This window comes from Pristis pectinata, chromosome X (genome assembly GCF_009764475.1).
Source record: "Pristis pectinata isolate sPriPec2 chromosome X, sPriPec2.1.pri, whole genome shotgun sequence".
NCBI lineage: Eukaryota > Metazoa > Chordata > Chondrichthyes > Rhinopristiformes > Pristidae > Pristis > Pristis pectinata.
Window position 1 is genome coordinate 5,547,738 of NC_067450.1, and position 144,179 is coordinate 5,691,916.

Below are 144,179 nucleotides of genomic sequence, written 5' to 3' on the forward strand. Positions count from 1 at the left end.
CTCCCGTGTAAGAATTGCAGCAATCAGTAGACAGGAAGCACAGAGTCATTAAAAAGAAAAATAAATTCAAGATCCAAACACCAACCAGTGTCATTTTCTCAGCATTATCTGCAAAATGCAGCAGAGGCAACATTTGAAATTAAATTTCCTTTTCCAAAAAAAATAGAAAACTCACTCATGACAAACACAATTGTATTTAATAGAACAGCTAAATCAAATAGGAAAGCTTTCTTTGTACAATCCTCCCAGTGCAAAGTGCCACTTGATGACAGCCATTCAGGAACTAAAAGAAAAAGACTCCACCGATCTCATCACCAAACTGGAAGTCAAAAATATCTAACGAGATGAAGTTAATTTGGGACTATTTTAAATTTGTTTGAAAGCTTCAAAGTTACTTGTAGTTCCACCCACCTTGCAATGAAAATATACAAATATAAAAATTAGTGGTAGTGTCTGGTAGAACTGATTCAAATCTACAACAAATAAACACACAGGCACAAACATTACAAAGGCTTCAGCCCAAACGTATAACGGGGCACAGATTCCCATATCTCATCCCTCTCCTCTTATGGTCCAAAACTTCCAATTCCAGATTCAGTGAGTTTGTGCTCCCTGTAAAATTGCTGTAAACTTCAAGTTGCCACCATTTATTAAAAATCCTCCACATCCCCCTCAGGTCCTGAAAGTAGTGCCTATCGCAAGGCCCCGAATCAAATGTACGAACAGGAGATCACTGGTGGCCCCAGTGACCGAAAAAGGGGAAAAGATTGAATTGAGGTTGGGATGAACCAAATGCATCGCTCTAGGAAATTCACCTAATTTGGTGAATGCTCAGGAATTACACCGTGGCATACATTTGATGCCAGTAATATTCAGTCAGATGTTAATACCTCAATTTTCTGACAACAGAATCAAGTTGCACAGAACAGTTGACTAATAAAAGCCAGGTACCACCTGGTTGGGGTTTTTACACTTGGGTCACAGGGAGGCAGGAAGGAGGTCCAACAGGATTAAGGTGGGTCCATCCTCTGACTAAAGAACAGGAATTCCACAGGTTGGCCAAGTATTATTGTTGGCTGATTTGACTGATGTTGAATCTCAAGCAAGTCATCTAGTTCACAAAAGCAGAAAGTGCTTTTGGAAATTTGAATGTGCTCATTAGTCCAATTTCATTCAAGCTTCTAAGCTCCACATTCAACGCAACGGAGCTGAACTAGTTAAAATCAGAGTGGGGGAAGACCACTAACCACCATCTCACAGCACCAGCGACCCAGGTTCAATCCTGACCTCTGACGCTGTGTGTGGAGTTTGCACGTTCTCCCTGTGACAGTGTGGGTTTCCCCCGGGTGCTCCGGTTTCCTCCCACATCCCAAAGACGTGTGGGTTGGTGGGTTACTTGGCTGCTGCAACTTGCTCCTAGGGTGGAGGTAGAATTGGGGGGGGGGGGGGGGGGGGGGTTGATGGGAACGTGGGGAGAATAAAATGGGATTATTGTAAACAGGTGGTCGATCGTTGGTGCGGACTCGGTGGGCTGAAAGGCTGTTTCTGTGCTGTACCTCTCTATGATTCTGAGCCACAGAAAATAGCTTATTCAGCAGTGGACCATTGGAGTTTCATCTGGACACTCCAAAAAGCTGCAAATGCACTCATACAGAACTGTATTTACTCCATATTCTGACCAAAATTCATCTTTCATGGTTAAAGGTGACAAGGCTTTTTACAGCACAGCCCTGCATTATCAACCAATATTGTTATGGCTCACAAAACAGGAATAGTTACAGTCACATCAGCATGAAACACTAGCTCAATCCTCACTGGCATTGCTTCAGGGGTACCTGTGAATATTCAATTGCATTGGGAGAGGGCAAAGACTTCAAATGTACAATATAATTTTATTCTACATGCAATAAACTCCTACATAAAATAATGACTGATGCAGCAATTGGTTTGAAATAAGAAGCAAAGGAAATTTAAAGAGCAACATCTATTATTTGATTTGTTCACATCTGTATTTAATTGGCAGCTATTTTACCAATTTAAGCTATTTAAATTTAATTGCTGTCAAGTCAATTTCTGAAGGTATACATCAAGGTGGAGAGAAAAGCATCTCGCTTGACTACAGAAGAATGTACTGCTACCATGCACTGGTAAAGCCTGCAGACAAAATAAACAGACCGTTCTTTGTCCTTGTTATGCATTCACCTGACTCACTAGGCAGATGCAAACATTTGCAGGGAGTCCGAGCTCACACGCAAGAATTGTCACAATTAAAAAAAAGTGAAGAAACCCCAAAACTGACACAGGTCAAGGTTTGAGGCACAAAAAAGGCTAATAGAATTCCATGGTGAGTACATTCAACAAGTGAACACAAAGGGTTTTTGATTAAAAATTTTACTTGCATTGTATTTAACAGGTTATGTAGAAAGATACAACATGGGTTTGTATTACAAGTTCAAATCACATAACACATTTAATGAACAATTTTTTTTAAAAAATGACACATTTTCCCCACAGGTGTGACGACCACACACACACACACTTCACTCCAATACAAAACTACTTTCAGAGACTGGCTGCTGAGACATTGGAATGCTGGGCTTCCAAAATATTTGAAAACCCATAACTAAAAACGGCATTAAGAATATGCCCCACGACTGGGAATTTCCACCAGATAGACTAATTTAAACAAATCCAAACCCTACACTTGGAATGTCAAACCTAGCAGAGGAGCAAAAATTGATGCACACTGAAGTGATGTCCTTCTGTGGAAGGCATCGACTCAGACTGGGATACAATTCAATAGGCACCAACTATCCTTGGTACCTCAACCCTTCATGTGCAAGCCTCGGCAGCAAATGCTAACAAGGGAACTAAACTGACGATGCAAGGCAGTGACCTTTACCCACAGTGTGTCCAAGAGCTAGTTGAACCATATTCACATTAAATATGTAACTGAATGATGATCTAAGAAACACAGCTGTGGTTAATGTTAATACGAGCCACTCAACTATATCCAGTTTATAGACTGATCTGAAAAGAATGAACCACAGTCTTCAAACTATAGTTCCACCGGTCATACAGAAATCTGACTATGATGCACACAACCATCACGGACCATTTGATATGCAGGAAGAGTAACAAAGCTGACACTTTGCTGCTACGTTACAACCAAAAGCTACTGCTGTAACCTTCAACATCTACCAGTGCATCAAAAAACATTTCTGTTAAAATGGCAATATCGAAAACACAAAAAAAAAAGTTGCCATTAAACTTCATAAAAGGTTGATTATATTGGCTAGAACTGGTCTCTATGGCAACACTGCAAACATGTTCATGCATAAAAGAATGAGCCAACAACAATGAAAACCTCTCAGCTGGCCTGTAAACAAAAACCATCTCATGAAAAAGCTCCAATAAAAGTAGAGAAAAAGATTACTTGCATTCACATTTTAAGTGTGTGCCGGATAAATATTAGAAAGGTTGTCAACCTCTACAAAGGTCCATTTGCTCCATTAAAAGAGACAATTAGGGAAATTACAAATGGGTTTGTTCTCATTTTGGACCTATCAAATATATTGGAATAGGTTCTCAAAACATTACCTTGTAATGACAGTTCAGGACTGTGGCCAGATCACAGAACATCCGACACCAGTCTGCTCTGATGTCCCATGACTATGTGCTAAATAAAATTGTTCTTGGCTTTGAGGGATAATTAGTTTATCACACAATCGTCATCAGTAAGTGCAGAATTGAAACACAATCTTACAGGGCCTATTCCTCAATTCAGTCCCAGCAGAGCAAGCTTTTGTAAATCAAATTCAACCAAGAGCTTTGATGCTAAAACCATTTAGTCGAGACTCTTGATTAAGAATCCAATTAGAAATGAAGATTTTTACTGTTCCAAAAAAAAAGGGAGGAGACACATGCACATTAGTGACTTACTGGGATATGGATTCTGTCAAAAGAACTTCTGTTAGATATCAGGTGTTGAACTTGTACCACAGCACCCAAGTGGTCCTATCGCCAAAAGGAAATGCAATTTCTAACTCAAACCCAGATTTTAATAAGGAACATTCTATTATAATTCTACACTTGCATATTCTCAAATGCCTTCAAGCAAGGCGCTCATCTACTATGACACCTCAACTTTCATGTACTGTATGGTTACACATTGGATCATTACAAACTGCAATTTCCAATACCCTTTGTGAGGGGATTTCAAACAAGTTTAGCAAGGTTGGGGCTTCACTGAAGATCACTATTAAAACTCTTGCTATCAGGCTTCCACCTCCTTTCCTAAATTCAAAACCTTCCTTCATGTAGCTGCTGCTGGAAGGTTGAGCAAATCACATTGATTTTGCCTGCATACCTACTGCCAAGCTTCCTTCAGGTTTGTCCTGCTTTAGCGAGACCCATCAGTGACCCTGGATTCAGTCATTACATTTTTTTTTAAAAAACACTATTGGCAAGTTCCACAAAATATGCCACTCCCAATATAACAGGTTTACATAACTTAAAATGTCTGCCAAAATTAAATCTCAAATGCCATCCTGCAGTGATTTGACATCTTTGCTAAATGGGCCATGATTTTAACTGCAGAAATGGGTAACACAGCACCATTTAAAAGAATAACAGCTTGACAATATTCAGTCATCAGGGAAGTGTTAAGGAACAGGAAAACAGATTTATGTACAAAGGATAAATGAAGAGGAGTGCAGGGCCGCAATTGGAGAATTAGTTTGTCAAACGCTTTGTGTTTCATTTTCCTCTACTTCTGTGTGCCTCTGTGGTGGTGACAATCAAGTGGATAATTCATTGCTTTCTGGAGGGCTGATACATTTTCCACCAATTTGCAAGAAATGAGCAATCAATTTCCAAATTCTGATGCCACTATGGCAAGGTTTATCACCGACAGGAAGGAGAGCCGGCCAGCCCACCGGGAGTGAAGTGAAGTGAAGCCTCAGGTAGTTGCAATGCAAGAGGTCAGGATAGAGAGAAAATACGTCATCATTGATGAACAAAAGGAGCCAGTAGCTGTCCAAATGAGTTGATGATCGTATGCAATTTATCAACGAAGCATGGAAGTCACTATATTGGTGCTCAAAATCCAATTGCCCAAAACACCAGCAATTTTACGCTAAACCCACAGGAATATCAATAGCCAGAAAGCATTATCCTTATTTTTTGACATCCAGAGTGATTCTAGTTTGTTGATGGATCACCTATTTATGCAACAGATGAGTCTTGCCAACCCCCACCCCCCCCCCGAAGTGCCAGCAGATAATTGATACTGCTGCCTCTAATCTGGTCGATATAAAATGCAACTTCATTCAGTCCTTCAATCCAATTAAACTGTTTTGGGTTGGCTTGGGAAGCAAAGCAGGCCGAATATACATGCACTACCATACGCTTACAGCTTCTGATACTTAATTCACAGAACAACAACAGTGAAGAATACAAAGACCAAGCGATGTTTCATCAGTAACCTCAACACCTCCATTAATAAAGCAACTGTTTAGTTCTCAGATTAGAACTCCTGTAACTTTGTAAATAGTTATTGAGGAGTTTGTGGTGATTTGGATAGAAGAGATGGATGGTTTTCATTTAGTAACAAACTTGTGCAATGTTCTAGTAGCCTCTGAGAAAAATCACACTATACCAACCAACTTTCTTCAAGGTTAGCAGCCTGGGTTACTTTGTCAGCAGACACTCTCCACTACCTCCATTATATGGCTCTGGATGGAGCACAGCCCAGAGGGTTCTCCACAAGTAGCATCTTGTAATAATTAAGATGGTCAAAACTCAAACCTCAGCCACTATACACATATCTCAGCTTTATTCTGAGCACAATTTCTCTGTTCTCCAATCCACTGTCACAAGAACACAAGGAAATCATTCAGATTCCCTCCATTTTGACAGCCTAAGTGTAAGTTAAAAATAAAAATGGAATGATCTCAGTCAATGCAAACTTTAAAAAAATCCAACAAGGGAAAATACATTTAAATAAAACATGCTAAATCCACATTTTAAAAACATATTGCACAGAGTATATTGTGTAAACATTTAAGCGTCTGAAATATCAGCCGCTTTGGATTATTCCATTGCATAACAGTTTGCGATTACCTAATGAGGTCTGTCTCACAACAAAGGAGATTCCAGCTTCAATTGATGTAAACAAAGTTTAGGTTTGCCATAGTGGGAAAGAGATTTCTGACTGGGCAGCCCCAAGGACTGAAAAGAACCAGCCTGATCCTGAGTTGAAAGTTGACGCTATCCAGCCCTGAAACTTTGAAAATCAACGAACAACAGCTTTCACAGTATAGTTTTAACACAGTTCAGTCCATTTAGGTTTCATCTGCCATAACCCATCAGCAACACTACAAGAGCCTCTTGCTGTTAGCTGGACCCATCTCGGCAGAGATGCTGGATCGGGTGACTGAGAGGGGCAATCTATCCAAACCTGAAAGAAATAATTTGGGAAAAAAAAATTAGAACCACAACATTCATAAATTCAACAGCAGGCAAAAATCCACTGGATGACAAACCACAGAATGCCAGTTTTGCTCTGTAATTAATCAAATGAAATTGTAGCTTTTGATTTTAATTTCAGAATCCTCTGCACAAGTGGTTTCATAATCTAACTGCCTGAAGGGAAAGCAAACCCAACCCATGGATTCCTCACCTACAGACGCCATTGGCACAATATTAACAACGAGGTTTACACGAAGCCACCTCTGCAAGATTCCACAAGGAGGCTGCAATTAATTATTTTCTTAACTAACCCATGTTACCCAACCACTCAGTCTCAAGAGTTTGAGGCCCATGACAAACTGTCAGAATCAAATTTGCTTTTCCTATTAATCAGTGCACATAACTTACCTCCTTGATCAGAGATAAGTCAAGAGTTAGAAGAGTTGACAAGTCTATTTGAAAGTAATCTTATCAAATGCAATTATAAATAACTTAAGACTTTTTTTTAAAAAGTCAGTCCACATTGTGATCAAGGAGTCCCCCACTGTGTGCCCAGGTCTGGTCAGGCCCGTCTGAGTTTTTCTGGTAATCTTTACATCCAGAAATAGAAGTTAATTATTTTAGAACACAGGATTTGAGTCAATAATGCTCAAGTTCTTTTCATATTTTGGAACTACTCCAGTTGGTCAAAGAGGTTAGTTATTGTGAAACTTGGCTCTTGGTCAAATAAATTATTCAGATAAAGAAAAAAGGAAAATTGAAAGTTAAAAAAAAATCAAAGAGGAGCATTTGTCAATTGGGTGGTTAAGTATTTGTGAAGTAACTAAATAAAAATTTTAAAATAAACCCTAACCCTAACCCAGTGAATGTTTACAGATTGGCACAATTGGTTAAGGTGTACAAAGGGGCTACAAATGATCACCAAGATGTACAGTACCAAGGATGGGAAAGAGAATTCACTGCTCGCGCCAAGTCACCCACATTCTCTCCCGACCCACATGGACAAGAATGATTTTTTTTTGCAAATCTGCTATTGTTGAGCATGATCTCAGAAACTGGTCTGACGCTAAATAGGGAGGGCCCTGTGCTGTGCCAGCAATGAAGGCACATGGATGGTGAAGGACAAAGCAAGCCCCGCCCACAAAACACCTAAAACTTGACAGCCGGCTAAGTCGTACTGTGGCTTAGCCAGCTGTCAAGACTAGAAGTGTCCATGACATTCCAAAACATTACAAATTCAAAACTATTAATCAACAAAACAATGTAAAAAAAATAAGCAAACTCAATTAAATACAGCCATGGAGGCGTTTGGGAACAGCTTGCTGAAGAGGACACTCCATTGTTCTTGTGCACCTGAACATGTAGATCTCTGCACTCTCCCACACCGTGGTAATCACAGGGTAAGCAAGTCGAGGAAGAGGGTTAAGTGGATGGGTGTGGTTAGGAAAGGAGATTGCGCAAGGAGTCAGAGGATTGCTTAGAGAATGGGGGTTCTGGAAGATGATGATGTGTGGGGCTGTGGGAGTGGAGGGGAAAAGCAAAGAGGAGGGAAAAACAACAGGAAGGTTAATAGCAGGAAGATTGGTGACAGAAAAGGTTAGAGGACCAGAAGATGATACACACCTCAGAGCATTCACAGAATAGAGTTAGACCCTTCAAGCCTCAACCAGTCAAAAATTAAACCCTGCTCTAGCACTCTTACAGCTTTTGTTATGCATGGTGTAACTTTGTACAAATTACATCAAATGACCACCATAGCATTTGACATCAATGTGCATCCCAATAGCTTCTGCACACGAACCAGTCAGGTATATGCAAGCACTGGCAACAAATGTAGCTCTGGAAGGCTAGTTTTTGGTCTGCCAGAAGACAAAGTTTGGACACTCTTCTCTCAAAAACACTTTGTTTTCCTTTAAAGTGCCCTCTAAAATCTACTTCCTTAATCACGCTTCATATCTGCCCCAATGATGTTACGTAGCTTGATGTTAACTTTTTGTCAATAACATTCCCTTGGACTTCATGCCTCAGGTTCAAAACAGCTTGTTTAATGAAAGAAAACCCTGTCATTTGGCACCTTAGAAAGTCTGTCCAAAAAAACATACAAATATCTCAAACAATTGTGGTTAACTAAACTGGTTCAACAATCTGTACAAATTATCTTGATAGACTTAAAAATATCATACAATTAGTTATATTGTTACTTGCTTTTGAAGTATAACCCCCTCCCCCTTACGATACAGAATTGCTTTATAAAACAGTGCCTACGTGCCAATATCAACTCCTTTCAATAGGTGGGTACAGACTCCTAATCGTGTGGTCCGGGCGAGGCTCTTCATTCCCCCCCTTATCTTGACCACTCGGAATGAGCTTGGGCAGCCATTGTATTCAATTTGTTGACAATGAGAGATTAGAAATGCGTCCCAGAGGAGAAAACTTTTCACAGCAGCATTTACCCAGAGGAACCAGACTGGGATTGTGTTTCAGGACAAACGTCACATGTAACTGACCACATGGCCAGAGCATAGTTTAACCCCTGTTGATTTATTTTTAAGCAAGCCAGTAAAATGCAAATGAAGGTATATAATCGGAGTTTCATGCAGATTTCTTCTTCTAGTAACTGCACGAGAAATTTATAGAAAATTTATCTTTAAATAAGTGAAAGCTCTAGAGACCAAGCAAGCTGCTGAGGCAGTTGGCATAACCACATCCACTTCTAATGGCAACCTTGCCAATAACACAGAGGAGGTCACTCCAGAATCCATAACTGGGGACCAGACCTGTGTGCAAAATCAACAGTATAATATTTGGAAAGGGAACACTAAAATGTTCATTGAGCAAATAGCAGTTCCTAGAGATTTACTCAAAAAGGGGCTCCAAGTGATACCATAAAGAGAGAATTTGGGCCATTTGGCAATGAACGAAACCACTTCCATGTGTGTTAAAATGTGCAGTTATTTCTTATTTTCAACTACTTATTTGAACTAGAGCTGGGCAACGCACCACATAACATTAAGCTGCTTGGACAGAATGAGATAGGAGAGCAAGGTTGTGCCAAGTCTTGCTGAGGTGTAGTTCCACAACACCTTCAGCTATCTTACAACTCACCACGTGACCACGCGATGGTTGCCAGTAGCCCGTCCCACAATGCAAACAAGGGAAAAACGTTACAAGTCTTGAGCTGGTCCAAGGCCAGTCTTTAAACAAGAACCTTAAAAAGGAGGGGGGAAAGTGATGTGGCAGAGGTGTTTTGAGAAAGTTAAACAAGAGGTTAGCCTCATAGGAACAAAGTTGGAATAAAGGAAGAAGTTGTTGTGCCAGATGAGGAAAATGTGTAAGGGTAATGGACTATTATGAGGGCAAGGTAAAGTGTTGGGAAACTAGGAGCTTTTGTAGATTAACAAGGAATAGTCCAGGGGCCAGGAAAAAAGTGTCACAAATAAAGAATGGAATAGGACACCGTTACCTAGTGTGTTATAAAACCGCAAAATCTGCATTTTTAAAGCAAATAGCACAGGGCTCCCAAGGTAATCACTTCTGGAAGCAGCATTGCATTATAAGCTTGTCAGAGAATTGTCCATAAAACATCCAAACTAACCTTAACCCATAAAAGTGTTCCATTACTCAGCATCAGGGGATGTTTGATGCATAATGGATGGTTTCACATGAGTGGGCATGGTCTAGTGAAGCCCAGCATACCAGAGTAATGAGAGAGAAAGGTGCCTTGTCTGATGGAATTAGAATTCTGTACCCCCCTGTGAACAGATGGATCATCACATCTTTCAAAAGATTTAAGCTGCAATCATCTAAAACATTATAAACCCTGTCACTTTCCCCAATGATTCTCAGGGTCTTCAACCCATCACTGAAAGTAGCCTGGTCCTATCAGAACCCACAATAGAATGAGAGATCATTTAATCCCATTTGCTGTTTAATAACTAAAAACACAGAACTGTCTGTCTGCATACGACTTACTGCCATCTCATACACCATTACATTTGTACAGTTGGTACTTACCAAATGCATGGAGAAGTTCTGCTTGTATTGCCCTGGTGAACTTTTTGACTAGGCACATTGCAGTAAGGCCAGCAAAAAGCATGTTGTAGAGAAAGACTATGTAAAAATTTCCCAGCCAGTTAAACCTGCCAAAGTGCCCCAACAAATCAAAGTTGGTGATTCCTTTAAAAAAAACAAAAGAAAAAACTTTTAATAAAGACAGCAGAAACTCAATGTACAATTTAACACCTGCAGGTTGACTCAGATTCAGAAGTACTGCATGCATTACTTTCCTTGGGTCATTTAACAAGAGCAGCTCAGTAGGTGAAAAAAAAATAATTAGGTGACCCCTACTGCATAAAGTCCTTCAATAAACACCCCACACCTGAGAACACCCAAGTCAGAAACAAGGGAAATGGTGTACTTTAGTAGCTTTTTGGTTGTAAACCCAGCCATAATGATTTAGAGATTTAAAAATAAAGTTAAGAATAAATTTCCATTCAGGATGCATTCTTCTACTCCTGAAATATAGCGTCATGAGCAGTGCAGCCAATCAAATGCAAGGCATGACATGACATGGGTGACCAGATTTGATCAGCAGCAGCTTTAAATGAACTCAAACATGATCACAGCACCCACACACAGAGCTAATGGAACAAAGCCTAATAAATAACAAATCATAATGAGCATAATTTACTGTTTAAGTGCGAAATTTGAAACAGCTGTTAGGATTCTAGATCTGGGGACCGACTTCTATGTGATGAGACAGCTTTCCACAGACAACTGGACAAATCTGTTTATTGGTAAAGTGACAGGTGATCAGTGGGGGACATTTGAAATAGAATTTAATGTGGCAAAGAACTTGGTTATTCCTGTCCCTCAGGGACAAGAGCTTTATTGCCAAAAAATCAGTTTAAGAGAAAACAACACTGAAAGGAGAAAGCACAAAAAGGCATTTTAAAAAAAAACAAAATTCTGGTGACTGGGAGAGATACAAAAAGAAAGCCATGGAAAAGGCCAAAACCAACAAAAAAAAATTAAGGAAACTTGCAAAGGACTGAAATCAGTAAAAAATCTTTTACAATTGTATTAGGAAGAGGATGGTAAGGAGCAATGCGGACAGATTTGAATGCAGATAATAGTGCTAAAAAAAAGGGACACATTAATTAACCTGAGTCACAAAAGGAAAGGAAAGAGTACCATCCTAGACATTCCAAAAAAATAATCAAGGTCAGGTATAGATACAACGATAGCAGAAATTTGGTTGTCTTCAGCAAATGGGAATTGTGAATTTTAAAATCTGAGATTGATAAATCTTTGCTAAACCAAAAAGGCATTAAAAGGGAAAAGGCAGGTTAGATGTGAAAGGTCACAGATCAACCAGCAAATGACAGAACAGGTTCATAGACTTATCCGAAGGAAACAATTTGTAGTTCAGTTATATGAGCACATTCACAAAGCAGCACCTTGAGAATAAATCAGCAATTCATTCTGCATACAGCCCACTTCCAACCTCAGCTGGACTGGGGCTGGGAGTCAAGAGCAGGAACTTCCCAAATAGGCAAGGAAAAGTTGTTACTTGTGCCACTGAAATAACAGAAAGTTCCAGAAATACACAGCAAATCAAATCACCGTCAAGAGAAAATAAAGGTCTTGTTGGTAATTGTGGTAGAATTGACCATGGGGAAGGATCACAGCTGGAATATTTGGAGATACTGTAGTCCACTGTTTGATTTTAGCAAAACATACCATTGATTAATGGCACCCAGGAATGGATCGAATGCAGAAATACAAAAGGGGGATAAAATAAATTCTAGAAAATAAATTTTCCATTTTTTCAGTTAATGAAAGAGCCATCTTGTGGGCAACTGACAAGTTGGGCGTTTGGGAAGTTGCAGGATTCAACCCCTGGTCTGGACTCAGGTATGCGGTTCCAGCTGTAGTTGCAGTAACACCACAATTGGCTGGTGTCAGCATGCTAAGGGTAGAGAAAAACAAAAAGGCCAAGCATTCTACATCTGGTCACTATCCAGCCATGCAAGTGTACCTTCACATAACCAATTAACACTCAAGGCATGTGGATAAGTATCTAATGGGCGGGGGACCTGGAACATGTGACCATCTCCCATAGAGGGGAAATTGGGGTGAGATTTTGAAGAAAGGAAGGTTTAAAATTAAAAAGAGTTTAGGTTTCGAATAACATTTCCACTTCAGCTCTTCAACAGCAGAGTGAGAACTGACCTTGCTTTTACTTTTAGTGAATAATGCAAGACCAGAGTGACAGGGCAGAACTCTTATACAGTGTATCTGCCCCACGAAGCAATAAAGACTTGAAAACATTGAGCATTTGCATTAATTATAGTCCAAGATTAAACAATTCTGAAGGAGGGGGGCAGGTTTCATTTAAAGATTTAAAATCAAGTTTGGCAAATTTTCCAATTTTTGTGCTTATAACACAAGAAGAAAGCAAATTTTTTTTTACGGATGAAGATTTTAATAATTTGAAACAAGTTCTGATTAACTTCATGGAGTTTGGTGCCACCTGCAGGCTGTCTTACACAACGCAATCTGGTTCCAAGATGGCAAAAGCTCGTCGTTACTTCAGGAAAGTAATTTTGCTTCAGGTATCTCTAATTAGCATTTTTAAAGATCACACTCCCAAATTTAACATGCTTTTCTGCAGAATCTGAAAACAACTGCCTTCTTCACATTTTACATTGGGGTTGCTATTCCTCATTACAAAATAGAAATTTCAATAATAAATAGAGATGGGCCGATTGGCCTCTTTCTGTGCTGCAAATCTTTTATGAAAGGAAAGACTTTCATTTCTATAGCAATATTCACATCCCTTTTGGGACATTCCAAAGCAGTGGGCAGGTAGTTTCACTACTTCTAAAGTGTAAAAGGGGGTCATTTTTGGTACATCTCTTCTACTAATTATTTGGTTCCATTCAGAATTGGCAGAAGTTGGCCATGGGCACGTACAGAGATGTTCGTAATATTAACAGCCAATGCAATGTTTTGCTCCACTCCTTTCAAAAGGCCAGGGCTGAACTGTGCCAGCGCTACCTCTACGTTACCTCAGCCATGACCATTCATCAGGAGTAACCCTTTGCAGCAAATGTGGCAAGCTATTTAACTAGAAGGGAGCAGTGAGGGAGTACTGTATTATCAGGCATGCTTTCAAATAAGACATCAAATAGAGGCCTTGTTTGCTTGTTCAAGGAGTCACAGATCGAAAAGGATCCACTTGGAGAGGACCAAAGGGGTCTCCAGGTGTCCCAAACAGCATTCCTCCCTCAACCCAGAGGCTGTTACTGTTTGTTGGGCTTCAAACTGACTGTTATGCTTGAAGTGCAGTCATTGTGTATCCAAGTCACGAGCTGGCAGTGGTGCTCTGTAATAATGTTCTATATAAGCATATTCTTCCCCACCTTTGTGCAATATTCCCCTTCATAATTGCATGGGCAAACTTCTGTACAATGCACGAGATAAAAATAAAGAGTTTAGGTTGATTTGTTTCCCTCCCTAGTCTGAGTGGGTCGAGGCAAATTAGAATGTCCCCACCAATACCTCAACCAAGGTCAATAAACTGCATACACCAGCACAAAAAAGTCTGTTGAGCCTAACAAGTGTTTTATTTTAAATTTCAAACCGGGATGGTTTGTCTGATCTAACAACACTGACTGAAAGTTGAGCACAAACTAGCCTGTTGAAGTGTGCACAAACACTTACCGAGTGTGCGGGAGAATACCGGCAGGGCAGAGCTCAGAACAAGCAGTGACACACAGTTCCCGATTATCTAGATAAAACAGATTAAATTAACAGGTTTTACATATTACAATAAAGATAATGGGATCCTTTAAACCACCTTGATCAGGTCACATCTGGAATACAGAGGCCAATTCTGTTCCCCTCATGGTGCAGGATATCAAAGCCCTTGAAAAAGGTTCAGAGTCGGGCCAAGATTGCACAAAACAATAAAGATTGTATCCCAATTAATCTAGCTTTATCAGGCCGACCTAGAATACTGTGCAGTTTCGGTCCCCTCACACAGCACAGGAATCCAGGCTTTAGGAAGAGGTTCAGAACAGAGCCACTAGATTATTAATACAATTTAATGGCCCTTAATTACCAGCACAGATGTCTGGAGCTTTTAACTCTGGGAGGAGAAATTGGGATCATTAACAAAGATCAGACTCTCTCCACATCCACAGATTAGGTAGGACACCAAATACTGGAGTACAGGTTGCAACAGAACATATTGAGATTGGATGCAATATGGCAGATCTTTGCAGCCTTTGTGTGCTGTCATTTCATTCCAGATTTTAAGCGAATGCAAAGTCAATACAAGCATATAAAAAAAAGGGACCAATTGGGGGCCAGTGTTGCCAGAGAAAGTTTGATTGCCTTCAGGATAAGGATGGATCAGTGTCTCTTTTCCAAGACCAATGTTTTTTTTTGATTTTCTACTTTTCCTGAGACTCTACTTGTGGGGGATTGACAGTGTGCAAGCTACACCATACAGGTGGTAATGAGTGGGTCTTTTCCTGTTCTCATTCACAACATACTTGAAACCATATTATATTTATCTGGCTAGATTCATCAGGAGGTCAGTTATTAATGATGGTATGATAGCTAATACAACAATACAAACTGTGCTGCCAAGTTGCTGCTGGATCCAGATCAGTTGATGGCTAACTTAAGCTCTATGATAATTTAGTATTCAGGCATAGTTTGCCTAAAACCATTAGCAAACAAATTAAAAATTCTTTGTAGTCACTAATGCTGCTGGTCTTTGCCAGATTGAGAAACAATTTATAGTACTTAAACACAATTCTGGAACCAGACAGAATCGGATGGGAGATTCAGAGCCTTTCAGTCTCTTGCCCAAAACAGTGTAATGCACTCACCCAAGCTTGTACGGTGATGTGCTGTAAAGTGAATTGTTCTGTTACAACTCAAGTCAAACCATGCAAAAAAAGTCTAAACACAAATGTATTATAATCCTCGGAGGAAATCATTCTAAACAGACACATGTTAACACCTACCTTGGTCATGGTGGTGTCCTGCTTTCTGGGGGCAAGTTTGATGAAAAGTGGCGAACTGTAAAACCCAACAACTGACGACACCATTAAGTAACTGCAGTGAAGTTAAGTCAAAAACAAAATACTCTACGTGACAAACAAGTATCAACTCCAGAGCATCAGATTCTTTCCCACTACCATTTATAACAACTGGGGTTCAGGACATTGCGTTCTCACCCGGATAAGAAGGGTGGAGGGTTCAAGCCCCATTCCAAAAATATGAGTACAGATGTCCAACACTTCATTGTAGTACTGAGGGAGATCTGCACCTTCAGAGATGCCACCTTTCATATGAAATATCAACCCGATGTCCCATCTGCCTTCTCAGGAGGACACAAAAGCTCATATAGCACTATTTTGAGGAACAGGTCAGCTCTTCCAAGCCAATGTATTCCCCAACCAATATTGCTCATAAATAGATTGGCTTATTTCCCACATTATAACAGTGGCGACAATTGAAAAGTACTTCACTTGGCTGGAAAGTGCTTTGGGACGTCCCATGGTTGTGAAACACTATGGAAATGCAAGCCTTTTTTGTTTGGAAAGGATACAAAATGAGAACAACTTCCACAGCCGCTCCAAGTGAACCAAACATAGAGAGAGAGTCTTTTCCCAGAGGAGGATCCTAGAATAGAAAAAGCACTTAGCAACACCGCAGTCAGACTTCACAACAGAGCGACTCAGTGTTCAAGACACCAACAAAACTTCACGCTGGGGCTGCAGTCACAACTAAAATTTGTTTTGGCTAGAGATATTTTTGGGAGGAATGAGGGAGAAAGGTAGTGAGGGGGGCATCTGCAAACACTGCCCGACCTCACACAGAGAGCAAGGACGTGATACTGGACAGTGGTCAGTACCTGTGGCTGTGTTAATTCAGTACAGAGCAGGCAGGAAAGTCCATCAGCACATTGGCAGTGTGACCTACAAATACCAAGCTTCCATTTTCCTCCAGCGTGCAACCTAGATATTGCACACAATGGAAAGGGAAAAACTGAAAATGCCGTTGGTACTTGACCAGCACCCCTCTCCAAACATTCAGTCAGAGGGGCAATAGTCTAACTTTCCACGCTTAGTCCTTCTTTAGCACCACAGAGGAGATGGAAGATCTGCGATTTGCATCCAAGATCATTGATTCAAGTCCTGGAGCTCCCCCTGCAGGTCACAAAAACTAGTGCACTACACACTGTGGCGACCAGACAGGAAATAACCGCTCAAGGGGCTGAAGGCCACCCACTGAGACAAACTATCTGTCATTTGTTTGCGATTGCATCAATGTATTTTGCTGCTCCACAGAACAAGAGGGCTTGTTTCTCAAGTTGTTGGGAAGCTTACCAACACTCACCAGTTGAGCAAGGGATTAAAATGAATTTTGTAAATCAAGATAGATCAGGCTCTGCTACACACGTTTCCCCACATTCTGAGCCAAACAGCCCAACACTTAATCATGCACAAACTAAATGAATTCTAGCTTCAAGAATTCAATTTTACTCCATGTAGCAGTCAATCTGTTCAGACCTTGATGGATAATTGTCCCCACATTTGTGGTCTATTTAGCTGAGGACTCATGATTTTTGGCCAATATAAAGAATGTAGTAATTCTAACCACAGTTGGAGGCCAATAGCCAGACAAAACAGGAATAGATCTTACAGGAGCTGGGAAATTTAACCTTGTACTCCTCACTAAAGCACAGGTGGATCGTAGGAACAGGAGATGACCATTCAGCCCCAGAGAGAGGCTGTTCTTACATTGTTAGATTATTAGTGATCTGCAGCTTATTCTCATTTACCCCTAACACTGAAAATCCTTGCCTAACAAAATCTATCCTACTGATTTTTCTCAACAAAGATGGACTTTAAAGCAAAAAAAAAGCAAAGCAATGCAAAATGTGTGCACTACATAGATGACTATAGCTGGACATGCATGCAAATGTGACACACAGTGAATTAAGCCCAAGCTAAAAGTGCTCAGGTTAGGCAGCATCAGAAGAATAGTTCAGATGAAAAGGTCATCGACCTGACACATTAACTGTTCCTCTCTCTATAGATGCTGCCTGACCTGATGAGTGTCCAGCATTTTTGTTTTTATTCCAGATTTACAGCAAAATACATATTCTTTAAGTTCTTTACCTGCATTCCTTTAGGCATGGCTGTTTCATCAATAAGCAATTCAAATACATGGAACCCCACCAGCAGGACTGAGATTCCCTGAAATACCAATGATAAACATACGATTTAAGAACAGTGTACTCCACCAGCCAGCCATACATCACACTCAATCCTAAAGTGGAAGTTGCATTACTCCATGGTTTAGCATCACTGTACATTCAAGTACTGACTTCCAGCTGCTGACACTGATTGCAACCAAACTTAGTGCACGTAACACTACTCTCAAAGAAGATTTGTGAATAGAAGGTTCACAGCTGCATAATAGTAGTTGAGCCAGGAATAGAGGAAGCCTTGCGCTATATTTGGCTAGTGATGTAGTTCAATTGGAAGGACTTGTTGTTGCACTGTTCACATGAACTTTGGGGAATAGAAAATTCAGAAGGGGGAAAAATAAAAGCACTAAATCATATCTGATTTGACCGAGTACACCAATTCCAAAGTCGTGAAGTAACTTAGTTATAGGTTGAGTAATATACAATTGCTGGCTCACGCAGAGACAAACAAGTTTGTGCCAAAGGTCAACAAACTGTTCATCTCAATGAGCCTTTTAATGTGAAGTTGGACTTTCTGGATTCAGTCACAAGCAGCACAATTAACTACCACACAAAAAAAAGTTTATCTCAAAACTAACAACCACACACACAAGTCATAGAGCAATACAGCATGGATACAGGCCCTTCAGCCCAAGCAGTCCATGCTGACCACGGTGCCCACCCAGCTAGTCCCAATTTCCTGTGTTCGGCCCATATCCCCCCAAGCCCCGCCCCTCCATGTACCTATCCAAGTGCTTCTTAAATGATACTGTTGTACCTGCCTCACCCACTTCCTCTGGCAGCTCGTTCCATATACTCACCACCCTCTGCGTGAAAAAGGTGCCCCTCAGGTCCCTTTTAAATCTTTCCCCTCTCACCCTAAACCTATGCCCCATCATTTTGGACTCCCCTACCCTGGGGAAAAGACTGTTACCGTCCACCTTATCTATGCCTCTCATAGTTTTAAACACTTCTATAAGGTCGCCCCTCATTCTCCTACGTTCCAAGGAATAAAGACCCAGCCTGGCCAACCTCTCCCTGTAACTCAGGCCCTCCAGTCCTGGCAACATCCTCGTAAATCTTTTCTGCACACCTTCCAGTTTAACCACGTCTTTTCTACAACAGGGTGACCAAAACTGTACACAGTGCTCCAAGTACGGCCTCACCAACGACTTATACAACTGCAACATAATGTCCCAACTCCTATACTCAGTGCCCTGACTGAAGGCCAGCGTGTTAAATGCCTTTTCACCACCCTGTCTACCTGTGAGGCTGCTTTCAACAAACTATGCACTTGTACTCCTCGGTCCCTCTGTTCCATTACACCTCCTGGTGCCCTACCGTTCAAAGTACAAGTCCTACGCTGGTTTGACTTTCCAAACTGCATCATCTGTTGCACATCAAAATGCAGTCACTCCTGAAGCAAGAGCGCCAGCCAGGCACTAAGCTACCAGCATTATTAACATTGTGACTGACTGTAAACATGATCAGTTATTCAGCACAGAAACAGGCCTTTCAGCCCAACTTGTCCATGCTGACCACCCTGTCTACCAGTGTCACCACTTTCAGGGTACCTGCACCCCTAGGTCTCTGGGGGAGGGGGGGGGCGGCGGTGTGTGTGTGTGCGCGCGGTCTTTTGATTGAACTCCTATACCAAAGGATTTCAACAGCATGAAATTATAAAGCAAAAACACTGCCACTAAATCAACCCCCAGTTTATTTCTTAACACACCTACACTAATTAAATCATGCTATTCATTTCAATACAGGGTATTTGGTCATGCATCACACTGATAACTAGAAAGCTGCATTCCCCCAATAGAATTGCTCCATAGGGATCACTCTGCAATCTCAAAGCTACTGAGAACGTAAAATTACAAAAGGCCAGCTCATCTATTCAAAAGAAATTTGTTGGAAAGCAAACTTTTTCAAAACTCTGCATTAAATGGATTTAAACTTGCACTCTCACAAACAAGCCCTTTTTGGAATCAAGGGCACAAAGTAGTTGTGTTTGCTTTCAGACATTATAGATTTCCAGACATCAGCAATTTCTAAATTGCTACAAGATTCTGTAGGTGATCACCTTGATATTTTCTTTAATTGTGAAAAATCTAAGTGGACATCAAAGAATGCTTTCAAATATTGCAATAGAATACACACAATTCAATCTTGATGAGATCCTATTTGGTTTTGCAGAGAAACATTTCTGGAAATACCAGACATACAGAGAACTTGCTAAACCTTTTTTTTTAAATTCAGGAGTTCAACCCAAAACAAAGCTCTAAAACCTCTTACAGCAATAAGGTCAGACTACAAGGTGCACTGCTGTCTCCAGGTGACACATGACAGGCAGTTGGCTGCATTTAGTTGGCAAAGCATTAAAAAAAAGCAGTTTGCAGAACACTTTGTAATTAAACATTCTGTGCGATCAGCAATTCTGTACGAGCGAACAAAATGCGATTGGGTACATTGCATTCCCTACTTGAACGAGGTGAATGTTGATCTGAAGTGAAGTGGATGGGAATGAGAACCAAGTTTTTTTTATGGGGGGGGGGGGGGGGGGTGGTTACTCTTTGCATCATTGCAACTTTGAATAGTACTCTTTGAATAGTACATGAATTGACCCATAATATACAAAATGGCCGAGGAGCAAGGTGCTAAAATTTGCACTAATTGTGCCTGGGCAGGCGAGTGAAACTTCTTCACTTCACAAAGAAGTACAAGCACTTACAGTTAATGCCAGAAGCAGCAGCATGGCCAACGGATAACCCAGATTCCTCTGCCACGGCGATGCTCTTCTCCTCATTTCTGTAGGAATAAATTTGCGGTTAGATGCGCAGGGTCACAGAGACACACAGACACAGAGAGATGCACACAGACTATTGCCCTTACCCAATTTCAGCCTCCTGGCATGAATACTCAGGAACTGATTTTTGAGAGATTCCACACTGAAAAACACCCAGCAGGATGACAACTTGCCTGCCACCATAACAAAAGAGATGTATTAGTAACCATGTTGCTTATAAGATATAATTGGTCATTCATTTGCATATCAAACCTTCCAATAAAATGATCAGCTACCTGGAATATGAAACTGTACAGCACAATACAAGCTGTTTTTTTTAAATATAATTTTTATAAATAAATTTGTTTGCCAATGCAATATTAATTGTAAGAATTTAACACAAATAAAGGGATATTAAATCCAGCTAAGCTTATTGCATCATCATTGATAGCTGTATAGAAAGCATGTGTAACCAGGTATTAGTGAAGATTTTTGCATACCATTTAACTTGTGTACTACAGCTGCCTCTTCAAATCGTGTACAGTTGAGTTGTTCGTCCAGATCTTCCAAAAGCTTAAATTAAAAATGGATAAAGATGAATGAAGTATTCTCTACCTTCAACAACTTCCATTTATAGAGCACCTTTAATGTACATAACTGGCACATAAACTGGATATGCAGCAATTCACAGAGGTGGCCAAAAGCCAGGCTGAAGCAATGGGTTTTAAGGACTAGAGTTGGAGACATTCAGTGAGGAAATTCTGAAGCTGACAGCAGCCTCAGCAAAAGGCTACAGCTGCCAATGATGAAGTAGCAGAAATCGGGGATGCAAGTGGTGCCCCAAACTGGAGAGACACAGAGCCGAGGAGAGGATTTAAAACAAAATTGGGAAGAGCAATGCTGTGGAGGGATAAGCATTTGTAATTTAAAACATTACTGGATCAGGAGTCAGTGAACAGAAAGACTGACGGGCGAACAGGACAGAATGACACCTACAGCTGAACTTTGGAGGAGTTGAGGTTTGAGGGTGAAGTCAGGAAGCCAGTCAAAGCAGCAGCTGAAGTGGTGGAATCCATGAGTACCAAAAGGTTTCAGGAGCCGATGAGCCGAGACTGAGGCAGAGATGGAACTAGGCAGTCTTGTGATGGATCATTAGCTTAGCTTAGGGCCAAACAGGGTTATGCAAAATCTGGTTCAGTCTCAGACTGTGGCCAGAGATAGAGTCATTGGTAGTGAGCAGAGTTTGTGCAATGAAAGAAGACTCATTTAATAAGTAGACCAAGAGATAACATTTAATCAAAAGTAAATACTGTTCATCCAGTACTGAATGTTGGACAAATCACTGAGACAGATCAGAAGCAGTTCATCCATTTGAAATAAAATTAGACAGTTCTTCAGAAGAACTGTGCCTTTAAGGGGAGCACAGTGGCGCAGTGGGTAGAGCCGCTGCCTCACAGCTCCAGGAGACCCAGGTACCATCCTGTCCTCCGGTGCTGCGTGTGGAGTTTGCACATTCTCTCGTGACCCCGGGTGCTCTGGTTCCCACCCACCCACACCCCAACGACGTGCGGGTTGGTAGGTTATTTGGCCACTGTAAATACCCCAGTGTGTAGGTGAGGGGTAGAATCTAGGGGGTGGGGTAAGAAGAAAGAATAAAATGGGATAGCATAGAATCAGTGTAAATGAGTGGTTGATGCAGAGTCCAAGGGTCAATCTCTGGGCTGCATCTCTCCACAAAGTTCCAATGAAGTGTTTACAACTCTCAAACACTTCTGATCACAGTGACCACCTCTCACAGTAAAAACCATCACACTAATCTTCTAATAATACACCTGTACTGGAGAAGGACTTCCTTTAGAACAGTGCCAACTTTAGGACAATTTTTCTGCATGGGCTTCCAGGCTTCTTTCAACAGCCTTCAAAATGTCTTTATTTATATTCCATTTATCTCTGATGTTGGAAGCAAGTTTAAACTTGCTGCAAAATCTTGCATTTCAAAAAACTTTCTATTCTTTAACGGCCGAATGAGAGAACTTCAGGGCACTCCCAACATGTTTTTGGAGCATATTTGTTGCTATAATGTAGCAAACCCACAGCTTTGTACACAGCAAGATCTCAAACTGGTTGGATAGTCTCCCGCCAACCCCACCCCCCCCCCCCCCCCCCCCCCCCCCCCCCCAAATAAAATGGTGCCAGAGGAAAATATTGCCCAGGGCACCAGGGAGAACTTCCCCATTTATCTTCTAAAGAGAACCACAGGACGTTTTACATCTTTAATTTGACTTCTTGAAAGATGGCATTTCCCACAGGGTCACACTCCCCTTCAGTATGGCACCACTGTATCAGTTTGGATTGAAACCCATGAGCTTCCAACTCAGGAGGCAAGAGTACTGCTCACCGAGCCACAGCTAACATCCTTGGTTTATAACACAAATACACTCAAACCTGAAGAGGTTGCATCGTGGTCTGGTGCGGCAATTCGAATGCACAGGAATGTAAGAAGCTGCAGGGAGTCATGGACTCTGCCTAATACATCACGGGCACATCCCTCCCCACCATCGGGAGTATCTACAGGAGGCGTTGCCTCAAGAAGACAACGTCCATCATCAAAGATCCCCACCATGCCATCTTTTCACAGCTCCCATCGGGCAGGAGGTACAGAAGCCTGAAGTCCCACACCACCAGGTTCAGGAACAGCTACTTCCCTTCAACCATTCGGTTCTTGAACCAACCTACACAACCCCAATCACTGCCTCAGTACAGCAACACTGACCACTTTACACTACAATGGATTTTGTTTTTCTTCTAATTGTGTTCTTTCTTGTATAATTCTGTATGATTCATGTTTAATTTGTGTTTTGCTTGTGAATGTTGTGTATCTGATGCTATGTGCCTGTGGCGCTGCTGCAAGTTATTCATTGCACCCGTGCATACATGTGCCTGTGGTCTGACAATAAACTCGACTTTGGGATAGTTCTTTGCAGAGCTCCTTCGGTAATTAGTGGGTAAATGCAAATAATGCATGCACCAAGTCAGATTAAAAGGTCCCACATTCACTTGCTCACTATGGTCCTAGTTTAGGCCTCTCAGTTAGTACCAGACTTGTTGATTATTTAAAGCATTTCATATTTTTTTTATTTCAGTCAGTCAACAGTTGGGATTGGAAATGTCCTTGCACTGAAAATGAATGTCAATTTTCTTCCCAATTACCACCCAGATGACTCTACTGCAGTGTGTACACAAGACCAGGCTTGACATGACCTCAGTCAGTCTGCAAATGTTATATAAAGCTATTCAAAAAAAAGATAACTAAAGCGACGCCAGATGGCTGCTGGCACTCAGAAACCCACCCCAGTAAGAACCAGCAGGTTGAGAAAACCCAAAAGGCATCTGGAGTTACTTACCCTGGGTTTGACAAGCAGCTGCCCCGTGACGGTGAACATTCGGGACAAGCCAAAAGGAGTGCACACTGTAAAGAGAAGGAGAAGTCAAAAAGAACCTTGGCAGTTTATTCAGACAGAGTCAAGATTGGCCTGGGCTCGCTGTAGTTTAGAGGAATGAGAGGCAACTTCACTGAGATGTACAAGTTTTTTTTAAATAAAAGAGGGGTTGACCGGAGAGCTGCCATGAGGCTGTTTGCTCAGGTTGGACTTCAACACCAGAAGCAGGTCTAGGAATAAGGGGTCAGCTACTCAGGGCACAAGAAGAATTTCTTTATTCAGATAGTAGCGAACCTCTGTAAACCTCTCCCCAGAGAGCAGTGGAGGCTCAGCTGTCCAGCACATTCAAGGCAGAGGTCAATGGGTTTGTGACCATAAAGGGACATGGAGTTCGGGTGTGGACAAGATGCATGATCTCTGTGAACCTTTCCTTTAATGCTTAACTCTGCACTAACCCATAGCTTTGAAAAAGGTGGTGGTCCACTGCACAGGCAGCTGTGGCTAAAATGTGTTTGTCCCATCCCATAATTTATTATAGATGTTTAAGTGAGGTTGAGGAGATAGGATTGCTCAAACTTTGTAGTTTAATCAGATTAAAACTAAAGCATTTGATGACATTTCTACTTCAAAACAATAACAGCAAAATGTTGAAGTTGCTGTAGAATTAAACCCAAAATGATTAAAACAAAAACTGGCTGCACAAAGAGGACATTTTTGGTGCCAACACGCAGGGGAAGTCAAACTGTTCAGGAAGTCCTGCTCTGCTTGTGTGGTTTGTCTGCTTCCCGTGTTAAATCTGTTCGACCGAAGCTCTATCCATACAGCACATTAATAAACGCAAGTGTTGCTGGCAATGCTCAGATCCAAAAAATTAATTTTAAAAAAGTAAACATGAAAGTTGTTTTTAAATGCTGTTAAACATCATGATATATATGAATCCGAGTTACTCACAGAGGAGAAGCAGGACTCCAAATAGAGAGATGCAAGAGTACAGGTATGGAAGGTAATAATCCCACAGATCTGTCGGTGAAAGAGAATCCACGTTAGAACTACAGGATAACAAAGAACAGAACAGCAGCAAAAAGGGTATCAATTCTCAACTTGTTAAACTCCACGGCTGTAACATCTGAAAGTGCCCAGTCACAAGGATGTGCGAAGCTCCATCCCGAAGTAACAGGGGTTTGGGAGGAATTGCGTGGTCCCCCAAACCAAGAGTCCGAGATTAAAGGGTTAAAGTTAACTGCAGTTCTTGCTGCCATGTCTCCTCAAACTTTCCACAAGGTACTCACCGTACAGAGATTCTCTACTAGCTGCATCATTATTGATAATTGCAGATGCCACCCAGACAATCCCCAGAACCAGGAGGGTCAGAAGAAAGAGGACAACGAATGTTTCATATACTCGAGCCATTACTCCCTGTTTAAAAAAAAGTATCAATTTAAGTACAGGTTTCAGCTTCACTCCAGTTACTGTGTTTAAACAAACTATAGATCAAGAGATTTCTTCATTAAAACCAGTATTCACAATGTCGGTAGATGGTACTACTGTTCAATTAAAAGGGTGTTGGTTAAGTAAGCTGTTCATCTGTAGAAACTGGGTACTGGAGGAGGGAGCCTTGCTTGAGGAAACCATCGGTAGGTTGATGAGCTAATCCTTTACTTAGTTGACGGCATCCATAAGCTATGAAGGAGAACAGCTCCAGTACACAGTTAAATAACAGAGCAAGAAAGGCTCCAATTATATGACTGTGGTGACAATGGCACAGGCAGACAGACAAGCTGGTTAATGCCTGCACCCCAGGACAGACTCCAACAACGTCCAACCGCAAGATGGCAGAAAATGGCAAATCCCTCTTTAAATTTCTTAATTCGGGGGAAAAAAAAACAAAGAACTTCACTTTGATACTAAAAGGGAAACAAGATACATTCGAGTGTCTGCTTTAATCATGTTTTTTTTGTTAAATCACACAATCACTGTAAATGAGTAAATTAACATAATCAAGTTCTTGATCACTTCAAATCTAATCAGTTGCTATCAGAACATAGTAAGACCATGATATGCCCAAAATTTATCTAAAGGGCTCATCAAAACGGATTGTGTGCAAACAAACAGGTTTACAGAGTTATCCAGAAACTGAACTGGAGTAGCACAACGTGGCTGCAAGAGCAGGTCAGAGGCTGGGAATCCAGCAGCGAGTAACTCACCTCTGAACCCCCAAAGCCTGTCCACCATCTACAAGGCCCAAGTCAGGCGTGCGATGGAACACCTGCCACTTACCCGGATGAGTGCAGCTTCAACACCACTCAAGAAGCTTGACACCATCCAGGACATAGCAGCCAGTTTGACAGGCCCCCCGTCCACAACCATTCACTCACTCCACCAGCAGTTTGTACCATCTACAGGATGCCCTGCAGCAACTCACCAAGACTCCTTAGACAGCACCTTCCAAACCCACCACCTCGACCAGTTAGAAGGACAAGGGCAGCAAAAGCACGACGACGTGGAAGTTGCCCTCCAAGCCTCACACCATCCTGATTTGGAAATATATCGCCGTTCCTTCACTGTCACTGGGTCAAAGTCCTGGAACTCCCTCCTTAACAACGTTGTGGGTCTAACCACAGCTCACAGACTGCAGCAGTTCAAGACAGCAGCTCACCTCACCACCACCTTCTCAAGGACAGCTAGGGAAGGGCAATTAAATGCTGGTTGAACCTTTGAAGCCCGCGTCCCTTGAATGAATACAAATAAGCAAATGCAAAGCCTAACAAGATGCTATCAAATACAATGGCCAAGCTATCCGTCGCTGGATCTGACTGGAACACAAAACATCTTTCGGCCCCGTTCTCCTCTGTCAAAATTACTTCCAACCCCAGGGTCAACAGGTAACCTCCTGACCCACCCAGGATCATCAGCCTTCCCCTGCCCTTCCGCTCTGCAACAAGCAGCTCAATGAGCCAACAGATTACTTGCTCACTGAGATAGAACCTCCTGGTCAGCTGCCTCTCCATTTTTCTCCGGCCCACCAAACCAACCCCTTACCACCCAGAGTTCCCTTCTTGCCAAAAACTCTCTTCTCGCACCCCTCCTGCCATCTCTGGACTCATCCTGCCCATGAGACTTGCCTCTCACTTCTTCTCAAGCTGCACAAGTTCTGTCCTCCCACACAGTACTTCAGCTGAAGTTGGAAGGAAGCTAAATTTCATATTCTAGTCAATTTGGCAAATTCGCACTTCCTATTCAATGATCACAACTGCTTTCCTGCCAAAAGCAACCCACACCATCCCAAATGAAATAACAGCCATTTTAAAGTGATCACTTTATTCCGATCAGTAATATTTATAGCTATTCACTGCTGAAATTCCAGGTTTCTGCAACATAACTGCATCCTTTCTCACCTTCTTTGAGCCAGCAAATCCTTCAGATTCAGTGAAGAAGTATGCAAAAGGCATTAGGAACACCAGAGAGATGTTGGAGAAGAGGAAAACAAGGTTCCACAGGCCTGCAGAGAGACAAAGGACCATTACATTCACTGTAAAATTACCAGTTAGGATCAGACAAAACTTGAAAAATCCCTGCTGCACAATGTGGCTGCCCTAACTGGCATCAATGCTGTATATTCCAAGGAAGCTTAATTCTCCAAAATAACCACAAAAACATTTGTTAACTAGGAAAGCAAAACAATTTGAATATATATTATTTAATTTAAAGCCACTGTAGTAGGTCACTTGCATTTTGAAAGTCTTCAGAAATGAGACATCCATTACGTAATTTGGAACAAACCCCAGGTTTCCAACTCCATCTGGGCACATTGCTGGAGGTTTCATCCACTGACAAACCCATCTGATCCAAAACATCCATCCTTACAGCACATTGCCTTCCCGAAACAAATCGGAATAGCAAACAGACAATATAAACAGATGAATAAAGTCTTGGTCATTCAAGCAGTTCCTTTTATCTAGAGAAAAATCTAGATAAGTAGTAAATGCATTCTCTCTCGTCTGGGCTGCTTGAAACAGTGTTCAGGAGGTTAGTTTTTGTATGCATCATTGTCAGTTCTGGAGTTGGCAACTTTAATTATATTCAGGATCTTAAGCAATGCCAACTCTCCAACAATGAAAAGTAGGGTGGCAAAATTGTACTGAACAGCAAGAGATAAATAGTTCAATTACCGAGGGCAAAATATCCAAGTCTAGATTTGTAGGGCACCGGATATTAATACATGGCCATTTTCCTCAAAGCTACAAACTTACTTTGCATTACCCCAACTCAGCACTAGATGGCAGCATTAACTCACTATTGACGAAGAGCGCAGGATTCAACAGTGTATTGCAGCTTCAAAAGTCTTCATTTGAGTGTTAAAAATTAATAACCAGATTAATAAATTAAATTGTAGTTCAGGGCAATTATATGTAGACAGAAACATAGCAGGTAAATGAGCTACAGTAGTCAGTGAGCTACAAAATCCACTCAAAATAGTGGATTTTGCTTCTGAATCCTTACAAATTAGATTAAAGTGATTATTCCCCCTCCCGTATCTTCTATTGTCCCTTCGTAGCAATTCCATGTGTCCTGTTTTTCTCCCCCCCCCCCCCCCAAAGGGCCCAATGATTGCAAGGTTTCTAAACACGTCCCAAGTGGCACGTCCTAGAGATCCTACACTCTGCGTGCAAGAGACCAAATCCCACCCACAGTATTGGCAGGATTACCAGTTAGTGACCAACAGTAGGGGCCACGGCTTCATTTCCCTTATTTAACCACAAGCCAAGAACCAACACAATTGCTGCTTCAGCTAAAAATTAACAAACACACAGGAGATAATTCTTGTCAGCTGTTTTACTCCTGTACAAGGACACATCTTATTTAGACATGGTGTGCAGTATTCTCATTTTTAAGAACACAAATGGCCACAAGGAAAAAAAAATGTAGTTTATGAAGTTAGTAACCTTTCCCTCTAATCTTGCTTTTTAAAGACCTCAGTACACTTCCAAATCCCTTTGCACGGACACCAAAGCAATTGTTGGGGTGCTCTGCACCTTTCCCTCCACATCCACAGAGCAAGTTGCAAGTTGGAGGCATTCATTAAGGTAACAAAGTGAGCCTAGATTGGAAGAACTGCAACTCCCTTCGAAATGCAGCTCTTTCCCAAGCATGCCAGCCAGTCACAGCGAAACTAGTAAGAATTGCAGCTTTGTTAATCCTATACATTATCGAGAAGCAGATCCAATGAATACTCACCGTGTAGAAGTGAACCGTTCAACCACTGCATGTAATAGTTTTCCGGCAACGAAAGTAGGATCTCATTGCTGATAATTGAAAATGGAAGGAGGAAGACGGCACCAGCAGATACTGCAAGGGTGAATGTGCACATCCAAAGCCTGGTCAAACAAAACATTGTTAGTCAATCTGTTTGCACAATTATGCCTTCCTTCCAAACTTGTCTACTTCACAACAAAGAATAAACATCTTCCATTAAACACACAGGCAGAAGGGGCAGGTGCCATCTGCCATGTACATCCTCTGCGTCCTTGCCATTGGTTACACTTGTATAAGGAAACTAAATGCAGGAGGAGGAATCCATAGAAATGTTTGAGACCTGAACAGGTACTTTTTACATGCTACTCTGAAAGGTAGTCAGTTCCCAAAAAGGTCAAGGTTGTGTATTCCAGGAGACTACACCAATGAAGCCCGTTGTGTGTGTTTAAACTCAGCAATTATTCAGGAGGCATCTTCCTAGGGAAATGTAGCCACTTTGGTATTTCTGCAAACCCTGCCTGCCAACTAGATTATAAAGTGATTCCTCAGCACTTCAAGCAGAGATAATCCTCGGAACACGACAGTGACATTTTAAGCCTTAAACAGAACTTCACATCTGCGTACTTAAATTTTAGGTGGTGCAACTTTCATTTTATATCACACTGGCATTGTAATTCCCACCCCCCTCCCAAAAAAAAATGCCCATGGATTGAAGAGATTTGTCAGTATAGATACTAGGTTTAACAGATCGCAGTGTTGTCCACTGATGGAGTGGTGCACAGAGATGGCACTTGGCAAAGGTACTTCAGTGAGTCTCAGCAATTATCTGGAGCAAAGAGGCACTCTGTAATGCAAAATATCAAAATAAATTCAACCCCTTTTCCTTTGCTGCCTGCGAGGAGGGATCCCTTGACAATGCGTTTCTTGTTTGTCATCAAGTCCCACAGGGTTTTCTGTGGCAGTTGCGGATCATGTGCCTATACCAAGCTCAAAAAAATATCACCAGATTCACCAAGGTTAGTCCCCAGGAAGCTGCACGTTAAGAGTTCTTCTTTTTAAGCAGAACCCAGAATTATCCAATGGATTGGTGCACAAAAACATAGAACACTAGAGCACAGTACAGGCCCTTCAGCCCACAATGTTGTGCTGACATTTTATCCTGCTCTAAGATCTATCCAACCCTTCCCTCCCACATAGCCCCCTATTTTTCTATCATTCACGAGTCTAAGAGTCTCTTAAATGTCCCTAATGTATCTGCCCCCACAACCTCTGCCGGCAGTGCGTTCCACGCACCCACCACTCTGTGTAAAAAAAAACTTACCTCTGACATCCTCCCTATACCTTCCTCCAATCACCTTAAAATTATGTCCCCTCGTGTTAGCCATTGTCACACTGGGAAAAAGTCTCTGACTGTCCACTTGCTCTACGCCTCTTATTATCTTGTACACCTCTATCAAGTCACCTCTCATCCTCCTTCTCTCCAAAGAGAGAAGCCCTAGCTCACTCAACCTATCCTCATAAGACATGCTCTCCAATCCAGGCAACATCCTGGTAAATCTCCTCTGCACCCTCTCTAAAGCTTCCACATCCTTTCTATAACGAGGCAACCAGAACTGAACACAATACTCCAAGTGTGCTCTGACCAGCAAAAACAGCATAAAAAGGGAGGATTCAATGCTCATTATTCAAAGGCTCCACACCATTTAGGAATGTAATTGCACCTCCAGGGCTTTGCTTAAATACATCAACATGCTGACCAGGTCATTCATTGTACTGTCCCAGGCACAAGAACACCACAATATCCAAATCCAAGTGCTTACAGAAGCACGTCTACACTGCAAACATAATTCACAAACAGAAGATGAGAAAGATGCTTTATTCACCCCTTGCTTTGTAAGTGGACACAAGCACTTTTCCCCAAGGAAGGAACCAGTTACATCCTAGATGTTCTGCACCAGCAGCTTTTGGAGGTTTCATTAAAAGGTTTTCAACATTTATTGCATCTCAAATGGAGCAATTTTGCAGCCCAAAGGAATGTTTCTTATAGGCAGTAAAGCCACTGCAAGTCAAAGCACAGAGGTACAAAAAGGAACAACTTATCAATTACACTCCAATATGACCTGTTGTGGGGCTCTGGACAAGCTTTACTCATCCTTGGGGACAATGGTGCTGGTGCTGGCCTTGGCAGCGACATACACTGCCCATCCTGAATTGGGAAGATGGTGGCGGGATAACTTTGAAGTCTCTGGAGCACTTTGCTAGACCAAAAGGACAACAGAGAGCCAGAATAGCAGAGCAACAAGCCATTCAGCCCACTGTTTCAGCACACTGGTGTCAAATGGGGTCACAGATCAGGAAAGCAGATTTCCTTCCCCAGAGCAAGAAGACCATTTGCTGTGTCGTTAAAAACTCAGAGGCTGACCAAAACTCTTGATAACACATCTGTTAAAACAGACTCAACGCAGGAGAGTGCTTGAACACCTGGATAAGTATAGCTCCAACAACACAAAGCTTGACACCTTCCAGAACAAAGTCTGCTTGATTGGTACCCCACCCATCACCCCAGACATTCACTCCCCTCACTACTGTCTTCAAAGTACAGTGCAGTAGCTCCTCCCAGACTCACAACCTCTGCCACCAAGGATTACAAGGGCAGCAGGTGCTGAGAAACACCACAACCTCCAGGCCACACACCATCCTGATCTGGAAATCCTTCAGCATCATTGAATCTACATGCTAGAAATCCCTAGCCAATAGTAGCATGGGAGTACATTCAGCAGAAGGACTGCAGTGGTTCAAGGCAGCAGTAAGCTCACCACCACCTTCTCAAGAGCAAATACACAAGGGCAATAGATGTTTGACCAGTTATGCCCAGATCCTGTGAATGAATAAAAATGCCACGGTGGGATCTGAACTCAAGTTTCCTCTATTGTACAAGAACACAAAATAGGAGCACGAGTAGACCACCTGGTCCCTCAAGCCTGTCCCTACATTCCATAAGATCGTGGCTAATCTGAATTACTGGTCCGCTAACAGAATGACTGATCTCCCACTGGGGGGCACAAATATTTACTATACACAAAACATTTTACAGAACAAAAGAAAAACTGGCCAGATAACAGGATAAGTTCACAAATCAATTTGCTCACAGTTATGGACGTGGCTGTACAAAGGGCAGGGCTGAGGTGCCACCGATATTCCAATATCACTGACGGGTACCAAAGTCCGACTGACACAGGATTTTGGACCTCAACCAATTGACTGGGTCTAAATTACCATGCTGAGTCACAATTACAGACCACAGTTTGAAGTTGTTCCCAGAGCTCCTCCTTCATTCAAATCTAATGGCAGGTTAACAACAGCAAGCACAATCTAATGACTGAAGCAAAAATTAAAGTGGAGATTGAATTCAAAAGATTACACTTACGTAATGCGATTGACTGTTGCATCCTCGTTATTGTCTAGAGAGAAAAGATAAATTTACATTACAAGACTCGAAATTAGTGCTTCATTCTAAGTGCTTTTCTTGGATTAAAATGGGAACACCATGTAACATACTTTGTAAGGTTAGATCAGACCAAGGACAAGTCTGCTTCAGACCACACCACCACTTGATCAAAGTTCTGGTGAAACAGATTCCTTCGTCAGAAAAAGTAGGTATGGTTTAATGTCTAAATCAAGGACTTTAACCTTGATGACATTTCTTACGTAACCCAGACTTTGCACATGTCACAAAGTGAATAAAGTTTCCTTTTAGTTTCAGCCATAAGAACAAAGGTTGGAGAAGACCATCTGATGCCGAAAGCTCATTGTTCAGAGCCTCAGCATGATTATTCCTGTCTCAGGGACACCGTATCCCTTCCCCGAAGGAAGCACAGTTCGATAGAGTCTCCAAAGTGTCAGAATCTTCTGTAGCAGATTCCGATCCAGTTCCTTCAGAACATCACCTGGCCCCAAATCAATGCCCTCAGAGTCTTTTCCCAAATGCTCCTCACCTTCTGAAAAAGGGAAGAAAGGCATTTCTTCCCACACAAGTTAGCCCCTAAAGAGCAAAACCTTACCCCATTGTACTCCAACCTGGTCAAATGCATGTTTGTGTGTACATGTGCGTGGATGTACTGGGGAAATGGGAGAAGGGGATGCAGGGGGGAAAAAAAAAATTGGGGCTCATATTTGCATCAGGAATCCTCCATTGGAACTGGGGATTGAGGCAGCAGTCTGCACATTTAGGACAGATATTCTTCTCCACTTTGCCAACACTACCAGTTCTCATTTCTGATCAGTTTTGACCATGCTCCTAACCCAAGGAAACCTGATCAGATTTGAGAGAGGGGGCTGTATAAAGTGAGGAAAAGTAGCTTTGAGTCGGGTTTCAAAAGAAAAAAAATATATAGACTGAGTTGAGAACAGCATTCTTATTACAGAATGCTGCTGCTTTGAAGTCTTATCTAATTGGGCTGCAGAGGAGTTTGCAGATTAAGAGGATTTCAAGTTTCATTCCATTGTGGGGCAGAGCAGTCGGGGGGGGGGGGGGGTAGGGGTAGGAGGAGAAGACGGCTGAACGACTCTGGTCTCTTGTACATCCTGATACCCTTCACCCCACCATTTGGTGAACATAGTGCTGGTTCTTCTGGAATGCATTTTTCTTTAAACCTCTTCCATTAAAATGCCCCTAAAATTTATCCCCCCGGTCAAGCTTTAAGCAGCATTTCTTAACAGCTCATTCTTTGGATAAGTATCAGGATTTATTAGGATCACAGCTGTTTTCCTGTATTTAAAGCAAGTTCTTTGTTAGTTTAATATACATAGGTTACCATCCGACAGAAATGCATTCTACATTCTCCAGTTGACTATTTACCCAAAGCTTAACAGCAGAACATTTCAGTTGTAGTTAATGGCATGTATGACAACAGGAATGTGCCAATACTTCAGCTCATTAATAGAACAGCACGTCCAGAATGCTGGCAAGTCACAGGAAAGGTTAAGCCACACTGACATCATCAGCTGCCCAACAATGCAAGATCCTGTTAAGTAACATGCAGTATCGATGCCACCAGGTGTTGTACGAGATCTTAGAATAACCGAAATAAGATTTGGAAAGAGAACAAAAATAGCCCCCCCTCCCAGCTGTTGGCTTTAATCTTGGCACAGACAATCCATTATTGTGCATTCTCTTTGCGTGCTGAAGTTTGGCACGATTGGGGAATCGGAAGATGCAGGCCACAATATCTCTGACAGTTGCATCAGTCTGAGCAAATCAGCCAAACCTCGGGTTAGATCCCTTGGCTCAACTGAAATTAGTTTGCAACAGTCACAGGTGCAGTAAGGGGTGGGGTGTTGGAACTTGCCAAATGGTCCCTTATGCCTGAAGGGCAAGGGGGTAAAACAAAAGAGGAACCAAAATAAACATCCAAAAACTTGGTAGAAAAACAAAATGTTGGAAACACTCAGCAGGTCAGGCAGCATCTGTGGAGAGAGAAACAGAGTTAACGTTTCAGGTCCGAGACTCTGTCAGAAGCAAAGTTGTTGCTGGTAAATCCAGTGCATCCCACAAGGGTGTCAGAATGGGAACTTTTGAGGAATGGAGGGATGGAGTTGGCTTCCGACAAAGAGCCAAGGTCTCACAATGGGGCACTTGGCTATTGTGCTGGAGGGCAGCCTGTGCCTCAGTGAGCACCATGATTCTTTAGGAAAGGGAGAGTGGGAAAGATGCAAATAAAAATTGCCCCCACCTCTCGCAAATATAAATATGACACCAGTCACCAATCAGCCAGAAGTTTACACTGTTAAATTTTAAGTACTGGTTGTCTCAGCTGTAGCCAGGCTGCATGGATACAACAAATGATTAAACAGAGCATCCTGTTTAAACACAAGATTCAACCAGTATGATAAGCTATGGTATTAGTGGTGAATAACATGCGGTCTCAAAGATTAAATTGATATTTCTATTAAATCTGTATACAATTCAAGTTGCTGACACCAACGGACCTTGGTATTCTGAATGAGGATTTAGACCAGCGAGTGCTGATTGTGTTACATCTCTTTCCCCCACCCCCCAGCATCCAAGGGCACAGCTCTTTGTCAATAATCAACCAACAGCTTGCAGCTTGCCCAGTGAGGCCATGAACAGCTCCCCATCACTTCTCTTGATTTCCCACACAGAAGGCTGGCCACAAGCCCAGTCCAACGTGACCTATTAATAGTTGCAGAAAAATAACCTGCTGGGTTCATCTTCCATCAAAGCACATGAAGTAAAAACAGCTCGAGCACCTGACAGAGTTGGCAAATCAGTACTGAAAACAGACAAATAACACAGGCGCACACAGCCTCATGCGTCAACTTATCTGCAGCATTTAACACAACTGATCACACCATTTTCCTCTAACACCCGTTCACATTTGGGCAGTTGGTTGAGAGTGCACTGGCCTGGTGCTGATCTATCTAGTTGTAGCCAGAGGCACCAGCTTCACTTATTGCTCCCCCACCATCACTTCTAGTGTTCTCCAAGGATTTATCTTTGCCCCTTCCTATTTTGCATTGACATACTGGCCCTGGGTGACATCAACCTCAAACAATATCAGTTTCCACTTTTATGCTGATGACAGCCAGCTTTACCTCACAAATAACCTGACCACCTGCCAAGATATGGAACTGAATAAAACTGAGAAACACTGGCAGAAGACAGACGTACAGCCTCGCAAAGCTGCTCCAGCATTCAGCAGAATCATGACTGATCTATGCTTCATCTCCATTTTCCCAACCAAATTCCATTATCACCGGATTCTCTTAGTGTGTCCAAAGTCAACCTCAGCCTTGGAGACACTCAATGAATCATCAGAGCATCATAAGAGGTATCAAATTCCAAATATTTACAACCCACTGCATAAAGATATCTCCTCTCCTCTCAGTCTCGAGGATAAGGTAGCAGCCATTTGAGACAAAGAAACCAATCCTTTTACCATGCTATATCACCATCAGTCCCACAAGCTTCAATTTTACATTCAACCTTGTGTCACCTTATCAGATTCCTTTTGAAAGTCCAGAGGGCACATCCACTGTTTTCCCTTACCTATTGTTAGTCACGTCCTTGTCTTGTCAGACACAATTTCCCCATCATAGAACCATATCAACTGCGTATCACACTGTGATTTTTGTACCCTGTTACCAGACCTCATTTCTATTAGACCACCCAAGGAGGAAGCAGCAACAACAGTTTTCAGGCTAACTAGTCTGTTATTCCACATTATCTCTTTCCCATCTTTCTTAACAGGTGGCATTTCCAATTTGGGGTCATTCCAGAATCAAGGGAATTTTGGAAGATTATCACAGACCTATCCAACATCTCTGCAGCTACCTCTTTTCCAGAGAATTTCTTGTCTTTTCAGACTTTTGGTACAGGTACTGGAGAAATCTCTTTTCTGAAATACTAACTATTCAAGTTGCTCACTCTCATTAAACCCTTCACAAATGAGCAAAGAATTCCTGCAAATAAATAAGAGGAACAAAGTCGTCATCTTCAGTCTGTCACAAACTAAGTTTCCTAAAATTTCTTCCCCCTGGCAACTGCTTAAAAATGAACCAGATTGTTTGAAACTTTAATGTCATACTTGACCCTGAAATAAGCTTTGCACACAAGACTATCTATTTCCACCTCTGCCCTCCAGCAGCTAATTTCCTGCTGAAACCATCATCCATAACCACTTACTTCTACATTTAACCCCGATGCAATGTGACCTGCTGCCCATGACCAAACCGTTAAACATTACTCCTTTGACGATTTGCTTGCAGGTTTACTGACCTACATTGGGGGTGTTTAACTGGGAGCCACAATGTTCATTCTCCTTTTCAATTCCCTCCATAGCCTCCACCCCCTGCCTCACTCATCACACCCATTTTATAGCCCTTCCAATCCAATGATGCTCAAATGATATCTGTGCTCTTCAACTTGATTATATGCGAACTTGATCACTTCACCATTGGTTGCCGTGCCTTCATACAAACCAGGCCACTCTGCTCTGCTTTGCCATTCAATATGATAATAGCCGACTCAGCTGCAACCTCAGTTTCACCCTCTCACTAACTTATCACCCCCTCCCTTCCCTCCCCCCGTTCTAGATACACCTACGTCCTCTCAACATCCATCCTATTGGTTGCCAAGCCCCAGGATCTGGAATTCCTTCATTGAAAAAGGAGGAAAAGGAGTGATGAGGTTTAGGAACCTCCTTGAAACCTACCTATTTGATCGAACTTTTGATCACCTGCTCAAATCACTAGATTTTGTTGGATATTACTCAAGGAGGACCAAGGGAAGTTTTATTATGTTCATGGTGCACTATAAATAAAGTTTGTTGCTGTGGCTCACCAGTTACTTAAAAAAAAGTGCTTCCAAGGAACAGGACAAAAACAGCACAGACAGAAGCCAAGCCATTTGGGAGTTCTTTGTTTTAAAAAAAAAGAAAGCTTAGCTCGAGTGCCCATACATTTGTATACGCATGCAGCTTTACACCCAATACACCCAAATTTCTACCATTTACATGGACACTTATGCAAAGGGCTTCATATCTTGGGCAAAAGAATGGGTGTTCCTGAAGCCAATCTAGAAAATGACTCCTGATAATCCTCCACTGCAAGTTTGTGTCCAAAGTTCATTGTTGTCTTCACTTGCCTCCCAGACTGTCATCATCCATTCCAAGGCTCTGCTTATTTAGGTTAAAAAGATCCTAGCTTGTTCAGTACCCAGGGAATCCTCATTTCGGGTAGGAGGAGGAGGAGCTTCAACCTTTACTAATATTGATTCCTCAATCAATGTTAATCTCAAGAAGTCGTCACTTTCCAGTGGCCACCTTCTCAAAGTTGCTTTGGTCCCAGCTGAGACTAATGAAAATCACCAGAGAAGAGTTCTCTTCCAATGGGTAATGAATGAAAATGTGGAGGAGGAGTGCTGTGAAATGCAGGTTTGAACAGAAAATTGTGTGTCTCCCCACACATAACTAACCTTTGTTCTGACAGGTTGAACTAGAATAACCTTGGGTGGATATTTTAAATAAACTCCATAATAGAAATGCGAATCAGAACACGAACAAAACTGTTCCCTGGGGCAAGGCTATCCACCTTGAAGAGCTGAGCAGATTTTAAAGTAATAAGCAGCAAATGTAAGGAGCAACAAAAGTACGTCAGCGGAGGAATAGGTCTCTTCCCCACCCCACATGCAGAGAATGTCAAAAACAAGATTATCAACATCACCAGTTCTTAAGGAGATAAGAGACTTCAGATGCTGGAATCCAGAGTAACAATCTGCTGGAGGGACTCAAGTAGGTCGAGCAGCATCTGTGGAGAAGGGTTGGGGAAAAAGGAGTTGGCGACATTTTGGGTAAAAACCTGCATCAGGATGGGAGGACACCAATTCTTATTTCTGGATGCAAGGAGGACCTGTAGGTCTTGATAATTTCAGAGTTCCTCCCGATCTATAGGTTCCATTTTGTTTAAATGTTAGAATTTAAATTTGAGGTAGAAAACAAGATTTTTCAATGTACTGGGAGCAATTAAGGAGTTGTCCCTCAATCCCCTGCCAAAAAAAAACACATTTCTTTGGGACAGTCCTTCAAGGGATTATCATGCTGTCAGTAACTCAAAGTTCCGCCAAAATCTTAATGCAGTTCACACTATCAACAGCCTTTGGAAGAAAATACCAAGAGAAAATTTTGTTGACCAAGTAGACCAAACCAAATGAACATACTTCATGCATGACTTATTTCTGAATTTTATTAGCTGGCAGTGCTAACTTAGTTGTTTCTTTAAAAAATACTGTTGAGTCACCATGCTGCAAGTTAGAAGAGATTAAAAAACACATTGAAACATTTGGAATGAAATACAGATGTTGCATTTTTAAAAACATGCATTCCAATACATTTCAGCACTTGTTTAAAATGGCTTGTGATGGTCACCTTCCATTTCACCATGAGATTGGCAGTTTTATGAAAGTCTAAATAAAATGCCATTTTTGAAGCTGAGTTTGCAACTTGCATAAGTAAACACAAGAGTCACCCATTAGGAATCTCAGGAATACAGACACCACCCTTTCAGACGTAATTGTTACAACAACTTGCATTTATGATACACCTTTAACGCAAAGTGCCCAAATAGCTACGCAGAAGTGCATTCAGACTAAAAATAGACAGCGTCAAAAGGAGGGGTCAGGTGAGAAAGGCGGGAACCAAAGATTTACAATTATAAAGCTCATTCATCTCCTGAACTCGTGTTTTCGAAGTATAATCACTGTTGCATTGCAGGAAACATAGCAACTGATATGGGCACACAAAATCCTATTAAAGCAATGTGATAATATGTAGATAATCTGTTTTCCAATGAGTGAGGGATAAATAAAAGACCAGAGGGAAGTCTCCTACTCTTCCTTAGCATAACCCCATGGGATATTATATGTCCATCAGGAGAGCAGACAGGTCTCACCCAAAAGATGACAACAGTAAAGACCTCCCCCAGTACTGCAGAGGAGCGGTAACCTACATCCAGCCTCAGTAAAGGCACTGCTTTAAACCAAGCTCTTAAGAGAAGGAGAACCAGAAGAGAAGAGATTTCGGGATGGAATTCCTGCACTTCAGGTCTTGGCAGCTGAAAGTACAGCTGCCAATGGGGTTGCACAGGAAGCCAGAGGACAGGTGGTCAGGGTAGAGGCAAGCACATTTCTCTTTTTAACTGCTTTCGAATGGAGCTATTGCTTGCGAGCTTCAATCATTCCAATCTTGGCTCTGACATCGCAGACAAAAATTCTGCCCAGCCCAGCATTCTCCAACCCCACTCTCTGAAGATACCGACACTCGCTGAAGGATAGTTGTGCGAGCATTGGTATCACTTCAGCTAATCAGTGTGCCCATCCTTCAGCTGGGAGCCAAGCATGTTGCACATTTCCATTTAAAGAAAAAGATCAATACAAGTTGCATAACTGCTTTGCAAAATTGTCATCCAGCTATTCGATACATCATACCATTTTGTAACATACAGGAAGCTTGCTTTAATTCCCATAACAAAATCGTAACCAGTCAAAATGAAGCATGCAACACCAAGAGACACCGTAGAAGCCACGGCCAAGAAAGCTCACCAGCGCCTCTGCTTCCTCAGGAGGCTTAAGAAATTTGGTTTGTCCCCTTTGACTCTCACCAACTTTTACCAATGCACCATAGAAAGCATCCTATCTGGATGTACCACGGCTTGGTACGGCAACTGCTCTGCCCAGGACCGCAAGAAACTGCAGAGAGTTGTGGACACAGCCCAGCACATCACAGACACCAGCCTCCCCTCCTTGGACTCTCTTTACCTCTCGTTGTCTTGGTGAAGCAGCCAGCATAACCAAAGACCCCACCCACCCAGGTCATTCTCTCTTCTCTCCTCTTCCATCGGGTAGAAGATACAGGAGCCTGAGGACATGTACCACCAGGCTTAAGGACAGCTTCTACTCAGTCAATAGACTATTGAACAGTTCCCTTATACAATGAGATGGACTCTGACCTCACAATCTACCTTGTTGTGACCTTACACCTTACTGCACTGCACTTTCTCTGTAGCTGTGACACTTTACTCTGTACTGTTATTGTTTTTACCTGTACTACCTCAATGCACTCTGTACTAACCCAATGTAACTGCACTGTGTAATGAATTGACCTGTACGATTGGTATGTAAGTCAAGTTTTTCCACTGTACCTCGGTACAAGTGACAATAATAAACCAATACCAAGAGGTTGTGTGTAACTGAAAAGGGATGAAAGCGTAAAAAGGACTTCTTTAAAGTGCACCTCTATCACCCTTGTGGCACCCTAGAAAGTGGGCACCACGTTATACCTACTGCCAGAATTTAGAAATAGTAGGATGTAACCCAAGTGACAAGATACCGAGGGCACTGAAAGATGCACATCAGCTCACCAGATATACACGAAGTACCAATGGTACACGACCATTGGCAATATCATTCATTTTTAACCAATACACAATTATATATACACATCTAAGAAGCTTGGCCTAAAACTGTCATCCACAGACAGGCCACCAAGTCAGAATAACTATTTTAGCACTTGCAATGAAAGGATTTTGTTTTAAAAAGTCACCTGTTGCAAAGTCTGCATTCTTTTTAAACCGAGTGATGACCAGGTAGGAGAGGATATACAGAGTAGTGAAGAGCAGTGCACAGATCTGTGGAGAAAGATGAAGAAAGGTTAATGGATCAGACAACAGAATATAAATGTTGACGTGCCAGTGCTAAGCAGCCCACTCCAATTCCAGCACTCAAAATGAAACAAAAGCTGTTCATGTAGGCAAAATAGCGAAGTCTGCCCACAATCAATTTACTCCATTCCTCAGTGGGTACCTGGGGCAGAACGGGGCCTTAAATCACCAAGAGTTCTCATCATTATCTACATTTTGTTTTATTTCAAAAATGGACTTTATTCATAATAAATATACAAAAGGAAGAAAGTGCAAAAATCTTCTACATTCACAGTCATTGCATTCAGTAGTGTAAACATTTAAAGAGAAAAACACAAACAAACCTCGCACCATTGCCACTCACATGGTTCCGTGGTGAAACACCCTTTCATTGTTCAGGGGCTTCCCCACCCTACTCAGCCCGTCCACGTGAGGCAGCGGAAGGAGCCCACACGGTGGTCCTTCCCCACAGAGCCTTACCATTGGCTGCGCCCGAGCTTCAGTGCGTCCCTCAGCACGTACTCCTGCAGCCTGGAATGTGCCAGTCGGCAGCGTTCCCCTACGGACATCTCGCTGTGCTGAGACCCCAAGCTTCAGGCAGACCAAAGAGCATCCTTCACCAAGTTGATGACCTTCCAGCAGCACTTGATGTGTCTCGGTGTGTGTCCCTGGGAACAGCCCGTGGATCAGAGTCCTCTGTTACACAGCTGCTGGGGATGAACCAGGACACCGACCCTTGCATCCGTCTCCACACCCTCTTAGCAAATCCGCAGTCTGCAAAGAGGTGGGTGACCATTTCTTCCCCACCGCAGCCGTCCCGAAGGCAGAGTACATTGGGGGTGATATGTCGTCTGTAGAGGAAAGCTCTGACTGGGAGGGCACCTCTCACCACCAGCCAAGCAAGGTCTTGGTGCTTGTTGGTCAGATCTGGTAATGAGGCATTCTGCCAGGTGGTTTGGACAGTTTGCTCAGGGAACCACCCCACAGTATCCATAGTGTCCCTATCCCACAGTATCTGCAGGACTTTCTGTACTGACCATTGTCTGATGGACTTGTGGTCAAAGGTATTTGTGTGGAAGAACTCTTCCACAAAGGACAGATAGTGCAGCAACGTCCAGCTGACTGGGACATTGCGCGGCAACAGGGCCAGACCCGTCTAGTGTAGCGATTAGCGTGATGCTATTACAGCGCCAGCGATCGGGGTTCGGTTCCCGTCGCTGTCTGTAAGGAGTTTGTACGTTCTCCCGTGTCTGCGTGGGTTTCCTCCAGGTGCTCCGGTTTCCTCCCACATTCCAAAGAAGTAGAGGTAGGTTAATTTGAGTTTAAAATGGGTGGCACAGACTAATTGGGCCGGAAGGGCCTGTTACCACACTGTAAATAAAATTTTTTTAAAAACCACCAGGGACAGGTAGAACCTTGTTCTCCTTGGTTGCTTCCCAGTGAATCACAGAGAGTCAAAGAGGAGCTTCACGGTTCTCCAACCTGTGCAATCCCCCTTTAGTTCTTTGATGTTCTCTGGGGTCAGCAGCTTGACATTCAACTTCCACAATTCACACCCCCCCCCCCCCCCCCCCGTCTACCTTCTAGGTGTTTCTGTAGGTGACAGGAGGTGCAATGCATTATCTCCATCACCTGGTGAGGCTGCAGCATCTACCCACATTGAAACTTTGTGGTAGTGTTTACTGTCAGGATTTGCACATTAAGAATGGTCTTTATGCAAACTACCAGAGGACTGGCTGCCACAGCTAGTCAGGGGTGGGGAATGCCCTTTATAAAGTGATACGAGTTTCCCCAATTAAAAATGCAATGAGGCAGCTCTCATTCACCCAACCATTTCCTAGACAAATCTGTCAAGGGAACAATTTGCTACCCAGTGAATGCAATTGTCACAACAGGATTGAAATAGTGTTTTGTCCAGACTTTGTTTACAAGTTACCACAGAAAACTTCTCTTATCTAGGTTTTTGAAAAACATACAATTGGAGGGTCTGGGGTAGAGGTCCAGCTCCATTTTAACAGGTGTTGAGAAATATGCTTCAGCAACAAAGAGTGCATGCAATTTGGAAAATCCAGACCAACACCTTCGTGCACCAGGCTACACACATTTGACACTGTCCATTCACAGTTCTTGCTTTTTTGCTCTCCTTCAACCCCCAAGCATATTTAAAGAATGCAGAGCTCCAAAACCCAATCTAACCCCACTACAATCTTGCACTGATCCACAGAACCATGCTGCTATTTATACAACTATGCAACTTCAGAAGACTAAATGATCCCAGAAGGCTCATTTTAAAATCATAGAAATACTGCTACCCAACAGCATCCTCATTTTCAAACGCTGATATCAATTCTTTCAGACTTTAGCAGCTTCTTATAGAATGTAAATTATACTTACATCTGGGAGGTGCCAAGTTAACTGACACAGAGACTGACACACTATATATGCACCTATTGGACTAAACTCTTCAATCTCATTTCCCCTCCTTATTCATGAAGCCACCCATTTCAAACTGCATGGGCAGAAGGCTAAACATTGTCTAGGGAAAAGTATTATATCCCCAGTGACTGCTTACGAAATTCACCAACAGCACAGAATACAGAAAACAGGACAGATACATCTTGAATATTAAAAGGATATGAAACAACTCTGGGTAAAGAGAGTTTGGATACAGATCAGCCATGGTCTAATTAAAAAGCAATGGACTGAATGCTGACCCCCATTCCTATTATCAAAACAGGAAACAACACCATCCTTTTCTGTCACCAAGTTGGTCACTTTCATTGCCATTTACTTAAAAGCTCAGGTTTGCACATATTCCTATAGATGAGCTATAGGAATACTTGAGCAAACATAAGTAGTTTTGAGGATTAAAAAAAAAGAGGCCTTACCAGTTCAGAGTATGACAGCTCATTTTAACTGGCCAGGTCCGTTTTGCTGGTTCAGAGCCATACAATGGAACCACTGATGTGGGTGGGGTAGGGAGGTGAAAAATAGGGGGGAAAAAGTCACCCCTACAAACTTGTTGTATTTGTGCAGGTATTAAAGTTGCACAACACAGAATACCTTCTCAGTAAAATAAAAGAAAAAATGTTGGTGATTGTGCAAGGCAGGTTTGAATCTGCTCTACCACCTCTTGCTGCAAGCTAAATGCAGGCTGCAGGAACAAGGGGGGGGGGGGGGGGGGGGAAACAGAAAAAGAAAGGTCAGGAGGAGAAAAGACTACTCACAGCAGAGTATCAGGGGCAACTGGGTGACTAGGGCATGACAATGTGACTATGAAGGTTTCTTAAAAATAAAGCTGACAACTCATCACCAGGGTGCTCTGGTTTTCTGCACCTGAAGGACTCAAAATTCCTTTTCTAGCATGAAATTCCAGAATTCCAATGGCTTTTGGAAAAATTTCATTTTGTGACACTCAATTCCTTTCACAAGAAAGATTCAAAACAGACATAGCTTGTTGACATCTTTAGGTGAAGCTGGATAAGGAGAGGAGATAAAAGGAATAGCAGGATGTGTTAATAGGGTGGGATGGAGGAGGGGGAAAGAGGCAGCTCACGTGGAGCATGAAGGGCCAGTGAGCTCAGGCTGGGCCATCTGGCCCACTTTACTGCAAGCTCTAAGTAATATGTTTCTTATCAATCAATTTGCAAGCAAGCAGTCCTGTGGTAACACACAATTAATGACACCTTGAGCAAACTGAGGAGAGCGCTATGTAGGAGCAGGAGAAAAAACACCATCTACCACCAGCTTCAGGGGTTGCAGTACCCAATTTGAGCTATGTGCGTGTATCAAACACTAAGCACACAAGAATGCTCCAACTATGGGCTACTTTGTTAGATTGACAATTTACAGGCATGCAAGGCAATAATTACAGTTGCTGTGCCAACAACGTGTCAGGGGTGAGGCACAGTGGAAAATTAAGCAAAAGCAAGCAAAATACAACAGTAAGCATAATGGTTTGAACATGGCAAGGACCCCTGCACTGTCAGCTGGCAAAATAATTTAATAGTAAAGTGTTCTTACACAACAAAAACAAATGGAAGGAGCAAGTTTTAGGTTGTACTTCCAGGGACAGAGAAATATCAAATATACAATCTTTAAAAATTAGCTTGACATACAATCCAAGACCAGATGTCTGCACAGGCAAAAAGTCAATTGTGTTTTGTATTATTAGATAACGGGTATTTGCACGACTCACTTTCCAGGAATCCACCCACCATGACACAGTGAGATATTTTATCAGATCCCCTGCAGATCTTCCTGTAATAAAACTAAAGCAGTTAGAAGTGGTTTTTTTCGTCCTTCTGAAATTCCTTTGGGCACCGTGTACAAGAATGTAACATCAAATAAGGGTTGGGGATTTAGAAAAAAATCTTTGGTTAAATTCAACCAGTCTTTGTCGATTTCCTTATAAACCTTCCATACAGCTGCTTCTGAAATGTCTTTCTTCTTCCCAAACCATGGCATCCCCTTTACCTAAGCCCTTGACTGCATCTCATCAATTTCCCATGCCTCTGCTCTCACTCCCCCTCTCCGAGGGCAGAATAAAGATAGGACAGCACTAGCCTCCACATTCAACAGATCATTCTCCACAATATCTGTCACCTTCAAAGAGATTCCACCACCAGACACACCTTTTCCAATCCTCCCCTTTCAGCATTCGGTAGGGACTTGTGACTCCCTGGTTCACTTTGCCCTACAACTGCTGGCGATACAACACCTGTCCTTTCACCTCTTCTCTTCCCTTCCCTCCCCCTCCCTACCACACCCCCCCTCCCCCCACAATCCAGGGACCCAAATGGTCCTTCCAGATGAAGCAGGAATTCACTTGCACTTCTTTCAATCTAGTGTACTGCATTCCATATTTACTAAACACAGACTGGGAGACCACTTTGTGAAGCACTTGCATTCAGCCCACGTGACTGCCCAAGCTTCCTGTTACCCACCTCCCACTCTGACCCACCAGTTTGTGGCCTCTTGTGCAGTTACAGTGAGGCCCAATAAGAGCTTGAGAAACAGCACCTCTATCTGGGCACATTGCAGCCCTCTGGACTCAATATCGAGTTTTTTTTTTGCGGGGGGGGGGGAGGGGGGAAAGAAAGGAGAGAAAAACAAGAGAGAAGTGAAAGAGAAAGGGTACGGGAAATAAAAGGTAACACATTTGGAGCAGGCCACAGTGTTGTGCTCACTGCTGCCTTTATTTCACAAGTGCAGAAAAATGACCAACTCCCTAGCCTCTGCTGTCTTCCCTATATTATTGCTCAGTCCAAGCCTGACCTCATCTAACATTTGCTTCAGAAACTTAACATACCACGATCAAAGACAAAAGTTTTGGCTCTTTCTCCTTGGCCTAGGGATGCAGAAGGAAATGATAACTGTGGCAGAAGGGAATGATAACTGTATCAGAAGTCTTTTCATGCCCTTTTCTAACAGCCCCAGCAAACAGAGCTCAGGAGAGCCAGCTCTGAATAGACGGTTGAAATCCAGCAGCAAGTATATGCAATCAATAGGCATGGGTACCACTTCTGTTTTGAAGGGTAGGTGGGCTCTTTACCCAACCTAGAAGGTACTCTGAAGCAAAAAAAAAGTGATACAGAAAAACTCTCCCCAGCTGTTCCTTGCTAACAAGTGACGCAAGAATCCTACATGTGACATTTAAATCACAACCTGCCCTCAGGGCACACAGCACATGGACAGAAGCTCCTCAATATGTATTTGTTTAGTTTTCTTTCTTCAACATACTGAATGATTAAAAGGCTACACAGTATAGCAAGCCATTTTTCATAGTTTGTACAAATATTGAACTAAGCAAAGCAATACATTAGAATTTGACCATCTATTCCAGTGCTAAAGTTGAGATCCTACTGAGCAGAATTAAAACAAACACATGACACGCTGGGTTTAATCTACAAATGAATCTGTCGATCCCTACAAATTGTGTTAGGCAATGGAAACAGTCCAGGAAATTGTAAATGAGATTACACGAAACTCTAAGGAGGTGACTAAATGACCTTCCCAAAAAAAGTATGAAAGTTGAACATTGACCTCGTATTGCTGAACCAAATCAGAATTCCCTACAACATACATGGAGCCACGCCATCTTGAAAGAACAAATCACTGTTGCAAATTCAATAAATTAATTCCATTAACTTAGCATTCATTTCCAAAAATTGGTTTTTTCCAGAAAAAGCACAAGTTTCTCCCCACTCGTGAACCTGCACTCAATTATAGTCTGAAATTCTGAGATTTGTAGAACAGTGGGATGCATTGAAGTAAACTGTCACAATTTTGCACAAACAAATTAACTCCTCCAATTTAAGTATTTGTGGCTTGTGGTTCTGAGAAGAGAGTGCAAAGTTAGTGTAACCCATCAAGAAATTTCAAAAGCCTATAATTAAGTATTTATGTACAACCTGATCATACATTCATTTGCATTTTTGGAATATGATCAATGCTCTGCACAGATCCTGAAACACTACAGTGCAACAATACAGATGCACAGGTTGTTTTTGAGTAGCAGTCAATGTAGTCAGCCTCTGTGCCGGCAAGGGCCAGGGAAGTGGAGAGATCAGTGCAGATCTATTCTGCATCTGCCATTTCCACCAGCAAGTTCAGCTGCCATTATGAAGATCCAGAATTCCCTCACAAAACTTCTCTTGGCTCCTTTGAAACCACCTTTTTGACAAAGGACCCCTTATCATCCCTTACCAATAAACCTACGCCCCCTGGTTATAGACACTTCTGCTTTGGGGGGGGGGGGGGGGGGGGGGGGGGAAATATGAAAAAAAAGAGAAAAAAAAAGTTTCTCACTATCTATGCCCTTCATATTTCAGGTCCCTCTTCAGTCACCTCTGCTCAAAGGAAAACAAACAGCCTATCCAGTCTCACCTCGTAGATGAAACACTCCATCCCAGGCAATATCCTGGTGAATTCTCCTTGTACCCCCTCCAGTGCAATTACATCCTTCCTATAGTCCACACAGTACTCTAATACTTTATAAAGCTGTATCATCACCTCTTGTATTCTATACCCCAGCTAATGGAAGTATCCTGTATGCCTTCTTAACCACCTTTTCTACCTGTGCTACTGCCTTCAAGGACCCTTGGACTTATACAGCAAGGTCCCTCAGTATTTCCCAGGTCTCTACCTTTCATCATGTACATCCTAGCCTTGAGTCCTCCCAAAAGGCATCACCTCACTTTTTCAGGATTATATTTCATCTGCCATATTTATCTGCCCATCTTAACAACTCAATATCATTCTGTAACCTAAAACCACCTTCCTCATACATACAGGACATTCATGTCATTGTTCATTGTACCAGGCATATCATTTTACATTTGTGTACAACATTTATGTCAACTGGAATTTTTCAGTCCCAAAGATTCTATCAGTAATAAGTTTGAGAGGCTGTTATACATGGCTCATCCACTCAGTGTCTGGTATCAGCAGTAGCCAGATCGTGGTCCTACTGTACCCCACAAAGCACTTGCATTGGCTGCACCGAGCTTCAGTGCTTCCCTCAGCACATCGTCCTGCAGCCTGGACTGTGCCAGTCGGCAGCGTTCCCTTACAGACATCTCGCTGTGCTGGAAGACCAACAAGTTTCACGCAGACCAAAGTGTGCCTTTCGCTGAGTCCATGATCTTCCAGCAGCACTTGACCATCTCTGTACGTATCCCTGGGAATAGCCAGCAGATCAGGGAGTCCTGTGTTACACAGCTGCTTGGGACGAACCTTGACAAGGACCCTTGCATCATTTTCCAGACCTTCTTGGGAGGTGAAGGATTGTCTGGTCCTCACAGTCAGAAGGCAGCATACAGGCGGAGTGGGACTCCGACCATACATGAAGGATCTGATGGGGGTGGGGGGGGGGGGGGGGGGGAAGAGAAGAGGGGGGCCTCTCACCACCAGCCAAGCAAATTCCTGGTGCTTGTTGGCGAGTTCTGGTGAGGAAGCATTCTGTCAAATGGTTTTGACAGTCTGCTCACCAAACCATCCTACAAGGTCCATCGTGTCTTTGTCCTACAGGGCCTGCAGGATGTTCTGTACTGACTACTGCCTGATGGACAAGGTGTTTTTCTGAAAGAACTCTTCCATTAGGGACGGGTAGTGCAGCAAAGTCTAACTGAATGGAATTGTGTGGCAATGGGATCAGGCCTGCCCTTCACAATATCAGAGACAGGTAGAACCTCAGCATGGAGTATCCAAACACAAAGCAGTCAGATTTTCCTGCCAAGTACAAGCACAGGTTTGGTCCAGGTGGATCACTTGTCCTAGAACAGAATAGATACAGTTGATTACTACCTTGGGCAAGATCTCGTAACCCATATTCAAACAGCGAGATGGGTCTCCAGTCGTACAAAACATTGGTTAATCCCCACAGTTCTCTAGTCAGCAAGTTATCCGGTGGGGAAGTATGGAAGAAAATACTACTAAATTCTCACATTTCCCTGGAAATTGAACCAGCAATTTTCACATTTTAAATCTTTAAACCCCCAAAAGGAAACACTTTTCAAAAGTGATTATTTGACAGAAAAGCACTTTGGGGTCATGAGTCATTGAAGTAGCTACTAATATGCAAGTTCTCTTCCTTCACAAATCCTTTCTTTAAAATAGTTTCAATCTTTAATTTATTCAAGTGGACAAAAGACTCTGAAACACGATTTGAAGGGTAGGGGATCTCCTGTTGGGAAAGCTGTGCCTTTGTGCCAGAAAAATAAACTATATCAGGGGCACACAGCAGCTTTGCATGAACTGCAGGAGCCTACTAATTCACAAACTTGCCCCATCAGACACCACCTGGCCTAACTGTGGTTCCCACACCGGTCAGAACCCACAAAACCAGAATAGAAGCAAGTCACTCTCATCCCCAAGGTACTGCCCAAGGAAGACAGCCATGTCTATGTGCATGCAACTTGTAACTAATTGGTTCTGCAGCACAGAGGCCACAAAAGGCACTGTACAAGTTCCTCCCTCAAAGCCTATAAAGTACTATAAAACAAGTCCCAGAGCAGAGACCAGAACAAAACAAAACAGCTGCTGCCTTTCCAGTTGGAAGGCAAGTAAACATTTTCACACACTGAATAGATATGCCACAGCTCTAAAGGATGTAGGGTTGTAAACATCCTCAGGTCGCAACATCCTGTTCAACACAGTCACTGGAAAAATAATTCCTTCGGGGAAAAACTTGCCCCTTCAGCCAAGAACCGTCTTTCCCTTGTTAGTTGTTGAAGCACGTTGCACTGCAGCCTTAAGCCCCAAATGTACATCAGCGGACTCTATTGTAAGCTCCAAATCCGCAAACCAGTGGTGACTCACGTTTGCTTCTGTTATTTTGCCCTCAGTGCAGCTGTTTAATTATTACCTTCCAGTAATTAGATCTACATGCTCCAAGCACCAGGAAACCTGGCAGCTAACCTGAAACAGCATCCACAATGGGAAGGTCAATGCTTCAGAGAATCCTTTAGCCTCTCACCTCAAAATGGTCTGGAGAGGAGAAAAGGAGCACTTGGAAGGGTCACGGTAGACAATTTTGGGAGGGGAGGAGAGATTTGACTAAGGGCACTACATTGAAGACAACTTTCCATTTAAAAACAATTAACTGTATCTAAACAGGACACTATTTTAAATGACATTTTCAGCTCCCATAGCCATCCTGATATTTAACCAAAGTGTTCATAAATATCCCAAACAACAAAGAAATCTTCCTTTCATGAAAATGTTCCTTCGAAAAGAAAGTCAACACTTGAGATCTTCTATAAATCTAGTTACAATCTTTATTGCAAATGCTCCCATCTTCAGTTTGGTGATCTAGAAATAACAAGAAAAAAAGTGCAGGAAACACTCAAAAGCTACAAAATGTCCAGCATTTTGTATTTTATCTCAGATTTCCAACATAGAGTTTGTTTCTCTTTTTGATAACCTTGGTCTAATCAAGAATCTGAAGGCAAGCGCGTCATTAGGGTGTTCAATGTCAGAGGGGCGGAGGTACAGAATACATGATCAGCATCTGCCAGTCTAAAGTGTATGTTAATGTTCAGGGGACATCCTGCCTTTGTTCATGACTTGTCTCCGACCTGTTTTTCCAATCGTGTCAAAATAGGTTTAATTATTCAGACTTAATGGCCAATTAACCACCAAGCTAAGTGCAAAACTCAACTTGATAGTTAATACTAACAACCAGGTTGCCATTAATTTACATTTGCTCTCAATCTACAGTAAACATTTTGAGCACATCTCTAAATTTGAACTAATTTAACAGTTCTGCATATTTTGTTTGAATGACTTTCAAAGAGATATCCATCCTTTCCACATTGTATAACACAATATAATGAAGGGGCACATGACTGCTCCCTCCACCCCACCCCCTGACTGATGCTACATTATCAGAAAGCAATGCATGCCAGATATAAGCCAACTTAATACAAAGGCTTCCCTAGTCAGTGCAATGAACAGTTTAAAAAACAAAATCAGTGCAGAGCCAGGTCTTACAGCTGAGGGAGATTTCAGATCACTTGTTTATGCTGCCTGCTGATCTCAGCCAGGAAGCCACTAAGGCATTGTTATTGGGCTTAGCACCCCAGGGTTTTATTTTAATAAACAGGAGCGGGAAAACAAAAATCAGTTAACAATGGAAACTGGGAAGCAAGCTGGGACACCTGAACTTGATTAAAGTCAAAGCCCTGGGATAACAGTCTTCAAATCTTCCCCACAACATTGTGATTGTCTAGTTGATATCAGAGGGAAGATTGTATGGCCCCACTAGTGGTTCAAGAATACAAAGGATCAGTGTGGAAGAAGGTTTAAGCTAATGGATGCCAATTTCAACCACATAGTTTGAATAAATTGTTCGTGATGGTGATACGGATAGCAGCACCCTTTAACACTGTTTCTGTTTTTATTTTAGGCTATCTAAAATGTTGGAGATACTCAGGTCAGGCAGCATCTGTGAAAAGAGAAACCTGTTGCTTTAGCGAACACTGAGCAACCCAGATTACCATCACATAGCTTGAATCGCCTTAGTCAAAAGGGAATGCAGCATTCTGAAAAAGAGAAATGAGGGCGATCACACAAGATCTATCCTTTCTGAATGGAAGCAAACTACACCTAATGCAATCTAATAATTCTCTTTGTTTAGATTCACTACATTAAAAGGTTTCCACTTTGAGCACAATCTGTGCTGAAAATTATGCTGCTTTTTGCTCAATATTATAAATAAATAAAAACTGGATTTTAAACAGTGTTTATTCCACCACCTGTGGGTAACCAAATTTTAACTAACAAAGTGTCTTTTAAAAAGCTGTATAAAACCAGTGGCTAATTATCATGGCAAGCAGTAGCAAGTTTTACTAACATTTTAAACTAGTATTTAACATTTTTAAAGACATGCCTAGTAGTGTGCCGCTATCTCGAAAAAGCTTAAAGAACACCACTCAAAGTCTAGCAAACAGGCACAACTAGTGAGGACTCATTAAGGTAATTAATCTGATCCGGGGACATGGCCAACTTTTGAGGACAGGGTTGGCTCTGAACACAGTACATTCTACCAGCATGAGAGTGAGGAAACTATTTGCACCAATGCAATTTTTGCACTCAGATGTTTGTGGTGGTTTGGCCAACTTCAAGCAAATAGTCAAAAAAATATAAACAGTGCAAGTAAACAGAAACTCGTGGCCAGAGAAACTCTTTAGTTGACAAGATTAAATGACAGCTCAGGTTCTCTAGCTTAGTATCTATAACCAACATATAACAGATGCAATTTCTTTTATAAATACTGCTGACATTTCCTGGGATTCAGGCAGTTTGAATAAGTTATACAATCTGTAGCCACCATATCCATCTTGTCAATCCACCCCTACCAAACATGCATTTACAACTGGAATGGTTTCCGAACATAGGGTCAAGTTTAAAAGAAAACTCAAACCAACTAGATTCCAGAGGAATGTTTCCAAACAATCTAGTTTAGGTTTTCATCACAATTCAATTAGTCAAAATTTCCAAAAACATCTCAACATGGTTTAAAAACAGGACTTGCGGGAGCTGGACAATTTCAGAGAGTTGGATGACCGAATACAAGGCGACAAGAACCCACACTGCGAGCCCAACAAAAACAAGTCATTTCCAAGTCAGCAATAGTTTGCAGCAGTTTCAAATTTCAGTCTCATAGGTCAAAATAGAATAGCCAGTGGAAAGTTGAAACATCACTTTCGTGCACTAGGAAGTGTTCTTAATAGGAGGTGGCAAAGTGGTGCAGTAGGTAGTGCTACTGCCTTACAGCTCAAGCAACCCAATACCAATCCTGACCTCCAGTGCTGTTTGTGGAGTTTGTACAATTGGGTTTCCCTCAAGTTACTTTCTTCTCACATCCTAAAGATGGCCCGCATTGTAGGTTAATTGGTGACTCAAAATTATCCCCAGTGTAGGTGGGTGGTAGGAGAACCTGATATGGGAGAGGAAACAGGTTACATGGAATGTGAGAGCGAGGGTTGATTGATGGGATTGCCTTGAGCCAGCATAGACTCAAATGGGCTGAAAGGCCTACATCATGGAAATATGAAAGAAAGGGATTAAAGTGCACATCACCTTGCATGCATCCAGCAAAAATATTCAGAAAGTGTTCCTTTTGCTTATCCCAATATTAACACAACAGTCCTTTTATAAAGCAAAAGTTAGGAGAATGCTATTCCTCTAAGCAGAGGCACCAGTAACCAAAATGATGTAGCATGCAAACACGCCATTCAAATTAGATGGTTTAAGTCCTAATTTTTGCAGTGAACACATTTCAGCCATGGTGAATGCAAAAAAAAAACCTGTACATTACACCTATGCTCACGCAGCAAATTCCCATTCTTAGCTCAGAAGAAGACCCAAAAGGAAAATCCTAGGGTGGGAATGACAGTGCAAAACACATCATTCATACAAGCTTTCCAACAGGTATTTATACAATAGCAAGGATGGCCCCCCAAGGGCATGTTACATCACTGATCCAATGGGTATGGTGTGCATTCCAAGAGATCCAGAAGGAACACGAAGAGGAGGGGTTGGTTGGGTGGGTGAGGGAGGAGAATAAGTGGCAGAAAAAGAAAGATTAAAGTCAAGTGTAATTTGCAATTTATATAAAAAAAAATCAGTGATAAAGACAAAACTGTACAATGCAGGAGAACTGACTGTATTTGGAGGAAAGACAATTCCTGCATTGCAAATACTGTTGAATCAAAATGCAACTGTTGCAGAACCTTCAAATTATCTCTCACCAATTTTGTACAAGCTTTCATAATTTACAACTCCTGTTTAAAGCAATTTACAGTTTTGCAAGCATCCTGTTAAAATATACATTTCCATAGTGCTTATAGCGAAGTGTTTCCAAGTTCATTTCACTTGGACTAGGATTTCAACAGCAAACAGGCAGAGGCAGTGGCAGACACAGAGGCAGGCAATGTTGGAGGTGGAAACGGAGTCTTTGTGAAGGAGAAGATATTGGTTTAAGAGGTGCAAGCAGTTTAGTTATCCTGAACCTTTGGCTGGAAGGAGGGGCCTAAAGGGGCAAGGGTCTGGGGTTTAGAGGAGGCTGAAGTTTAAAAAAAAACTGGTTTCTAATGTTGAGGACAAAGATTTGGGCACATCCCTTGAACCTATTTCCTCTGTCTGCCTGGTAATTTCCTCCCACGACAGAGCTCAGGAAAAGAGAAAATTTAAAAAAATCATACTTTCACAATCAGCCACCTTCCAGTGGACAGTCAATTGACAGATCAACAAGTTCTTGCTGATTTTGCTCCTCACCTACGAAATGGGTAGGGAGTTTGAGGATGTGATTTCAGATCTTCAGTGGCCATGCAGTTACTCATTTTTGAAAATCTAAAGTATATTGTATATAGAGCATCACAAGCTCTTGGTCAACTTGCAACTAGCAGAATATTATTTTAGTACTCTTGTAAATCAGACAGAAGGCAATTTGTACACCATGGTAACTGCTGTGTTCATCAATAATAGTGCATATTGATTAACAAATCAGATAATTCCAGTGCTTGATACTATTCTATGGGCAGGTTAAAGGTACACTTTATGATTCCACATTGCAAGGAAAGCATTTGACAAATGCCTGCGCAAGGTTTCTGTGCAAGTTATGGTTCAACAAGTATTTTATCACACATGCTCCTGAAATAAAAGTTTGCCACACGTCCAGGTTGACTCATGCTTATCAATGGGCTGGTTATCTCCTTCCAAGGCAAAAGATGTGTTATAACTTGGCATCTCAACAAAAATAACAATTTTCTGCTACCCAAGCAAAGTAGCCATGCTGTTCAAATGCCTTTGACTTAAAAGGTTGTTTCTTTCTTCACAGATACAGCCTGACTCGCTGAGTTTTTTTCTCATTTTAATGTGCAGTCAAGATTAGTTTTGCTCTACCTCACTCAAAACCCACACCTGTACAGTATGTAATGAGGTCATTAAACATTTATTGGATGTGGAGAAAATGGCCAATTTACCCATATTTTCCACATCAGTCCCTGCCAGAAATACCAAGTCTATACTCAATATTTACCCACCGAACCACTCTAATTTACTGTACAGAACCAAAATTTGTTAATTTAAACACCAAGGGTTATCATGTTTGGGTGGGGATGGGGAAAGCAGGTGGTGGAAGAGGTTGCCATTGTCCATAGTTCTACTGCATGCAATGTGGAAACTGCACAACTTCCCCTGAAGACTGCTGCAAAAATGCAAATGTCCATGCCAGAATTGAACTGGAAAACAAACCAGCACAAAACTTTGAATAAACTGGGCAATTTACCAGAGGCTAACACTGTGTTGGGTTGGAATCCATTCCTGAAAGCAGTACAGGATACAACTCACTCAAGGGAATACAAACACATTACATACATCACCTTCACAATGATGAATTGCAGATACACTAACCCACTATGTGGTAATGCAAATGGCTCACTGACCTCATGGCTATGATTTTTAAAAAATACAATATTTTCTATTTCTCTCAAAAAACAGGCAACACAGTGCACCTTTTCTGGCTAGCTGTGCGGTACAAGAAATATTTTCACATTAAAATGCGTAGCTAAAACACAAGCTTGCTGTTATTCTGGGATCACTCCAGACAGCAAGAACGCCTGCATGTTTCTCCTCATATCCAACTGCCACCTTTGTCTTGTCCCACCACATCAAGTTTTAGAAACTAATGGATTTCTTGTACTGCTTTTAACCATGGTCTTTGGTTTGGGGCTCCCAGTAATGAACTGCTCATTCCATACACTGGCATCTAAAACTCTATGAAAACCACATCTTCCTGGAGTCAGTAAAAATGACTTCAACAGCAGCCAGCTCAAACACATTCCCTATTCAAATTCCACCCACAGCACCGACTTCATATTGTAATGTCTGTGCAAAAGACAGAGGGGAAGGAACCACTCAGCCAAACCAATCCGTTCTGGTGTTTATCAATTTCAGCAATAGTTCAAATCCATATACCTGCCCTACTCCCATACTCAACTTTTCTTAAGCCAACTTTCCCAATTTGAAATGTGAACATGGTCTCTACTTGGTTAAAAACAGATGCTAAAATACTTATTAGTGCAGCTTTAACACTCTTAGGGTGGAGGAACACCATTCCCTACGCTGTTGTATTTTCATATTTAATCTTCTAAAATATTCCCTCACCCTAGATCGTCATCAGTGCTGTTTAAATCACCTCTACTCAATTATAAATGTTCAAGATCTTTATCAAATCACTGTGTTAACAGACATGACTGCAATTACAACACAATATTCATTTGTGCTGACTTCTGATTTTTTACCCCCCCCCCCCCAACAAGCTTGGACCACAGAAGAGAAATTATGTCACAATCACTTTATATTAATTCTATTCCTACCTTTCCTAATTTAAGCAGTACATCTTCAAGGGCTTCTCCTGCTCTGACAGACAATGCAGAATTATGTCTAAGAAACCACATGTAAAGTCTCCCTTTGTCTTCATCTCTGAAGGCTTTGAAAAAGAGTTAAGAGATTTACTGGAAAGTTAAAAACACACACAAAATGCTGCAAATACTCAGGTCAGGCAGTATCTGTGAAAAAAGAAAGTTGATCCAATTTGTTGAATTCCATTTCTCTTGCATCTTCTTCACCTCTTTTTAAAAAATGTTGGAAAGAGGTCAGGACTAAAGGAGCACATTACCTGGATATACTGGAGATATTTGGGTTTCACCACTCCAAGGACAGCAAGTTAAAGTGAGATTTGCAGGTGATGAAAGATTCAGTGTAAATGAGAAGAAATCCTTCCTAGAGGCCAAGAGATTGATAACAGAGGGTAGGCTTAAGATGACTGGCAAAGAAAAAGCAAAAGGCAAGATGAAGAAATAAAACACTTTAAAATGGGACAAACAGTTAGGATTTGGAAAATACTGCTAGAGTGATTGAGAGTAGCAGAGACAAATGGGAAGTATCAATGTGCTCCTGTGTTATATCATTCTGATTTTATCTGCAGCTTGTATTCAACCAACACCGCTTATGAACGTACAGTCCACTACCAAATAGAATGTGACCTGACAAAGTTTAAATCTCTTTAAATCCTCCATTTAAGTGTCCATAGCATTGAAGACCAGAGCAAGTCCTTAATACAAGGGTACAACCAATGAATAAGTAAACGTTGAAAGAAAACACTCCCTCTAGAAAGAATCAGTAACAATATCCGATCTTGGCTTCAATCAACTCTCAAACTGTGAAGAAATGGGAATGTCATTCAAGTCGTTTTAACACGCGTGAAGCCACCACTCGACGGTTTACAGTTATCACAATCAGACATTTCCTCACGACTCGGCGAATAAAACCTGTCAATAATACCGATCATGCTGATAAATTCAAGGGGCAAGATACCTTTCGGCCACTAAATTTTATTCATGCAATTTTCTTTCATCCCGATCAAAAACAAAACGAAAAGCAATCAGTCTTAAAAACTTACAATGCACTCACGAACTTGGTTGTGAAAAAGCTGTGCTCTAATTATAACGTCGTCTTCCATCGCAACGCTTCATGACTGAGATAGCACGAACTACCTGGTGACTCGATAGATTAAACACCCGTCCTCCAGCTCCACATCGGTGCTTTCTTCCAATTTCTCAGCCCGCCTCCACCGAACAAATCACCATGGCACACTGTATCGGATTGGCTATAGGGGAGAACGAGAGAACATAGCACGCGACGAACCATTGGCAGAGAGCAAAGCTAGAATAGAACGTAACTTATGATTGGCTAAAATAATGCAAGCTTGATTGGCTTTGGCTTCAAGTGTGAACTGATTGGTGATGAAGGGTGACCAGCTTCACCAATCAATAAAAAAAGAGTATCTGATTGGTTATAGGTTTTAATTGCAACATATCATTGGTTGAAACCAGTGATTAGAACGAAGATTTCACTGAAGTGGTTGATTGGCTGAACATACTCCATTTAACCTACGCGTCAAGGAGCCCGGCGGGAAAAATTAATTTTTTTTTAAATATTGGCGCGGTGAGAAACAAAGTTGTAACTTTAAGACTAAGGGAAAGGTAAATGTCTTGTTAGCAAATTTTATTCTAATTTTTAAACAGATAATTAATATTTAATGTTTGAACGATATACGGAATATATTAAGATCAAAACACAAAATGCTGAAAGCACTCAGCAGGTCAGGCAGCATCTGTGGGGAGAGAAACAGTTAATGTTCCCGGTCTGTGCCCTTTCATCAAATCCGGGAAAGAGAAGAAACAAGTTTGCTTTCAGTAGAAGGGAGGGCGGTGGAGGAGGGATGGGTGAAACAAAGGGTGAGACCAAATGAATACACGTAGCAGTTAAGATCACATTGTACTTTTCTGTGCAATGTGTTGCTAATGGCGAGACTGGGCTATGCCCAGCAGGCAAGACCATACTGATGGACAAAGCCAACAGACAATGTTTGTAATGTACTGTGCTGCTGTTGCAAAAAGCTAATGTTCATGGCATTTATGCCCTGGGTATGCGTGCCTCTAACAATAAACTTGAATTTGAAAGAAAAACTGAGCCAAGATCTAGGCCAGTTCTGGTACAGATAGAAAGGAAGTGCAAATTATCTAAAACTGGAGAATTCATTATTGATTCCAGAAGGCTGCAACATGCCCAGATGTTAGACGAGGTGTTGTTGCTGAAGCTCGTGTTGGATCTTGTTGTAACAGTACAGGAAGCCACAGACAAGAGCGGTCAGAGTGGGATGGGGAATTAAAGTGGCCGGCAATGGGAAACTCAGGGTCGCCGATGCATACTGAACATAGGTACTCTACGAAACGATCACCCAATCTGCGTTTCTCTAATTTAGAGGAGGTCACATTGTTAAGATTGAATGCAGTACACTGGACTCTGCCCACTCTGGTAGAGGGGAAGCTATGATCCAAAAAGAAGAAAGACATTTCAGAGGCACCTGTGCGGAATGTCTCAGTAGTGGAGCAAATGCGATGGAGACAGAGGAATTTAGAGAATGGAATAGAGTCCTCACCGGGAGGCAGGGTGGGAGAAAGGACAGTTAAGGTAGCTGTGGGAGTCTGTAAGTTTGTGGATGTTTGCCTATCCCCTGAGATAGAGATAGAAAGACCCAGTAAGGGAAGAGAGATGTCAGAGATGGACCACGTGGAGGTGAAAGAGGGTGAAAATTGGCTGCAAAAGTGATGACATTTTTGAGTTCTGCGTAGCTGCAGGAAGCAGCACTCATGCAGTTGTACCAGGAAAAGAGTAGGGGGAGTGGGCCTGAGTAGGACTGAAACAAAGACCATTCCACAGACAGGCATAGCTTGGGCTCATAGCTACAACTTCCATCTGCAGGAAGTGAGTGGAGTTGAAGGAAAAGTTGTTTAATCTGAGGACATTCAGCCAGGCACGTGAGTGTGTTGGTGGAAGGGAACTGGTTAGGCATCTGTTCAATGAAGAAGTGGCAGGCTTCCTTGACCCTCAGGCCCTCCCGATGTGGGATGGAGGTGTAGAATGAATAATAAATAAAAAGAAAAATAGAAAATGCTGTTGTGAAATTTTAACTCCGTTTCTCTTTCCACAGATACTACCTGAACTGTTATTTCCAGCATTTTGTTTTTGTTTCAGATTACCCGTATCTGCGTTTTTTTAATTATCAAATTAAAGTTAAAATTTTGATGAAGCTCCATCAAATGAAATGTTAACTCTATTTCTCTCTCTACAGAAGTACTGAGCATTTCCAGTAATCTGAAAGCAAATGACTGCAGGTACTGGAAATCTGAAATAGATAGAATTTTTTCTCCAGATTTTTACTTTAGTGTAAATTGAAGTTGTATCGGCTTGTGTAAGATGTATTTCTCTGCAAGTACAAAACCGAGTAGTTATACCTCTCTTGATTTAAATAAATTAGACTGAAACAACATAATCTAATAAAACTAGTAAACTGGTTTATTATTGTCACATGTACCGAGGTACAGTGAAAAAAAACTTGTCTTGCATACCGTCCACCCAGATCAATTCATTACTTTCTCTTTTCAATTCTTTGCTCTCTCTTTACGGAAACTATATATTAATATTTTCGCTGCTTTTACTTTCTTTGAAGTATCTGAGGATCAGATTACAGACAAGCAGTGAACATTGCCATGAATGAAATTTATGCCACTAGTTTCCTCTGCAGTCGGATTCGATCTGTCAATGGAACGAGCACACTTTCTTCTGAAAGCCAACGTTCATTTGAATGACTTAATGCAGGAAGAGAGTGAAATTCAAATAGACCAATCAACCACGGGTTGGAAATCCGTGTGGTCAGAGCGCTACCTGGAGGCTGATTCTTTTACAGCATTAAGTTAGAACAAGTTTGTTGATTTTTTTCTTCACCCACTGTTTTACGCCTCTCCGAGCCTTCGAATTGCAGCAAAATTAAAAATATAGAAGAATCCAACAAATAGGTGGGGGAAATTAGATTTAACCTTTCATCCACATGAATTTTGTTTCGGATTTCTAGTGCTTTATTTTATTATGTGGGACTCAGGTTACTGTTACTGTCTATTGGGTGAGTGTTTTTTTAAAAAAATTAATCCCCACTAGTTTAATATTTACACTAAAAGAAATCAAAATTTCATTTAATACTATAATTTGGATGTTGTTTTGCAAAATATTGTAATATTTCACAACTAGAAAGCTATGTGATCATAGATTTAAAATTATCCCTAACCTCCTCCACTGCCAGGAGAATTCCAAGCGCAAACTGGAGGAACAGCACCTCATTTTCCATCTTGGGACCTTGCAGCCTAACGGCATGAACATTGAATTCTCCCACTTTAAGTAACAACCCCCCACCCCCCCACCATGCTTCTTCCCTTTCCTAGCCTCTTTTTTTTCTACCTTTTTTTCTTTCTCTCCTTACCTTTGACCCATCCCCCGGTGGGTCTGCTCTCCCCTCCTCCCCCACACCTGCCCATCACTGTCTCTTACCTGCATCTACCTATCACCGCCTTGTGCCCACCCCCCTCCCCTCTTTTGTCCACCTATCACTGCTCTGCTTCTCCCTCCTATACATTGGGCTTCCTCTTTTCCTATCTTCAGTCCCAGAAGGACCCTGACCCGAAACGTTGACCGCCTGCTTTTCTCCACAGATGCTGCCTGGCCTGCTGAGTCCCTCCAGCATCATCGTGTTTTTCATCTAGGTTCCAGCATCTGCGGTCCTTTGTTTCTCTATCTCTAACCTCTACCCATCTTTCTCAATCCATGGTTTGAAACGTGAATGCAACACCCCCTCTGTATCAGTAGAGGTCCTGCTATTATTTTCAGAAAACAAAAAGAATGGTAACTAGTATTTAATTAGCATATTTCATAAATGCTATCATTCAAAACTTGACATCAATCCATAAGATATTAGGACAGGGGACTAATAGCTTCATCACAGAGAAGGGTTCTAAGGAGGAAAGAACTTTTGGGAGGAATTCCTGAGTTTACAGCCAAGTCAGCTAAAGGTTCTCCTTCAAGTCATTTACAAAAGCACTTTCAAATTCCTAACTCTCTATGCTTTGGTCCTCCATTTATGACAACACTTATGCATCTTACAATCTTCGGAATCATATCCTTATCTCTACCTTTTAGATGCCAGTGTCTCTTCTAATATCCTGATCTGCTCCCTCTTTGCTTATCCCCCTATCACAGTCATTTCCTCTGTCTATTCAATTGGTTCAGATTTGAACATATATGACCGGCATTTGGTTCAGCCATTCATTGCCAGTTCTGGCTGAACTACATAAAGCTCTGTTGGGCACTACTCCCTTCCACTAAAACTGTTTACTACTCCAGAATTATCCTGGAAAATAATGTTAAAACTGGCTTCTCTCCTCCTCTTTATATACGTATCAGAACTGGCTATTTCTGCCATACGTACTATGTGCAATTTTCACTCAGTTTTTCTCTCTCTAGCCTGGCCTACTGAGCATGCCCCACAACCCTTCTATTAGCAAAACACAGACAAAGAAGCATAATCTGCTTCTAACTGGCACATTAACTCATTTGGTCTCACCCTATCACAGATATCCCCTTTGTTCCGCCCATCCCTCCACCGTGGACCAAAACAGGTCCACGGCGGATGCCACCTCCCTAATCCTACACTCATCCCTGGAGCATCTGGATAGTAAAGACACCAACGTCAGACTACTATTTATTTACTCCTTGAAGGACAGCTCCACCTTCAATCCCATAAATCCAAGCAAACTCAAGAGCAAACTCATCCCCAAACTCCTAGACCTGGGACTCAACACCTCCCTTTGCAACTGGATCCTTGACTTCCTGACCAACAGACCGCAATCAGTAAGGATTGGCAGCAACACCTCTGCCACGATTATCCTAAACACTGGTGCCCCACAAGGCTGCGTCCTCAGCCCCCTACTCTACTTCCTATACACTCATGACTGGGTGGCCAGATTCTGCTCTAACTCCATCTACAAGTTTGCAGGTGATACCACCATAGTAGGTCGTATCTCAAATAACGATGAGTCAGAGTACAGGAAGGAGATAGAGAGCTTAATGACATGGTGCCATGACAACAACCTTTCCCTCAATGTCAGCAAAGCAAAAGAGCTGGTCATTGACTTCAGGAAGGGGGACGGTGCACACGCTCTTGTTTAAATCAATGGTGCTGAGGTCGAGAGGGTTGAAAGCTTCAAGTTCCTAGGAGTGAACATCACCGATAGCCTGTCCTGGTTCAACCACGTGAACATCATGGCCAAGAAAGCTCACCAGTGCCTCTACTCCCTCAGAAGGCTGAAGCAATTCGGCATGTCCCCTTTGACACTCACTAATCTTTACAGATGCACCATAGAAAGCATCCTATTCAGATACATCAAGGCTTGGTATGGAAACTGCTCTGCTCTGGACCGCAAGAAACTGCAGAGTTGTGCTGAGCTGTGTCCACATCACGGAAACCAGCCTCCCCTCCATTGACTCTCTACACTTCTCACTGCCTCGGTAAAGCAGCCAGCATAATCAAAGACCCCACCCACCCCGGACCTTCTCTCTTCTCCCCCCTCCTATCAGGCAGAAGATACAAAACCATGAAAGCACGTACCAGCAGGCTCAAGGACAGCATCTATCCTGCTGTTATAAGGCTATTAAACGGTCCCCTAGTACGATAAAATGAACTCTTGACCTCACAATCTGCCTCGTTATGACCTTACACCTTACTGTCTGCCTGCACTGCACTTTCTCTGCAACTGTAACACTTTATTCTGCAGTCTGTTATCGTTTTTCCTTATACTACCTCAATGTACTGATGTGATGAAATGATCTGTACGGATGGCATGCAAAACAAAGTTTTTCATCGTATCTCGGTACACGTGACAATAATAAACCAATTTACCACCTGCTCTGCTACTGAAAACTAACTTGCTTTCTCCCTTTCCCAGTTCTGATGAAGGGTCTCCAACCTGAAATGTTAAATCTGTTTTTTTTCTCCACAGATACTCTCTGACCTGCTGAGTGTTTCCAGCATTTTCTGTTCTTATTTCGGATTTCCAGCATCTATTTTTTAATTTTCTTTCCTCCTCTACCAACTGTCTTTGTAAACCTCTCTCCACTGCCTCCTTCCTTTTACTATCTCCAACAATAATTTGATGGGATTCATAGTCTTTTTTATCATAGAGTTGTACAGCACAGAAATGGGCCTTACAGCTTATTGTCCATGCCGAACTTTTTGCCCATCTACAATAGTCCCATTTGCCCAAGTAAGGTCAAGCTCTCTTTACCTTACAAAAGAAAATATGAAGATTAATTTGGGTGTCAGCTGTGACTCAGTGGACAGCACTCTTGCCTCTGAAGTTTGTGGGTTAGGGACATGGGCAATTAATCTCAGCTGCAGTTCTGAGGGAGATCTGCACTGTTGGAAGTGCTGCCTTTAAATTGAAATATTAATACTGTTCTCTCAGGAAAAAAATTACATGCATTTGCAGTCTTTTCAGCTTAGAATAAGGTGCTTTTCACAACCCTTAGTTTGAAACAAAGTCACTGTTGTAACGCTGAGGCAGCCAAGGTGTGCACAGCAAGTTCCAACAAACAGCAAGATGATCATGACCCAATCATCTGATTTTAGGGAGGATCATTTAGGGTAATTTTGGCCAAAACACCAAGGAACTAAAAAAAAGATCCTGCTCTTAAGAAAGTTAACTGGGTCTCAGTTTAACTTCTCACCTAAGGGACAGTTTCTCCTACAGCAATGCCACCGGACTGCAGTGGCAGTGTAGACTTTAGTGTTCAAGTTTCTGAACTTGAAATCAGGTGGACGTAAAAGATATTGGGACACGGCTCAAAGACAAGCAGTGTCTGGAGGCAACATTTATCCCTCAACCAACATCCCTAAAAGAAACTACCTTTTGATGAACACATTGTTGATAGAAGATCTTGCTGTGTGAATTGATCGACACGTTTTCTTACGTTACAGCAGTGACTACACTGCATAAACCATTTTATTGGCCTTAAAGCGCGTTGGAAGATTTTGAGGTTTCGTAAAGGGCTGTAGAAATGTTAGTCTTTTTTTAACTAATCAATGCGAAGGCGAACTTGATCGACAAGGCACCATAGGTTGCTCTTTCCGTCTTTTAGCTTCAGGTAATATAATCTGCTGCTGAGGCTGTTAGCCACAGTGTTGCCTAACATTTGTTCCTTTGCTAGTGCCAGGTCACAAACGAGCGAGCAAGGAGATGATAAACAAAGAGCTGCACGTTAGTCACAGAACAGCTGCGTTTAGACGACCGGACACTCCTTGTCTAGACATTCAGTGTCAGTGGGTTATTTGTCGACATTGATGGGCATAAGACGTCATAAGCAACTGAAGAGCTCATGAGCTCCCCCTTCAGGCCTAGCAGCTTTGTTTTATAGCTGCAAATAGTCAAATTCTAAGGTAAGACCAGTTTCCAGTTACCAACAACCCTTCGAGCTTGCTCACGGATTCGGATTTTTGGAGCTCCCGAGGTAAAGGTGTACTAAATTTGGCCATTCGTTAAATGACTTTGTGCGTCTGTAATAACCCCCTCACATCACCTGACAAAGCCAGGTGCCTAGCTGTCCCAACAAGTATATTTGGACAGTATTAAAACACGTACTGAGGCTATAAACCTTATCTTACACTGCTTCAACTTGTTGCTTGTTAAGAAGTTAAATCAGCTCCTCAGCCACGAGCCTTGTGGAGAATTTCAGAGGCAGAGTCCACGGTGAAAGGAATGTTTTCTCAACTCGTTCTTGGGATACAGATGGCACTGGCCAATCCATATTTATTGCCGTAATTAGCGTGAGATGCTGTGGTGAGCTTGTTCCTTGAGCCACTGCAACCGATTGGGTGACAGTGCTCCTATAATGGCACGCCAGGATTTTAACCCAATGATAACAATGGTAAGTTTTCAAGTTAAGGTAGTGTGTGATCTGAAGGGAAATTTGATTAACTGACTATGTAGAGCTTGTGGGTGGGAGGTGAGAGCAAGTGTGGAAACCTATTATAATAGAAAAGGCATTCCGCCATAACCTGGTGCAGGAGCAGAGAAGTGACAAAGTGAACACACGGTACACGGAAGAAGGCTAGTAATGGTCAAAATGCCAGTGTATCATGGCTGCAGTGTGTACCATCTGCAGCAGTTCAAGAAGGCAGCTCACCATCACCTTCTCAAGGGGTAATTAGGGATGGGAAATAAATGCTGGTCTTGCCAGTGATGCCCAGCTCCTGTATGAAGACACAAGAGACTGCAGGTGCTGGAATCTGGAACAAAAAAAACACTGGAAGAACTCGGTAGGTCAAGCAGCATCTGTGGAGGTAAAAGGTATAAGTCGATGCTTCTGGTCGAGACCCTGCATCAGTCTTGACAGCTTCAGTGTTCTGGATTTGATCCTGACCTCCAGTGCTGTCTGTGTGGAGTTTGCATGTTCTCCCTGTGACTGTGTGGGTTTCCTCGGGTGCTCCAGCTTCATCCCATATCCCAAAGGCGTATGGGTTGGTAGGTTAATTGGACACTGCAAATTGCCCCTACTGTGTGGATGAGTGGTAGAATGTTGGGGGAGTTGATGGGAGTGTGGGGAGAATAAAATGGGATCGATGCTGGATCAGTGTATATGGCTGCTTGATGGTTAGTGTGTACTTTGTGGGCCAAAAGGCCTCTTTCTATGCTGTATCTCTCTATGATGAAAGGTCAGTCCCAAAACATTAACTCTCTTTCTCTCTCCACAGATGCTGCCTGACCTGCTGAGTTTTTCCAACATTTTCTGTTTTTATGCAATGAGAAATGCAATTTCACAATGCAATGCAATTGTGAAAGAAATAAAAACAGAAAAATACTAGGAATCCTCAGCAGTTTTAGACAGTGTCTGTGGAGAGAGATACAGGTAACCCCCAACACTGGAACCTCTCATCACTGGGCTGAATGAAGAAAGAGTTGCATTTATGTAATGCCTTTCATGGCCTCAGAGAACTTTACAGCCAATTAAGTACTTTTTGATGCATAGTGACTGGAATCAATTCAAACTACTTGCATTATTTATATTATTAGAGAGTAGAATAACAATATAGATGTAATTGCTATAATGGAGTCCTCCCCAAAGGTAGCTCAGTCATTTGACCACCACACAATGTTACTTAGAAGATCCAGAAAACAGGTCCTGAATTTAAATATGGTCTATAAAATGTCTTCAATACCAACAATTTCTGTTGTGGATAGGTTTGATGAAACAGTAAAAATATGTTGATTTTGTATTTTCTTCAATTTGGGTTTTGATTGTCATGAAAAACCTGTGCTTTAAATGCCACATTTGTAGTTAAGGCCTGCTAACCAGTCGACTGTATAATATACACTGAATAAATAGTGGTTAGACAGTGACTGAAATACTGCATATAGTTTAGTCATCACATTACAGGGATAATGTTATAGGGTTAGAATGCACACGGGAGATTTATGAGGAGAATTATGGTTATGAGGAAAGATTGGATAGACTGTCATTGTTTTCTCTGGAACACTGGCGGCCAAGAGTTGAGTTATGGAGGTAAACAAAATTACAGGCTGAATGGAAACACCTACTTCACTTCGCAGAGAGGGAAGTTGGGGTGGGGGGGGGGGGGGGGGAGGGTGGATTCTAAAGTAATTTGTAGGGGAGCCAAGGACTTTTTTTTCCACTTGGGGTAGGAGGGATCTGGTACACAGAGCCGGGAAGGGATACGGTACACAGAGCCGGGAAGGGATACTGAAGTCAGAAATATTCATTGCATTTAAAAAAATACTTGAATTAGGACTCAGGACTGAGCAGGGAAGTGGCCAGCATAAACCAACATGACTCATGGCAGTCAGGAGTGGATAACCTCACAAGGGAGTGGGAACTGAAACCTGAACTAAGGCAACATTTCAAAGTTGCATCATCAGACTGAACTAAACAGAAAGCTCAGTGTATTGACCGACACCGGCTAAATTAGTTGACATAAGTTATTGAACAAGTGGAGACACAAGAAACTGCAGAGAGTGGAATCTGGAGCAACAAACAATCAGCTGGATTCAACCTGAAAATTTCTTTCCCCTCACAGATGCTGCTCGACCCGCTGAGTTCCTCCAGCAGATTGTTTGTTGCTTATTGTACAAATGGCTGTAGACTTTACAGTGCCCGGGCAAATAAAGATTCTGAATAGCAAGCAACCTATTAAATAAAAAGAGTTGCGGGGACTAATTCAATGCTGGACTTTGAAGAAGGTTTGTTTATTTGGACCGCATTCTGTTGCTAATGCACCTACAAAAATACTTATCACAACATTTCAGTTTGTCCTATCACTAAAACTATCCCCAGTCTATACTGAATGAGTAAATCTCAAAACAGGTAGCAGTGCTCCTGAGGCACAGAGGACAAAGTTGGTCGCTGAACATTATCCAATGATCCCCAGCTGCAGAGTGTATACGTACACGTACTCCACCATTGAGTGAGACCTGGATGAAGTTTGGCTGTGATTCCTTCCACAATATATTTTCTCTGCTGACATTTAGCCAAGGCTCAGGCTCAGTGACTGGGTAAGAGATCCCAGATTGCACTGGGCACCTGGAAAATCTGAATCCTGGTAAAAGAAAAGCACCTGAGAGAAAGAGGAAGAAAACTGGTAAAACAAATCTTGCACAACTAAGTGCATTCACAAAGATCTTAACTCTCCAACAATAATCACCAATAAGGCATTTTACAGACATTTCTAGAATACTCTGTTCCCAGTGAATTACCGCACTCACAAAAGTAAAATGATTCTGAGAATCCAGCACACAATATTGTAGGTATAGCTCTATCCCATAACCATGTTCCCATCAAATACAGTTTTCTTATTCCGAGGGTGTGATTGTACCGATTGGTGTACTCCCTTTTCTGCTGACTTAATTACGTTGATATTTAAATCGCTAAGTTCAGTATGAAAGTACTAACACTTAAAAAAGGTATCAACGGCAGGTACATTAGATCCAGCACGTAGATCGCCACTACTGAACCTGCAGTAATACCATTTCCCTTGTTTCCCTTTTTTTAAAATTCAGTATGTGTAGCCACCTTTTTACATTTTTTCCCTTCATTGGTTTTATTAAAGCCAATATGGTTTATCGTGCCTGATATCCATATGACTTGTGGGAATGTAGATTGATGTTTAAATAAAAACTTATTTAAAAAGGTAAATGTCCCAGGTGGTGGGAGGGATTGAAATTGGAGTCTGTGCCCATTGGCTGCAGAAAGCCTTGAGTCTTTGCACACCACATACTCCCTTGCCAGAGACACTGCACCGAGCACACAGCCACAGAAGAAAGCAGGTAGTCAGGCCAAGGGAGCCCAGCACCCCCCCCCCCCCCCCCCCCCCATGGTTCGAATCCTGGACCTGTCGATGGTCAATGGCTTATCTACCCAGTCCCAGGACAGCCCCCTCCAGTGGGAGGTGATGAAATAAGTCTGCATCCACCTCGCCTCCCTCACAGGGTGGCTAAAGGGTCAAATGTGTAGCCAGAAACTGAGGAGCAGTCTCTTCAAACAGTAAAGAAGGTCCATCACCCCTCACATCTCAAGTAGACAAGCAAGGAGGAAGTGGTGACATAGTCATTTTGAAAGATGCTAAGGTCAATTTAAAAAATAGGAATTCTCACTTCCCATTGCAAAACAATACTCCTTTTTTTTAGATTAAGAGCACTGCCAAACATCATCTCACGGCAGTGTAATTGTCATAATTAAATGAAAAACTTAATTGATGGCTGACAGCACAGTTGAGGCAGCTTTAACGTGTTTTTGCTTTTCATGTTACTCGTGTTCTATTTGCAGAAACCATCTCATCCATTCAAAATGCTTAAAACAAAATCAACTTAAATCAAAAGAAGCACAAAAATCTTTGACACAGTTAGTAGCTAGCTGACTGACAAATGAAGCCAAATCGATCACAATATTTAAGAGGGACTTCGATAAACATTTGCGAAGGAAAATACATTGAAGGGTACAGAGACATTAGACAAATGGGATTAAGGTTTGACGACCATGACAAGCCGAATGGTCATTGAGCTGCAGCTCCCATGATTCAATCCTCTGAATAATATTTTACTTAATCTGAGTTATGAGGATTTTGCCAGGACTTGAGGGACTGAGTTTTAGGAAGAGGTTGGACAGGCCAGGAGTGTAGAAGACTGAGAGGTGATCTTAGAGAGGTGTTTAAAATCATGAGGGGTGTAGATAGGGTGAATGCAGTCTTTTCTCCAAGGTTGGGGAATCAAGAACTAGAGGGCATAGATTTAAAGTGAGAGGGAAGAGATTTAATTAGGAACTTGAGAGGCAGCTTTTTTACACAAAGGGTGGTATGTATGTGGAATGAGCTGCCAAAGGAAGTGGTTAAGGCAGGTACAATAACAACTTTTAAAAGACAGTTGATCAGGTACATAGATTGAAAGGGTTTAGAAGGTCATGGGCCAAACACTGGCAAATGTGACTAGCTTTGATGGGAATCTTGTTCGGCATGGACCAGTTGGGCCAAAGGGCCTGTTTCCCTGCTATATGACTCTATGGACTCTAATTATATATTCCCACAGGCTTCAATAGATTATTCAACCACTATTTCTAAACAACTGTCAAAACAACTTAAAAATAAAAAAGAATTTTATTGCTCACTCTCTCTGCCAATATCAATTGGAGATAAATGTGTTCAACAATTTGGGAAAAGCTGAACTAATGCACAATAAAAAGGCATTCAGTAAGTCTCCACAGAAGACTGCTAGGAAAAATTGAAAGCACCTGGAACTGGTGGCAACCTTTTGATGTGGATTGGAAATTGGTCTGAGAGTTGGGAGACAAATCAGGAATAATGGGCATGCACTCTGACTGGCCAGAATGCAACGTACTTAACAAAAACAGAAAATACCAGAAACACTCAGCAGGTCAGGCAGCGTGAACATTTTAGGTTGAAGATCCTTCGTCAGAAGTGAGGGAATCTGATGTTCTTCCAGCATCTTGCTTTGTTTCAGATTTTCAGCATCTGCAGTTCTTATTTTGATTTTCATCCAGCTACTTAAAAGACAGTTAAATGGCTAAGAAAGGCTTAGAGGGATATGGGCCAAATGGGACTAGTTTAGATGGGCATCTTGGTTGCTATGGACAAGTTGGGCCGAAGGGCCTGTTTCCATGCTGTATAACTCTATGCCTCTACTTGCGTTCTGGGGCATTAGCTTACATTACATTAGCTTACTTACATTGCACATCAGTAACTAGAAGGAATATTCAGAGTTGCTTACACCTCCATGAGAGGTGATGTGTGGATGAGAGTAGGAAGTTACAGGCATTGATAAACTGGACATGTAAAACTAATAGATGAAGGTTTAAAGTGGATAAGTCCAGAACTCTTACTGCAATTGTACAGGAGCCTTGGTGAGACCACACCTGGATTATTATGTATAGCTTTGGTCTCCTTGCCTAAAAAAAAATACATGAAGGGAGTGCAGCAAAGGTTCACCAGACTGGTTCAGGGATGGTGGTTTCCAAATGAAACCCTGAGCAATCTGGGCCTGTATTCTTAAGAGTTTACAAGAATGAGATCTCATTGAAACTTACAAAATTCTTACAGGGCTCAACAGGGTGGGTGCAGGGAGGATGTTTACCCTGAGTGAGGAGTCTAGAACTTGGGTGTCAGTCTCAGAATAGGACACGTAGGACTCAGATAAGGAAATATTTCTTCACGCAAAGGATGGTGAATATTTGGCATTCTCTACCCTGGAGCTGTGGAAGCTGTCACCAAATTAATTCAAAGCAAAGATCAATAGTGTTTTTTTTATATTAAGGGAATCAAGGTTAGTGCAGGAAAATACTGGACAGATCACCCATGACAGAGCAGACTTGGAGGGCCAGATGACCTATTCCTGTTCCTATTTATGTGACTATTTTTCTTCTAAATATTAATGGGGAAGTTCAGATAATAGAATTTGTAGACAGCCATTTCACCCTTCACTTGTACTCTACCTTTCAGTGAGATCACGGCTGATCATTTACCTCAGTACCATTTTCCCATTTGTTTCTATCCAAATATCAATTGATCTCTCTTGAATACATTCAGCAACTGGGTCTCTACAATCCTCTTAGGATAGAGAATTCAAAAGATTTACAACCTTCTGGGTGAAGAAATTTATTCTCATCTGTACTGAATGGCAAACCCCTTATTCCAGAGCCACAACCAGGGGAAAACATGATCCCTGCACCTTCCACAATAAGCCCTGTAACAATTCTGTATATTTCAATCAGATTATCTCATTATTGTAGATTTAAGGGTATAGTCCCAATCTAGTTAATCTCTCTTCATAGGAACCCCCCCCCCCCCATCTCAGGAATCCATCTGGTAAATCTGTGATGCACTCCCTCTATTTCAAGTACACCCTTTCCTGGGTAAGACCAGCTTGGAATACAATATTCTATTTGCAATCTGTGTCTTATAGTTGCAGTGAGATTTTTAATTCTCAGAATTGTGTATAATGTCAACATACCATTTGCCCTAATTGCTTGCTGTATACCCTTTACACTGACTTTCATGTGCATAGACATTCAAGTATCACAAAGTGTCTCAGCATAAGAAATATTCTGCTCATTTTCCCCACCCCAAAAGCAGATAAATTCATTTCTTCTCAAGTTACATTTCATCTGAATTTAAATCTAGGCATTGCATTTATAAGAAGTTAGTATTATGAAGTTCATGGGTTAAAACTTCTCCAAAAGCTTATGTTGCTGAATTTTAAATTGTTTGCAAGCCATTTGGGGGACACTGACACCAACGGCCAGATTAAACTTCAAGGTGACGTTGTGAAACATGTTAACAGTTGAAGCCAGGGGATGGTGGGGTAAAATTTAAAAGTTCAGCAGGTATTCAGTAAACAAAAGTATTAAAGAACCTGGCAGAAACAGGATATAATAATAAACACGGCCTAGCTGACAGTGATCCAAGCAAGTATTAGTATAGCATTGAGAAGCTCAATTACAGCTTCTCTTGGATAGAAGTGGAAACCCTAACCCTGCTCCAAAGTAAAAGAATTGACTGTAGAGGTTCAAGGGGTAATGCACCAGCTGATGCAGCCACCATCACAGTTGAAGGAAAATTAAAGCATCAAACATTAATGACCAATGCAAGCCACCAGGCCAGCAATTTTATGGACAAGGTAGAATTGGCTTAATTGCCACAAGGGCAAGTGAAGAGTTAGAACAAAAGAAAATTAAGGGTTTGATTAAGATGAGTCACACAGGGTGGGGGCAAAAAGACAAGTATGACAGCAAGCTACAAGGATATTGATGCAGTTTATTCAGAATAGAAGTTTGCCTACCCAAGTTCAAATTAAATTACAGCCATTTTTGTGCACACAGTTGCTCCCATGTGGCCATAAAGGGAATAGCTCATTTCTGGAGGACAGTAACAGAATGATTAGATCTCACAGCTACCCTAACTATAATTACAGACAAGATTAGTTTGAGAAACATGACAAGGAATCAATTAGGTGATTATTTCAAGCTCCTTTATTGCATCAGACATGATGAAAAAGAGATTATGCATAGACACGAGCAAACATGATCACAGATCAAAGACAACCATAAAAATCATTACATATTCTACAGCACCAAGATGGCACCATTTCTAACACCCTGGTTGTTTAACATCACTCAATAGCCAAACACTGGAATGAACCAAGCCTGGAGCTTAAGTACATGCTTTTGTGAATTGATAGAACTTGAAGTTAATACTCCTCTCCTTCCTCTTCCCCTTCTCCCTCCACTGAATCAACACCCACTTCTTCATAATCCTTCTCCAGAGCAGCCATATCCTCACGGGCTTCTGAGAACTCTCCCTCCTCCATACCCTCACCAACATACCAGTGAACAAAGGCACGCTTGGCATACATCAGGTCAAACTTGTGGTCCAGGCGAGCCCAAGCTTCAGCAATAGCTGTGGTGTTGCTCAGCATACAGACAGCTCGCTGTACCTTGGCCAGGTCACCTCCAGGTACCACAGTGGGAGGCTGGTAGTTGATGCCAACCTTGAAACCAGTTGGACACCAATCCACAAACTGAATGCTACGTTTGGTTTTGATAGTAGCAATGGCTGCATTGACATCTTTTGGCACCACATCACCACGATAAAGGAGGCAGCAGGCCATGTACTTGCCATGGCGTGGGTCACATTTGACCATCTGGTTGGCTGGCTCAAAGCAAGCATTGGTGATTTCAGATACGGAAAGCTGCTCATGGTAGGCTTTCTCAGCAGAGATAACTGGGGCATAGGTGGCCAATGGGAAGTGGATACGGGGATACGGCACCAAGTTGGTCTGGAACTCAGTCAGATCAACATTCAGGGCACCATCAAAGCGAAGGGAGGCTGTGATGGAGGACACTATCTGGCTAATGAGACGGTTCAGATTGGTATAAGTGGGTCGTTCAATGTCAAGGTTTCTGCGGCAGATGTCATAGATGGCTTCATTGTCCACCATGAAAGCACAATCCGAGTGCTCCAGGGTGGTGTGGGTGGTTAGGATGGAGTTGTAGGGTTCTACTACTGCTGTAGACACTTGGGGAGCTGGGTAAATGGAGAATTCAAGCTTGGATTTCTTGCCATAGTCAACCGACAGACGCTCCATCAGCAGCGATGTAAAACCAGAGCCGGTGCCACCACCAAAGCTGTGGAAGACCAGGAAGCCCTGCAGACCTGTACATTGGTCAGCCTGTGGAAGACAAGTGTACATTTAGTTAATTGCATCCAAATACATCTAGGGCAGATGACTGGAAATTAATCCACAGCAAATACTCACCAGTTTGCGGATTCTGTCCAGAACCAGGTCAATGATCTCCTTGCCAATTGTGTAGTGACCACGGGCATAGTTATTGGCCGCATCTTCTTTCCCAGTAATGAGTTGCTCAGGGTGGAAGAGCTGGCGGTAAGTACCGGTACGAACCTCATCTGCAAAAGAACAAGTGTTTTCAGTTACGCTGCCACACGTTATTAAATCAATAGGGGTGATGGAACAAACAGGTGGGCACCTACCTATCACAGTTGGTTCCAGGTCCACAAACACAGCTCGGGGAACATGCTTTCCTGCTCCTGTCTCACTGAAGAAAGTGTTGAAGGAATCGTCTCCACCCCCAATGGTCTTATCACTGGGCATCTGACCATCAGGCTGGATGCCATGTTCCAAGCAGTACAGCTCCCAGCAGGCATTGCCGATCTGGACACCAGCCTGGCCAACGTGGATACTGATACACTCACGCTGTGGAAAAAGGGGGGAAAAACAATTGATTGTGTGCTACAAGCAGTATATCTTTGAAAATCGCCCGTTTCACCAATTTGGAAACAGCGTGTAATATTCCAACTTTGAATTTACAATGAACTATTTTAAATAGATCGTTAAATAAAGCTGAAGCAGTTGCAAGATGCATTTTTAGAAACTCAAATCGTTTATATTAAGTATTCGTAAATAGAAAAGGAGGCTCTTTTGTTCAATGGAAATTAGGATAAGCTCATCGGTCCCAAAAGGCCGCGGAGGCACAGCCGACACATGTGTGCGCGGGAGCAAGCACGCACGTACGTCTCTCCAAGAGAAACCGAGGCCAGTGGGAGATGTAGTTCCGCAGCGCCTCCCAACGACGCGCGGGCGTCAGAGAAAGACTGCAATGCCCAGAATGCTTTGCGCAATGCGGCAACAATCTGCCAGTGGTACCTGCCATATTTACACCCAGGCTTCTTTGCCGCGAAATCTTTACCAGCCAGCAGCGAGATTCCTGCAGGGAGTTCATTCGCAAGGCTCAAGGAATAATCATCGCAGCACCAGGCAAGGCAGCGCGGCTGAAGCTGATCAGGGGCTCTACCAAAGTAAAAATCAGCAACGCTGCGGTGCAAATTTGCAATCATACACCCGATATGGATTTAAGAGTAACGGAGCTCGGATTTCGGGAAATCATTTCGATCACGTCCGACCCTCCTCCTCAGTTCTTAAAAGAGTAGTGAAGGAGTTTGTAATCGAGCCCGACGCGGTCACCAACTCCCGCGCTTTTGCTCAGGAAGTGGACCATTCGCAAGGTTTCTGGCGCGCGTATTGAAAGCAGGCGGCGAAACCCGCGATTTGCGGGAAAAAAGAAATCCCCACGGATTTAACCCCGTCTTTTTTTCCCTTTTAAAAAACGCCTATTGGTGCCTACCCCCCCGACTTCGGCAGTACAGCATCCACCCGCGTGGTTTTACGCTCGGGGTTCATTACAGCCCAAAGAGACCTCACTCAAGCGAAATAATTCATGCAACTATTCCTCGGTAAACAAACAAAGAATACATTAGCATCTCGGCAAGGTTATTGTCTTGCAAGGTAAGGAGCGAGGAGGGAAATCACTGGTATAAAAAGAAATTCTCCTACACCAATTTTAAACGCAATGAAAAGCAATTTCAGTTGCAACTTAATAATACAATCGTGCTTTTTTTAATATAAGCTGGTTACATCACTTTCAGCCCCAAATGTAACATAATGACAATAGAATTTAGAAATATAGAACATTGTCACCACAATAAAATGATTAACTTAGTCTTATCAAAAGAAGATTTTAAGCAATACTTACCATTTTTTCAAGTTATATTAACTATGAAGATGAACCTACAAAAAGTGACTGTTACTTTGCTCGACAGTAACGAGTCGATGTAAGTAACCGAATGAGAAGTGGCGGTGTCTGAGTCGCTTTTATATCCGAGAAGGCGGGCCCGCGCTGGGTGCCTTCTTGCTATTGGCTGCGAGGAAGAAGTGGGGGCGGGAGATGATGTCAATTAAACTTTGATTGGGCAAGTGTCCTTTTTCTGAAACACGTCAGCTTTTAACGGTTCGAATCCCGCTGAAGGAGGTGCCGCGAAGAAAAAACGCTGCAGAATGTGCTAGAAAAGGGGGCGAGTACTTCCTTTGCTGTATCGTTTGAGCAAATGGTGAGATTTAAAATGGAATCTGTGTTTTTATTTCCCTTCATAGCCCTACTCTTCAAATATAATTGCAATCGTGCACAGCTCCTTTATGTTGATTCAGAGATCAAAACTTGAGGGAAAATGTCGCAAATGAAATACCCTTAATATTTCATATAGTTGATATAATCACATATTTAAGGATGAAAGGGGAAGTAAATTCGAGGGCCAATGGCAGCTTTAACGTATGAACATATTGAATAATGAAATCCCTTCTCTGCAGGCATCTGCATTAAGGGCGTGGATGGTCGAAATTGCAGAATGCAGGCTATGAGAAAAGCAATTTGACCGAGACCGCAGTTGCTGCAGAATTTACATCACACCCCCATCACGTACTCTGACTCATTTTTTAAGAATGTCAAAAAGAACAGACGCTACACAGTATATTTGCAATTAAATGCTCGCTCTATATCATTGTTGTAAATATACCTCAGCATTTGGTGCAGTACAAAACGTGATAAATAAAAAATGTTTCTAAATCCACAACACTCCATGATTTTAGTGCAGGTTGCATAAAAACGGAGGCAGGCGATGCAAAACCGCGCGCCTTCCCTTTACAAAGAGGAGACATTTTTTGGTTAGTTAGTAAGCCAGCGTTGCCTATTAACCTTTTGGTTTAGCGGTAGAAAAAGCGATTCTGAATCAGAGATTTCGGACCCCAGCACCATTGCAGAGATTTAAAGGCGTAATCTCGACAACCTCGAACGATAAAATGATATAGATGAAGGAAACAACCAACCATCCGCTATTTAGGTAACCTTTTTGGACGGTATCAAAGAAGCCCAAAAATCTATTACCCGTGAAGAATATTGGATACATTTATATAAATTATAAAATCAGCGCACTGTACAAGAGTGCGTCGTGGCATATTTATAAGAAGTTTTGTGTGTCATTGTAGCTTATTCCTTGCATGTGCATGGTTGGACCATAAGAGATGCCCTTTATGATCCCTAGAAAAGAGGAACTTTTATTTATTGGAATATCACAATGCGGCTTTTGCAAAAAAAAAGACGGTGCCCTATAAATTGGATAAGAGCTTTAGGAGGAAAATGATAGAATTGTGAACGAGGGAAATGCAGTAGACAATCGCTGTGCTTTCAGAAGCTTTCGATAAGATACCTCACACTAAGTCACTTCATAAGATAGCATTTGATACATTGAATTGCAAATTGGCTCTAGACTTACAGCCGTCTTTTTCTTAAACACATTTTGTTTATAACATTTGCAAATATAACAGTATATTCAAATAATTATCATTCATAGTGCAACACAGATTATATTTTTATGTGCAGTACAAGGCATCTAGGGTCTTTTACTCCATTTACATACAAGATTTGACACCAGCATGACAAATTATTTCCTTCACAGACATTTCAGTACAATCAGCCCAAACGGTTTTTGTATGGGTTTCAGCCCCTTAAATATGCAATAGTGAGAGGGCCCCAAACTGTTGGCTTTCTGCTTAGACCCGCTACAGCAGCTGCAGACGCTTCAGCATATCCCTCAGCACAATATCTTAGATTTGGGAATGAGCTAGTCTGCAGCATTCGGTCATGGGCAGTTCCTTGCAATGGAAAGCCAGCAACTTTCAGCTGGAGCAAAAGACATCTTTCACTGAGTTGGTAATCTTCCAACAGCAGCTGGTGTTTGTCTCAGTGTCCCTGGGAATAGCCATAGGGCACGGAGTAAAGTGTTACGCAGCTGTTCGGGATGAACCTCGACAGAAGACCATCACATCCCTTTCCAGACCTTCTTTGCAAATGTGCATTCCAAAAGGAGATGGATGATGGTGTCACCCTCATTGTGCTTATTTGAGAATTCTGAAGATGTGGCATTCTGCCAAATGATTTTGGCAGTCTGCTCAGGGCACTATCCGACAGGATTCACCGTTTCCCTCTCCTGGGAAGCCTTGAGGACATTTCGTTGCAGACCATTGTCTGATTGACTTCTGATTACGAGTGTTTTACTGCAGAAAACTTTCAGATGATGTGGCACAGTCCAGCTGAATCGAAATGCTCCACAGTAATGCGGCTGGTGGTCAAAGCTTCTATAAATATGTAAAGGGGACAAGATTGGCAAAAATTAATATGGGTCCCACACAGATGGAGAGAAAAACACGGGGAAAAGGAAATGGCATATTGAACAAATAGATTGTGTCTGTATGTGGTAACATAGAACAGTACAGCACTGGACAGGCCATTTGGCCCACGATGTTGTGCCAACCTTGATGCCAATTTATACTAAATATCCTCCTCCTGTGTATCATCCATATCCCTCCATTCCCTTCATATTCATGTGTCTATCTAAAAGCCTCTTAAACTCCACCAAACTGCCTGCTTCCACTACTACCCCTGGTAATCCATTCCAGGCACCTACCACTCTTTGCGTAAAAAAATTTTCCCCTCACGTTGCCTTTAAACTTACCCCCAACCTTAAAAGCATGTCCTCTGGTGTTCACAGAAGACAAAAAAATCTCCTAGAAGCAACAGCAAATGCTGTTTTTTTATTATTTCTGTTTAATGCTGTATATTACTATTAGCATTTTTTTATTATTAATACTGATTTCTTTCAGCATTAATAATTTTTAAAAAATTGGAGTAATTACTAGGAATGGGAGCTGAAAAATCCCAGAACCTGATGACATGCCCAAGGTTTTGAAAGAGGTAGCGATATAGATGGTGGATGAGTTGTTTGTCATCTTCCAAAATTCCGTATTGGGAGGTTGCAAATGTCATTCCACTGTTTAAGAAAGGAGGGAGAAAAAAATTGGGAACTACAGACCAGTTAGCCTGAATCTATTAATTAGGAAGTGGTAAAAGAGCACCTCGAAAATTGTAACAGGATTGGGCAGAATTGACCTGGATCTATGAAAGGGAAACCATATTTGACAAACCTGCTAGAGTTTTTTTTTGAGGTTGTGACTAGCAGAATGGATGGGGCAAACCAGTCGATGTGTTGTATCTCAACTTTCAGAAGGCCTTGGCAAAGGCGCCCCACAAGAGAATATTAAACAGGAATAGAGTGCACAGTATTGCAGATGATATACAGCAATGGATTGAGGAGATTAGTGAATAGAAAGGAGAAAGTAGGAATAAATGGTTCATTTTTGTGTTGGGAGACTAGTAGGGTGCCACAGGGATTGGAACCCAGGTATTCACCATCTTTCTGGAAGAGGGGGCCATGTAATATATCGAGGTTTGCCGATGATACAAGGCTGGGTGGCTGCATGAGACGTGAAGAGGATGCAGAGAGGCTACAGGGGTGTGGACAGGCTAAATGAATGGGCAAAATCCTTGAAGATGGAATATAATGTGGAAAAAATGTGAGGTCATCCTCACAAAAGTAGAAAGGCAGAGTATTTTTTTAAATGGTGAGAGATTGAAAACTGTAGGTGTTCAAAGAGGCCTTGGTTGTTCTTGCACACAATTCATCAAAGGTTAACGTGGAGGTTCAGCAAGCAAGTAGGAAGACAAATGGTAAATTGGCCTTTACTGAAAGAGGATCTGAGTACAAGAGTAGAGACATCTTACTGAGATTACATAGGGTCCTGGTGAGGCTGCACCTGGAATTCTGTCAACAGATCAGGTCTCCCTACCTCCAAAAGAATATACTTGCAATGGAGGGAGTGCAATGAAGGTTCACCAAACTGCTTCCCTGGAAGGGAAGTTTGCCTTATGAGGATGGATTAGGCAGACTGGGTCTGTACTCTCATGAATTTAGAAGAATGAGAAATTACTTCATTGAGACACAGAAATTCCTTATGGGCCTTAACAGCGAATGAAGTCAGATGATATTTTCCCTGGCTGGGCTATCAAGAAGCAGAGTAGGACTAAGATGAGAAGAAATCACTTCATCCAGAGGGCATTAAATATTTGGAATTCTCTACCTTAGAGGGCTGTGAAGACTCAATATATTTAAAAGTGGGATTAAGAGATTTATGGGTTTTAAGGGAATCAAGGGTTAGTGCAGGAAAGTGGCACTGAGGTAAAAGATCAGCTGTGATCTTACTGCATGGCAGAGCAGGCTTGAGACTAAATGACCTACTCCTGCTTCTATTTCTTATGTTCGTAAAGCCCATTCTTTTGCAACAGAGAGGACAGATGGAATCTCAGTACATAGTGACACGTGGTGTTTACATGCCCAGGGTCAACGTGCAGTCCGATGCAGCCAGACGCAAAGGTAGCCATCAGGTTAAGGGCCAGGTTGGGAACAGTTTTCCCCCTTTCTTTGGAGCTTTGTACATCACATTATGTCTCTGCAAACACAATGTATTTTGGATCTCCAGAGAAAATGGAAAACATTTCAGGTGACTGCTGCAGCACAGGAGCGGGGTATGAACCACACCTACACCATGTACTGCAAGACCAAAAACACTTCACATCTGAGGCCAGTCAAACTGGTTGCAAGTGCTCATCTATCTGTGAACTGACAGTGGGTCCAAGTAGAAGACAGTTGTCCACACACTGGAAGGTTTTGACGTCAGCACCTTCACTGGATGGGATCACCACATCCTTACTCGACTCAGCAAAAGGTTCAATGCAATATAAAAGCAACATAGATTAGTGCCACATGAGAGAGGGTGGTAACAGTTTGTTAACTGCAGCTAATCCGAAATGAAGGAGAATGCTGGGAAATCCTGGCAGGTCAGGCAGCATCTGTGGAGAGGGAAACTGAGTTAATGTTTTACCCTTCATCCCAACTAGGCATCTTGAAGTTGCACAGAAGAGGAGAGACAGCAGCCTTGCCCAACTCCAGATTTCCATTTCCCCACCCATTGATTCGGACAGTGTTACTGGCATTTGTGTAGGCAGTAGTATCCAATTACTGATTCCATACTAAAGCGTATTTTGGAGAATATGCCCTTCATGTATACTGTACCTGCAATATTCTGTCAAAGCCCTTTTCCTGGTCTCAGCTGGCTAGCAAGTGCCAACCCCCATCCTGTACTGTATGTAGGCAATTATAACCCTGGGTTATAATTGAGACTAAATGACCTACTCCTGTGCTATCACACATCTGCAGTACAATCAGAATTTTATTTGGAGCTTATTTTTAACATTAAGGATTGTTTATTATAATGGAAAAACTTTGTAAATGAGGGCATGGGTCATAAAGTGTTGATTGCATTATAGCAAAACTTTATAAATTCATAAATTGCGGGATACCTGCATACTAAATTGGAAGAAGTGCAAGTGAATGGCTGTTTCACCTGTTTCTCCCTCCTCTGTTCTCTACGTGCACCTCCTCCAGAGAGATTAGCTGTCACTAACAAGCCCTCACCACCGTCTCTCAGCCAGCACCAGTCAGTGGCATCCATTTTCATTTGGTCACCCAATCACAGACACCGACTCCCTCCACTCCACACTCTTCTGTGCAAGTTAAAACACGTCTAGTTTTGATGAAGGGTAAAAACTTATCTCCACAGATGCTGCTTTCCCTGCATTCTCCTTCATTTCAGATTTCTAGAAACTGCTGAGTTCTGTATCTCACAGATCCAGCATTTTTTTTCTCTCCCCTATTCTCCCTTGATTTACGTCTCATCCAGACAGATTAGCTGTAGTTAACAAACCGTTACCACCCTCTCTCAGCTGGCATGAATCTAGGTCATTCAGTCTTTCTTGGTCCCCACTTTCTAAAGTCTCCAAGATGGAGAAGTAGTTCTGGGAGGCCGAGCTATCTATGGCCTTCAAATCGTAAAGCCCAGCACATATGATTATCCAGCTGTGAGGACATTACTGAGCCGTCCTCTTCCTTAGGGCTACTGATTACAAAACTCCCTCTGTGAACCTTTTGGAACAAGGAGCACAAGCACATCTTATCCTGCCCCACAGAGCAGACTCTGGATTGGGAATATCGTCTTGGAGGTCACGGCAGGATAGAGCAAGGCTTGCTAGCTCTCTCCTCCTTGACATCAACCTCCTTCAACCACAGAAGGAACAGATTCTGCATGCTTTTCTGGAGTTGCCGCCTTTTTAAACTTTCTTTTGCTTTTTGAACAGCTTTTAGGAAAGAAGAGCCTCTTGAGGTTTACCTTGATGGCTTCTCAGTGAGTTGGGAAATCGAAGAGAGGTTTCATAGCTCTCCAACATTCGTGATGTCTTTTAGGTTCCTGTGTTTACAGGGGCTATCAGTTTCATGTTCAGCTTCCTTAGCCACCTGCCAGCCTGTGGTCTTCCTAGAGGTGACAGCCAGCAGGAGGCAGTAGTGAGAAAAGAACACTGCTGTGACGTTGGTGGATCTGACCATGACTACTTGAGACACACAGGAAATCTATCTGGGACCATACTGACCCATCTGGTCTCCAGCATCTTTTACCACTTCAAACCACGACTCTAGGGGTGTTACCGGCCCTGCCAGACTGTCCAGCCACATCGTTGATGTAGTTCAAGTCACTGGCCAGAATGACTGGCTGGGACATTGCCGGTAGCAAGGAGAGCTGCTGGAGGATAGCCAGCCGTTCATTCTTCAGAGACGGGGCGTGCACATTGATGAGCTGGAATTGTTCTACGAGGAAACGGCCACCAACTGTCCCTTCAACTTCAGTCATGGTGAAGCTGCCTCCCCACAGCAGAATACCCAGCTAAGAGGAGTGATAATCGTTGCCTCCTGACCACATTGATTGCAATGGAACCACCGCTGTGACCACTGCTGAGGTACAGTAAGCTGAACTCCTGCAAAAATAGCGTGTTGGCCTTAACCTTGGCAAAGTATCCTTAGGTTGCAACAGGTAGTGTTGTGCTTTTACTGCACGTTAATGGATGCAATCTTTGAACACATTATGTTGTAAACACAAGTCACATCAAAACAGTCAGTTACTCTTCCCAAATTACTGCACTTGCCCTGGGCTGAGATGAGCCCTGATGTCCCTGTGGGGCTGAATTCCACTGTGGTGAAGCAGGCAGGAAGAACCTACCTACTCCTCAATCTTAAAGCAGGCTCTTATTGGCAAGATTGTTACCCCCGGATTCCTGGTGCTGGGACGCATTCACTGCTGCACAGTTGGAATATTCTTTCCATCTCCAATCTCTTTTGTTATGCTGCTACTCTTGCTGGTGGTGTTGTTGGGTGTTTGAGGTATTTTATCACTAGATACAGAGCTGCTGATGTCATATTGCAATATTTGCCAGCTTTTGCCACAGGACAGAGTTGTCAGCAGTCTTTTTAGCTTTTTGAAGATATTATCCATCTGCCTCCTTCCTCAATTCTCCCTCATGCCTGCTCTTCCATTAACTCTGTCAGCTGGGTTGGGCTGGAATGACTGCAGTCCAGCAGTTTGCTGTAGTTGGGTTCTCCTTTGTTCTGGTGCCCATATTTTCACCTCGAGTCATTAATTCAATGGGTACCTTGCTAGGAAGAGGGCAGTTGTTGCATCCTGAGTAACGTCCTTGTTGCTTGTTCCCCCTCTTACTGCCTGCAGCCAAAATGTTGTATTTAATGGACGTACGTCAGGTTGGAATTGTGTTACTGACGATGTGCCTGCAGGCCCCTGCTCCTCACCTTCTTATTGACTGATCTGAGCAGTGATTTTTGCGACTATGATCAGTAAGTTGGCAGATGATACCAAAATGTATGAAATGGCTAAGACAGTAGAGCAAGCAAATGCAAAGGATTCAGCATTACTAGGGGAGTGAATCACTCAGTGGTAAGTAGCATTTAACTAAGATAAATTTAGTGTCATCCATGTTGATAGGGCTAACGCAGAATACACATCATTCAACCTCTATCATTTGAAATTGATAGAGGTTGAAATATCTAGGTGTTATTATAAACAGAGCACTGAACTCTCACGAAGTAGGTAAAAGGTATTAGGCTGAATAAATGGGACCACTCAGTACAAATCACAGGACACAAGGGAAGTATTGGTGATCTCAGTGGCTGCCCTCCCAGGACAAGGCTATTGGGAGGAATGATGAAAGTGAGGAAGACAATGACAAGGACTCTTCGAGATCTTCTTCCGATCAAGTAGCTGCCTGTTGAGAGCTTTTAAATCTTTCCCTTTTAAATCTCTCTCCTCTCACAAACCTATGCCCTCTAGTTTTTGATTCCCTCTCCCTGGGGAAAGACTATGGACATTCACCCTATCAATGCCCCTCATGATTTTGTACACCTCTACAAAGTCACCTTTCTGTCTCCTATACTCCAAGGAATAAAGTCCTAGCCTGCCCAACCTCTCCCTATAACCCAGTCCCTCAAGTTCTGGCAACATTCTCATAAATCTTCCCTGTATTCTTTCCAGCTTAATGATATCTTTCCTATAATGGTGACCAAAACTGTACACAATATTCCAAGTGCAGTTGCACCAACGTCTTGTACAACTGCAACATAACATCCCAACTCCTATACTCAGTGCCCTGACTGATGAAGGCCAGCAATACCAGAAGCCTTCTTCACCACCCAGTCTACCTGCGATTCTACTTTCAAGGAACCATGAACTTTGATAAAATCTGCTCTGTATGCTCTCTTGAACTGGTTTTGACTGCCTGAGGGTATTAAAGGTTATAGAATCTAGCAGGTAACTAGAGGTAAAGTCTGATCAGCAACAAGCTAAATAAATGGCAGGACAGGCTTTAGGGGCTGGATGATTAACCTCAGTTCCAATGATGGTCAGAGAAGTTTTCCTGATGATTTTCCCCCCTCTTTTTGTGCTTCTTCCATGAAATGTGGCTGCAGGGCTGGGGGGCAGTTAAGGAACCATAGAACCATACAGCACAAAACAGGCCCTTCGGCCCACCATGTTGTGCCGTCCATCAAACCACCCTCACACTACTGTTACGGACTCAGTGAAAGTCCCTTTAAGATAGAGAGTGTGTGTGTATGTGTGTGTGGGGCGTGCTTACGTCAATAGAAGATAAAGGACATAATGATGTTGTTGAAGAAGTTAGAAGAAGGAGAGAGAGATAGAAGGGAGAGAGACACCAGCCTGCTTGTTTTCTCTATCGATGGATGAGAAACAATAACTGTGTCTGCCACTGAAATCCATGTATGGAAGTTGGAAGTAATCCGGTGGACCTCACTTTGTTGCTGACCTGTAGAAGGAAACAGGTATTTGTGTGGACGACCACGATTCGGATGCTTTTGGGGGTGAGGAAGTCACTACCGAGTAAACACTGAAGTGTCGTTTGGGTTCCATCGTGGAACATTTGGATTTCGTATTTACTCTCTCTATGTTTCTCTACATCTACGTCTTATCTTCAGACAACGGTGGTTGTTGAAGAAGCCCTTGCTCATGTTTCACCTTATGGCTTGCGGAACTGAACTTTAAGAACCATTCCGGAACTTGGAGTTTGGGACTTTGTCACACACACACACGAAGAGTTTAATTTTGGGGTTAACGTTCAAGGTTTAACATTTTTGAATTCTAACATACTAACATTTTTACTTTTATTTTACGTATTATCATAAGTAGTGATTAATAATAGTTTTTAACACTGAATCATGCTCAGTGTGTTTCTTTTGTTGCCGGTTCGTGACACTACCTAACTCCCTCCTCCCGCATATCCCCCCATCCCACACTCCTCCATATGCCTATCCAACAAGCTCTTGAACCTGTCCAATGTATCTGCCTCCACCACCACCCCAGGCAGTGCATTCCATGCCCCAACCACTCTCTGGGTGAAAAACCTCCCCCTGACATCTCCTCTGAACCTCCCACCCATAACCTTAAAGCCATGACCTCTCGTCTTGAGCATCGGTGCCCTGGGAAGGAGGCGCTGACTGTCTACTCTATCTATTCCTCTCAATATTTTATATACCTCTATCATGTCTCCTCTCATCCTCCTCCTTTCCAGTGAATAAAGCCCTAGCACCTTAAGCCTCTCCTCATATTCAATACTCTCTAATCCAGGCAGCATCCTGGTAAATCTCCTCTGCACCCTCTCCAACGCCTCCACATCCTTCCTATAATGAGGCGACCAGAACTGAACACAGTATTCTAAGTGTGGCCTAACTAGAGTTTTGTAAAGCTGCATCATCACCTCGCGGCTTTTAAACTCAATCCCGCGATTTATGAAAGCCAACATCCCATTGGCCTTCTTAACTGCTCTTTCCACCTGTGAGGCAACTTTCAATGAACTGTGAATATGAACCCCCAGATCCCTCTGCTCCTCCACACTGCCAAGTACCTTGCCATTTACCCGGTACTCTGCCCTGGAGTTTGTCCTTCCAAAGTGTACCACCTCACACTTCTCCGGATTGAACTTCATCTGCCACTTGTCAGCCCAGCTCTGCATCCTATCAATATCCCTCTGTAAGCTCCAACAGCCCTCCACACTATCCACAACACCGCCTATCTTAGTGTCGTCCGCAAACTTACTAACCCAGCCCTCCACCCCCTCATCTAAGTCATCTATAAATATCACAAAAAGTAGAGGTCCCAGAACCGATCCCTGCGGGACACCACTAGTCACTGCCTTCCAATCCGAGGGCACTCCTTCCACCACAACCCTCTGCTTTCTACATGTAAGCCAATTCCTAATCCACTCAGCCAAGCTTCCCTGGATCCCTTGGCCTCTGATCTTCTGAAGAAGCCTACCATGAGGAACCTTATCAAACGCCTTACTAAAATCCATGTAAACCACATCCACCGCACTGCCCTCATCAATCTTCCTGGTCACCTCCTCAAAGAACTCTATCAGGCTGGTGAGGCAAGATCTTCCCTTCACAAAGCCATGCTGGCTGTCCCTAATCAGTCCATGATTCTCTAGGTGTTCATAAACCCTATCCCTTAGAATCCTTTCTAACAGCTTACCCACCACAGATGTGAGACTCACCGGTCTATAATTCCCTGGCCTATCCCTATTACCTTTTTTGAACAAGGGGACAACATTCGCAACCCTCCAATCCTCTGGCACCATCCCCGTGGACAATGAGGACTCAAAGATCCTTACCAGCGGTTCAACAATCTCCTCCCTAGCCTCTCGAAGCAGCCTGGGGAAAATCCCATCAGGCCCCGGAGATTTATCTGTCTTAATATTATTTAACAACTTCAACACATCCTCTCTCTTGATATCTACAACCTCAAGAACATTACCCCTACCAGCACTCCCTTCCGCGTCATCAAGACCCCTCTCCCTGGTGAATACCGAAGTATTCACTGAGAACTTCTCCCACTTCCGCCGCCTCCAGGCGAATTCTCCCACCTTTGTCCTTAATCGGACCTACCTTTACCCTAGCCATCCTCCTACCCTTCACGTACTTGAAAAAGGCCTTGGGATTTTCCTTAACCCTACTAGCCAACGCCTTTTCATGTCCCCTTCTAGCTCTCCTCAGCCCTTTCTTAAGTTAACTGGCTAGTCATGTTGCTGCAGCCATTATGGTAAAGTGGCTGGCTCGATGGACCAATTGGTGACTGCCCATCGGTTTTATTTGCCATCCCTCATTTTCCTCATTCCACCATTAGCAGCCGTGCCTTCAGTTGCCAGTGCCCTGAGGTCTGGAATTCCCTCCACAAACACCTCTACCTCCTCATTTAAAATTTTTAAAAAATCTTTGACCAAACTTTTGATTACCTGTTCTAACAGGCTGGATTTCTGGTCAAAGTCAAATTTATTATCATGCACAAGTACACGTGTGCACAGGTGTAATGAAAAACTTACCTGCAGCAGCATCACAGGCACATTGCATCAGATAAGCAGCATTCACAAGAAAAAAAACATAAATCAGAACAATTTGATGAGAACAGAGAACACACTAAGGATGGGGAGTCCAGTAGGGTATTGGAAGCCCAAAAGTCAATGCAGGTTGTCAGCGGCTTTTTAACCCAAATGATTTCCTGTTTACTCAACCAATCAGCATCAACTGGCATGATGAGAAGCCACATGACACAATTTCAAGTCTAGTTTTTAAAGGGGCACACCAACAATATAAAAGAGTTTCAGGTTGAGAGCTATGGAAAGGAACTGGGATAATGGAGTCCAGGAGGTCAAAAGCTTCCCTTGCTTCAGTGACACTGCCCTGCATGAGTTTCTAGAGCAGAGAGGAAGAGGCTGGCTTGGGCTGGTTAACAATATGTTGTGATAATAATACCAACTGTAAATTCTGTCCTTTGGAGGATGTCTTGCCTGAAATCCAGCAGTTGTTCAGCATTTGCCACAAAATAGCAGTTGGTGATTATTGGATCTAAGGTGACTATAAAAAAGTTTCCCTAAAACATTTTCTCTTCCATATCCACTTCCAGAAAACAGATGGCACCTCACCAGATTGGTTTATGGGGGGTCATATAATTCTTCATTCCAGTGGTAACAGGCCATTGCAAAAGCCCAAAACTGCCCCTCAGATTCCTGAATAGAGAACAGGTGTGGGAATCCCATTGTTTACTCTCTCCCTCAAGAATATGGATATCAACTGCAACATGCCTCTGGCTGGACTCCATTCATAAGGTCACTGGAAACAAGCTTCCTGGTATCAGTTAATGTGGAAAATTCACAAATCTAAGTTGAGTGAATTTTTGGCTCAAGCTCCAAATATTATGCACTTGTTATTAACTTCTAAGCACCTTGATGTTTCTATCCATCTCCAGGTTTATCAAATAAGCTGGTGTACTATTAGTTCTCCTTCTCATTGTGGCTATTTCATTTCCTTGGCATGATTGCAAAATGGATATATTCGTGGAATATTCTTTTATGTCAATCCAGTTGCCTTAGACTATAGACAATGAATTAAAACAGATTCAATTACTTACTATATTCTTAATATTAAATAGCAAAAAAATAATGGGGTCAAATTTAAGTCACTTTCCACTACAGCCCACTCTACCCTTCACAAGCTTAGCACTTAAGTCTCCTGTTCATTCTCTAGTTTGCACCAGTTCCACTTACCCATACCTGCATTGACTCCTCAAATGTGTGTAAAAATACATATTCCATTCAGTTGTCAAGATCTTAACCTTGACAATTCCCTCCCATCCCCTTAGGGGAGTATTTAAACTCCTTCCTTTTTCCACCACACTTTTAGACATCTGCCTAAAGATCTCCTGATGTGGTAATATCAAATATTTACTAAAGTGCCCTGGGACATTTTGTTATCTGCTACATGGTGTGTGTGTGTGTATATAAATGCTTTTGTTTGTTAAGCCCCCTCTAATAATGAAAACTACCATTTGGCTGTGTCCCATATTCATAATGGTTTATTAGGTGAGCATTTGATCTGTTTACAAAAGTGATAATCAAATGCAGACAGATTAGAGACAGGGATCTTATTTATTGAGAAAGCAATAAAGACAGAACATGTGAGTTAGATTTGCAACAAAGTCTGTTTTTGCAGTGCTATACTGTAATTTCTTGAGAAAGACATTGCTACATGTTGTGATTGATGCAGATCAAAAATTCAGATCACAACTTCTTTAAATAGAAGAGCTATCCTTTGACCCAAAGCCAGTTGAAGTCAATCAAGGATGCTTGACATAATGGGAGTATAGTGCAGCACAGGAAGAGAATAAGTATACAAAAGGAGACTTAAAAAAAATAAATATGGAATGTGGAAAATTTTAAAGTTGATCAAACAAAGAATCATGTAGCAGTTTGTCACTGATGAAAGACTTCACTTTGTTGGTCAATCTTGATGATTTTTAACCCACAATGTTTCTTACATTTGTCTTTGTTCCCTGTTACAGCAGCACCATGTTTTAATACTCCTCTCCTTCCTCTTCCCCTTCTCCCTCCACTGAATCAACACCCACTTCTTCATAATCCTTCTCCAGAGCAGCCATATCCTCACGGGCTTCTGAGAACTCTCCTTCCTCCATACCCTCACCAACATACCAATGAACAAAGGCACGCTTGGCATACATCAGGTCAAACTTGTGGTCCAGGCGAGCCCAAGCTTCAGCAATAGCTGTGGTGTTGCTCAGCATACACACAGCTCGCTGTACCTTGGCCAGGTCACCTCCAGGTACCACAGTGGGAGGCTGGTAGTTGATGCCAACCTTGAAACCAGTTGGACACCAATCCACAAATTGGATGGTACGTTTGGTTTTGATAGTAGCAATGGCTGCATTGACATCTTTTGGCACCACATCGCCACGATAAAGGAGGCAGCAGGCCATGTACTTGCCATGGCGTGGGTCACATTTGACCATCTGGTTGGCTGGCTCAAAGCAAGCATTGGTGATTTCAGATACGGAAAGCTGCTCATGGTAGGCTTTCTCAGCAGAGATAACTGGGGCATAGGTGGCCAATGGGAAGTGGATACGGGGATACGGCACCAAGTTGGTCTGGAATTCAGTCAGATCAACATTCAGGGCACCATCAAAGCGAAGGGAGGCTGTGATGGAGGACACTATCTGGCCTATTAATCGGTTCAGGTTGGTGTAAGTTGGTCGGTCAATGTCAAGGTTTCTGCGGCAGATGTCATAGATGGCTTCATTGTCCACCATGAAAGCACAATCCGAGTGCTCCAGGGTGGTGTGGGTGGTTAGGATGGAGTTGTAGGGTTCTACTACTGCTGTAGACACTTGGGGAGCTGGGTAAATGGAGAATTCAAGCTTGGATTTCTTGCCATAGTCAACCGACAGACGCTCCATCAGCAGCGATGTAAAACCAGAGCCGGTACCACCACCAAAGCTGTGGAAGACCAGGAAGCCCTGCAGACCTGTGCATTGGTCAGCCTGTGGAAGACAAGTGTACATTTAGTTACAAGGAATACAAGAGTGACCAGCTGCAAAAACAGTTTGCACATGTCTCCTGGCCTCTGGGAGGTATTGTACTTACTAGTTTACGAACTCTGTCCAGAACCAGGTCAATGATCTCCTTGCCAATTGTGTAGTGACCACGGGCATAGTTATTGGCCGCATCTTCTTTCCCAGTAATGAGTTGCTCAGGGTGGAAGAGCTGGCGGTAAGTACCGGTACGAACCTCATCTGCAAAAGAACAAGTGTTTTCAGTTACGCTGCCACACGTTATTAAATCAATAGGGGTGATGGAACAAACAGGTGGGCACCTACCTATCACAGTTGGTTCCAGGTCCACAAACACAGCTCGGGGAACATGCTTTCCTGCTCCTGTCTCACTGAAGAAAGTGTTGAAGGAATCGTCTCCACCCCCAATGGTCTTATCACTGGGCATCTGACCATCAGGCTGGATGCCATGTTCCAAGCAGTACAGCTCCCAGCAGGCATTGCCGATCTGGACACCAGCCTGGCCAACGTGGATACTGATACACTCACGCTGTTAAAAGCAAAAAAGGTGATCAGCTATTTGAATACTTTAATATTTATTCCAATGATAGTTCATTACTGCATTTGTGCTGATCAGCACATCTCATGACAGTCCAGTGCTTCCCCAACATTGTTTCAAAGCTGGAGACAGGTAGTGCATGGTCCTGACTCATGAGTACTAAAGGGAGGCAGGGTTCATTGACTAAACAGGTAATGTGACCAGTCAGTACCAAGTTGGCAGTCACTCACGTTTCCCCATGGTAGCTAGAGGTCAGGGATGAGGCTTGTCAGTTTCTACAAGATGCAGGAATGAGGTACCAAAAGCACATAGTTGAGGGTTGATAGGCATGTGGACAGAAGTAGGATTTTATTTGCCAACTCAGGTGCGACTCAGTACCCCACCCTCAATTTTGTAAAAAGCAAATTGTGCTGAAGTGTAATTACTTACAAGTCTCCAGCATTCTAATGTGCATCTTTCCATTTGCATTAAATAGTTGTATCTTTTAAAGCAATGACTGACACCTCAAAATTCAGAAATCTCATTTGAGTTCTCAATGACACCCTCGTCTGGACCCGAGCACAAATGTTGCATTGCCCAGTTGACACCGTCAAGAAATATAGTTAAAAGAAAAGCGATTTCAACAAGTGCGAATAAGACAAATGGTGGTGTCTGCAAAAATCTAGTTAATGTCTGGAATGCGTTTGCTCCAAATCTAGTCCTGCTTCTTTAACAATAGGTCGTATTCTTGAGAAACCACATCCGCTGGGCTGAAAGTAGCTCACCCGTGCTATTCTTTCAGTTCAACACTGCAATATTCATGAGCTGCTGGAAGTGGCTGGTTCTGATGCTGAATTTGGGTGGGGCCACACTGCAGTGCGGAGTGCCTCCACCTCCCGCTTCAGACATCCCATTGTTTTAACTAGACATGTAGAAATTAAACTACAGTCACTTCCCCCTCACAGGACTGTTACTCCCACCACCCAGGAAAAAGGAGAATTCTTTCAGTTACCAATACGGACGTCAAATTTAAACTCTGCACTTGGAATCTTTAAAATGCTGTATTTTTCAGTGACCTAGTTTGACGTTAGCTTTGTGCTCCACGCATGCCCATACTGACGTAATGCTGTCAGTAATCGGACCTGCAGTGATTTCGCCTGGGGATGGGTCGGACGTTATTTTAGCAGTTATGGTAGACAAAGCACAGAAGGAGGAAATGAAGTAGCTGGAAGTGTTATCGTTTCCCGACAAAGCCGAGTATTTTGAAGGGGAAAGCTGACAAATTCAACTCACATCCTGTACTTGCAGCCACTCCCTGTTACACCAGAAACAAATTTATGTATTACTTCAGACAGACCCAGCGAAAAGCCTCATTGATCTGAGGAATGCTTTACGGAGGGTCTAATCTCCTAATAGATGTGTATTTCCTGAACCTATGAAGTAGCTTTCTTAACAGAAAATTCGTTTTGTCCGTGAATAGCGTAAAAATACCTTACCTTTTGTACTTGGATTTTAATGTGTTGCCTACTTAAACAAATTCACAGACAACACAAAAACGGGCCAACATTGACAACATAACCCAGCTCACACCCTTTTCCCCCCTTACCCCTTTGATGAATTTACTTGGGTGTCCCTTAAATTTTATATTTAATACACAGGATTTGTCTAGTGCATTACACAGATTACCTCGTCTTTCTTACAGCATCATTAGAAACAAAAAAAATCTTACAACAAAGTCAAATTGAGATGTGTAGGTTGCTGTACAGGGGGGGAAAACTTTTTGCATTAAACAGCATCTTACCATGATGCCTGGTCCTTGGTCGTAGACAAAGCAAATGGAATAAAGAGAAGGCTTGAGAAACTTCTTCCTACAGCGCGACTTTTACGGGTCGTCGTAAGAAAGAACCTACAATACAGACGGGAGAGACATGTTCTTATACTAAGGCCAGACTCCGGAACCTGGGCAGCGGTCCCGCTCTCATTGGAGGACGCGAGGTTGAGTGATGGGGAACCACCACAATGTTGACTCGCTGATAGGAGGATACATCCTCCGTTATGTGTTTCGCGAGTCTTGATTGGACGAACGCACCAGAATAAGTTAATCGCCTTGACCACTTGTGGTTTCAAACAAAGGCTGAGATTTGATAAAACATAAAATTGGGAGAGCAGAAATGGTGTAAGAATGAGATTTTTAAAGTATAATACATCTTAAGCATAATTTCAACCGCCATCATATTAAAACTGCAAATGTTTTGGCCCTGTAAACATAAATCCAATATATGTGCTGTTTCATTGTTTCGTGGAAAATAGAAAGCGTATTTAGCTGCTCAGCAGATTGAGGACACAATACATATATTTATAAATTTACGAATAAATCATTTTCTGACCATTAGAACTGCTTAGGATTGTCATTTTTAATGAAGTCGCTTTAACATCTTTTGATACAATAACCTTTCCCTCCCCAATACATAAATTACAGGTTGTGAGATTAATGACTCAGTACCAGCATTGGTTTACTAGAATCTAAATTTAAAAGTGATACGACATTTACAGGTAACTGCAACAACAGTGGTGTAGGCTGCGCTGGCTCTTTGTTTCAGTTGTAACGACGCGAGGTTTGGATTCCTCGCAATGTAGCAAGAACGTTCTGCACATTGCAATTCATTGCTGCGTGGACCCCGCGCTCTCTCATGCTAAGCGGCGCCTTCTCTGCCCCTGCCACACCCTGTCAACTTCGCAACAAATATTACCCTTAGCGAGAGAAATCAAATGCGGCTTTGTTTATAATCGGTTTTATTTTCACGATACAAAGTGTCAGAGTTCCCTGTGTATTTTTGAGGGGGAGGGGGAGGGTTCGAACTTGAAAGGCAGTCTTTTGTGGATGCCTTGTCAGTGTAATTGATGATAAGGTTAAAAATCTCTTTCTGATTTTGCCAGGCTACTCACAAAAAATAGCCTTTTAGTACAATTTCCCAGAAATATGCACAGCAAGTGATCTTTACTGTCCAAAGGTATCATCATTCACTAAAGAAATAACACTGAAATTTATGTGTCTAAGCATGAACTTAGTGCCTCCATGCTATAAAAAGACATAAAGCTGACTGCAGCTTTAAGCAACAATCAGATGTAAATTTGAATTATGTCGAAACGATTGTGCATAGATTACAAAGGACGAAAGATTCAGAACTGGGTTGTATTGTAAATAGCAACAGTCACTGCGTCTGTCTCGAATGGAAATCTAACTTATGTTACTTATTTTGTATAGACAGAGAATAATTTAACATTTGTATGTATTGAAAAAGTTATTGTTCGCTCCTATTAAAGTTTGTCCATTTCAGAAGGATGGGCGGCTCCCGGGTCCCATGTGACTAGTACTGCAGTGATACGATACCATGTGATTCACACTGCAGTGATTTTTTCCTCCCGTTTTTTCTCAGATTTTTTTCCTTTAGCCTTCCTGTCTTGAGGGCAGGAATTTGTGCGAGAAAAGGGCTGGTTGTGGTCATTTGGTACATCGCTTGAGTATCCATTCTGGAGGAGCCGGGAGAGTGAACAGGAAATTCTCCGCTGTTAAATTTACAATTTAGGGACATTTAAGATGGGGATTTTTTCTCGAATTCGCATCATTTTCATGACAGTGGCGCCTTTCCTTCTATACATATCTATCTATATAAATGTGTATGTATAAACAACGCAAAATATTCAATTCCAGTGGCAGCATGGGATTAATACAAATATTTCAAATAGATGTGAAACTATTTGCAGTAGAGAGCATACATTTGGCATCTGCACTAACATAACACTAAAATCAAATAGTGATTGACTGCATCTGACTCTGTTTGCTTCTGTTAGCTGCGCAAACTAGACCAGACGATTACAGTACAGAGTTGCATTGACTTCTCCTCTATCTGCACGTTTGTAGGATTGTTAACTGAGTGTTATGAAATAACGTACTCACAATAAAAAGTCAAAGTCGAGTTTATTGTCATCTACACAAGTCCATGTGTGCACAGGTGCAATGAAAAACTTACTTGCAGCAGCATCACAGGTACATAGCATCAGATAAGCAGCATTCACAAGAAAAACATAAACACAATTTTTACGAGAAAGAACACAATTAGAACAAAAACAAAGTCCAGTGCAGTGCACAGTGGTCATAGTGTTGCGATACTGAAGTAGTGATTAGTGTTGAGCAGGTTGGTTCAAGAATCGAATGGTTGAAGGGAAGTAGCTGTTCCTGAACCTGGTGGTGTGGGACTTCAGGCTCCAGTACCTCCTGCCCGATGGTAGAGGCGAGAAGATGGCATGGCCCGGATGGTGGGGATCCTTGATGACTGAGCATATTAATTTGTTGCTTTTTTTTGTCTCTTTTCCTAAAGAGTCTTGCTAGCATTTAATGCCACAGCCACACCATGGATCACAAAGAGGGCCATTCTTCCCTGCTCACAGTGGGAGAGGGGTGACTGTACAACACAGCTTGATTTAGTGCCACCTCAATGCCTACATGTGCTTCCAGGAAGAGTTGTTGCATTGTAATATATGGCAGTATATAAAACATGCAGCCCAGAAACAAGCCACTCAAACCAAGCAGTCCACGTTAGCTTTTATGCTGTTTACCAGAAGCTCTTCCCCACCATTCTCATCTAACTCTATCTATATGACCCAATATTCACCCTTTCCTCAAAAACATATTTAGCTTCCCTTTAATTGCAGTGTGCTATTCACCTCAGCCAGCCCCTGTGGAAACAACTTCCACATTCCCAACATCCCCCAGGTAAAGAAGTTTCTTCAGAATTCCCTATATGATTCCTCCAAGAGAGAAGAGACCCAGTGGGTCTCCCTTTCCTGAGGAGTAAGACCTTGTAATTCTAGTGTCAGCATTTTCATGTATGGAGTGGGACTTTGAAGCCACCCTCAGCAGTCATTTCACCCTCGCCCTCAAGTGAGATGAATAAATTGGCTAAAGTAATTCCATTTCAGAGAGATGTCAGGTTCCTGTGATTCATGCTGCAGTTTTATTCGACAGAATTTACAAGATAACCAGCACGCTGTGTACAAGTTGTACTCTGATAATGGTCTAGTAAAGAAACTATAACAGTAGTGAACTGTGAGACATTATCATGGATTTAAAATGGTGCAGACAACAATAAGGTAAATTATAAGGCTGTAGTTCAATAGTTCAGGTGACATCATAAATATCACGGATATGATAGGGTCTTTTAAGAGACTTTTGGATAGGTACATGGAGCTTAGAAAAATAGAGGGCTATGAGTAAGCCTAGTAATTTCTAAGGTAGGGACATGTTCAGCGCAGCTTTGTGGGCCGAAGGGCCTGAATTGTGCTGTAGGTTTTCTATGTGTTTCTATGTTTCTATAAATGTGTCAGAACAGAGCTCAACAACAACAGCAAGCTGTGTTTATAATGCCTTTAACTTGATAAAGTACAACAAATTGTCACCAAGCAAAAAGAGACATTGAAAGACATGACTGTAGTTTGCTCAAAGAAGAACTGTTAAGGAGGATCTTAAAGAAGGAGAGAGAAGGAGAGCCCAGAGGTTTAGGGAAGGGATTCCAGAGCTTTGACTGCTGAGGATGTGGTCATTGGCGTGTGGGTGGGGTGGGGGGGGGGGGGGTGGGAGGGAAAGTAAGTGGAAGAAGCATAAGAGGCCAATGATAGAGGAAGCTGGATCTCTCAGAGAGTTGCTAGGCTGGAGGAGACCACAGAGGTACAGAGAGACAAGGCAATGGAAGCATTTGAATTTGTGAATTATAATATTGAGGTGAATCAGGAGGCAATGTAGATAAGTGAGATAAAACTAATTCTCAGTTCTCTGAAATTAGATTTCAACAAATTTATGTCTGGACATGTTAAACTCTGCTGCTTTCATCTTAACTTGCATGAAGTCTCATTCACCCATCACCCCAGTGCTTGCTATTCTTTGTCTCATTTAAGAGGGAAAATGTTGGCAAGGACAGGTCGTGTCAGAACCAGCTCAGACGATATTCACATTTGATATTCATGTACAGTTTCCAACAGGAGTCACTGAAGGAGAAATCAAAACCATGATTGATTTCTCTTAGTTTGAAGAGACTGCAGTGGCCTTCCTGCTGCCCAGATAACTCAGAAGGAGCCTTCAGGTCTCTACTTTCTGAGTGACATTGGATGGTGTATTTATCTACTGATACACTGGGGGAGTCCTATTCTTCACTGTCAGCAATGTTGGGGGTAGCATTCTTGCCTGAATCAGAGGACTGTGAGTTCGTCCCACTCTGGAGATTTGAGCGGTGACAATGTAGGCTGGTACCATAGCTCATTAAATGAGCTGCACTGATTGAGGTGCTCTCTTTCAGGTGAGGTGTTAAATTGAGGGCCCATTTGTTGGGAGCTTCCTGTGCACAAACTGACTGCCATGATTTCTGCATTACAATAGTGCCTACACTTCAGCGGTTGGTTGTAAAGTGCATAAGGATGACCTGAAAGGCACTATAGAAATACAAGGCTTTCTTTTATATTTTTCTTTTTAAAAGGTTTGTAATCTGTTCAGTGATCCTACTGACCCTGCCCTGTGCTGGTACCGATTAATGGTTGCTGACTCTGAATTTATGAAGAGAAGTTAATTATAAATGTGAGTCATGTACAGTCTGAATTTTGTCAGTAGTTTTTGATAAAGAATAGAATAGACACTTATCTTTATTTTAATATTAATACCACAATAAAACAAAGGCAAGCAATTAAATTATATTTTACTATGCTTTTGTTCACTGATTATTCCAGGACACATCAGGCACACCACTGCGAGTAATCCTAATGCACCTCATCCCTCACAGATTGAATCTTGCAAAACTAATTAGAATGGACTGCTGATTCTTCAATCCTGTTGCTAGGAGATGAATGGCTCTGTTGGCATGGAGACTGTCTTTCACCCTATTGGATTGTAAGCTTTTTTTATCACATTGGAGCATGTGACTGCTATCACATCCATAGAATTAACTGTATTTGCAATTCAATTTCCAGTTAGTATAGTAACTTCCAGTATTCCATATCTTTGAACAATTATGCATGTCTTCTTCCTTTGACTGAGGTATTAACGGGAAACTCTCAGACTCTAAAAGCAACTTGGTTTGGTTAGTAGGAACTTGCATTTCTATTGTGCCTTGCTAAAACTCGGGTTGTTCCAAAGCACTTGGCAGGGAATGAAATGCAGTTGTGCAAGAAACCATCTCTCACAAAACATCACCCTGAGAACAACAGTGGTGTTGCTGGCTGGGTGATAAATGTCGGCTACAGCACTGAGGAGAACTTCCCTGCTCTTATTCGAAATAGTGCCTTGGCATTATTTATACCTACCTGAGAGAGCAGGATACGTCCTTGGTTTAACCTCACCTTAAAGTCAGCGCCACTAAGAGTGCAGCACTCCCTCAGTATTGCACTAGGAAGTCAGCCTAGCTTTTGTGTGTAAAGCTCTGGATTGAGAATTGAACCTTTGACCTTCTGATTCTGTGGCAAAAGTGGTGTCAGCTGTGGCTCAATGGGTTGTGCTGCTATTTGCATCTGCTATGGTAATAAGTAATATTCTTATGAAGGATCTCCTTCCTTTTTCTCACTGCCTATGAAGTCTAACTGGCCTAAGTAATCTTTTTTCAGATAGACTCTTCAGTTGGTATTGATACTAGTAATTAGTTTACTATTGTCACATGTACTGAGATACAGTGAAAAACTTCTGTTTGCGCCATCCAGACAGATCATTCCATACATAAGTACATCGAGGTCGTAAAAAGGAAAACAGAATGCAGAATATAGTGTTACAGTTACAGAGAAAGTGCAGTGCAGGTGGACAATAAGGTGCAAGGGCCATGACGAGGTAGAATGAGAGATCAAGAATTCATCTTTAGCATATGAGAAGTCTGTTTAAGAGTCTGATAACAGCAGATAGAAGCTGTCCTTGAGTCTGGTGGTATGTGTTCTCAAGCTTTTGTTTCTTCTGTCCGACAGGACTCTTCAGTCTGAAGAAGCTTTAGTATTTTTAAAGGTGATTTCTGCAAAGTCAGGCTGTTTTTTACTCTCCTTGTTGATGCCTTCCCTAAATTATGCCATTGTGCACATTGCATATGCAGCAATATTAAGATTCAATTACAATTTTTTTTGGCTTGTCCATCAGTCACATTCTGCCCAGCTCATATATTCTCTCGCACACATACACACACAATCCAGAAAGGGGAGAGAGATGGCAGAGAGACACTGACCATCAGAGATTGGCATAAATGATAGGTGTGGTGAGCTGCCTGTTTGAGGGACTCAGTCAGCCCTGCTCGTGAGGGGCAATTGGCAGGCTGTAAACCCTTCCCCTGAGCTGGATTGGGCCAAGTGTTGGGTCTGGGACACCCCTAGCTCAGGTGTGAGAGGGAGTGAAGCAACCCCCACCACTCCAGGCCATCAGTGCTGAGGGTGACCCCCCTGCCCCCATTCCCTGTCCTCCCTGAAGAACAACAGCTGATAGCTGAGGAAGAACAGCAGCCAGATCTGAGCAGGAGCCACTGTCAATACTACTGTCAGCATGTATCAGAATCAGGTTTATTATCACTGACAGATATCGTGAAATTTGTTGTCTTGCGGCAGCAGTACAGTGCATGACACAAAAATTACTATAAGTTACAAAAATAAATACATAGTGCAAAAAAGGAATAACGAGGTAGTGTTCATGGACCGTTCAGAAATCTGATGGCGGAGGGGAAGAAGCTGTTCCTGAATCCTTGAGTGTGGATCTTCAGGCTCCTGTACCTCCTCCCCGATGGGAGTAACGAGAAGAGGGCATGTCCCAGATGGTGAGGGTCCTTAGTGATGGATGCCACCTTCTTGAGGCACCGCCTCTTGAGGATGCCCTCCATGGCCAGGAGGGTTGTGCCCGTGATGGAGCTGGCTGAGTCTACAACCCTCTGCAGCCTCTTTCGATCCTGCACATTGGAGCCTCCATACCAGGCGGTGATGCAACCAGTCAGAATGCTCTCCACCGTACATCTGTAGAAATTTTGGTGACGTACCAAATCTCCTCGAACTCCTAATGAAGTAGAGCCACTGGCGTGCCTTCTTCGTGATTGCATCGATGTGTTGGGCCCAGGATACTTGTTTTAGTAAGTGCCATGGAACTGGAGAACCTTTGGTTTAGTCAGGTCTATTTGTAACATTGCAACTGATCACAGATCCCTGGGTGGGAAAAGAGAACAAGCAAGTCTCTCGAAACTACAACCAGCAACCATCGTGATGCCTAAAAGCTGTGGACTGAAGTTTCAAAGAGACAGCAGCAACAACAGTGGGTGAACCCAAGCCTTGTGAACATGCACCCCAGCAAAGTGTATGAGGGGTTAATAGGACATGATAAAGTGCTTTTTAATCATTCTTATTCACCAAATGCAAACATAGGAATAGGTCATTATCAAAGAGGAATGATTCAGAAGGTAATAAGTCCATCACAGTTTAACAAAATGAGTAATTGACTGGAACTTGGTTAAAAGGACCAATCTATGTAAATCTACTTTGCATTTCTGTTATTAGATCCTATTTCCTATCTGCAAACAGAAATATGTTGCTTTAAAAAGCTACCCACTTATTGAATATAATTAAGTACATAATTCCATGGAACGTTCATCCATACAATTCTTGCAGTGTTTTATATTATTCCATTCTTACAATCAATGCATTTCATAGTAGTACACAGTGCAGTCCTATTATTTTATTAAAAGAAACACTATATATTTATGATGAAAACATTATGCCAGCTGTGTCCTCTTGTAGATGTTGTGCAAAGGAGGTTAGGTGGTGGCATTGCACAGAAGCCTTCCCTTCAGGTCCTTTGCCAGGATTCAACCTTGCACGAGAGTGTCTTTTAGTGGGTACTGCTGGCCTTGGAGCTAGCCAATTGCTTCAGCTGGAAGACCTGCGGGTTTTGGGCGGATCACAGGGGCCTCTTTCCCTGGTGGTCTTCCAGTGCCAACTATGTCTGTCTTGCTCAACATTTTGCCCCCTTCTTTTGAATTAGTCAGGCCACAGCAAGTTCTATGTACAGTTCAGTGCAATAGCACTAGAGGGGCTGCAGAGGAGAGTTACAAGGATGTCGCCAAGGCCGGAGAATTATAGTTACAAGGAGAGATTGTCTAGGCTGACGTTTTCTTTGGAACAAAGAGACTGCAGGGAGATTTAAATGAGGTTCATAAAACTGAGAGGGCTCGACAGCATGAACAGTAAGGATCCGATTTCTAGCAGAGGGGACAATAACTAAGAAACATACGTAGATTTATCTTAATTGGTAAAAGGATTAGAGCAGAGTTGAGAAAAAAATTATTTCACTCAACAGATGGCAGGCTCCTGGAACTCACTGCCTGAAAGGCTGCTGGAGGCAAAAACCCTCCCCACATTTAAACAGTGCCTGGATGAGCACTTGAAGAGCCATGACCTGTAGGTCTACAGACCAAGAGCTAGGAAGCTGGATTAACCTAGAATCCAGCACATCCCTCCCCACCACTGACAGCATCTACAGGAGGCTCTGCCTCAAGAAAGCGGCATTTATCATCAAGGATCCCCACCATCCAGGTCATCCCATCTTCTCACTACTACCATTGGGCAGGAGGTACAGAAGTTACAGGAGGTAAAGCAGCCTGAAGTCCCACACCACCAGGTTCAGGAACAGCTACTTCCCTACAACCATCAGGTTCTTGAATCGACCTGCACAACCCTAACCCTACCTCAGCAACGGAACACTATGGACCACCTCTTGCACTGCCATGGACTTGTCTCTGATTGTGTCTTTGTTTTTTGTTGCACTAAGGTCTTGCTTTTGCACAGTCTTTCTTTCACTATATGGTATAATTTTATGTATAATTTATGTTCTGTGTGTTGTCTGTACCTATGTGCCTGTGATGCTGCCGCAAGCAAGTTTTTCACTGTACCTGTACCTCACTGCTCTTGTGCACAGGACAAGAAACTCGACTTGTGTTTAATCAGCATGGACAGAACAGGCCGAATAGCCTTGTTCCGTAGATTTCTCAGATTTTAGTGAAGGTGCTGATTGTGCTGGGACACAGTTCCACCAGTGGCTCCTATCTCTGGTACCTCATTAAAATGGTTATGGTTCATTATTCAGGGATAAGGCTAGACAGTGAGTATTAGCAGACTGCAGGAGCTTCACAGCTGCGCCTGATTCTGCCTTCAGCTAACATTCACCCATGTATCACTTTTCATTGGAGGTCACTTGGTAATGATCAGATGCTGCACAATGATTAATTTCTTAGTCTCTGTGGTCTAGGATGCTGCAGCCCTTTGTAGCACCCAAAACTACCCCTCTGCCTCAGAGAGGTATTTCAGGACAGATCGGCACTCAGAGCTGGGCTTGTCCTCATTCGTGTATTGTTCGTTTCCACACACAATCGATATAATACCAGTTGACCCAGCATAGACCACCTTCAAAAGTATATGTTTCTATGGCACACTATAAGCTTAAATAAATGTTGTCACCAGTGGCTGTAACATCTTTGCAGACAAAATTGAAAGTCTACAATCAGTGCTTGAATACACCAGGGGGTTAAAATGATGCGATCATCAGCACTAGCTCTGGCATTCATTTAACACGGATCTGCTGATGCTCGTTCTTCCGAATATTGCTGAGTCCACAGAATAGCTTAACCTGCTGCCCAAGCACCAGCCTCCTCACTCCCTTGTATGACTAAAGCATTCATTTCTTCACTCCGAGTGAAGGAGCAGCATCAGCAACTTTTCAACCTCACAGAAGTCTTTGACCCTGTCAACCAGGAGCATGTTTCTCGAATGTAACTGCCCACAGAAATTAATCTGCACCTTGCGTTAGCAACATGATAATATACAAGCTGTGGGTTTAATCAATAGGTATACAACAGACCTAATCTCAGTACAGACCCAGACACTTTTTCAATCTTTCTAGCCACAATGTTGCACCTCACCTCCAAGAAGCTTCCCGGCTGTAGTAGAGCTAACCTGCAGGCTGGGCGGGAGACTGTTCAGTCCATGTCACCTCCACTCCTGAATCAAGGTCACTCCAAGCTCAGTCATCGAGCTGCAGTAGGCAGACAACACATGCATACGGTTGAAGGTCAAGCTCCATGTCATTGCCAATTCATTCCCTGAAGCACACAAGGGAATGGCCTTACATTAAACATCTGAAAAACGAAGGTCCTCTCCAACCTGCCCCCACTGTACACAATCCTCGGACTATAAAGGACCCTGGACACTTCCCATGTCTCAGGAGCCACCTCTAAATGAAGGCAAACACAACAACATAAGAAACAGGAGCAATCAGCCCCTCGAACCTGCCCCACCGTTCCATAGGAACACGGCTGATCCTTCTTGGCCTCAGTATCACTTTCCACTTCTCTCCCCCGATCCCTTGTTCCATCAACCTTCACCTCCACAGCTCCCCGAGGTAGAGAATTTCAAAGGGTCACGACCCTCTCAGAGAAGACATTCCTCCTCATCTCTGTCTGTGCGACCCCGTACTCTGAAACTGTGCCCTTAATTCTAGATACCCCCACCAGGGATAAACATCCTCTCTGCACCCACCCTCAGAATGTGATGTGTTTCAATAACACCCCCTCTCATTCTGCTGAACTCCAGTGAGTATAGGTCCAAAACCAGCTCAGGCTTGCTTCATACGTCAACACCTTTATCCCAGTGAACATTCTCTGCACAACCTCTAGTGCAAGTTAAACCTGGAGAGTAAAACTGTCCTCGGTACTCCTGGTGCGGTCTCAACATTGCCCTGTAAACTCGCATCAAAACTTCCCTTCTGTTATACTCCATATATCTCTTGTAATAAAGGCTAACATTCCATGGGCTCCCTAATTACTTGCTGTACCTGCATGGTAATGTGTTGTGTTTCTAGGACCCCCAGATCCCTTTGTACCACAACATTTTGTCGTCCAAGTCATTAGGTTGTGAATAGTCGAGGCCCAGCACTGCCCCCTGTGCTACCTCCTAGTTACTAGCTGTTAATCCAAAAATGCCCCATTTATCTGGATGCTCTGTTTTCTGTCAGTTAGCCTATCCCCTATCCATGCCAGTATTTTACACCCACCACCATGTGCTCTTCTCTTGTGCTGTTATTTTTTATGTGGCACCTTATTGAATGTGTTCCAGAAAATCCAAATATACTATATCTACTGGCTCTCCTTTATCCACCCTGTTTGTTACACCCTCAAAGAATTATTGCAAATTTGTCAAATATGATTTCCCTTTTATAAAACTTTGTGGATGGTGAGATCGTGTTATGATTTTCTCATGGATTCCAGGGTTTTCTCAATGACAAATGTTAGTATAATTGGCCCATAGTTTCCTGCTTTCTGCCTCTTTACATCCTTGATGATAACATCAGTGATAAAATTCAACATCACCTGCAGTGCACTGGCACAGCTTTGGCTGTGTGAAGAAAAGATTGCTTGAAAATCAAGATCTCAAACCCAGCACAAAGCTAATGGCTCACTAGGCAGCAATGATTCTTGTCTTCCTGCAGACGCGGACTACCTCCAGCAGGCAGCTCAAAGCACCCTAATCACTACCTCAGTAGAGCAACACTATGACCACTTTGCACTACAGTAGTCTTTGTTCTTTTTTGTTCTGATTGTATTCTATCTTGTTTAATTTTCATATAAAATTTTATGTTTTTCTTGTGAATGTTGTGTCTCTAATGCTGTGTGCCTGTGATGCCGCTGCAAGTAAGTTTTTCATTGCACCTGTGCATACATGGACTTGTGCATACGACAATAAACGTGACTTTGACCTTGACTGGCGAGGTATCACTAACGCTGTCTGCGCAAAATCCTTCACTGGCAGCATAAGCAAACCAATGTTAGCATCCTTTCCCAGGTCAACATCCCCATATCATTCACATGATCCATACCAGACTCCCAAAACAGACAGTCTATTCCAACCTACGTCACGGCAAGAGATGACCAGCTAGACAGAGAAAGCAATGTTCTTAAAGCCTTCTCTGCCTTCAACCTCACTGACGCATGGGGAATCCCTGGCCCGTGACCACTTGAAGTGGAGAAGGTGCATTCAGAATGGCGTTGAGAACCTCGACCATTCGTTTGAAACACACAGAAGCCCAGTGTAAATGGAACAACTTCACCTCCCAAACCGCCCACCCACCTGCCCCATCGGACACCTCCTGCCCCACCACAGCAGAACCTTCTGAGAGCTTTCTCAGCCACCTCAGAACTCACAGAACTGGAGTGGAATCAAGTCACCTTTGACCCCAAGAAGCTGCCTAAGAAGATCTCTCATCGTTATTATAGGCACCACACATATCCCTGACTGTTCACAAAATAACAGAGGTCTTAAGTTCCAGTATACTGAGGTATTATTTCAGGACTGGTCAGTGTACACCGTGTAAGCTGAGTACAGCTGTTCCTTTAGCTGCACTGGCTGTTGGAGTCTGCTTCTTCCTTTTGTGCCATTTCGAAAGCAAATGTGTGCACTGTCAATGTCCCATATAATTATGCAGAATTATTAAGAATGTGCATCTGTGCCATGATATATCACAGCAGATTAGTTTGACAACTTAATTATCATGAAGCATAAAATCTAAACCAAAATAAATCAACTCTTCCCTTCCTGTCTTGTGCGTGCTCGGGCTCCTGTATTTAACAGTTCATTAAACCTGATTAGGTACCTGCAGATATCTGTATGCTTCAATGATACCAATAGCCTCATTAATGCAGTGCACAGGACACAGTGATGGTTGCATTACTGAAGCTATAGGAGCAGGAAGATTAAAAAAAATGAAGTGCATTGGGCAAGACTGAATAGTGGAGGGGTGAAGGCGGATGATTATTCTGAGGCTGAAGAATATTCATGCGGAATGTTTGCTTGGCTGATTACATATCCTCGGATGGGGTTACAGTGGATTCATACTGTGGTCAGTTTGCTATTCCACCACACCAACAATACAAGCACTTGAGTGGATCCCAGAGGATTAGAATAGCTGATGACCCCTGCAGTGTTTTCCAGGACACCAGCTGAGTACTGACATTAATAGCATTGGGAGTATGCCCTTAATATTGCAACGTGCCTGAGAATAGAAAATTCAAGTGTGCCTGACTGGGGTTATGTGTTGGGCAAACATCCTGTCCCAGTGGGGTCATGGGTGTGGGTCTCTGCACTTAAATTCCATGTACTGATCTTCATATTTGCTGTGTATTTCTTTTCATCCAAATAAAAGTGGATTGTTTCCCTCCCTGCAACAAAGCAATCTGACTTGTGTTCTGTGAAACTGACCCTGTAAAAGCTACCAGCATTAGAAAGAGATAGAGCGATTAGATTTCAGATCCAGAAAGAAAGAAGTAAATGATTAAGCTTGCAAAGGACATGGCTTGCTCTCACTGGCCTCTTCCCCCACTATCATCACTGTCTTGTTCTCATTGCCATGGAAACAGGGGGCTATCAGAGGCAGATGCTCTTAAAGAAAAAGCCAATATAACTAATAAACTGGCTGAGAGAAAAGACAGGATGTCAGCAGTTGGACAGAGTCCAAGCTGCAGATTTGGGCAGTGGCTGCCTGAGATTGGCTATAACAAGGAAAGACGTGTTCAGAAAAGAGTTTGGTAAAAGAATACCATTCCGTGAAATGATTGCTGCTTCAGCCAGGGAATGTCTAGTCAGCCTATTAAAGATCTCTTCCTGAAAGACCCCGGGTGGAACTCAGACCTCAAGGGGATACAACAAGCAGCTGCAATGCCATCAATAATTCAGCAGCTGCCGGTATACCAGCTGAAAATGTACCATGAGAGAGGCAGGCTGGGGACAGAGCCAAGAATGAGCACACACCACTTTAGTGGGTTCGGTCCATTCTAAATCCCAACCCTGTATACTGTATAGTGAACATTTGGATTTGATGCTATCCAGCATCAAACCAGGCTGTAAAAGAGAAGTGCATTGTTCTCTGGTTCTCTTCCAAATAGGATCTGCAGTTGCAAAGTTATTCAAAAATCAAATCTGTTTCAATCAATGGTTGGTGGAATATAAAATCAAACGTGTCACGCTGTGATATAATACAGTCTACTTAATGGAGTGAGAGAAAGGGTCTCTGTTTACATGAATGGAACTTTACTCAGTATGATGCTATGCGAATTATCCAATCCTCAAGAGGATGCCTTACTAGTTTCATGTATTAAATTCATATTATCATTTATATAATTAAAACATAATCTTTCTCCTTTGAATACGATCTAAATTGGAGGCATGTACCTCTCCACAGAACCAAGGTGTGCCACCCAGCCGTGCCGTTTATCTCGCAGCCTCAGCATGCACCAACCTATTCATGGCAACCCTAACTGCCCCGCCTTCTCTTACTGACATTTATATCAAGTGCTTCTGCCAGGGGCCAATGTCACCAACCTCCTTCCCAATCCAGTCACCCACGGATCAATGACTGCTGACTGTCTCCACAAATCTCTCCTGAATACCCATCCAACACATGAACACAGCCACATCATGGATGATTTTATTAACCTCTTAGTTTTGACTAAAATGCCCATGCAAACCACTCCCATGATGGTGGCCCGTATCACCAAATCCCTCTCCCCTTCCACACCCTTTACACCCTTTGAACACCTCATTACATTCTACTCTTCTTATAATCTCTTCATTTCCCCAGCCTTGTGCTCAAATTCCCTTGCCAACTTGCAATCACCGCCACTCCTCACTGCCACCCCTCCCCCATGCCCACATCAAACCTCTGTGTTTTACGGCTAGTTATACTGCTCCCTTCAATGTATCATCAGCGACTGTGCCATTTGTCGTCACTGCAACACATCCCAGATCTTTGCCCAAGAATGCCGCATCCTCTCCATCTCCCTTCCCCTCCCATGACCCATCTTAAGCGCAACTCTCTGACCATTGCTTTCTGGTCACCCTGCCTTCCCCGTCAATCTAGGCCTAATTACATCTCTGTGACACTTCTTACCACCTCGTCAAGGGCCTCATCTGCTAAAATACCCATATTTGGAATATTTCTGCAGCTGATTTGCATTTAAATTACACGTGGCTAACACCATCTGCGTCTCTCCGACCTCCCTATGGGATGGCATGCTGCAGAGAAATCGGCACACATCCTCCTGTCTATCTGTACAATGGGTCATCATAATTAAAACAGATCAACAAAGGACAGCTGTAGTTCCTGTTGTTTAAATGAATTGTGAATGTCTAGAAATGTCATAAAAATTAAATGTGGATTAAGCCAGTGAACATTCAATGAGATTTCAGAGAAGCCTGCCAGCTCCCGCTCTCTGTAATCTCCTCGAGTCTGCAACACCCCAAGGTCTCTACCCTCACCCAGTCCCAGGCTCTTCACATGCTACAAACCTGACTGTGTTTTTTGAGGAGGTGACAAAGGTGATTGATGAGGGCAGGCCAGTGGATATTGTCTGCATGGATTTTAGTAAGGCATTTGACTAGGTCCCTCATGGTAGGTTGATCAGGAAGATTAGGATACATGGGAATCATGATGACTTGGTAGATTGGATTCAAAACTGGCTTAGCCATAGAAGACAGAGGGTAGTGGTGGAGGGGGGGGTTTCTGACTGGAGGTCTGTGACCAGTAATGTTCTGCAGGGATCAGCGCTGGGACCTCTGTTGACTTAGATGGAAATGTAGATGGTCTGATTAGTAAGTTTGCAGACGACACAATAACTGGTGGAGTTGTGGGTAGTGAAGAAGGTTGTCAAAGGACACAGCAGGAGTATAGAGAGATAGTGTATGTGTGATAGAGAATGAGTGACAGTGAGAGAGCGAGAGAGAGAGTGAGAGAGTGTGTGTATGTGTGTGTGAGAGAGAGAGAGAGGGAGAGAGAGTGTATGTGTGTGTGTGTGTGAGAGAGAGAGGGAGAGAGAGAGTGTATGTGTGCGTGTGTGTGTGTGAGAGAGAGGGAGAGAGAGTGTATGTGTGCGTGTGTGTGTGTGTGAGAGAGAGAGGGAGAGAGAGTGTATGTGTGCGTGTGTGTGTGTGAGAGAGAGAGGGAGAGAGAGAGTGTGCGTGTGTGTGTGTGTGTGTGTGAGAGAGAGGGAGAGAGAGTGTATGTGTGCGTGTGTGTGTGTGTGTGTGAGAGAGAGGGAGAGAGAGAGTGTGTGTGTGTGTGTGTGTGTGTGAGAGAGAGAGAGAGAGAGAGAGAGAGAGAGAGAGAGAGAGGATCCTGATCCAGTTGCAGATTTGGGCAGAGAAATAGCAGATGGAGTTTAATCCAGGCAAGTGTGAAGTGTTGCACTTTGGGAGGTCAAATGTAAAAGGAACAGACGCAGAAAATGGCAGGACTCTTAAGAGCATTGATGTACAAAGGGATCTTGGGTCCAGGTCCATAGCTCCCTGAAAATGGCAATACAAGTAGATAGGGTGGCAAAGAAGGCATATGGCACGCTTGCCTTCATCAGTTGGGGCATTGAGTATAAGAGTCAGGAAGTCATGTTACAGCTGTATAAAACTTTGGTTAGGCTACATTTAGAGTATTGTGTGCAGTTCCAGTCACCACATTGCAGGAAGGATGTGGAGGCTTTGGAGGGGGTGCAGAGGAGGTTCACCAGGATGTTGCCTGGATTAGAGAGTATTATCTATAAGGAGAGGTTGGACAGGCTTGGATTGTTTTCTCTGGAGCGCCGGAGGCTGAGGGGAGACCTGATAGAAGTTTATAAAGTTATGAGAGGCATAGATGGGGTAGATGGTCAGAGTCTTTTTCCCAGGGTAGAAATGTCAAACATGAGGGCATAGCTTTAAGGTGAGAGGAGAAAGTTTAAAGGAGATGTGCGGGGCAAGTTTTTTTTTACACACAGGGAGCGGTGGGTGCCTGGAATGTGCTGCTAGGGGTGATGGTGGAAGCAGATATGATAGAGGCGTTTAAGAGGCATTTAGACAGACACATGAATATGGAAGGAATGGAGGGATACGGATCATGTGCAGGCAGAAGCGATTTGTTAAAGTTGGCATCATGGTCGGCACAGACATTGTGGGCTGAAGGGCCTGTTCCTGTGCTGTACTGTTCGGTGTGCACCCCCACAATTTACTCCACCACCGGCAGCCGTGCCTTCAGTTGCTGAGGTCCTGAGTTCTGGAATTCTCTCAGTAAACCTCTTCACCTCCCTTTGAGTGAGCACGTGTTCATCTGTCCTCCTGACATGACTTGTGGCAGATCTTGTTCAATAACAATTCGGCGAAGCACCTTCAGACATTTTGCCATGTCAAAGGGGCTATACAAATGTAAGTTGTCGTTGCTGCTCCTGGTATTTAGAATCACCCTGGACACCCAAGAAAGCAAAACAGTGAAACGTTACCAACTGCCGCTCAGGCTACACTTAGTACCCAGTGTAATCTAAGATAAGCGGTAAGATCCAATGAGGCCAGTTCATCAAGCCAAGCCCGAGGTTAAAATGTAAGCCGGCCTTTGTTCAAAAAAGTCTGCTGTTCAATATCTATGTCTAGCTCGATATTCACTGAACTTTGATGTGGATGTGGGTCACTTGCCTAACATCAATATACAAACAAACAAGATGCATTTCTGTTTCATACATTCCTGTGTTCAGTGTACCAAGCTGAATTGTATTGTTACGTTTGCAATAGATGAAAAATTAGAGTTTTTAATCATAAAGATTAGAATCTGAAGCGATCCTAATTGCACTCTCTTCTGACCCTGTCTTGATAGAACAACCTTTCCTGCAATCCAGTGCCAGAAATACTTCAAACAGATGCTTGGAATCTAAAATAAAAATAGAAAATGCTGGAATTACTTAGTATGTGTGGAGGGAGACACAGTTAACATTCCAGGCTGACGGCATTGCATCAGAATCCATCCCTCCCAGTCCTTTGTTCTTAAAGAGCAGAGGCTCAACATGAATCGCTCTCTCACCTGAGAGTTAAAAGGTTGTGGGTTCAAGCCTCACTTCTGAGACCTGAGCACAAAATCCAGACTGAGGGAATGCTCTGCTGTTGACAGTGCTGTTTTAAGGATGTGACGTTAAAGCAAAGCCCTGTTTGCTTTCACAGATGCTTATAAAATATCCCATGGTGTTCTTGCTTCCTCTTTCGCCCTTTTTTCCTCATCTCTCGTGCTCAGTGGTTAACCTGCAACAGAAAGAATTTATCACTGTATCGTGTCTCAAATGTGGTAAAATCTTCCAAGGTGCTCTGCAGAAGCATCAAATAAAACTTAACACGGAGTCACTTGAAGCGATATTAGGTGTGTTGTCAGAAGCTTGGTCAAAGAGCATCCTAAAGAGAGTGGAAGAGGCAGAGAGGTTTAAGGGGGGAATTCCAGAGCTTCGGACCCAGGCAGCTGAAAGCGCAAATGGCAGTGGTGGAGCGGTTAAGCTCAGGGATGCAGAGAAGTAAAAATCTGAGAAGTGCAGAGACTGGTGATGATATCAGGGGTGCAGGTGATGAGAGAGAGAGAGAGTGAGGGTGTGTGTGTGAGAGAGTCAGAGTGTGAGAGAAAGGTTAAGAGAGAGAGAGAGTGAGTGAAAGAGTGTGCGTGAGAGAGTGAGTGTGTGAGAGAGCGTGAGAGAATGTGTGTGAGAGTATGTGAGTGTGTGAGAGAATGTGTCTGAGTGTGTGTGAGAGAGAATGTGTGTGAGAGTGTGTGTGAGAGAGAGTGAGAGTGTGTGTGTGAGAGAGAGTGAGAGTGTGTGTGTGAGAGAGTGCCTGAGAGTGCATGAGAGTGTGTGTGAGAGTGAAAGTGTGTGTGAGAGAGAGAGAGTGTGTGAGATTGTGTATGAGAAAGAGTGTGTGAGAGAGAGAGTGAGAAAGAATGTGTGTGAGAGAGTGTGAGAGAGAGTGTGTGTGAGAGAGAGAGTGAAAGAGAGGACCCAGATCCATTGTAGGTCAGCAAGCACAGGAGTGAAGAGTGAACAGGACAAGGTGCAAGGTTATGGGGAGCAAGATGAACTCATGTGTATGCAGTTGGTGGGTGGGGGTGAGAAATGGGTGGTGATGCATGTGGTGGGGTAGCAGATGAGCGGCTGGCAAAGATACCTTTAAACCAGCCAAATCTGGAAGAAACAAAGAGTGCCCAGAAAGGTCCAAGGCTCAGCTAACTTCAGTAGTATGTTCATCACTAAATGGTGCTATTGCTTTGTTTGAATTCTATTGCAAGTCACCAATCTGCAGTAACAAGGACTGACTGTTCAAATATTTGATGCATCAGGATCAGAAAGGATGCCAGTTCGTGCTGACATTGTTGACAGATAGACCAAGAAGGATTCAGCTGGTCATCAAACAGCTGCCTTCTGCTCAGCTCAGTAACACTGCTTGAAAGTACAGTTTGGATTGAATTGCCAGTAAGCACACCACATGCCAACTGTATAAGCAGTGTCACAGTATCCAGCTGGGAACTTTAATCATCTTTTGGCAGGTAGACAAGGACTTTAAAGGATACCAATGATTAAAATTAATGTTTCATCATTTAATGCCACTGTACCTTTAAGACAGTGTGTTCAAAAACAACAACAACTTGCATTTCATAGAATTGTGGCTTGGAAGTTTAAGGAGATTCGGAATGTCATCGAAGACTCTGACAAATTTCCATGGATATACAGTGGAAAGCAGTCTGACTGGCTGCATCACGGCCTGGGATGGGAACTCTAGTGCACAGGAACACAAGAGGCTACAGAGAGCGGTGGGACTCAGCCGGTTCCATCACGGGTACAGCTCTCCCTACCATCAAGGACATCTACAGGAGGCGATGTCTCAGGAAGGCGACATCCATCATCAGGGACCCCCACCGTCCGGGCCGTGCCCTCTTCTCGATGCTGCCATCGGGCAGGAGGTACAGGAGCCTGAAGGCCCCACACCTCACGTTTCAACAACAGCTTCTTCCCCACTGCCATCAGGTTCTTGAACCCACCTGAGAAACCCCAACGCCACCTCGGACTGTATTTCTTTTTCTCTCTCTCAACTTGCACTGATGTCGTTATGTTTATTTTGTCGTGTGAGTTATGGATAATTTATGTTCATTTAAGTTTATGTTGTGTTTGTCATGTCTGTAATGTACTGCACTGTACTGCAAAAAGCTCATTTCCATGGCATTTATACCCTGGGTGTGTGTGCCCATGGCAATGAACTTGAACTGTGCAGGAGCAAATCACCGAGTTTATCCGGCAGATTGGTTAATGGAGACAAACGTTCATGAATGCGCTCCCCACCAACCCTGCTGGTCTGCTGGGATAAGGGAGCTGGACTTGGCTGAGTATCTACCAGTGGTTCGTGTCCAAAGGCCCATCTCTCAGAATGCAAGTGAAACAGGCTCCAGCATAAAAATGCATTTTTTCATCTTGTCTGAAACTCTACAACGTTCAGCTCCCCCGATAGACCAGGATAGACCAAAGTGAATCAGCCTGGTGTCATTGTGCCCATTGTCTGCAAAGCAAATCGCTGAGCTTTAGTCCTCGTGAGTTTGCTTGGAAACTGGGGGAAACAGGACAAGTATGTGGGTGCAGAAGTGACAGCTCATGTTGCCACATTCACGGATAAATCATTATGGTAACCCAATTATATTAGAAGCCTGACACACCGACTGACTGCAGAGAAGCTCCAGTTATTATCAGCCTGCTGAGGCTGAAGCTTCCTGTCTGCACAATGCCGCCCAGTTGAATTTTGTCATGCAAGTACAAATTACAGTATGCAAACTGCACAGCCTCCAGTGGGGTGATTAAGCGTTCTTCAAAATGAATAAAGAAATACTAATTACCCGGCATCAATTTTTGGTAATAACTGACAGAGGGTCAGGAAGTGGAGTGGGATTCCACCATTTTGAGGTTAGCTCAAGCTGTGGTGGTATGGTTGAGTTTCTCAGGATGCTGCTGCTTTGTCAAAAGCCAATCAGAACGGTCAATAAACAAAACAAATGTTGCAGTCTGCTTACTCTTTAAGCAGGAGGGGATCGAGCTTTAAACCCTTTACATCATTCCCTGGAACAGCCCCAGAAACAAAATGTCTGTTTGAATGCTGGGTGGAATGTAGAGTGAGTGAAAGCTGGCCTCCCTCTAGTGGACTAAAGTAAACATAAGGGGAGACACAAGGGACCGCAGATGCTGGGATTTGGAGCAACACCCAATCTGCTGGAGGAACTCAGCGGGTCAGGCAGCAGCTGTGGAGAGGACTGGACAGTCGATGTCTCGTGTTGACTATAGATAAACATAAACTGATTCACTTTATTTTTCACAAAGTAAGCTTTCAATTATTCTCCACCTCATCTTAAGGCTCCTCCTGGGAGAAAAGAGTCCTACAGCACAAAAACAGGCCCTTCACCTCACCACTTCCATGCTGTCCATCAACTATCCATCTACTCTAATCCCATTTCCCAGCACTTAGTCCATAAACTTCAATACCTCGGCGATTCAAGTGTTCATCAGAATTAGATTTATTATCACTGCATTACATGACATGAAATTTGTTGTTTTGTGGCAGCAGTACAGTGCAAAGACATAAAAGTCTATAAATTACAAAATAAATAAATGCAAGAAAAAGGAATAATGAGGTAGTGTTCATGGGTTCATGGACCATTCAGAAATCTGATGGCAGAGGGGAAGAAGCTGCTCCTGAATCGTTGAGTGTGGGTCTTCAGGCGATGGGAGTAACGAGAAGAGGGCATGTCCCGGATGGTGAGGGTCCTTGGTGATGGATGCCGCCTTCTTGAGGCACCGCCTCTTGAGGATGTCCTCCATGGCGGGGAGGGTTGTGCCCGTGATGGAGCTGGCTGAGTCTACAACCCTCTGCAGCCTCTTTCGATCCTGCACATTGGAGCCTCCATACCAGGCGGTGATGCAACCAGTCAGAATGCTCTCCAGCGTACATCTGTAGAAATTTGCAAGTCTTTGGTGACGTACCAACTCTCCTCAAACTCCTAACTACTACTTAAATACTTAATAAACATTGCGAGAGTCTCTACCTCCACCACCCCCTCAGGCAGTGTGTTCCAGATTCCAACCACCCCCTCTGGGGGAGAAATTCTTCCGAAGGCTCATAGAGAGATACAGCACAGAAACAGACCCTTCGGCCCACTGAGTCTGTGCTGACCATCAACCACCCATTTACACCAATCTCATTTTATTCTCCCCACATTCCCATCAACTCCCCCCAGATTCTACCCCTCACCTACACACCGGGGACAATTTACAGCGGCCAGTCAACCCACTGACCCGCACATCGTTGGGATGTGGGAGGAAGCACGAACACCCGGGGGAATCCCACACAGTCACAGGGAGAACGTGCAAACTCCACACAGACAGCGCCGGAGGTCGGAATTGAACCTGGGTCTCTGGAGCTGTGAGGCAGTGGCTCTACTCAATGCATTACTGAGCTGCCCCTCAGATCCCCTCCACGTCTCTTCCCCCTTACCCTAACTCTATGTTGTCTAGTTTTGTATTTCCATACCTCTTCCCCCCCTTCCCCAACATCCACAGCTAGGGCTCAGTGGGAAGTTCTCCCACCCGGAGTCGGGAGATTGTGGGTTCAACTCGTGCTCCAGAGAACTAAGCAGTTGATCCAGGCCAACACTTCAGTCCAGTACGAAGGTCCTTTGATTAACATGTTGAACTGAAGTTCTGTCTGCTCTCTCAGGATCCCAAGACACTAGTTTGCAAAAAAGGCGGCATCGGACTCTCAGATGTCCTGAGACCAATATTTACCCCTCAACCACCATCACCAGAAAGCATTTCTGTGGGAGCTTGCTGTGCATAAACGCTGGACTAGGCAAAGGCAATGGGACCGGGCTGTATATCTAGCCAAACTGTTCCAGGACAGTAAAGACACTGTCCCCCACCTGACGATGCGGAGCTTTGTCAAGGTATGTCCTGTCCAATCTGGCTAATTACAGGTCCGTCTTCTCAATCAGAATTAGAACCAGAATCAGGTTTATTATCACTGACATACGTCATGAAATTTGTTGTTTTACGGCAGCAGTACAGTGCAAGACATAAAAATTACTATAAATTACAAAAATAAATAAATAGTACAAAAGAGGAATAACGAGGTAGTGTTCACGGGTTCATGGACCGTTCAGAAATCTGACGGCAGAGGGGAAGAAGCTGCAGCTCAGCCAACAGCTAAACAATAGAACGTGTTACTGACAAGCTGTAAGACATATCTTAAATGAATATTGTGATGTTTAAATGTATAAACTTACTAGGAAGTGTTTCTGATATCACTTAGTGTCTTAATATTGTTACTGTTATGGGACAATGTTTTATATACAACATGTATTAACTCAGTTTTAACATGATGTAAGGTTAAGAAAAAAAGTATGATGGTTAATTAAGTGAGAAATAATGCTAAGTGGAAAGAATGTGTTCTAGCGTGAACATGTATAAAACTTGTAGACTGCAAAGGGCAAAGCACTAAATAAGGAATAAACTGAAACAGCGTTATGTTTGAAAATGATAGATAACCAGGGACAAAGCATGAACTAAATCTATGAGGAACATGCTAACAGGGTACATCCAGGGCATAACACTGATTAAGAGACAGGAGAGGGGTTAAAACATCCATCGGACCTTGTCACTGAAACAAAGGACATTGGTACCAGAGCATAAAACTGATGATGTGAACGTCGCAGATAACAGAGAGCTCAGCCTGCCAAAGAAACAGGGCTGGGAATCAATAAAACATTTGATGTATTGTTGAGACTAGAAATGTCCAGGGGTAAGGTCGTTCAATGCACACTGGGTACCACGTTGGTAAGTAGGTTCAAAGAGAAAATGCAGAGAGGGGGAGAGAGACAAAGAATGAGATAGAGGTAGAGAAAGATAGATAGAGGGAGATAGAGAGAGAGAGAAATAGAGAGAGGAAGAGAGAGGGAGGGAGAGAGAGATAGAGAGAGGAAGAGAAAGAGAGAGGAAGAGAGAGAGGGAGGGAGAGAGAGATAGAGGAAGAGAGAGAGAGGGAGAGGAAGGGAGAGAGAGAGAGAGGGAAGGAGAGAGAGAGAGGAAGAGAGAGGGAGGGAGAGAGAGATAGAGGAAGAGAGAGACGGGATGGAGAGAGAGAGGAAGAGAGAGGGAGGGAGAGGAAGGGAGAGAGAGAGATAGAGGAAGAGAGAGAGGAAGAGAGAGGGAGGGAGAGAGAGAGAGGGAGAGGGAGAGGAAGGGAGGGAGAGAGAGAGAGGGAGGGAGAGAGAGATAGAGGAAGAGAGAGAGGAAGAGAGAGGGAGGGAGAGAGAGAGAGGAAGAGAGAGAGAGGGAGAGGAAGGGAGGGAGAGAGAGAGAGGGAGGGAGGGAGAGAGAGATAGAGGAAGAGAGAGAGAGGGGATGGAGAGAGAGAGGAAGAGAGAGGGAGGAAGAGGAAGGGAGAGAGAGAGATAGAGGAAGAGAGAGAGGAAGAGAGCGGGTGGGAGGGAGGGAGAGAGAGAGAGAGAGAGAGAGAGAGAGAGAGAGAGAGAGAGAGAGAGAGAGAGAGAGAGAGAGAGAGAGAGAATGTGACCAGGAGGAACCTACAGTTAATTGAATGCACCAAGGTAAAAGAGACTGCACTGAACTCACTCCAGAGGGTTCCCACGAAGGTTTCAAGGAACAGACTGTGATTATCACCTTTGTTACGTATCACTTCTTTGTACTGTGTAAACTACAATAAACCTGTTGTACAGATCTGTACCCACAGTGATCTGTTGTAGTCAATGACAAATATCCTGAATTGAATCCTGAATGTAGGAAAAACATACAATTGCCAAAGTCTTACAGTCGCAGCCCAGACAGGACGGCTGAGAAGCAACTGAAACCAGGTATGAATGTACATAGGACAGCAGACACAAGGGCTTTCGCTCGATCACCAGTAAATCCTTGTGGAGTGTTAGGTTCCCGACTGATGGTGCCTCTCTGAAGCACACCTAGCTGCCAACAGAGAACCTTTGGGGAGGTTTTAAAGCCCTGGTAAAACTGAAGCCAATGGACATCGAGGAAACTCTTCACTGGCAAGAAACATATCCCGCACAAGGGAAGATGGTTGCACTTGTTGGAAAGCAATCACTGCAGCCCCTGGAGTTCCGCAGGGTAACGTCCTTGTCCCAGCATCTTCAGCTGCTTCATCAGTGACCTTCCTTCCATCAGAAGGTCAGAAGTGGGGATGTTGGCTGAAAAATGCACAATGTTCAATGTTCAACTCCATTTGCAACTCCTGAATAAATGAAGCAGCCCCTGCCTCTTTTGCACTATTTATTTAGTTTTGTAACTTAAAGTAATTTTTTATGTCACTGTACTGCTGCCACAAAACAACAAATTTCACGACATATGTCAGTGATCATAAACCTGATCCTGATTCTGCCTGTGTTCTGCAAGATTTGTGCCAGGAAATGTTTGTCTCCAACAAGGAAGAATCTAACCACTGGCATTACAATCACTGCACCCCCCACCATTAATATCCTAGGAGATCACCACTAAGCAGAAACTTAACTGGGCCACCATATAAATACAGTGGTTTCAAGGGGTTTCAAGAGCAGGTCAGAGGCTGGGGATCCTGTAGTGAGTGACACCCCAAAGCCTTTCCACATCAGTAAGGCACAAGTTCACTCTCCACTTGCCAGGACGAGTGCAGCTCCAACAGCTCTCAAGAACTTGACACCGTCCAGGACAAAGCAGCCTGCTTGACTGACACCTCATCCACCTCCTGAAACACTCCCTCCCTCCCTCCAGCACTGGCTCACAGTGGCTGTAGTGTGCACTGTCTACAACATGCACTGCAGTTACTCACCCAGGCTACTCCGACAGCTCCTCCCAAAGCCACCATCACTACCTCCAAGAAGGACAAGGGCAGCAGATGTAGGGGAACACCACCACCTGTAACTAGCACGACATCACGGGGAGAAGGACAAGGGCAGCAGATGTAGGGGAACACCACCACCTGTAACTAGCACAACATCACGGGGAGAAGGCAGGAGAATGGGGTTGAGAGGGAAATACAAATCAGAGATGATCGAATGGCGGAGCAGACTCGATATGCCAAATGGCCTAATTCTGCTCCTACGTCACATGGAAACTTATCACCCTTCCTTCATCGTCTCTGCATCCAAACCCTGGAACTCCCTCCCCAACAGCGCTGTGGGAGCACCTTCACCAGAGGGACTGCAGCGGTTCAAGAAGGCGGCTCACCACCGTCTTCTCAAGGGCAATGAGAGATGAGCAATAAATGCTCCCCTTCCTGGCATCACTCAAATTTGGCTGCCACATTCCCTAAAGGACTGCACTATCCATTGACCACTACCAGCTCACTCTTCTACGATCAAGTCCCGTCACTGTCCCTACCCCCCACCCAGCTCACCAAACCAGAAAGTATGAATGGAAGCCAAACATCCCCACCTCTTATGATGGAAAGATGTCAAACAAGGACGAGGTCAGTCACGGCTGTGATGAAAGAGCCTGCTTTGGGTCACACATGAAGAATGCTCTCTCATGCAAGGAGCTTTGGCAACACTTGTAACTTAGCAGGAGGGGAGTACAGAGGTGACTGGAAGCACACTGTTTGTCTAAGACACCTGATTATTTATGTGCAGCTGTCTGCATCACTCAGCAAGGCCAGCATTTATTGCCCATCCCCAACTGCCCCTTGAGGAGGCAGTGGTGAGCTGCTTTCTTGAACCGCTGCAGTCCTTCTGGTGAAGGTGCTCCCACAGTGCTGTCAGGATTTAGACCTGGGGTGATGCACGATATGGTGAGCCGATTGCAAAAGTGCAATTGGCTGTTCTCTGTGATCACTTTCACTTTATCTCTCCTCATTGCTCCTGTGAGTTATAAACATCCTTAAACAGTTCAACCTGACTAATAACAAGTGGATGCCAAGAACTCGCTAAATACTAATGTGTACTGAATTAGATGTTGCTCGATTCTAACTTTAAATATTAGACATGTCTCACAAAGCACCCGCATTTCATGATGCCCTTTATTATGTCCACTAAAGGACAACAATAATCTGAATGTGTAGCTGCTGGCTCATCCTTTATGAAGACTTAAAGACTGAGCTAAAAGTTGCTTTGAGAGTAGGAGGAATTCGTTGTGGATTAATTATAAGGTTAATACAATGAGTCCAGCTGGCACCCTCAGTCCCTTTGTCCCTAGAGCTTCTTTCATTATGTTAGGCCGCACTATTTATTAATCGCTCAGCAGATGGCAGTGTTCTTTACCCATTGCGATTTGCTGAATCACAATGGAGGTTGAAAGAAGCTGCACGTGGCCCCACCCATCTGTAACTGATACCGAAAGCAGTCTGAACCGAAAATAAAATTCAACAATACTGGCAATCACGGGGTAGGTGTGGGGGAATATTTGGTATTGGATTCCTGAAACCGCTCTTTGAAACAGTTGCAGAGAATCACAGTTTGAAACACACAAAAAAAACTGGGCCAAGAGACAATGCAGTGTCTTTGTGCGGGTAATGCCATTGATATGTGCCTCATAAAAAATTTATCCCTGCATCTAGACAAAGGCGGCGATTAATGACAGCTAATCTGGTGGTGTCCTCTGATCATGCAGGTTACTGCAGAGAAACAAAGGACTGCAGATGCTGGAATCTAGATGAAAAACACGATGATGCTGGAGGAACTCAGCAGGTCAGGCAGCATCCGTGGAGGAAAGCAGGTGGTCAACGTGTCAGGTCAGGACCCTTCTTCAGGACTCAAGATAGGAAAAGGGGAAGCCCAATATATAGGAGGGAAAAGCAGAGCAGTGATAGGTGGACAAAAGAGGGGAGATGGGGTGGGCACAAGGTGGTGATAGGTAGATGCAGGTAAGAGGTGGTGATAGGCAGGTGAGGGGGAGGAGGGGAGAGCAGATCCACCGGGGGATGGGTCAAAGGGAAGGAGAGAAAGAAAAAAAGGGTAGGAACAAGAGAGAGAGGCTAGGAAAGGGAAGAGAAGAAGTATAGTTGGGGGGTGTGTGGGGAAGGGGGGTGGAGATTACTTAAAGTGGGAGAATTCAATGTTCATGCCGTTAGGCTGCAAGGTTCCAAGATGGAAGATGAGGTGCTGTTCCTCCAGTTTGTGCTTGGAACCCTCCTGGCAGTGGAGGAGGCCGAGGACTGGCATATCTGAGATGGAGGGGGGGGGGGGGGGGGGCTTGAAGTGACTGGCATTGGGAGATGCAGATTGCGGTTAAGGATGGAGCCTTTTGCTACAGACAAGAGAAACAAAGCACTGCAGATGCTGGAATCTAGATGAAAAAACGAGATACTGGAGGAAATCAGCAAGCCAGGCAGTCAACGTTTCGGGTCAGGACCCTTCAGTCCTGGAGAAGGGTCCTGACCCAAAATGTTGACCATCTGTTTTCCTACACGGATGCTGCCTGGCCTGCTGAGTTCCTCCAGCATCTCGTTGCTTTTTCATCTTTTGCTATAGATGCTCCATATGCAGAAAACAGAAACTTCTCCTGACATTATAAAGTGAAAACGCAGGCATATAAAGGAGGGTCAAAAACCCTCAAATAACAGGAGGATCAAAATACACGGGTTGCCCCAAGGCAGAGCTAACTGCACCACTTTTTTTTAAATTTCAAAAATAAACTTTATTCATAATAAAAATATATACTGAGGATAACACAGGGCAAAGCTCTTTATTCCACCTGGGCAGTCTCCAACCTGGCTGCATGAACATCAAGTTCTCAAACTTCCAGTGAGCACTCCCCCTCTGTCCTTTTTCCCCTTTCTTTCTCTTTTTGTTTTCTTTTTTCTCTCACCACCTTATCCCACCGGCCCCCATCACCCAGTCCCCTTCCCCTTCCCCTCCCCTCCCCCTCCCCCTCCCCCTCCCCATCTTCCCATCACCCACACATTCCTCCCACCGGTTCCCTTCCCCCCCCAGCTTCTCACATCATTCCTACTCTCCCCCACCTGCTTATCACCCCACCCTCACCTGCATCCACCTATCACCCGCCAGCTCGTGCCCCACCCCTTCCCCTCACCCTTTTATACTGACTGCCTCCCCGCTATCTTTCCAGTCCTGATGAAGGGTCTCGATTGGAAACATCGACTGTCCATTTCCCTCCACAGATGCTGCTGGACCCGCTGAATTTCTCCAGCAGATTGTGTGTCGCTCCAGATTCTGGCATCTGCAGTCTCTTGCGTCTCCGTCTTACATTCTTGGTGTCATTTGGTTTATACATTCAGTGTTGCTGGTTCCGTACAGAGCAGTATCAGCGCATTTTTCTATTTCGAGCATCATTGCCACTCATGTGGCCACCTGGGGTGAAACACCCTTCTGCTGTTCAAGGGGATTCCCCACCAGACTCTGCCCCTCCACGTGCGGTAGCGGAAGGAGCCCAGACTGCAGTCCTTCCCCACGGAGCCTTTGCATTGGCTGTACTGAGCTTCAGTGCGTCCCTCAGCACGTACTCCTGCAGCCTGGACTGTATCAGTCGGCAGCATTCCCCTACGGACATCTTGCAGTGCTGGGAGACCAACAAGTTTCAGGCAGATCAAAGGGCGTCTTTCACAGAGTTATTGATCTTCCAGCAGCAGTTGATGTCCGTCTCTATTAGCCTGCAGTCAGAGTTGCTCATTGGCTCTGTAAAGGGTCCAATTTCATGAGAGGTTAGAACCAGGTAAAGCCAGCCTGGGCTACATAAAGCAAGCCTGCACCTCCTTAAAAGCAGCGTGCATTGTGGCTTGAGCAAGGGCTGTATCTGCGATTCAATCTGAGATGGAAAACATTGGTACAACATGGGAGAGAGCAGGCTGGACAGGAGGACTCTGTGGATAGGGGGAGAGATGTCCCGTGTCCACAGGTTGTCAGGAGGTCATTCACAGACACGTGTTCAGAGCAATGGGAGAAGAGCCCTGGAGGTCAGGAGTCCAGCTCCGAGGGGGCAGCACCGCAAGAAGTTCAAAGACCTCAAAATCACTGGCTGCATCTTTGAATGCCATCACCAGCCCCTGCACTGCCAGCCTTGGGTGTTGCCCGATACACCACACCCCCATCACTCACCTCCCAACAACCTTCCCCAATCAATCACGTGCTCCACCACCCACTCGTGTACCGGGCACTGCTGCAAGCTCCAAATGCTCGTCTCACGGCTTGTACAATGTGCCAACCATTATAATTACATTATCTGAATACATTGCACTCAGTGGCACACTTACCTCTTTCCGGGTGCCCAGCTGGAAGGGAACAGGTGTGCTTGGACAACCTACCTCCCGCAAAGGAGATGGGGTTCATCATAAGCAGAAGGGCCAGTACCAGCAGAAGGAGCCTCTGGCGAAATGGAGACCAAAAGTCGGAGTCAGAGTCGAGTTTATTGTCATGTGCACAAGTCCATGTGTGCACAGGTGCAATGAAAACCTTACTCACAGCAGCATCAGATACACATTCACAAGAAATACAGAAACTAAACATAAATTATACAAAATTATACAAGAAAGAACACAGTTAGAACAAAAAAAACCCAAATCCATAGTAGTGCAAAGTGGTCAAAGTGGTGACAGTGTTGCATAGTGGGGCAGGCACGGTAGTGAAGCGGTTAGTGTAACGGTCTTACAGCGCCAGCGACCCGGGTTCAATTCCAGCCACTGTAAGCAGTTTGTACGCTCTCCCCGTGTGACTGCGTGGGTTTCCTCCGGGTGCTCCGGTTTTCTCCCACATTCCAAAGACGTACAGGTTAGGAAGTTGTGGGCATGCTATGTTGGTGCCGGAAGCGTGGCGACACTTGTGGGCTGCCCCCAGAACACTCTACGCAAAAGATGCATTTCACTGTGTGTTTCAATGTACATGTGACTAATAAATCTTATCTTATACTGAGGTAGTGATTGGGGTTGTGCAGGTTGGTTCAAGAACCGAATGGTTGAAGGGAAGTAGCTGTTCCTGAACCTGGTGGTGTGGGACTTCAGGCTTCTATACCTCCTGCCCGACGGTAGCTGCGAGAAGATGGCATGGCCCGGATGGTGGGGATTTTTGATGGTAATCAACTTATCTTCGCTGGTCTTGTGAACATGTTTAGCTTTCAGAACATATGGCTTTTCAAAGTCAAAGTCGAGTTTATTGTCATCTGCACAAGTATGTGTGTGTACAGGTGCAATGAAAAACTTACTTGCAGCAGCATCACAGGCACAGAGCATCAGATAAGCAACATTCACAAGAAAAACATAAATTAGACATAAATTATACACAATTTTTACAGTTAGAACAAAAAAAACAAAGTCCATTGTAGTGCAAAGTGATCAAAGTGGCCATAGTGTTGCTGAACTGAAGTGATTAGGGTTGTGCCGGTTGGTTCAAGAACCGAATGGTTGAAGGGATATTTGATGATGGATGTTGCCTTCTTGAGGCAGCGCCTCCTACCGATGGTGGGGAAGGATCCGCCCATGATGTATTGGGATGAGTCCACAGAAGACAATGGCATCCTCATACCTAACCCTCCTGCTCAGAGTCCACCTTCCCCACAACCTCAGCTCTCCCCTTATCTACAAGCTGCAGGTGGTGCAGCTTGCCCACCCTGCCCCGCACTGACACCCTTGTCCCTTTCCCTTTCCACTAAGCCAAGACCTACAACCTGACAGAACAGCAAAAATACTGCTTAATGACTGCTTAGTTCCACCCCCACAGCCAGCAGGTAACATGCCGACACTCGAAGCAACATACAGGGTGGCACAGAAGTGGTGAAACACTGGCACAAGCCCAGCTGCCAGCTCACCAGAGAGCGAGATCACACGCAGGTTCCCTTGCAGAGGACCCAGGCGGGGACTTTGATGGGGCAGCCCACAGAGTAAGGCTGGTGGAGACATACAATGAATTGCTTGGTGCATTGGAAGGCTTTCATGAAAGCCTGCCTTTGTGGAGAAGCATGCACGAGGCCAGCACTGACCACGTACAGGCCTTTGTTCCAGAACCCTTTCCAATAAGGAAGCGATTGGGTGTCCGCAGACACAACCGTGACACAGCACTTCACGTGGATAAAAACTCAAATCTAGAAAGATTCAGGAAATATGAGATAAAAACAGCAAATGCTGGTCAGGCAGGTATGTCAACAAACGGTTAACGTTGTTGATCGATCACCTTACATCAGAGCTGGGGAAGGTTAGAAATAAAACTGTTTTAATTTTCAGAGAAGGTGGGGAAAGGAGAGGGGAACAGAAGGGGGTGTCTGTGATAGGACGGAGACGAGGAGACAGGTGGTGGCGGCCCTGGATCATCCCAATAACTTCCACCACCTTCAATGTAATGAAACGACCAGGTACATCTTCCCTTCCCCTCACCTTTCAGCAACCCAAAGGGCCTGTTCCCTCTGGTCCACTCTTACATCCCCACCAATATCCATTCCCATTTTCACAGCACCTTCCCATGCAACCATGTCTACCTGTGTATCTCCTCCATTCTCTTTGATCAGGGACCTAAACACTCCTTTCAGCTTGAACAGAGATTCACAGGCACCATAGAAAGCATCCTATCCAGATGCATCACGGCTTGGTATGGCAACTGCTCTGCCCAGGACTGCAAGAAACTGCAGAGAGTTGTGGACACAGCTCAGCACATTACGGAAACCAGCCTCCCCTCCATGGACTCTGTCTATGCTTGTCGCTGCCTTGGTAAAGCAGCCAACATAATCAAAGACCCCACCCACCCACCCCGGACATTCTCTCTTCTCCCCCCTCCCATCAGGCAGAAGATACAAAAGCCTGAAAGCACGTACCGCCAGGCTCAAGGACAGCTTCTATCCCGCTGTTATAAGGCTATTGAACAGTCCCCTAGTACGATAAGATCGATCTTGACCTCACAATCTACCTCATTGTGGCCTTGCACTTTATTGTCTGCCTGCACTGCACTTTCTCTGTAATGTAACACTATATTCTGCATTCTGTTATTGTTTTCCCTTGTACTACCTCAATGCACTGTGTAATGAAATGATCTGTATGGACGGCATGCAAAACAAAGTTTTTCACTGTACCTCGGAACATGTGACAATAATAAACCAATTTACCAATTTCTTCCAATTTAGTGAACTGCATTTGGTACTCATGATGAAGTCCCCTCTATATCAGATTGGGTGTCTGCTTTGCAGAATGTCTCCAATCAGTCCGCAAGGACGATCATAATCTTGCAGTTGCTAACGTTCTCCATCCTACTCCCTCTCTGGTCTTTGTTTTAAGCCTCCTATACTGTTTCAACGAAGCTCAATGCAGCACCTTATCTTCTGACTAGGCATGTTACAGCCTTCAGGACTCAACACTGAACTCAACAATTTCAGATAGTGCTCACATTTCCAGCATTCAGCTTTTATCTCTTCTGGTATTTGGCGTTCTGGCAGAGGCATGGTTGCTGAGCAGATTCAAGATAGAGATTGCTAGGTTTTTAGATACTGAGGGAATCAAGGGATATGGGGTTCGTGGGGTTATGGGGGAAGTGGCACTGAGGTAAAAGATCGGGCAGCATTTGAACAGCGGAGCATTTGCAGGGCACTGACTGACCTATTTCTGCTTCTATTCCTTGTGTTCAGATTTCATTCACCTTCCTCCTACTTACACCTCCTCCAGGAATACCTTTAGCAGCCTTTTTAATCTGGCCTCATCCACTTAGTCTCCTGGTCTCCATTCTAACACAGAGCTTCCCTTCTCTTCAAACCGCTCCCCCCTCCCCCACCCTTTCTCTGCAACTTAAAATGTGTCTCATTTCTAACTTTTCCTAGTTCTGATGAAGGGTCATCATTCTGAAACATTACTTCTGTTTCTCTCTCTGCATTACTCCAGCGTTTTGTGTTTATATTTTACCAAAGCTGCAAGATTCTGTCAAATGGGGATAAAAAAAGCAAAGCAAATGGTGGAAGCAAATTCAAGCCCTGTCTCCAAACCTTTTGCCTGTTCTCCTCGACCATCCTCCCTTCTCTCTTTAATCTTTCTCTCCTGGGAAAATGAGCAAAGAACCTTCAGCTGCAGAGAAAGGCACTCCATCAGTCCTCTTTGAGTGAGGTGTGGAGCTATTGGTGCTGGCTCTGGGCAACTGTAAGAGCTGTCGAACAATCAATTGATGAGAGTGAAAATGTACAATCAAGAAAAGGGCGTGTATTTTCTCTATATTAGCACCTGCTTAAAATCCCCCTTCCATTCCAGCATCTATATTTTCAATATGATCGGCTGAGGTTGCCTTTTTTCCGTGAACTATCCTGTATTTTTGTCTCATTCTCTGGCTCTGTGTGTGAACAACTCCCAGGACTGATAAGGCAGTGTTTGAAGCCTCATCTGGCCTGGTGTGACTTGCCCAGAAAACAAAGCCACAGAAACATTAAGATATCTTTATTAGTCACATGTACATCGAAACACACAGTGAAATGCACCTTTTGCGTAGAGTGTTCTGGGGGGCAGCCCGCAAGTGTCGCCATGCTTCTGGCGCCAACATAGCGCGCCCACAACTTCCTAACCCGTACACCTTTGGAATGTGGGAGGAAACCAGAGCACCCGGAGGAAACCCACACAGACACGGGGAGAACGTACAAACTCCTTACAGACAGCGGTGGGAATTGAACCCGAGTCGCTGGCGCTGTAAAGTGTTACACTAACCGCTACACTACTGTGCCTGCATCACCCAAGGCTGAATATAAAATACTTATTTGTGACTTAAAATGGGCACTGCAGGTCCTCCTGACAAAGTACGCAGGGGAGTGAATTTGATGGGCCCCCAAATACAGATGTGGGGATCATCATTATAATGAGTAATTAATGGAGACAGAGTCCCGGTGTAGAGTTTCAGCCTGAAACGTCGACAATTCCTTTTCCCCCACAGATGCTGCTCGACCTGCTGAGTCCCTTGTTTGTTGCTGAGTAATTAATGGAAATCTATTCGGTGTGACACAGCCGGCACGCCAACCTTGTGCCACTTGCTTTGTTTCCCTGAATGCAGCATGCAGGCAACAGTAACAGCACTGTTCATTGGCCGGATACTGCATCAGGGTGCCAATGTTGTGAGTGGTTTGCAGCAGGTAAAACCAGCCTGGGCTGCTTAAAGCTGGACGCACCTCCTGAAAGGTAAGGTACATTGTGGCTGGGGCAGGGGTTGGATCCGCAGTCCAGGGGAAGCATTGAGGAATGGTACAACATGGGAGAGAGCAGGCTGGACAGGAGGGGGAGAGATGTCCTGTGTCCACAGGGAGTCGGGAGGTCCTTCACAGACACCTGTTCGGAAGGCAGTGGGAGTTGGTAATTGGTTTATTATTGTCACATGTACTGAGATACAGTGAAAAGCCTTTGTTTGCATGCCATCCATACGGATCATTCCGTACATAAGTACATTGAGGTAATACGAAAGGAAAAACAATAACAGAATGCAGAATGAAGTGTTACAGTTACAGAGAAAGTGCAGTGCAGGCAGACAATAAGGTGCAAGGGCCATGATGGGGTAAGTTGAGAGATCAGGAGTTCACCTTTATCATATGAGAGGTCCATTCAAGAGTCTTATAACAGTGGGATAGAAGCTGTCCTTGAGCCTGGTGGTGCATGTTCTCAAGCTTTTGTACCTTCTGCCCGATGGGAGGGGGCAGAAGAGAGAATGACTGGGGTCAGAGGGGTCTTTGATTACGTTGGCTGCTTTCCTGAGGCAGCGGGAAGTGTAGATGGAGTCAATAGAGGGGAGGCTGGTTTGCATGATGGACTGGGCTGTGTTCACAACTCTCTGCAGTTTCTCACGGCCTTATGCAGAGCAGTTGCTGTACCAAGCTGTGAGCAGATTCTTGGAGGTCACTGCCAGAGTAGGATCCCAACAACCTGACGCAGTCCTGCAAGGGATTCAATGACCTAACGTGAGGGGTCAAGGTGAGAGGATCCAGTCGCCCTGGGCACTGCTCAATACATCAGTCAGCTGCCAACAACCTCTGTCAAACAGGACACATACTTAACATTCATTCACCTGCTCCACCCCACCCTCCCACACTGAACACTGCAGGGAGCCTTACACCCACACCTCACCGCCCAGCCCTTGCTGTTTGTCTGTCAGCCAGCCAGGCTGCTACAGTGCTGTCCACAGACGGGTCTTTAAGGCCCGGAGCCATTCACAATCATCATCCGAGCCCACCTTTGGCCTGCTGAAAATCTGCAGCCTTCCGCCAGCAGAGTTGCACTGCATAATAGCAGACGTACAGACAAAGGCACCTGGACAACTGCCTGTCGACACATAGACCACAACCATTTGGCAAAAGTTCTCCACTATTGTAGATATCTGGGCAGGATTGGGGGTGAAAGTAGAGAAAGATGAATGAGGAAGAAGATAAATTGTTTAAAGATAATGCTCTTGATTCTGAATTAAAACCAGAAAATGCTGGGAATCCTTGGCAGTACAGACAGCATTTGAGAGTAGAGAAACAAGGGCATTGTTTCAGCTGATGACCTTCGGAAGCCATTAACTCTGTTCCCCTCTCTGCAATCACTGATTAAAATCTTAATCCTCTGAGAAAATCCTTCCCTGCAGCCAGATTTGCAGAACTGGTTGGAGAATAACATTTAACGTCTGGATTCGATCGTAAGCATGATCAGAGACTGCTGTTTTACTGAGAAAGCCTGAACTCATCAGAATGGAAATGTCATCCTGGAGTCTCTCAGTCCCCCACACAAGTGCCTTATGCGTTTAGCTCTGTGAGTCTAAGCAACAGTAAGTGCCAACATTGCGTCATCTTCAGGGGCTGGAATCCAGTTGGATTCGACAGAACAGAAAAACCTCCAACTCAAACAAGACTGAACTTGGACTAAAAGAGGGAAATAAAGCTGAAATGGCTGCAACACTTTGCAGAGGTGTGTGGCTTCAGCCTGTGAAGACTGAGCAAGAAATATTTCAAAGAAAAAAGAATTCCTTGAAAATATTTCAGATCTTGAGTTCTGGGTATCTTTAGGTTGCATTTTTTTTATTCCTTTATGGAACGTGTGCATCACTAGGAAGGCCAGCATTCACAGCTCATCCCTAGTTGCCCCTTGAGGTGGGTACTCCTGTGGAGCTGTTGGGTAAGGAGTTGTAGACCCAGTGGTGTTGGACTATGGTGTGCGGCTTGGTGGGGTGATCGGAAGAAGTGGTGTGGCCATGCCGATCCCACCACCAGCCGCATCTTCCCCTCCCTACCCCTTTCTGCAGGGATCACTCTCGGCGACTCCCTGGTTCGCTCATCCCTCCCTGACCGACTCTCCCTCTCCCCAGGCACTTTCTCCTGTAACGTCTCTCCCTCACCACCATCCAGGGCCCCACACAGCCCTTCCAGGTGAGGCACACACTCACATGCACCTCCTCCGACCTTGTGTACTGCATCTGGCGCTCCCGATGTGACCTCCCCTATGTTGGTGGGACCAGACGCAGACTGGGCGACCGCTTTGCCGAGCACCTGCGCTCCGTCCGCCGTGGCCGTCTGCAGCTCCCAGTGGCAGCCATTTTAATTCCCCTCCCCATTCCCGCCCCAACCTGTCTGTCCTCGGCCTCCTCCACTGCCAGGGTGAGGCTAAACACAAACTAGAGGAACAGCCCCTCATACTCCCCCTGGGGAGTCTACACCCTGACGGTCTGAACAGTGAATTCTCCAACTTCAGGCAACCTGCTCCCCCTCTGTCCCTTTTCCTTCTCCTACACCCACCCCAGCCCCCACCACCCTGTTTCTTTCCCCTCCTCCACCCACTCCATCTACCCACCACCCACACACCCCTCCCACTGGGTCCCCCCTCCCCCCACTGTTCCCACCTGCCCTCCCCACCTCCCTTATTTGGTTCCATGCCCCACCTTCCTCTCCTGTCAGATCCCACCACCTGCAGCCCTCTGTCACCTCCACCTCTCACCTCCCAGCCTCTGTCACTGTCTCCACCCTCCCCTCCTCCATCTGCCCGTCACCCCTCCTCACCTGGATCCACCCATCACCTGCCACCCCTTCCCCTCACACTGACTATCTCCCATCTTGCAGTCCAGGTGAAGGGTCTCCACCTGAAACATCGACAGTCCAGTTCCCTCCACAGATGCTGCCCGACCCGCTGAGTCCCTCCAGCGGTTTGTTTGTTGCTCCAGATTCCAGCATCTGCAGTCGCTTGTGTCTATCATTACATCCCTTTATTATTTTTTTCTCCTCCTCCTGTGTTTATCCAAGCCTCCTCATAAGTGCAACTAACTACAGCCCCCAACTAACCCACTTGTGGATACTTTAGAGCACCATGACTCTGCAATATGAAAGTAGTGGATGAAGCCTGGGGCCTGTTACTTTCAGTGGACTGACTCACTACAATGAACAATATGACCAATTTGCAATAACCTCACTGATTATTGTCTCTCAGTTTTCACATTTGTGTGAAGTAAAATGTACTTATAGCACAAAGCCAGTGCTCTGCTTATAGCCCGTTGATTGTCAGTGATGGATGACGACTGTGTCAAGTGGTAAAAAAATCACTCCACAAAAAAGACATAACACTGGAAGTAATCCAATAAAAAGCAAATCCAGTTATAAACGCTGTGAGAATGTGGAGCACAAAGCCTTGAATGCAGAGTCAATTGAGGCCTTTAAAAGGCAGATATAAAGCTGGGAAGGTTTAAAGAGATGCAGAAGTGTGGGGACATGAGACTGGAGAGCTGGAGCCGGCTGTCAAAATTGCAGAGCAAGCTCGAAGGCTCGAATCTCCTGTTCTTATGTCACTTTGGAAACAAGTACAAATTTAATCTTTTTTTTGCGTTATTATGTACTCTTTCTTTGTATCTTAATCAGGAATATGCCTGCTTGGTTGCAGCAGCCAGCATGGTCCAGATCCGCTGATACAATTTGGAACTGGAATTGGTTTATTATTGTCACATGTACCGAGGTACAGTGAAAAACTTGTCTTGCATACCGTTCATACAGATCAATTCATTACAACAGTGCATCGAGGTAGTACAAAGTAAAGCAATAACAGAATGCAGAATAAAGTGTTACAGTTATAGAGAAAATGCAGTGCAGGCAGAAAGTAAGGTGCAAGGTCATAACGAGGTAGATTGTGAGGTCAGAGTCCATCGTATCGTACTAGGGGACCGTTCAATAGCCTTATAACAGCAGGATAGAAGCTGTCCTTGAGCCTGGTGGTACGTGCTTTTGCATCTTCTGCCCAATGGGAGGGGGGAGAAGAGAGAATGTTCGGGGTGGGTGGGGTCTTTGATTATGTTGGCTGCTTTACCAAGGCAGTGGGAAGTGTAGATAGAGTCCATGGAGGGGAGGCTGGTGTCCGTGATGTGCCGGGCTGTGTCCACAACTCTCTACAGTTTCTTGTGGTCATGGGCAGAGCAGTTGCCGTACCAAGCTGTGATGCCTCCAGATAGGATGCTTTCTATGGTGCATCGATAAAAATTGGTGAGTGTCAAAGGGAACATGCTGAATTTCTTTAGCCTCCTGAGGAAGTAGAAGTACTGGTGAGCTTTCTTAGCTGTGGCATCTATGTGGTTGGACCAGGACAGGCTATTGGTGATGTTCACTCCCAGGAACTTGAAGCTCTCAACCCTCTTGACCTCAGCACAGTTGATGTAAACAGGAGCATGTGCACTGCCCCCTTCCTGAAGTCAATGACCAACTCTTTTGTTTTGCTGATATTGAGGGAAAGGTTGTTGTCATGGCACCACGTTACTAAGCTCCCTGTCTCCTTCCTGTACTCCAACTCATCATTATAAGATAAGGTATCTCTATAAATCACATGTACATCGAAACACACAGTGAAATGCATCTTTTGCATGTTCTGAGGGCAGCCCGCAAGTGAGATATGGCCCACTATGGTGGTATTGTCTGCAAACTTGTAGATGGAGTTAGAGCAGAATCTGGTCACACAGTTGAGAGTGTATCGGGAGTAGAGTAGGGGGCTGAGGTACTTGGTACAAGCTGTCTGCCGGACAAGAGCTCCAAGTATGATCCCCACATGTTTGGCAGCTACCTAAAGGCAGCTCTTGAGTTTTCTTCTGGAGAGGAGAGATAAACCAATTCACTCTGGAAACAATGCTGTTCATTGTGACATGCCCAAAAATGCATGAGCAGGAATTTGAAGGCGCCTCATCATGTTAACTAGTGAAGAAAAAAAGTCCCCAAATTTCTCGGTTCCTTCCCTGAAGGTACTGACTCACACTTTAATGCAAGTCTCTCTTTTAACCATTTATTCACTATATTGTGTTAGCTACCTACTTGACTGTGAACCCAACCTGATTCTGGCCACACTCGCTCACTTTCCAGCACAGATTACTGGATAATGAGAGGAAGCAGGAACCCAGGCTGATTTCCCACCACCACCTCCCCCTCCCCTTCCACCCACATCTACACTTCCCGCTGCCTCGGGAAAGCAGCCAACATAATCAAAGACCCCTCCCACCCCGGACATTCTCTCTTCTCCCCTCTCCCATTGGGAAGAAGATACAAAAGCCTGAAAGCACGTACCACCAGGCTCAAGGACAGCTTCTATCCCGCTGTTATAAGACTCTTGAACAGTCCTCTTGTACGGTAAAGATGAACTCTTGACCTCACAATCTACCTCGTCACGGCCTTACACCTTATTGTCTGCCTGCACTGCACTTTCTCTGTAACTGTTACACTATACTCTGCATTCTGTTATTGCTTTTCCCTTGTTCTACCTCAGTGTACTGATGTCTGGAAATGATCTGTATAGATGGCTTGTAAAACAAAGTTTGTCACTGTACCTCGGTACATGTAACAATAATAAAACAATTACCCTCCCCTCATTCCTAAACAATGCAGACAACTGTAACTCCCCAATTATAACTTAGTTGAAACCAAGCAGAGCTTTTATCATTTCTTGGAACTTCCTGTTCTCACCGCTCTATGTTACTTTGAGTGACAAAAGAACATACACAATGGAAGCTGGAGGCTTCCAGCAGCCTATCAAGCCTGCTGAACTTCAAAATAAGATCATGGGTGATCCTTTGCCTCAATCCGTCAATTGAATATACTCAATGAGTGAACATTACAGCCCTCTAGAGTAGAAGATTCCAAAGAATCACAAAGGAAATGTCTCCTTTTCTCAGCAATGTGCCTGACCCCTTCTCATAAGACTGTTCCCCAGTTCTTGACTATCCAGTCAGAGAAAACACTGTCAATCCCTCTCAGAATCTTGCATGTTCCAATAAGACCATAAGACATAGGAGCAGAATTCGGCCATTCCGCCCATCGAGTCTGCTCCGCCATTCGATCATGGCTGATTTATTTTTCCCTCTCAACCCCATTCTCCTGCCTTCTCCCCGTAACCTTTGACACCCTTGCTACTCAAGGACCTATCAACCTCCGCTTTAAATATCCCCGATGACTTGGCCTCCACAGCCCTCTGTGGCAATGAATTCCACAGATTCACCACCCTCCGGCTAAAGAAATTCCTCCTCATCCCTGTTCTAAAGGGACGTCCTTTTATTCTATGCCCTCTGGTCCTAGACTCTCCCACTGATGGAAACATCCTCTCCACGTCCACTCTATCCAGGCCTTTCAGTATTCGGTAGGTTTCAATGAGATCCCCCCTCATCCTTCTAAACTAAGACCATCTTGTATTCTTCTAACATCTGGTGAGTGAAGGCTAGTCTTACTCAATCATTCCTCCTTGGACAAACCCTACATCCCAGAAATTAATCTGGTCAATCTATCCTCTGCTCACTCCAAGAGGGCCGTCACTGAGTCTATCAGGGATCGATTGACTCTCGGACCACTTAGGGAATAAAGGCTCAGAGACGGGGAGGGGAAGCAGATGTGGTCCTGGCAGTGAAGGCTTGATCAGCCGCCAGACCTACTCCAGCTTCTCGCTGCCTCGGTAAATCAGCCGACATAATCAAAGACCCCACCCACCCTGGACATTCCCTCCTCTCCCCCCCTCCCACAGAGCAGAAGATACAAAATCCTTAAAGCACGTATCACCAGGCTCGAGGACAGCTTCTATCCCGCTGTTATAAGACTGTTGAAAGGTTCCCTAGTACAATAAAATGGACTCTTGCCCTCATAAGCTACCTCGTTATGACATTGCAATTTATTGTCTGCCTGCACTGCACTTTCTCTGTAACACTTTATTCTGCATTCTGTTATTGTTTTTACCCTGTACTGCCTCAATGCACTGTTGTAGTGAATTGATCTGTGTGGACGGTATGCAAGACAAATTTTTCACTGTACCTCAGTACATGTGACAATAAGTAAACCAATTTACCAATTTTGAGGAGTCACAACTACTCACACAGCACCTCCTAAATCCACAATCTCCATCACCTAGAAGGCTCATGAGAACACCAGCCTCCGCAGAGACACACACCACCCTGACATGGAAATCTATCACTGGATTGTGGCGGTTTAAAAAGGCAGCTCACCACCACTTTCTCAAGGGCAGCGAAAGATAAATAATAAAAGTGCTACAAATAGAAAACGTCCCTTACGTTCACATTTACTGACGCTCTTTTGTATTTATTTAATTGAAAAACATTGTTTCACATCATCCTCACTGGGTAGTTTTCAAAAGGGTTAATGCAGTGTCCATGAAATGCTTCAGTTCCATTGTTATATTGTGTTGCATTGCTGAACAGTGCATGAATCAATAAGTGGCGCTATCTAACATTCCACACATTGCTGAGTCAGTGTCCGTCTGCCTACACGCAGATAAAGCTGCATGCTTGACCTTGTTCAGCTGCAGAATTCTCTCACGCAGCATAACTATATAACTACAAACTGCGTTGAAGCATTGGAATCTGACAACTCTTTTCTTGTACCTTCCACGAATCGTGCCTCCTGTAAAACCTGCCGTGAATGCGTTGTTTGAAACTTGTGGCTGTGTCGTTCTCCTTCAATGTTCCATAAATATTTCAGGGCAGAGTGAAAGATAAAATACACAAAATGGTGAGGGTGACCCAAGCAGCCAAGTGGTTGATAGCCAACTTCCTTTCCTTGGTCGTCAGCAAGATAATTGTTTAAAATAACCCGCACTTAACAGCAAAAACTTTAAAATAGATATTGAAGTCCTTTAAAGTGCAGTCAATGCTTCACAATGTTTTTGTTTGAAAGAAACAGAATCGGATTCCCTGACAATGACTTACAAATATGTTAATACCTCAGCATTATTCTGGTTCATGTTTCATCTGGTAACTTCTCCTATTCACTTCTCTAAACTCAAAAGGTGGATACAGACCCGAAAACTAAAACCAGTGAACATCTTGTACGTAAGGCATTATGTAATGCAAGTCATTTCTACTTCCGTACCTTTTATTAATGTCATTTCACAATCAACAGAAGAGGCATCTACAATGAACCAAATCAAGCTATTAGTATTGTGCAAGTTTGTAGATGATTGGTTAACAGTTGCACAATTGAGTTTGAGTCAGGAAGCTATGTTGCAGCTTTGTAAAACTCTAGTTAGGCCGCATCTTGTTAGGCCCCATCTGGAGTACTGCATTCAATTCTGGTCGCCCGATTACAGGAAGGATGTGGGGGCTTTGGAGAGGTACAGAAGAGGTTTACCAGGATGTTGCCTTGATTAGAGGGCATGTGCTATAAGGAGAGGTTGGACAAACTTGGGTTGTTTTCTCTGGAGCGGCAGAGGCTGTGGGGAGACCTGATATAAATTTATAAAATTATAAGGGGCACAGATAAAGTAGACAGCCGGTATCTTTTTCCCAGGGTCAAGATACTAAAGGACATGCATTTAAGGCGAGAGGGGGAAAGTTCAAAGGAGATGTGCAGGGCAAGTTTTCTTTTTTCACAGGGAGTGGTGGGTGCCTGGAATGTGCTGTCAGGGGTGGGGGTGGAGGCAGATACGATAGAGGTGTTTAAGAGGCTCTTAGGCACATGGATGTGCAGAGAATGGAGGGATATGAGCCCTGTGTAGGCAGAAGGGATTAGGTGTCATTAGTTTAATTAGTTTGGCACAACATGGTGGGCCGAAGGGCCTGTTCCTTTGCTGTACTGTTCAATGTTCTAACTGCGAGCTTCAGTAATTATTCCTCTAAATTACTTCTCAGCTTGAAATGAACATGTTTAGACACAATCCGTCTCACAATTGACATGGTTGCCTGGAGCAGAACTGGCCTGAATCTCATCAGGGATAGCCACTGAGTCTGTGTCAGCTCTTTTGAAGAACGACGGAGGTCACAGAACCATCGAAGTTTAGAGCACAGAAGGAAGCCGTATGGGCCATCATGTCTATCCTACCAGCCCAAAATGAAGCTGGTTAGTTACTCCAACTGCCTTGTTCCCAGTTTGTAGGCTTGTAGGTCACGGCCCTTCCAGAGGTCATCTGGGTAAATTTTAAATGTGGTGAACATTTCTGCCTCTGTCACCCTTTCAGGCAGTGAGTTCCAGACCTCCAATGCCCTGAGTACAACAGTACTCTAGTTGTGACCTAACTAACATCTTATACAGTTCTTGCTAATGCTCCCTGCTCTTGTATTCTATGCTTGCTCCCCTTGTTCTTTTCCCTTATCCCTGCAGGTTTCTCTTTTTTTTATCCCATTCCTTTTTGAAAGCTACTATTGAACAGTTCATTCCAAACCCCAACTATTCATTGTGTGTGTGAAGGTTTTTCCTCAAGTTGCCTTTAGTTCTTTTGCCACACGCCTTGAATCTGTGCCCTCTGGTCATTGACTCTTCAGTTCCTCTTTTGAACAGATCACCTCAGTCTAAGAAAAGATTTACGAGGCTGTTGCCAGGACTCGAGGGACTGAGTTACAGAGAGTGGTTCTGCAGGCTAGGACTGAGGGGTGACCTTAGAAGTGTATAAAATCATGAGGGGCATAGATAGGGTCAATGCGCACAGTCTTTTTCCCAGGGTTGGGAATCAAGAACTAGAGGGCACAGGTTTAAGGTGAGAGGGGAGAGATTTAATAGGAACCTGAGGGGCAACTTTTTCACCCAGAGGGTGGTCCGTATGTGGATCAAGCTGCCAGAGGAAGTGGTTGAGGCAGGTACATTAACTACATTTTGAAAGGTACTTGGACAGGTACATGGGTAGGAAAGATTTAGAGGGATACGGGCCAAATGCAGGCAAATGGGCCTAGCTTTGATGGGGCATCTCAGTCAGCATGGATCAGGTGGGCCAAAGGGCCTGTTTCTGTGCTGTGTGGCTCTATGACTCTATAAGAACAACAACCCCAGTTTCTCCAGTCTATCCGTATAACTTGTAACTCTTCATCTCTGGAACTTAGAAACAGCTGCCTCTTGATAATCCCCGATTACCTACTTGAAATGGAAGGTGGCGAAGCACATCTGGCTTCCAAAGACTGTGAAAGGGGGAAGACTGGGAGGGCAAAAATTATCTCCAACGTTCCACACCCGACTTCATCCCACCTGATCCCTGCTGGTCCAACACCCACTGTGTGAGTGCGCGGATGAACAATGACCACGTATCCAAGAGAGAAGGCAACTGACACTACAAATGGACTCAAGCACCACCACTGCCCACGAGCTTAAGGAGCAGAGAAAAGGAGGAACATAAATATGGGTTCTCATGTGGTTCATAGTTTAAAATTATACGTAGAGTTTTATGAACATTGAGGGGAATAATAGAGCATGGTCTTATTTGTTTTATCGCTTTCTCTAAAATTTTATTTACAGCGTGGTAACAGGCCCTTCCGGCCCAACGAGTCCGCGCCGCCCATTTTAAACCCATATTAACCTACCCGTATGTCTTTGGAATGTGGGAGGAAACCGGAGCACCCGGAAGAAAGCCACGCAGACACGGGGAGAACGTACAAACTCCTTACAGACAGTGGCCGGAATTGAACCCGGGTCGCTGGCGCTGTAGTAGCTGTAACTGCTACGCTACCGTGCTGCTTTAATGATTCCTTTTAGATATTCAAGTACGTCCATCTAGTTTGTTCCTTTAAGCCGTACCCATATTTTTCCATAGTTGAAGAGGTACAAAACAAAGAAGTGTATTAGGATGGGACAGCGGGAGCAATTTTGGAAGCTGGATGAAGAAGGAGGGGGGTAGGACGATAGCTAGGGGCAATAACATGTGGAGATTCCTCCTTCCTCCACCCATGGAACACTAACCTGTGCAAGCCCCACTCCAAGTCACAGGCTATCCCGACTTGGAAATATATCAGTGTTCCTTCATCGTCACTGGGTGTAAATCCCAGAACTCCCTGCTCAACAACAGTGTGGGAGCACCTTCAGCTAAAGGTCTGCAGCGGTTCAACAAGGCAGCTCACCACCACCCTCTCAAAGGCAATAAAGGCTGACCTGGCCACTGAGTCCCACAAATAAATAAATAAAACACTAACTGCCAATTCTTCTTTTTGTAGAAATCATGACGGTTGACAGGCTTGTCAGTTTAAAGCTGAAAAGGTGATGTATTAGTTAAAATGGTTGGTCAGAATTGAAAACAATGATTAACAGATAAAACTGTTGTCTATTTATGAAGTGTTTGTAACAAACATGAAGAAGCACATTGATAAAACAATTACTCATTACTTTAGGGGACTCAGGAGATGAAGCAGCAGATTAGACAATGATTTTTTCCTCTCTAGAACCAGGACACAAATCCAGCTGAGTCACATTGTGCCACAGCAGGGAATGGCCTCTCAATTCACATTAAATTAGTTATCGTTTCTACTTCCTCGGGAGTCTAAAGGAATTTGGCATGTTCCCTTTGACCCTCACCAACTTTTATTGATGCACCATAGAAAGCATCCTATTTAGATGCATCACGGCTTGGTACGGCAACTGCTCTGCCCGGGACCGCAAGAAACTGCAGAGAGTTGTGGACACAGCCCAGCACATCATGGAAACCAGCCTCCCCTCCGTGGATTCTGTCTACACTTCTCACTGCCTCAGTAAATCAGCCAGCATAATCAAAGACCCCTCCCACCCCGGACATTCTCTCTTCTCCCCCCTCCCATCAGGCAGAAGATACAAAATCCTGAAAGCACATACCACCAGGTTCAAGGACAACTTCTAGACTGCTATTGAACAGTCCTCTAGTACAATAAAATGGACTCTTGACCTCACAATCTACCTCGTTATGACCTTGCACTTTATTGTCTGCCTGCACTGCACTTTCTCTGTAACTGTAACACCATTCTGCATTCTGTTATTGCTTTTCATTGTACTACCTCAATGCACTGTGTAATGAATTGATCTGTATGAACGGTATGCAAGACAAAAGTTTTTTACTGTATCTCAGTACATGTGACAATGATAAATGAACTTAACAATATTTACATTTAATCTTTATTTGTTTGGGTTGTCTGATGCCCTGCAATTTATTCTTGAAAAGTTTCTTCCACTGGGTTGAGAGAAAAGGTTTGACGAACATAAATGTGGGGAGCTAAAGTACGGTGTCAATCTCCCACAACCCAACCTACAGAAACATCAAAGTCAAGATGTCTTCCAAGATAGTACAGGACAATGGTGCAGTTGTGCTTTTTTGAAATTCCACCTGAACAAAGAATGAAAAAGAAAAAAAAACTGCCTTTCACATCTTCTTCAGCCGGTGATGTATGGTTTGAAGTTGTAATGCAGAAAATGTTACAGCTAAATTATACACAGCAAGATCCCACAACCAGCGATGCCATAATGGCCAGCCCACTTTTCCAGGAAGGTGGTCTGTGGGATAAATATTTGCCTGGACACCAAAACTCTTCTCTGCTTCCTCAAAATACTGTCATAAGATCTTCTGTATTCACCTGAGGAGACAGCTGGGGACTTGGGTTTAGATCTCATCTGAAAGACAGGACCTCTGACAGTGTGGCACTTCATTGGCGCTGCCCTGGGAGTGTGAGCCCAGATCCTTGTGATCTAGATTCTGGAGTGGGATTTGAACCCGAAACCTTCTGACTTGGAGGCTGACCCAGAAGAGCTTGCTGCTGACTCTTGGTGCCAAGGTGGAAGTCTGGACTGGAAAACTGACTGGATTGAATATTTACTGTACATGTTGGGGGTGGCTGTTGTCAATGAGGCGGATTTGATCATCTGAATGTTGGTTTTGCTCAGGTCCTTGAGAGTGCAACATGATGCCAATGGCAGCGAAAAGAAAGCCCCACCTTTGGAACTAGTCTGATCGCTGACACCAGATTAGATTTCAGATTAGTTTGAAACACTGTCGTGTTCAACTGGTATTAAAGCCAAACTTGAATTGCTTTGTAGTGAATCTGCCTTACATATGAACTGTTGGGTTGACCACACACAAATCATACCGATTTATCCTTTAATTTTGCACTGAACAGAAAGCTCCAAGAAATTTAGTATGGTGAAGTTACACACCTTTATCATTGTGACAAGAATACAATGTTCTGTGTTATTAATATGTGATTAAAATTAAGTCTTTACCAACTCAGGTTGCGACTTGTAGCTATTCCAGTATTTATTAGGATAGCACAGTGGTAGTGTTGGTAGAGCTGCTGCCTCAGAGCGTTAGAGACCCAGGTTTGATCCTGACCTCCGGCGCTGTTTGTGTGGAGTTTGCACGTTCTCCCTGTGACTGCGTGGATTCCCCCCGGGTGCTCCAGTTTCCTCCCACGTCCCAACGACGTGCAGGTCGGTGGGTTAATTGGCTGCTGTAAACTGCCCTTAGTGCATGGGTGAGGGGTAGAACCTGGGGGGAGTTGATGGGAATGTGGGGAGAATAAAATGGTGTAGGATTAGTGTGATGGTTGGCACAGACCCGGTGGGCCGAAGGGCCTATTTCCCTGCTGTATCTCTCTGTGACTCATTCACTTTCATCAAGGATGCATCTGTGTCTCCAAACACCAATGACGCCTTGAAAATCTCTCTCAAAATCTCACTTTAAACATATTAAGATGTGAAATAAAACATCAATTGAGTCCATAGTTTTAAGAACAGAGGTGCAACCTCACTGCAGACTGCACTGTGATTTGCTGGAGGACCCTAAAATCCAATTAAATGTATTCCTACTTCACCACAGAGCACCTTTTATACTCTAGACAAGAGATCAGTCAAGCTAGTCTTTCAAACAAGCTTTGCTGCAGTCCAGACATGTCCTGACATTTCAGAAGTTTGCTTCAATGGCTACTGGCTGCCCTCAAGCACAAGAAAATGTCTATTAAGTGGTGAGTTATAAAAGGTTACTTCACCGCAACAGCCACTCTCCAGCTGTGGGAGAGGGGGCAATCACTGGATAGCTATCAAATGAAAACCCTGGCCTACCTCTCCCCAGTCAAGGGACAATGAAGTTAATTCAGTTGGCCCACGACTGCCTCCACAGACATTAACTCAGCAAGAACAAACTTGGGACCTTCTTAATCTTTGTTTCCCGACACCAGGGCATAGTCCTGTTGTCTGTTGGGAGCTGCATTATTGGTGAACAGAGGCAACTGTGGTTTGCACATTCTCTTCTGCTGCAGATGGGGTTTGCAGTTAGGTTGTTGGGGGAAGAGGGGAAAATGTTTAGGATAGCAAATTCTGACATGTACTAGGATTTCTGCCTGGATTAGAGGGCATGTGCTATAAGGAGAGGTTGGACAAACTTGGGTTGTTTTCTCTGGAGCGGTGGAGGTTGAGGGGAGGCCTGATAGAAGTTTATATGATTATGAGAGGCTTAGATAGACAGCCGGTATCTTCATCCCAGGGTCGAAATGTCTAATACCAGAGGGCATGCATTTAAGGTGAGAGAGGGCAAGTTCAAAAGAGATATGTGGGGCAAGCTTTTTTTTACACACACAGAGAGCGATGGGTGCCCGGAATGTGCTGCCAGGGGTGGTGGTGGAGGCAGATAC

General features: G+C 43.6%; 3 protein-coding genes across 4 annotated transcripts; all 3 read right to left on the minus strand.

Moving 5' to 3' along the window:
- Positions 1-2,041: 2,041 nt before the first annotated feature.
- On the minus strand, positions 2,042-58,562 carry lmbr1l (limb development membrane protein 1-like). Of its 2 annotated transcripts, none has more exons than XM_052009686.1 (17): positions 58,410-58,562; positions 41,344-41,428; positions 32,655-32,688; positions 29,210-29,349; positions 27,370-27,473; positions 25,264-25,390; positions 24,926-24,994; positions 23,939-24,003; positions 21,035-21,107; positions 20,642-20,728; positions 20,481-20,557; positions 17,679-17,756; positions 16,103-16,176; positions 15,516-15,606; positions 14,200-14,266; positions 10,486-10,647; positions 2,042-6,460 (listed from the first exon to the last, which is right to left on the minus strand). In XM_052009686.1, exons 1-17 carry the CDS (start codon positions 58,467-58,469, stop codon positions 6,378-6,380), a joined length of 1,476 nt encoding a protein of 491 aa, XP_051865646.1. In that variant the 5' UTR covers positions 58,470-58,562; the 3' UTR covers positions 2,042-6,377. The 2 variants fall into 2 exon arrangements, with proteins under 2 accessions (XP_051865646.1, XP_051865647.1); XM_052009687.1 differs by having other exon boundaries at positions 58,425-58,525.
- A 15,365-nt stretch (positions 58,563-73,927) lies between these two features.
- On the minus strand, positions 73,928-77,161 carry LOC127566982 (tubulin alpha chain). Its single transcript, XM_052009568.1, has 4 exons — positions 77,024-77,161; positions 75,465-75,687; positions 75,232-75,380; positions 73,928-75,144 (listed from the first exon to the last, which is right to left on the minus strand). The coding sequence occupies exons 1-4, from the start codon at positions 77,024-77,026 to the stop codon at positions 74,164-74,166; spliced, it is 1,356 nt and encodes a 451-aa protein (XP_051865528.1). The 5' UTR covers positions 77,027-77,161; the 3' UTR covers positions 73,928-74,163.
- Positions 77,162-90,588: 13,427 nt separating this feature from the next.
- LOC127566984 (tubulin alpha-1A chain) lies at positions 90,589-94,517 on the minus strand. Its single transcript, XM_052009569.1, has 4 exons — positions 94,362-94,517; positions 92,350-92,572; positions 92,117-92,265; positions 90,589-92,013 (listed from the first exon to the last, which is right to left on the minus strand). Exons 1-4 carry the CDS (start codon positions 94,362-94,364, stop codon positions 91,033-91,035), a joined length of 1,356 nt encoding a protein of 451 aa, XP_051865529.1. The 5' UTR covers positions 94,365-94,517; the 3' UTR covers positions 90,589-91,032.
- Between the last annotated feature and the right edge of the window lie 49,662 nt (positions 94,518-144,179).

What these genes read in the sequence shown, in the direction of transcription:
- lmbr1l (XM_052009686.1), bottom strand. Translation starts at nt 58,469, where the DNA reads ATGGAAGACGACGTTATAATTAGAGCACAGCTTTTTCACAACCAAGTT. An exon ending in GAATGCAGACTTTGCAACAG is followed by an intron (nt 32,689 to 41,343) that starts GTGACTTTTTAA and finishes TTTTCTCTCTAG; the next exon opens with ACAATAACGAGGATGCAACA. An exon ending in GAACGGTTCACTTCTACACG is followed by an intron (nt 27,474 to 29,209) that starts GTGAGTATTCAT and finishes GTCTCTCTGCAG; the next exon opens with GCCTGTGGAACCTTGTTTTC.
- LOC127566982 (XM_052009568.1), bottom strand. An exon ending in CCTGGAACCAACTGTGATAG is followed by an intron (nt 75,381 to 75,464) that starts GTAGGTGCCCAC and finishes GTTCTTTTGCAG; the next exon opens with ATGAGGTTCGTACCGGTACT. An exon ending in TGGACAGAATCCGCAAACTG is followed by an intron (nt 75,145 to 75,231) that starts GTGAGTATTTGC and finishes TGTCTTCCACAG; the next exon opens with GCTGACCAATGTACAGGTCT.
- LOC127566984 (XM_052009569.1), bottom strand. An exon ending in CCTGGAACCAACTGTGATAG is followed by an intron (nt 92,266 to 92,349) that starts GTAGGTGCCCAC and finishes GTTCTTTTGCAG; the next exon opens with ATGAGGTTCGTACCGGTACT. An exon ending in TGGACAGAGTTCGTAAACTA is followed by an intron (nt 92,014 to 92,116) that starts GTAAGTACAATA and finishes TGTCTTCCACAG; the next exon opens with GCTGACCAATGCACAGGTCT.